The sequence below is a fragment of the Lycium barbarum genome, chromosome 9, assembly GCF_019175385.1.
Source record: "Lycium barbarum isolate Lr01 chromosome 9, ASM1917538v2, whole genome shotgun sequence".
Classification (NCBI taxonomy): Eukaryota; Viridiplantae; Streptophyta; class Magnoliopsida; order Solanales; family Solanaceae; genus Lycium; species Lycium barbarum.
In genome coordinates, this window is record NC_083345.1 from 8,633,382 (window position 1) to 8,777,560 (window position 144,179).

The 144,179-nt window shown below is 33.8% G+C and overlaps 7 protein-coding genes across 12 annotated transcripts; 2 read left to right on the forward strand and 5 right to left on the reverse strand.

Moving 5' to 3' along the window:
• The first annotated feature begins 31,075 nt into the window (after positions 1-31,075).
• LOC132611174 (low affinity inorganic phosphate transporter 3) lies at positions 31,076-34,950 on the forward strand. Its single transcript, XM_060325581.1, has one exon. It carries the CDS (start codon positions 33,029-33,031, stop codon positions 34,646-34,648), a length of 1,620 nt encoding a protein of 539 aa, XP_060181564.1. The 5' UTR covers positions 31,076-33,028; the 3' UTR covers positions 34,649-34,950.
• Positions 34,951-51,577: 16,627 nt separating this feature from the next.
• On the reverse strand, positions 51,578-56,676 carry LOC132610133 (phosphoenolpyruvate carboxylase kinase 1-like). Of its 4 annotated transcripts, none has more exons than XM_060324415.1 (4): positions 56,127-56,659; positions 55,173-55,391; positions 54,421-54,640; positions 51,578-51,894 (listed from the first exon to the last, which is right to left on the reverse strand). In XM_060324415.1, the coding sequence occupies exons 1-4, from the start codon at positions 56,469-56,471 to the stop codon at positions 51,839-51,841; spliced, it is 840 nt and encodes a 279-aa protein (XP_060180398.1). In that variant the 5' UTR covers positions 56,472-56,659; the 3' UTR covers positions 51,578-51,838. The 4 variants fall into 4 exon arrangements, with proteins under 4 accessions (XP_060180398.1, XP_060180397.1, XP_060180396.1 ...); XM_060324414.1 differs by having other exon boundaries at positions 51,832-52,702; positions 55,233-55,391; positions 56,127-56,676; XM_060324413.1 differs by having other exon boundaries at positions 51,832-52,702; positions 56,127-56,669.
• A 1,545-nt stretch (positions 56,677-58,221) lies between these two features.
• Positions 58,222-58,551, reverse strand: LOC132611609 (uncharacterized mitochondrial protein AtMg00810-like). Its single transcript, XM_060326015.1, has one exon. It carries the CDS (start codon positions 58,549-58,551, stop codon positions 58,222-58,224), a length of 330 nt encoding a protein of 109 aa, XP_060181998.1.
• Positions 58,552-67,071: 8,520 nt separating this feature from the next.
• Positions 67,072-67,575, reverse strand: LOC132611610 (uncharacterized). The gene has a single exon (XM_060326016.1). The coding sequence runs from the start codon at positions 67,573-67,575 to the stop codon at positions 67,072-67,074; it is 504 nt and encodes a 167-aa protein (XP_060181999.1).
• A 2,904-nt stretch (positions 67,576-70,479) lies between these two features.
• Positions 70,480-74,756, reverse strand: LOC132610978 (cryptochrome-1). Its single transcript, XM_060325383.1, has 5 exons — positions 73,612-74,756; positions 72,977-73,198; positions 72,077-72,783; positions 70,958-71,633; positions 70,480-70,812 (listed from the first exon to the last, which is right to left on the reverse strand). Exons 1-5 carry the CDS (start codon positions 73,922-73,924, stop codon positions 70,796-70,798), a joined length of 1,935 nt encoding a protein of 644 aa, XP_060181366.1. The 5' UTR covers positions 73,925-74,756; the 3' UTR covers positions 70,480-70,795.
• A 23,614-nt stretch (positions 74,757-98,370) lies between these two features.
• On the reverse strand, positions 98,371-119,138 carry LOC132609085 (actin-depolymerizing factor-like). Of its 2 annotated transcripts, none has more exons than XM_060322923.1 (3): positions 118,934-119,138; positions 117,288-117,553; positions 98,371-98,590 (listed from the first exon to the last, which is right to left on the reverse strand). In XM_060322923.1, exons 1-3 carry the CDS (start codon positions 118,955-118,957, stop codon positions 98,440-98,442), a joined length of 441 nt encoding a protein of 146 aa, XP_060178906.1. In that variant the 5' UTR covers positions 118,958-119,138; the 3' UTR covers positions 98,371-98,439. The 2 variants fall into 2 exon arrangements, with proteins under 2 accessions (XP_060178906.1, XP_060178905.1); XM_060322922.1 differs by lacking the exon at positions 98,371-98,590 and adding an exon at positions 115,179-115,571 and having other exon boundaries at positions 118,934-119,121.
• A 1,100-nt stretch (positions 119,139-120,238) lies between these two features.
• On the forward strand, positions 120,239-125,235 carry LOC132610015 (uncharacterized). 2 transcript variants are annotated; one of them, XM_060324269.1, is made up of 7 exons: positions 120,239-120,421; positions 120,510-120,596; positions 120,895-120,995; positions 122,054-122,123; positions 124,389-124,416; positions 124,575-124,635; positions 124,838-125,235. In XM_060324269.1, the coding sequence occupies exons 1-7, from the start codon at positions 120,419-120,421 to the stop codon at positions 124,944-124,946; spliced, it is 459 nt and encodes a 152-aa protein (XP_060180252.1). In that variant the 5' UTR covers positions 120,239-120,418; the 3' UTR covers positions 124,947-125,235. The 2 variants fall into 2 exon arrangements, with proteins under 2 accessions (XP_060180252.1, XP_060180251.1); XM_060324268.1 differs by having other exon boundaries at positions 120,246-120,421; positions 120,505-120,596.
• Positions 125,236-144,179: the final 18,944 nt, after the last annotated feature.

Sequence of the window (144,179 nt, forward strand, 5' to 3'; positions counted from 1 at the left end):
CTTGCGGGAATTTGTGTCATGGTGATTTAATTGGCGGGTATTTTTTTTTTTTGAAATAGATTTATTTAATATGTGTGAATAGTTTATTTATAGGAATATGAGTTTTCACACATATAAGGTCTAAGTTGGTAATTAAAGTATTTGACGGAATGATTACATTTATTATAATGGTTAAGTGAGTCAGTAAATTGTAGAAATTATTGGGTTAAGTTATGAGGCTTAACCCACTTCTTATGAGCCATATATATTAGAAGCCTAGGGTTTAAAAAGAATTCATTTACTGTGGACATAAAAAATAAAGAAAATAGAAACACTTTGACATAGTGGACGGCAACAACAGTTCTTATTTTTTTTTGGTGGACCTAAATTCTAGAGAAAACAGGTAGATTACTTTTACATTCTTGTTCTTGGAATTTTGCTTATATGTGTAATCACTACGTAATGGTTAAATGAGTTCCTGAATGTTTGAAAAAGGGTTGGTCACTGTTTTCGGTTTGGTTTCTTCTAGTTTCATATTCATGTGTTTAAAAGAAAACATAATGTGTACAATGGAGTTAAGTCTCAAGAGATCAATTAGTACGTGTGTTGTTATGGGCATTTAGAATCAAGTGAAATTTAGTGGGTAACATAATGATTGCACAATGACTTAAGGGATAATGATTAAGTAATGATGAACTAATCATTTGGGTGATATTGGTAGAAGTAATGCAAGGTTAATGGTCCCTGTACGTTGGTTCTTTTCAAATTAAAAGTCACTGGTTTCGTATTGTTTTGTTTTGGGTATTAGAATTGCCTTCTCGTGCTATGTTGAAATTTCAATTTTATCGGACAGGTTATCTTAGTTAACTTTTGGTGTATTGGATTATATGTACACCTTCGAATTCATGGTATTTGAGATGTGGTAAGCTAGATTTTAATCTCAAGTTGGGATTTTGGAGTAATTGGAAGTTTTGAGCCCTAGTCTTAAGAATGAGAATTGATGATTTGAGAGTCCATTTGTGTATGGAATTGGCTAATTTTCTGAATACATGACCTTTAAGTTATGGGTAAAATAATTTTTAAAGAAAGTTCCAGTTTTGCCCTTGTGGACCCGAGGTCACTTTTTGGGGTGCGTTTTTGGGTTTTGGAATATAAATATAGCATTATGGCGTCCTTAAATTCGGATTCAAATGTAAATCGTACATTTGATAGATTTCGATCGTTCAGAGGCTCTACGCAAAGGAAAGGCATTGGTTTGATCGTTCGTGGCACCGCTCGGCATTGAGGTAGGTTATGGTCTACTTTAGTTAGACTCTGATTAGAGAATCGTATGTAGTTGTAGAAAGTGACGGGGATAGCATATAGGCCTTCAGGCATGAAGTGGAGGTGGATTCCAATTAGGTTGGCTCTGTCAGCTGTTATGTGGGCTTGTCGCCATATGTGTTATTTTATGTGATTATCACCTGTTTGTATCTCTGTCATGTACTAGCTCCCTCATTATATGAAAAGGAATGATAACATTAATATGACTTATATCTGTTGATGGTATATTGGTTGTTGACACCCAATTTTGTCCCTCCTTTATTTCAATTTATTTCTTTGAGCTTCTAAATTTATTGACGAGCTGAACACTTTATTTTCACTATTACTAATTTTCACTACTTTACTATCAACATTACGAGCATTACTTTATCACAATGGCTCGTCATCATTTTATCTTCGGATTTTTGTGTTCGTTAAATTAATTATACTTTATCAAGTCTTTTTTTTTTTTTTTTTTATATTTATCATAGTAAATAAGTGTACTAGTTATTAAATTAGAAGCCCAAGAATAATTAAATAAGGATCAATAATTTTCAGCCAAATTATTAGCCCATTACCTATTTCCCAACGGACCAGCCCACTCCATTACCCGACCCGATCCGGCCCAATCCCCTTATTTTACCCTAATCCCCCCTCTCTCTCTACTCTCCCTCTCTCCCTTTCTCTTCCGCTCCCTTCCCCACACCGCTACCCCACTCTCCATTCCCGACCCTACCCTACGCTCCTCCACTCATCCTCCTCACCCCACTCCTCCACTCACCGACGACCCCACTCCTCCACTCACCTACGCTCCCCTCCGCTCCTCCCTCTCTCTCTCTCTCTTTTCTTAAACCAAACGAAAACCCTATAAATCTGTGTGCGAATTGATTCTTAAGGGAGGGGATTCAGATTTTTGAGGGACACAAACCATCTTCCAAACTTGATTTTCTTTCCGGTGAACTTTAGCAGTGAGGGATAACAAGGACTGAGCGTTTTTTTTTAGACAACAATTACTCAGTGTTTTCCAGAGCTTACCTTCCAAATTTCATACACTTCCGATCAATCACCATTTTATTCTTGAACATTTTTCTCTACATAAATCATTTTGGTCTGTTTCGATCCGATTCGAATTTTGTTCGGGCATAAGAGGGTAGATTCGAGACCCCGACGACCCCCGTTCACTGTACCACAAAAAGGTAAATTTCTTCTTCATCTTAGTTTATTTTCACTCTAGTAGTTTAGTTTGTTTATGAGTTTTGTGTGATTTTGATTTAGTAGTAATTTCGTTAATTTAGGCAGTTTACTGTGTCAGCGTAATTGAAGAGTTTTTTTTTTTGCTGGTAATTAAGTAGTGCTATGCATGTTTTAATCTCCGATTAACCATACCAAGATGCTGGTAGTTGGTTTATTTACAATTGATGTTGGTTAATTGAAATCTCTGTTAGTCGACAATGTCGTAGTTGCTTGTTTAAATTGATATGATTCATGCTGGTTGATCAGTTTAAGATTTGTGGGGATCTACTAGGTCGTGGCTGTTTGTCTAAAATGATATGATTAACGTTGAATGGTTAGTTTGAGACTTAGGTCAGTGTACCACGTCATTGCTGCATAGTCGAATTTGATTAATGCCAGATGATAGTGGCTTGTCTGTTTGGTTGTAATTTCCTCCAATTTACATCGTCATGACTGTTTGTTAAAGTGGAATCTGATCAATGTTAAAGGGTTGGTTTGAGGTTCACACTAGTTCATATTGTCATAATCGACTGTCAACGAGTTGAACATGATTTGTATTGAACCAGAACTTTGCAATTTTTGCTAGCCTACACTAATATAAGTCATCTGCTTTAAATCTGGATATGGTCAGTGCTGAGCATAAGCTTCATGATATGTTGTTAATCTCTTTGTCCTTATTGTTTCTCTCAATCTAGATAGGACTGATGCCATATGAACCTCTGGTCTGATTTTGAGCTTGCATTACTATTGTTGTTCAGATTAAATGTGATTAGCCAATAATAGGATCTCACATCAGTAGTAAAGGCCCAAGTCATGAATGTTTGCTTGGGTGGATATGGAACAATATCAATGCAAGTCTGTTTAATTCTGAATCACAGATGATTGTTGAGTCACCTTGACCCATCTTAACTGTTAACCAATGAGAACTTGCATAATTTGAACTATTGCAAATGTGTCATGAAAACAACTCCAACTAGCATTGATAGTGACCTAGTAAACCATGCCTGGATGTGCCTTTTCCTTTATAAAAGCATGACTGCTCTTCACATACTTGCTTGTTCAACTGTCATGTTGTCTTAATGGAACCATTGCATACTTGACTCTATGCTTATTATGCACTGTTTGACTCCTTCTGTGTAATCACATGGCTTCCAAAGCATTTCATCTTGCTTATTATGGTGACCTGCATTTGATCATGCATCCTATGACTAGAACTTAATCTCTGTATTGCCTGCATGAGTGTGCTGAGCTCCTAACCAATCTGCAGTGCTATTGTTGACTTTAAATCCATGATAAGCCTGCTGCTGTGCCTCCTCATACTTGTTCCCATGTCTAAATGTCACCTTAGCCCAAGATGTGCCTAGGAATTATGTCCATTGATGCCTTCATTATAGTTGTGAATGAATGTTTATCATTGAACCAAAATGTTGACCTTGCATTGCTTGCATTACACTATCCTCAGCTCTGAAACCTGATTTCCTTAAATCACATCTCGTCTCTTCTTGCTTTAAGCCACCCCTGCATCTTCTTTCTTTTTCCTGGCTGTGCTAATTCAATCCTTATCTGTTTCTGCTTTGTTGCACTTTTGGCTGCTATGCTTAGTTATTGGTTGCGGCATTTTAAACTAAAGTTTTGGTTAGTTTTGAGGTCAAATATCGTCACTCTTTAAAAGCATGCTGCTGTTGAGTTGTACCACCTGCTACTGTGTTTGAAACCTGTTTTCTGCCATAATTAGTTGATGGTTCAAAGTGTTATATTCTTGGCTGCCATTTTTGTTATTCGCGGCTGCATTGTTGGTTGTTCACCGCCATGGTTTTGAGCTTATATTGCTGTTTTCTAAGGATTGGACCGTATGCCCTCTGAAGCTTCATAATACCCTTTTTCTCCTTTTCCCTTGTTGAACATATGAAGCCAAATACCATGTTTTCTTATGTCGCCTATTCTGAGTCATGTTTGGTCTTGTCAAAACTGCCTGAAAGTCTATTCTGAATTGGAAAACACTCCATTATATTGACCAAAGTGATTTGAACAATGATGTCCTGTAAAATGAACAACATTGGCACTAAACAGTTGATATTGGAAGGTATATTAGGCTGAATACGTGGAAGCTTATTCGTTCAATGATTGTATGTGATAAATGTATTTGGAGCGCAGACAGTATATGGTTGTTATGCATTGAAGATGTTTGAGCCCTTTTCTAAATCCTATAGTCAAATTAGGCGTGCAAATTGCCTCCTGACATTCGTATTTGTTATTTTGAGTTGGTGTTTCAGCCTGACTGTGTGTGTTAATTACCCGAATGAATATACTTAAATATACACAGTATATATATTTAACTTGCTGATCTGTTTTGAGTCTATATTTTATATGTTTAGCCTTGTTTATCGATTACATACTAATCCTTTTCTTTTCATTTTTTATGCATGACATCTCGCATACGAGTCCAAGCGACTCGTCATCTTCTCCCGCATTTTGGCGTCGGGCTAAAGCCCAATAGACAGGAACAACATTCAGCAGCAACATATGGAAAATGATTCTGGGCCGAAGCCCAATGGCAAACAAAGTGTAGCAATTTCCTTTAAATGGCTGAGCCCATTTAGTCATCTTTGCTCCTTTATTTTTTGTGCCTTTAACTTGTATTATTTGACTAACACTTTTTCTTATTTTTGTTTTTCCTTAGCTAGAATAAACTTTAGTGACATTAGGGGGTTTAGTTTAGTAATGGGTAGTTAATTCCGCAAATTACATTCTCTTCTATTTATGTTCTAAATTATTTATAGTATCTATAATACTTATTTGGAGTAATTAATTTTCAAATAGCATGCCTACACATTCTTGGGTTAAAGGAATCATTTTTCATTCTTACCATCTTAGGATTTTCAAAACATCATAAATTATACACTAATGTTAGCTTATTTTGAGAAATAAAAAGGCAAACTAGTTCTGTGGATAACTTCTTCACTTTAGCTCTTTTTCAACGCTTGAAACATACATTTGTTAAAGCAATCCTTACATAGTCCATATCGAACTAATAGTCTTTTGTAAGTCTTACTTTTAAATAGCATTCAAAATCTTCTTTTATACAAATAATTGTTCTTCTACAAGTCCTCTTTTAAATTGTATTCTTACAGGTCTATCTATAACTTTAGCCACATTTACAAAGCTACGTTTTTTTTTTCTATAATACTATATTTACACTTAGCCTAACTAATCATAAGTCCGGTCGGTTAACCATTGTTAATGGGTCTTAAAGGGTGCCTAATACCTTCCCTTTAGACTAATTGAACCCTTACTCAGATTTTTTGGTTTCGTAGACTTTAAAATAAAATCAACTTTAGATAATTACTTTAATTAACTTTAGGTGTCCTAATTCACTGTAAATAATTAGGTGGCGACTCCTTAAAATAAGCAATTTAGGAATCTCTAATATGTTGTACTCTAATTTAACCCGGTTAAAATGGGGTATGACATTGGTGATATTGTTGAGACTGATATCATGTATGACATGCCTTCCATATTATTCTTGTGATGATGGTGAGCTAAGTGATTGAGAGACTCCGAGGTTTTTGCCGGAGATTGAGAGTGACAGAGAGACTCCGAGGTCCTTACCGGAGATTGAGAGTGATTGAAAGCCTCCGAGGTTTCTGCCGGAGAGCACGAGTGGTACATGGACTTCGCGGGTCCCCCATGGGTCATGGCTTTGAGGCACTGCCCTTAGCATGTGTGTACGAGAGTGGAGTGAGAGAGGTGATTGTTGTTGCATTGCATTCATACATTTGACTGATCATCTGGTGAACTATGTATGTCTTGGTTGATTTCATGATTCCTTTACACTTTACTTGTATATTATATGTGACCATACCTGTTTGCTCTATGTGCTACTTGTTAGTTTCCACTTCTTCATGCGTTATCTAATCATTGTCGGCCTATGATGCTTACCGATACTAGTGTTATACTGATACTACTCTTGCTGCACTTTTTGTTGAGTGCAGAGTACGATTCAGGTTCCAGTTCTACACCCCGTGGCTAATACGCGAGGGTGACATCTTTCAGTCATTCAGGGTGAGCTACTTGGTCATCCGTGGCCCCTGAAGGACCTCCTCTATTTATTTCTGTTTTTGTATTCGACAGACAATATGTAGTCTTCGGGTATTTTCAGACTTATATTTCGTACTATGTTAGCGCTCTTTTACCCTTTGACCAGATTTTGGGGTTGTCGTGACATTTCTAGTGGTGATAAGTATTTAAGATTGGATAACTTATTCTTATTTAATCTTCCGCTTATTTAACTTATTATTAGTAATGTGGTTCGCCTACTCGGAAGGATAGTGTAGGTGCCACCACGACTCGCGAATTGGGTCGTGACATTATTCCCCTTCTTTCTTCAATTAAGAATCACTACAACATAAGGAATGCAAAGAAGAACTAGAAAAAATAAATTGGTACAGTAATATTTAGACATCCTTTGCTTGATTTATTATTATCTTATTAAATTGTATGAAATATTAGGGGTGTTCATGGATCGGTTTTTGGTCAAAATCAAAACTAAACTGATTTAGTTGTTTTTTAGTTATTAAAGCCAAACCAAATATAATACATAACCATTGATTTGGTTGTTATCTGTTTGGTTCAGTTTGATTCGGTTTTTCGATTTTTGAGAAATCTAATAGCATTTCTCTCTTTCATTTGTTTTCTACGATTAGGAAAGACTTTTCCATCATTTTTCAACTTATAATTCGTTATTTTCCTTTAATGTGGGAGATATAATTTTCTTTGATTATGGAGAAAATGTCTTAAGATCTATAATTTTTAATTAAGTGAACAAAGTTTATAAGAAATACAACTTTTTTAGGTAAATTTGATAGTTTTTTCTTTCAATAAATGAGTTTGAATTCATGAAGTATTCTTTTAAGAAATGAGCTTAAAGTGTAAAGTTCATTAGTCTAATAGAGATAAAGAAAATTTTGATCAAAAAGTAAATAAAGCATTTAAAATTATTTATAAAAATTATATATATATAATTTTTATAAATAATTTTAAATGATATATATATATATATATATATATATATATATAAAATTGCGTATCTTATTTTGTCGGTTCAGTTCGGTTCGGTTTTTTTTCCAGTTTGTTTTTGATAAAACCAAACCAAACTAAATATTATTGGTTTTGTAAAATTTGAAACCAAACCCAAATAACTATCGGTTTATTTAATCGATTTGGTACAATTTGCGGTTCAAATCAGTTTTTAATCAAATCGTGAACGCCCCTGTGAATCTGCATCAAGATATTAGCTATTAGTACCATGAAATTTTAGGTTTATTGAACCACTAAATTTTAGTAGTCACCAGGGTTGTGTATGTCGGGAGAAATAGGTTGAGGCAAACGTGGATATCGATTGATTGGAATAACGTAGACTATAACGAAATTATTAAAAAAAAAAAAAAAAAATCCTTCTGCTTGATTGTTAACTTCAAGATTAGAAATTCCCTCTTTTTCTCCTCTTAGTTTCATAGAATATTCTTCCGTGGTAAAATTAGCTGTCTTCTTTTTCCTGAAAAAAGTGACTTAAATTAAATGCGAAAATTTAATGGAGTTTATTAAACAAGGGAATCGGTCATTGACTCATAGTGATTGAATGCTCGAATGCTCTTTGCTAAAATAAAGTAAAACATGAAATGGAGTGTTCCAAAATACAATATTTTCTTTATATACAAGAAAGAAGACGATTGCCAACAAAAATATTTTTATTGCCATAGATAGACTATTGTTGCAAAAAGTACTTTTGGTTATAACATTTTTTTAAATTGTTGCATAAACTTTCCCAACGGCTGTTATTGCAACGACATGCAACAACTTTTTTGTTGTTGCCAAAAGTACTTTTTGCAACAACAGTCAATACTATGGCAACAAAATTAAATTGTTTGGCAACAAAAAAAAATATTATTTTTAAAAGATTCATCATATATGCCAACAATAAAACTAAGCTGTTGCCAACTATTAAATTTTGTCAATTCTATTATTTTTGTTGCCAAAAAAACTATTGTCATTTCAGTACTTTCTTGTAGTAATTAATAATTAACCTGATTATCAATTGCCCCACGTCTTCTCATATCTTGTTAGAATGTTTGTCATCATATTAGCCTCCTTACAAATATAGCGCGCTTATGGACAACCCATTGCCTAAAATAACAACCTGGAATCATTCAACACATGTGAATAAAGTGCATTAATTGTGTGATTGTGAAGTGATAAGATTTTGAGAATCTATTTTCACAAGTAGTGGAAATATAATCCTTTTAAAAGCCAGCTCCAACCCTTTCAACGTTTCTTTTTGTGGCAAAAAATTGATTTTTTCTGAAGTTGGAGAAGTGTCAAAGAGTTACTTTTCACTCAAAAACTTTCCCCTTTCAAAATAGTCACAGATCTTTTAAAAAAAAAAAAGTTACAACTATCTAAAGATTTCTGCACTTCGACAAACTTTCCTTTTCCGGCAAAATTAAATATCAAAAACATTTTTTATCATATATTATGCGGAAAAGGTCCATATATGCCCGCAGACTATGCGAAATTGCACGCATTTGCCCGTCGTTTAAAGGTCAGTCCGCCCATGCCCCTAACGTTGGGTTTTGTGTCACCCATGCCCTTGAGTTAACGAAACCTGACAAAAATATTGGAGGGCAAAGTTGTGCAGTTCCGCATAGTATAGGGTCATATTTGATCCACTGAAATTCCTAAATATTATGGCACAAAAGAAACAATATGGCACAATATATCACTGCATTCCAAAACATAAAAAACATTTGCAATTACAATCCATGCATCCATCATTACATTACATCTAAATTATACAACTAAAAGATCAAATGCAATTGCAACCATATTTTAAAGATTGTTTTCACAAACAAGAGCACCATTTTACCTTTTCAAAAGATTTGTTTTACTAATGATAATATCTTCTTCTTTTTTCAATTAGTTGATGACCTGGATAGTTCTTTCTAGATATTTTTTGTCTTCCCAATCCCAATATCTATACGATAATGCATGCAACAACTGCCCCACAAAACATAAACATAAAAAAAATTCATTACAGATCTGCCACAAAAAAATCACAAGGAAAAAGAGATAACTTACATTAGACTTATGACATCTGAAAAAACGTCTCCTTCAGTGCCGAAATTTTGATAGCAATAATAGAGAGAATATTATATTTTAGGGATTTATATGGTCTTACATAAAATTGAATGTGGTCTCGCGAATTCCATGCATAACATAAATTTAGTAGAATTATTTGGAGTCCATGATGTGAGATCGAGTGACGAACCCTTCCACAACTATTTGAAGAACTCGAAGCTTCCGACATTTCATAAACAAGTGAAAGAATAAGAGCGCAAAGTGTGGGTTGCACGATAAGTGTGGAGTTTCAAAATGCAGTACCAAAAAATCATTGGCTAGCATAAAGTGCACTACAAAAAAAAAAAAAAAAGATCTAAGAAGTATTGGTACAATAAGAAGTTGTTGTATGCATTATCGTGTAAATATTGGGACTGAGAAGACAAAAAAATTATCCAGAAAGAATTATCCGGGTCATCAATTGACCAAAAAAAAAGATATTATCATTAGTAAAACAAATCTTTTGAAAAGGTAAAATGGAGCTCTTGTTTGTGCAAAATAATCTTTAAAAGATGGATGTAATTGCATTTGATCTTTTAGTTGTATAATTTAGATGTAATGTAATGTTGGATACATGAAATTGTAATTGCAAATGTTTTTTTATGTTTTGGAATGCAGTGATATTTTGTGTCATATTGTTGCTTTTGTGCCATAATATTTAGGAATTTTAGTGGATCAAATATGACCCTATACTATGCGGAATTGCATAAATTTTCCCTCCAATATTTTTGTCAGGTTTCCGTTAACTCAAGGGCATGGGTGACGCAAAACGTAATGTTAGGGGCATGGACGGACTGACCTTTAAACGGCGGGCAAATGCGTGCAATCTCATATAGTCCGCGGGCATATATGGACCTTTGCCGTATATTATGCAAACGGCTCACAATGCAAGACAAAGCAGAAGTTAGTTCACTACTCCATTTCTTTTCAGTTAATTTTGTTCCTTAGCACACTGATAAGTGATAAAAATGCTAGGGAAGGGAAGGAAATGAGAAAAGGAGCCATGGATTGTAGATTTGTAGTGTTAATATAAGTTTATTAAGTTTTTGAAAGAATGCACACTTTTATTTACATGCTTTTCTAGTGCGTACAGGTTAATTTCATTCGTTTTATGGGTCAGAACATAAAAGAGTTGATAATGATTGGTTGTAGACTTGAATTCAGAGTTTCTATCTGTTCCGACATCATGTTGAAGTAGATAACTATATAATTAAAATATTTTTATGTTGCTTTAATTTTGTCTTCAACACCTTTCCAGGCTCGGTCCTTTCCTCGTTTTTTTTTTCTTTTCCAATAAAACAAGTGTACTAATTACTAGTGTTGGACCAACGTACAGGTTCCAATCATGCCGGTATAATTATATTTGTTTAAAATATCACAAGGAAGAAGCAGTTTATTGTTTGTCTATCACAGTACTGGAAATTAAAATATGCTACAAATAATAATTTTACAAGAACGGCTCTATGAATCTGCAATAGCCGGTCAAAGCTCATAAAAAAAAAATCACAACAGGTTCGTGATAAATATAAATCCTTTGTCTTGTTTGTTGTTCCTTTCTCGCCATTCTGCTATTTATTTATTTATTTATTTATTTATTCTTGGCTTATGAACTTTCATACGTTCTATAGGACTAATAAGGAGTCTGACATGGTTAAGAAAGTTAACTATCTTGAAGACTATAAGTTATATATACTGTCAATGTAGTAAATTTATTATACTATTAGGTTATCGAAAAAATAAGGTAAACTTATAGATATAAATGCCTTTCTATGAGGATCTTATCATTAGTAGTTACCATTTTCCAAATTAAAATTCATAGCTTACTTTTAAGTAAAAGCTGTATATTTCGCTTGTATTTTGTGTATTCGCGTGTATTTGTGCGAGACTCTCCCCTTGCCCGCCTAGGTTCGAACCCAGCCAACAACATTACTTTTCTTACATATTTTTTCTAGCTTCTTCTCTTTGTATTTTGAGTGTATTTTCGTCATATGTATTTGGCTCATATTGTATCTCATATGTATTTGATGCCACATGTATCTGATGTCACGTGTATTTGAACTTTATTTGAATGTATGTCATATGTATTTGGCTCATATGTCTTGTATCCCATATGTATTTGAGTTTCTTATCTTGTATGTCATATGTATTTGGCTCATATGTCTTGTATCCCATATGTATTTGAGTTTCTTATCTTGTATCTGAATGTATTTGGCCTGAGTGTCTTGTATAAAAAAAATGTTGTTGGCTAGATTTGAACCTAGGTGGGCAGAATGAGAGTCTGGCCCAATAACCACTTCAGTCACTCCAACTTTATGTATTTTAGTATAGCTACGAATGATAATTTACAAAATCACTGTAGCTACTAAATATAAATAAATTAAAAGGTAGTTATTAACAGTAGTTACCTCTTAGAAGAAGCTACACCAAGTAAAAATTTCAAAAAATAATTATAGGTGAGCCTCCTTAAAATATAGGATTTATTATCTCAAAAATAAAATAGATTACCTGCTATAATAGATAAATGTGACCCGATGATGTAAAAGATTTCTTATACCAATAATATATAACTTAAATTCCACATTTCATGCGATTGATATATGGGGAATAGACGCATAGAACATTTCCCTTTCTCTTTTGTCTTTTTATTTTATTAATTATAGTATTTGTTTAATAGCATTTCCATTTCTAGTATGCAGATCGCATAGCAGTTTCATGGAAATGCGTATTCAGATTATAAAACAAAATGTTAATTGAAGGTATATAGAGTCTATAGTAGTTTTAATTTCTTTCGTTTTTGTTAATTTCCTTCTAACTAAATAATTTAGCACATTAAAGATTTAAGAGGTAGAAGCTTAATAAATTCTTCAAGTTTTAGGTCATCTCTTTGTTGGGTCCATCCCATAATTTGAGGAAGGAAACATCTCCCTCATTTTAAGGAAGAAAACAAGGAAGAAAACATTTCCCCTGTTTTGAGGAACAAAACATATTCCTTGTTTTAAGGAAGAAAACATCTTCCTTGTATTTGGCAAATGACATCAATAGGTTCATTTCATCCCTATAAATAGGGAAGTCTTCCATCATTTGTTGACACACCAAAATATCAGACATTAGATCATCACAGCATAACCAAGAAGAGTTGTGTAATATCCTTGAGAGATTTGTGAGTTTTTTTTTTTTTGTTGAGTTTTTTTTTTAGAGCTTGTATGTCTCTTCTTTCTATTCTTGAAAGTAATAGAAGTATTTTTCTCTCATATTAGCTCGATACTATAATTCCCCCCAACACTCTTCAGACTATTATTAGCGAAATTTGAATTTATTAATATCTTTCCCCCTTAATGTTTCTATTTTGTGCAGAGTGATGTAATTCCTTTCCCAAAATGTCTATCATTGGTTTGATTACTACTTCCTTTGCCCATTTTTACTTGTCCTCTATATTAAACATAGACTTTTACTTGTCCAATTTCGAAAATCAAAAGATATTTTGCCATTTCATACATGCCTCACCCTTACTATTAACTTGTGAATTTTTCCGCGCGGTCAAAAGACTAGATTAATGAATTCTAAAAATTCCTTAATATGTTTCCAAAAAATTAATTTGAAGCAAAATAAAAAAAGCGATATTATGACTACAACGATATATACTTAATAATTTTACTTATGTACAATCATTTAGTAACAAAATTTGTTCTGGTATGATAAACTTTGATCCCATTCATTCTTAACAAAATTATGTTGTCATTGTCATAGAAAAATTATGAAGCTTTTTTTCTTTGTAAATTTTTTGGTAAAAGCTTTTTTCATTTTAAACCATCATAGAATTCTCTATAAACCATCAATAATTTTATATATCCTCTAACTTATCTTTTACTTCTCCATCACTGAATAAATAAAAGGAAATTTTTCTAACTTTAATGAGTCTTTAAATGTGCGTGATGTGATTCATATGTAATTGAGAATATGAAGAGAATCCCATAACAGAGGAAATATGAAGGTAATTTCAGAGTTCAGACTTCACTCGCAATGTCTACATTTCAAGTAATGGCCGGATGAGGACTTATATTTATTATCTAATTTTTTTTCCCTAGAAACTCGATGCATTTATAACAAACTGCTCCTTGGACAGATAATTTTTTTCCATCTCCCAGTTTCATCATTTTTAGTCTTAAGTATTATAGACATAAACTTCTAAAATTCAAGTTTAGATATGTTGTAGTTTTCCATAATTAGATATTATAAACTTAAAGTATATAATTTTAAACTTTAGGTAGTTAATGTGAGGAAAAAAAGAGGAACACACACACACATATAATCTACACTTTAGACCTTGTATTTTTTAAAGTTTTCTTGTATGATAAAGAAAAGAGAAATGGAAAATAAACCAACAAAAAAGAATAAGGAAAAGAGAGGAAATTTAAAAGGTGAAACACAGAAGAAGACACAAATCAAAAAGTTTCGACAGATTAGGTTAAAAAGGAAAGAAGTAAGTAATTTTTTTTTCTTTTTCCCATTTATTTCTCTTTTTCTTTCCTTTTTTTTTTCTTCTCTCTCCCCCTAGTTCTTCCATCACTACAAAATTCTCCTTGTTTTGACAAATTAGATTAAAAAAAGAGAAAACATGTTGGCTTCTTTTCTTTTCTTCTTCTAATATGTCTTTATAAAAAAATTTGAATAAATTTGTATAATCACTATCTCATATAAATATGAATATTTATGCAGTTTAGATCCGGAGCATTTCCATCTCACCTTCTTCTATAATTTCATCCTCTCCTCTTAGCGCCAAAATTTCAAGTTGTAAATATCTGCCTTTCAAACTAGAAAAGCAACCAAATATATGTTAGCATATGTTTATGAATATGTGCAATAACAATTATTCTATCATATAATACAAATATTAGAGTTTGTTAAAAAAAAATGGAAGAATGTAGGTGGATTAACAGGGAAAATAATTTGCTTGTCTATGCAAACAATTGCATAAAAGTGTGATTTAAATGAAAGATAGAAGAGGATCTGAGTAGGGAGAAAAGGAATAGTTAAAATAGAGTGACGTAAGAAGAGTAAAGGTAGGGGAAAAATATATATATATATGTTAAATGAGGAAGAAAAATGAAACTTCAAGAGAGGAGAGGAGGACAATACTGAATTAATGATTATGAAAAACAAAACGTTTCAGAAGGAAGTTATGATATTACCATTATGGTAATAATGAGGTACTTAAGAGATCAATAAGGCAACGTTCCAGCAAAAAAATTCACTACAACAAATTTCATTAGTTGTGACGAATTATTTTGTCACTTAAAAGTCATATTTCGTCACAAAAAATCTTTCGTGACAAAATAGTATTCGTCAACCTTTCGTCCCTAAATGTGGGTCGCTAAAAGTATACAAAGACAACTTAGTGTTTCGTCGCTGAATAAAGTTATATTAACTACAAAATAAAATTCCGTCCCCAAATGTGTAATATCTATGACGAACCTGTTTGTCATGAATAGCATAAAAGTTGTAGCTAAAAACACTGTAATGTCGCTAAAATGATGGTTATTGCTGACAAATCTAAATTGTCGCTAAATATAATTTTAGTTAGTGATGATACAAATTGTCTTTAAAGCTATGCATAATTTGTAGTTAAAAGAATGTGATTACGTCACTAAAAGGTATATGTTTTATGTACGAAAGGAAATTTTCGTCTCTAAATAATTAAAATAGTGACAGATTGGTTTGTCTACAAAAGGCAAGAATTTCGTAGGTTTTTTTTTTTTTTTGACAAGACTAGTTCGTCACTATATGTTATCTTAATTAGTGACAATTTTGTCATCAAATATTAAGTTAATTTGTAGTTAAAAATATAATTATTTTATCAATAGAAGCCATTTTGGGATAAATTACTTCTTTTGCTGAATTTAATCAATTTGAGACTAATGAATTACTTTTTGTAAATAGATACTTGTGTGACCAAATGCTGTTGTCTTAAAACGTATAAATCTTCCGGGATAATTTTTTTTATATAACAAATTGTATATATTTAATGCTGAGTATTTAAATCTGTAAATAAAAGACATCACATAAATTCATACAAAATCAACTACTAGTTACATCTATAATTATTATGAGATAACATATGGGTCCAACATTGAGTAAATAAAGTGAAATCACTCAATCATAAAAAGTCTAATTGAAATACATGAATAATGGTAAATTGAAAAAGACAAAGTATGTTGTTTCCTCATGTGCTAATGCAACCTTCGTAATCTATAAACTTCACTCTTGAAATACTTTTTGCACCTTCATCTACCTATGTGAAAAAGAAAAATATGCTAATAACTTTAGTATATACTTTTTGTTATCAGGAGTTAAGCAAAATATGTCTTCAAACTTTAATCATAAAACTACATTAATTAGTGAAGCAAATAATAGAACGAGAGAGAAGTAATAACATCCATATGAATCCGTAACAATTTAGTTGTCAAAATCAAAGCTATATTATTAAAAACATACATCCCTATTAAAAGAACAATTGGCAAACCCTGTGGAAAGTTTTCTCATTGTACCCAAACAAATATGCACCTCCTACAAAAAGACTAATAAAGTGACGAGAGAGAGGAGGTTTTTTTTTTTTTTTGGCCTAATGCTAATGACCATCAGTTGGAGAAATAGAAATAAATTGATAGAAAAAAAAAAAATAAAGAGCAGAAAATACACGTATGGAGTTCTTATTTCTTGGGAGGGTGTGTTTTTGCATTTAAGTTGGGCACTTCATATTTATCTTAGTGGGCAGTTGTTAGCGGTTTACAAGGAGGGAATGGGTGAGACAAAATTTTACACGAAGATATTGAAGGGAAGGTAAAATAATTGAAAGTCAATTTTTGTTATTTTAATTTCCCTCCAATATTTTCATGTAAAATTCTCATACTTATGACTTCTTCACTTCAACGACTTCCCGTTAAATATTAAAATTATATTCCTATCTTTGATTTTTGTATTATGAATGATTTCAACACTTTTTACCTCACAAATTTTATTTGGACAAGTGAAACACTTTGAAAATAATCGATATTATGTGTGCACATGAGCAGGCTTAATGTTAGGATAATTGTACATATTAATTATAAGCTCCCAAAATTTTTTATATTTAAAATAGACTAGTTACAAGTTTAATAATGCAATTAAAGTAATTCGGGTGTGTGTATCATTTACAAAAAATAATTGACAAGTTGTATTGAATATATATTAGAATGATATTTTGAGTTATGAAGTAGATATTAAAACCTATAAAAATCTATGACGTAAAGCATTTTTCAAAATATTTTATTGAACATAAAATTAATTATGCATATATGTATTGATATCCAATTTTGACTCTCCACAGTTAAGTTAACTTATTAAGTAGATGTTTGGCCATATAAACTAAATGTTTTTTACTTTATTTGAAATTTTTGAAGTTGGAGTTGTGTTTGGTTATAGCTTTTGCAAAAAATATTTGGTTGGTTGAATGCACTGAAAGTGAAAAAAATGAAAAATAAGGTTTTAGATGTTTTCCAAATATACCTTCAAGTTGTATTTGAAATTTTCATGGTCAGACGATGATTTTCAAATACAATGAAAAAAATGAATAATTCTCATGGCCAGACGGCCACTTAAGCTTCATCAAATAGAGTAGAAGTATCTATTTCTTATTATGATAAAAGTCAAAAATATTTTTTCGTATTATTTTGGTGCTATTTTTCCATTTCATTTGACAAAATACTTTAATATATTATGTATATATTTTATGTAATTTAAGTATTAATTTTGATTATGTAAATTAATTATTATTTCCTAATGTACAAAATGCATTTGATGTTTTGAAAATGACAAATCATTTCAAAATAAAGATTTGTTAATTACATACATTTTTAAAATTACTAACTTAAACTATTTACGGCTTATTAATGTATATTTAGTCTATTTATGGTATTTATTTATCTTTGTATAGTTAAAGAAGTTTGATTAATTTGATACGTAATTCAATCTCAAGTTTACTCCAATTTGGTCAATTTTTAAATTATATTTGAATTTGGTTTAATTGTGCAAGAAATTGAATTTAATTTCAAACAAATTGACTATTATGGCAACTAATGGCTGTGATCGAAATAATTTTGACTACGAGTTAAATACATTTTTAATACATTTGCAGGGTTCAAATAAATGAAATCGAAAATGATTGAGATAAATTATGTCTCGCAGTTATACTTACTGATATGGTGACAGAATCATGGCCAAATTATTTGAAAAATAATAATGATGCAAAATCTATATCTATCTATCTATATATAATATAAAGCTAGGAATAGGCAATCCTATGTAGCACCTCTCAATGGCCTACATTGACATTTATCTTTTTTCTTCTTTTTTTGGACTTTTTCCCTATTTTTTTAATCATTTATCTTGTCCTATTCATTAAGAATAAAAGTCACAATTATTATCATTTATCATCCTAACTTTTCATCTTCTAATTTATTGAGAACCAAAACTCATAAGCACGATTTCTAATTCCGTTGGTATTCCCTATTAATGGTCCCTTAAATTTCACATTAATTACAAAAAACAAAGGGTCAAGAAAGTGTAAGTGACCCTAAAAATGTATAAAGGACAATCTTTTTATGTTCAAATGACTCATGAATTGTAAAGCCTTCCAATATTCTCTCTAACAACCTTTGTGAAGAAAAGAGATGAAGGATGCTGCTATATGGATATTTTCTACGTGACCTCTTTATATTTCTGCAGTGTTGGGATTACATAATGTAGTTACCTTCTATACTAAATTGGTATTTCAGATCTACACATGTATTCATTGCATTTTGTTAGGAGAATATTCATTTTCAGTTATGTTGGTCCCTTCTCTGTTCAATTTTCTGTTCACGAAAGAAGAATTAATTTGATTTTTGTATAAGAAGTTAATTAGTAGATACAGATTGAATATAATTTTCGTTTCCTTCGTTGAATTTAGAATTACACCTATTATACATTTCATATGAAGTTTTGTATATATATATATATAAGAACAATTAATTTGATTTTTGTATAAGAAGTTAATTAGTACATGCGGATTGAATATAACTTCCATTTCCTTCGTTGAATTTAGAATTACACCTGTTATACATTTCATATGAAGTTATATATATATATATATATATGCGTAGCGATCGAATAGAACTTCCATTTCCTTCGTTGAATTTAGAATTATACATGTTATGCACTCATATTAAGTTTTGTGTGAATATAATTTGACTGATCAATTCTATTAGTTGTAGTAATGAAGCTGATATTAAAGTAAATTGTGAAAAAAAAAATTATAAATAAAGATAAATTACATTAAACTTTAAATTTTAAATAGTTAAATAAATTTATTTTTGAACGTAACTGAAGCTACGTAAAAAAAATTATTAGTAAAATAATGTCAAATAATTTGGAACACCCCAAATTGAAATGGCATCATATGTAACATTGGCTCATAAATAAATATGTCTAGGTATTGGCGCAAAGCTAATGGTCTTCTTTTAAATTCTCTCTCTCTTTACTGAAAACAATTGATTTTATAGTTGATATTTTATTTATTTCTTTCAATTCTTTGTTTTCACGAATCACAAATGTATATGTTAATAGGAATTCTAGAGGTTCATGTTTTTTTAATGGGCATATATCGAACAATTCTAACGGTATTTTGGAATGTTAATAAGCAATTTTATCTGTATTTTTTTAAATGCCATGAATTAACAAGAGAAATATTGATTTTGAGAAGTTATTTGTTTTTCAGCAAAGCGGCATCATATTTGTCCCGTTTGGCAAGGGTCTTGATGTCTTTTAGTAGGCATAACCATTATGGTATTTTCGTATATTTGTTTTCGCTTATAATATTTCAATAGTTAGTGGCCAAAATCTAAAGTAAAGTTTTAGAAAGATCGAAAATGTTATATACAATCGCTATAATTTTTTAGAAGTATATTGTTGGAATCAATTTTATCAAATGCGTTGCCTAAATAGTTGTTGCACTTGGCATTCAACCAACTACATGCTGCCTCTTGATTTAACAGAAGAGTTTAACTACAATCAACTAAACAACCTATTTGAACTTTCAATAAAATTAATAAGTAGAACTATTAACAACTCTATATAACATTGGGTGGAAAAAAAAGTATTATTGATCCTTACTATATGATAAAGTTTTCTTCATAAAATGAGTGTTTAACTTCACCTTTAGAATTGATAGAAGTGTTCTTTGAGAAATCTATAATCATGGAGTAAGAAAGTAGTCAATGTTTTATTTTGTTAATTTTCCGTTTTTGTTTGATTTCTTATACATATATTTTCGTCATATATTAGATTTTATTTTTTCGTATGCACATTTTACATTACATATATATTTTTATTTTCTGTATTATAAATTTATTATTTCTTTTATATCTACTAAATTTAGAAAAAGATGTATGACCGCGCGAAGCGCGGGTTAGTTAACTAGTTATGTAATAGAGCTACGACAAAAACCCATCGTAAAAACGTTTCATATATTAAATATACACTGCAATTGATTAGTGATAGATTTACTATCTCAATTTTAGTATAACTGGTCAGTCATTAGAGATGTGCAGTGCGCCAATCATTACAAATAATGTATAAAATATTTTTCAAAATATTTTATTGAACATAAAATTAATTATGCATATATGTGCTGACATCCAATTTTAGCTCTCGACATTTTAAGTTAATTTTTTTTTTTTGGTCGAAAGTAAAAGATTTATATTCAACCAGTTGGAAGTATTTACACCCCTGCTCAGAGGACTCTTGAGGCAAGCTCTAAAATTTGGACTCTAAATTAACATAATCCAAAATCTGCTATCTAGACTAGCAAGGATAGTGATCTAGTTGGGCTAGGATAGGCAGCCAGTGACGCTTTTGCTGCCCAATTATGTGCACCATGAGTACTATTTCTTTAACTCTTTCTTCCTTGCTTCTCCACTGCGATTGAAATCTTCGAGCATTCCTCTCACTCTAAACGTGATAGATAGCCGCAGCAAATATCACTCCTGTGATGTTCCATATCGGATTTCGACCTTTGACCTTTTGCGCTAACCAGGATACTTCACTATCCCACTGCTGGATTGCTCAAGGTTGATGTATCTAGCCTACTAACTTCTGCCAGATGAAGGAAGAGTATGGGCATTGAAAAAATAGGTAGTCATGTGATTCTACCTTGTCTTCTTCGCATAGGACACACTCTTGCGCAACTGATATTCCCCAGGCATTTAATTTATCCACCGTTGTTAGTCTCCATTGAATTGCCATCCACATTATAAATTGGTGTCTAGGAAGCATACCTGGGAGCAAATTCAGGGATTTCCAAGGGACTTTGGGCCAAATGGGAACAGCTGCGTTGTATGCTTTTTTGATGATGTACTTGTCTCCGTTTACATAGCTGTCCAAGGTTGTTAACCCAGTAGTTGTATTCTGTCGCGCGTCAAATATTTTCCAGACCAACCAGCTTGCTTGTTTAGGCGTATCCATGGTGTGGAGGTCATTCCTCTTAATATATATGCTATGAATCCACAACACCCACAATTTATCTTTTTTTTTTTTTTTCGCAACAGCCCACAGCAGCTTGCCTAAGGCAGCTTTGTTCCACATTACCGAATTAATAATATTCAGCCCACCTGTAGACTTTGGTTGACATAGTGTATCCCACGCAACTGGTGTACGGTTGCTGTTTTCCTTATTGCCATGCCATAGGAATTGTCGACAGACACTAGTAATCATTTTATGAATCTTCTTAGGAAGCAGGAACACTAGCCCAGTAGGTTTGCACTTCAAATAGGACGCTCTTAATTAGCTGTAGTCTCCCTAAGTATGATAGGAATCCCGAGGTCCAACATCTGATCTTAGCCACAATCTTTTCCACCAGCGGCATACATTGGCTAGTATTCAGTTTTCTAGATGATAATGGGACCCCGAGATATTTAAATGGGAGGCTGCCCTCACAAAATTGTAGATCCTCTACCAGCTGGTCTTTGAACTCTCTGTTTTCCCCGGCTATGTAAAGAGAACTCTTGTCCATGGTTGCCTTGAGTCTTGAGGCTGCTGAGAAGTTTTCGAAAGCTTGTAGCATCAGATTAATTGAGCTTCTATCAGCTTTACAACACATTAACAGATCATCCGCAAAGCATACGTGCACAATCTTTAATTTAGAGCATCTAGGATGGTATTTAAAGGCTGGATTGTGTCGTAGTTGCATAAGGGATCTGTTCAGGTATTCCATCACCAACACAAACAAATATGGTGACATGGGGTCACCCTGTCTGAGCCCCTTTTTTGCTTGGAATTTAGTAGTCGTTCCTCCATTGATCAGCAGTGTATAACTCACCGTAGTTACACATTGCATTGTTAAGTTCACCATCTTCGTAGGGATCCCAAGCTCAAGCATTAACATTTGCAAAAAGCTCCATTCCACCGAGTTGTATGCCTTTCTAATGTCGACCTTAATCATACATCGGGGTGAGACTGATTTCTGCGTGTACCCTTTGAGAATCTCATGTGCAAGTATAACATTATCCAGTATGTTTCTTCCCTCAATGAATGCGGATTGAGATGGTCCCACTAGAAAGTCTACAGCTGTTTTCAATCTTACTGTGAGGATTTTAGCAATGATTTTATATAATGTGGAACAACATGTTATTGGCTTGAATTGCTTGACATACGTTGGGTTTGGGACCTTGGGAATTAAAGTAATAGTTGTGCAGTTTACTTCTTTCAGCAGCTTTCCCATTTGAAAAAATTGCATCACTGCTAAAGTGACTTCCTCCCCTACTATAAACCAGAATTGTTTGTAGAATTCAGTCGGATACCCATCCATTCCTGGTGACTTGTCAAGGGGGAGTGTCTTTACTACTTGTGCAATTTCCTCTTTGTCACTGGTTGCAACATCAGTTGTTGTTGTGATAACGACAAGCAAGGCCCATCTCTTACAATGTTTATATTGAGTCCAGGCATAGTAGGGGCTGCTTCACTAAGTAACTTTTGAAAAAAGTCAACAAATTGTTGTTGCACCAAGAGTGGGTCCGTGAGTTGTACATCATGTTCTGTATATATAGTAGTGACTTTGTTCCTTGCTTGTCTGGCTTTCAATTGTGCATGGAAGTACTTGGAGTTTGAATCACCAAAACCAATCCAGGTAGCTCTGGACTATTGCCGCAATATTCTCTCCTAGATAGAGTCCCACTTTTCAATCATGGTCACCATATCTTTTTCTGCCTGTATCAGTTCAGGGTTGAAATGATCTTCATTTAGTGCATCTTGTATGGTAGTCAAGTCTGCCCTTAACTTCCCTAATTTAATCTCGGCTGATGATAATTATTTGTGTATTCCTCTGGTGGCCAGCTCTAGTTTTTTCAGTTTCCTACAAATAGAGTACATAGCATACCCTTTCACCTCTTGCTTCCATATGTCCTGTACTTGCTGTTGAAAGTCTGGATTAGTCAACATGACATTAAGCAACCTGTATGGTTTGTTAATTTGGGTTCTGATGCTAGCCGTGTTGATAATCACTGGAGTATGATCCGAGCATCCAGGAAGCATATATAGATTTTCCACATTTGTATAGTCCTTGAACCAGTCAACGTTGCCAAATACCCAGTCAATCATGCTATATATCCTCTCAGCTGCCCCTCTTTTGTTGCACCAGGAGTATTGGCTGCCTCTCTTGGTAAGTTGTCCAACCCCAATATCATCTAGGCATTGTTGGAAATCTGCAGTCTCTGAGTGATGCACTGGGGCACCATTCACTCTGTCATCTGCATGTAGTACACTGTTAAAATCCTCTGGGATGATCCAAGGTCCTGTGACCTTGGAGTAAATCTGCCTTAGATCAGCCCACAATGGTCTTCTAGCCTCTAATGAGTGCAACCCATACACGAATGTAACATAGCTAGAGAATGAGGAAGCTTATCTTTCACTATACAGTGAATCACTTGGGAGGGGCTAAACATTTCTATAACATCAACATTAGCAGGCTTCCACCCTATCCAAATTCTGCCATTCGGTGTATGATTATAATTGTCAAGGAATTGTCAATCCACACCCAACAACTTTTGGATTTTTGAACTTTTATTCTGCTTGACTCTAGTTTCAAAACATCCAACTAAATCAAGCTTATTTTTACCTAAAAAGACTTTAAACTCTTTATATTTGTAGGACTTGTTAAGTCCTCTCACGTTCCATGCACTAATAATCATATTGGAGGGATTGTAGTTGGAATAGTTCCCTTTGATAGCCTCTGGGAGTGATCAGCCTGTAGGTGTGTCGATGCTTGCTGCTGGTCCTCCTGCTTGAATCCTTATGACAGCATTATGATTCCTCTGAGCTAAGACTTCCGGGCCTATGGCTCCTGATTTTTTTTTGTGCTGCACTTTGTTTGTCACTGCTTTTTAACCCCTATCCTCCACCCGTACCGCCACCTCCTGTATTGGTGTGTTAACTTCCTTTAACCCAACCATATCTGTATTTGGAGGCTGCTCAGCTTGCATAGACTGCCATTCTTGTTTGTATTTCCTTCTTCTAGGGCGTTTTGGCTTTGGCGGGAGTGGCTTTGGATCCTTGGTTGTGCATTCACCGGTCTTATGCCCCATATACGTGCAGTCTTGGCAGAACAAAGGTCGTCACTTGATACGCCCAAATTACACCTTTAATATCAGGAGTAAGCGGTCGTTGTCACATATAGAACCCAACGAGATTGGGATCGAATCGCACAGAGAATACAATGAAGAAATATACTTGTCAAGTGTAACGCCCGACTATTAGTCTATATTTCAAGGGAGAGGGGAGTATAATAGTAGTTTGGTTGTTGTTTTTCATTAAAGACTAAAAGTGGTTATAAGATGTAAACTATTAGTAAATGGGACCAAGGTTGTGGTTCAAATGGAAAGTAATGCGCTTGGGTATCAATTCAACTTATTTATATGCCTAGATGCATTAAACCAAGGGTCACGCGAATCTTGCTAAAAGTTTTCCAACCAAATTAGCAAATTTCATCCTAGGCTTTTCCAAGCCTTAGAATGTTTTATAAGAGAACACCCATATAGCCTCAACTAGCTTTCCTATTCCCAGCTTAAGCTATTAGATGGATTTAATGACCCAAATTGTTGCTATTAACTCTTTTCCTAACCTCTACTTTCTTTTCCAAGCAAAGTAATGGTATTAAGGCACAGTAATGTTGTACACCATCATAAGACATTAATGCTTGAAGAGTTAATAGAAAACACCATTAGCATATAAATGAAGTATGAGTATGAAACCCAATCACATAACTAACACATTTGGTCCCACAACCTTAGCTAAAAAGATTAGCTACTAATATTCATTAAAGGTAAAACAATAATGTAAAGTGTATTCATAAAGCTTACAAAAGTATTGAATGGAGAAGATAACAAAAGCAAAAGGAATCTCTTAAAAGCTTCACCAACCAATAATAAATGAGCTCTACAAAAAAGACAACTAAAAATCTATTTATAGAATGTCCAAAACGGGAATAATTTCCAGACAAAAATACCCTTGCGCATCTGGTGCGAATCGCACTTGGTGTCGCATGTGCAACCTGCGAGTCGCAGGTTGCACCAATCTTCGCAGGTACTGCATCTTCAATCAGCTGTGGTGCAGCATCTGCTGCATCAGGTGCGACTCGCATGTGTTGCACCATTGTCTTCCTTTTTAGCCATCTCTGTCAATAGATGCTGCAGCACCTGCGACTCGCATGCAGTACATGCGATTCACAGGTGATGTTCTGGTCCATTTCAGCTAGTTTTTGCTTCATTTTACCTCAAGTCGCTTCCAGCACATGTTATTCTACAAATTAACACAAAAACACGAGAAACGACATCAAAAGTACTTGGGGATATACAAAAGACTAAGCAGTTGGCGTCAAATGTGCCGTAATTTCACGGCACATCACCACTCATAATCTATATCTTGCTCCCACGTAGATCCACCCGGACATTCAATGAGCAACATATCAGGCAGATTTTGCGATATATCCATTTCAATCAAGACTCGAGCATATGATATTCTTTCAGACTGAGCTATAAGTGTATCAGTACAAATGAGTTTTCCCAAGTAGCTTGCTATCCTACTCAGATTCTCCTCCACCCAACATTGGACTGGTAGGCCAGGAAAGAGGACCCATAAGATTAAGTTAATTTGTTAAGCCCCATGAATTTTAAACAGAGTAGAAATATCTATTTATTATTATTATAAAAGTCAAAAATGTTTTCATATTATTTTGGTGTTATTTAACCATTTCATTTGACAAAATGCCTTACATATAATCTTTTGTACATTTTTTATATAATTTGACTATTAATTTTGTTTATGTAAATTAATTACATATTATTTCCTAAAGTACAAAATGTATTTGCTGTTTTGAGAATTACAAATCATTTCAAAATAAAGAATTTTCTAGTTACATACATATTTGAAATTACTAACTTATAACTATTTATGGCTTATTATTGTATATTTAATCTATTTATGGTATTTATGTTTATCTTTGTTTAGTCCAAGAAGTTTGATTAATAAATCGATACATAATTCAATCTCAATTTTACTTCAATTTGGTCAATTTTTAAAATTATATTTAAATTTGTTGTGCAAGAAATTGATTTTAACTTAAAACAAATTGACTATTTTGCAAACTAATGGCTATTATTGAAATAATTTTGGGTAAGAATCAAATAGAATTTGCTACAATTGCAAGCTTCAAATAAATGAAATAAAAAATGATTGAGATAAATTGTTTCTCGCAGTAATTCTTACCAATACAGTGACAGAATCATGGCCAAATTATTTGAAAAACTATAATAAAGCAAAATTATGTGATAGAGCTACAACATAAAAAGATATTGTAAAAATTTTCATATAATAAATATATTATCTATTGTAATGGATTAGCGATAGATTTACTATCACGATTTTAATATAACTGGTCTTAGAGATGTGCAGTGCGCTAATCATTACAAAAATTGTACTGAATATATATATTTTAGAGTGATTTTTTGTGATATGAAGTAGAAATTAGAACATATAAAAGATCTATATAACGTAAGAAAAATTCAAAAAAATTTATTGAACAAAAAATTAATTATGCATATATGTGTTGACATCCAATTTTGACGCTCCACTTTTTAAGTTAATTATTAAGTTTCGTGAATTTTAAACGGAGTAGAAATATCTATTTATTATTAGTATTATAAAAGTGCAGGATATTATTTCATATTATTTTTGTGCTATTTTTCCATTTCACACTGCAAAATACCCTAATAATATTATGTATATAATTTCAGTATTAATTTTATTTATGTAAATTAATTACATATTGTTTCCTAAAGTACAAAATGTATTTGATGTTTTAGAAATTACAAATCAGTTCAAAAAAGAATTGTCTAATTACATACATATTATAATTACTAATTTATAACTATTTACGGCTTATTACAATAGATTTAATCTGTTTACTGTATTTATTTTTATCTTTGTTTAGTTGAAAAGGTTTAATTAAATATTTTATTTAATACATGATTTAATCTCAATTTTACTCCAATTTGGTCAATTTTCAAAATTATATTTGAATTTGGTTTAATTGTGCAAGAAATTGATTTTAATTTAAAAAAAATTGACAATTCTGGCCACTAATTGCTATGATTGAAATATTTTGGGCTGCGAATTAAATAGACTTTGGCTACAATTGCAGGATTCAAAATTCTGCCTAATTGTCCAACACTTGCCAATATAGACCCTATCCAATGGACCAATCCGCTTGTGTGTTGCATGTTTATTGACAAATAAAACTCTGCCTTTTATTTTATCAGATCAAAGAAATGTCTACCATTGATGATCTTTTAATTTATAACTATGAGTGTTTTTCGTAACCAATAATTGCACTAATTAACTACGAAATTTAAGTCGTAGCCGTTTGAAAATTGTATTTTTTGTGACAAAATTTGGTTGTGAATAGGTTAAATAGAGACAATAATACAATCGTCACTAATTGTTTCAACTATTAGTGACAAAAATGAAGGTCACAATTAAATATAAAATTTTGTGGCTAAAGTTACAACGATTAACTACAAATACTATTTCGTTGCTATTGTATCAATATTTTTTTTTTGTGACGAAAGTTTTTTGTGTCCATAATTTAACTAATTTTAGGATAAAAAATGATTCGTCACGAATTAGGTACATCATTAATGACAAAATAATGTGTCATTGATAAATTTAAATTTGTGGTTAATAGTACTCAATAAATGGCACCAACTCATTATTTGGGGGGGGGGGGGGGGGGGGGGGGGGGGGAATTTTAGTGGACAAAACTTTGCTACGACTTTTTGTATTTCGTCATTAACATTAAAAGTATGTGCCTCATGTATTTAAAGACGAAATATATTTTTCGTCATGAAAAATCGACAATTGGTGACGAATTTCGTGTCGTAGCTAGTAATTTCGTAGCTAAAAATCACATTTGTTGTAGTGATTTAACGGTTCTATCGTGTCTCTTTCATATTTAATATTTAATTAAAAATCTAATTTCTTTTTAATTTAATAGGGATTTAGCCACTTTGACATTATTAAGAATAAGTTGAATAAAAAAATTAGGAGAAAAAGGCAAAAAAAACCACAAAAAAGATAAATGCAAATCTCTAAGAAGTGCAACGTCATCGTGTCCATTCCTAACTTTATATTATATATAGATTATTGGGTTGGAAACTTCAATGAATTGTTAGTAGCTGCACAACTTCTAAAGTATGTTTGATTGATTTACATCACTAGATAACTTAGTAATAATTATAGGTGACATAGTAAAATTGTGATTCTATTTATGGCTCCTTAAAGGGTATGTCAAGTCAATACAAGATAAGTAAAAATGGACCGATGGATTACTATAGATGATGGGATTCCCCAATCCCATGCCTATGGCTGGGCTTTGATTTAGTGGTAAGAGCTTAATATGATGCATGTTGCCAGTTAGACCCACGTTACGAGTTAAAAAGAATTGAGTCAGGATGCAGATTTTTTGAAATCGAACGAGAAGGCGAAGACAAGTACGTCATGATGGGATTAGCTAGACTACTTGTACTGAATGAACGGAGTTTAAAAAAGAATAAAAGACTTTTAACGTGTACTAAAAAATATCATAATATCATTAGAATTTGTTTTCTTAAACAAACCATGCCATTTTTATGGCTATGTTAAGTAATATGGGAAATTCAAAATTAAGAAAATTTCAAACATCAAAATATGTTCCTCTTTTTAAAACAATTTTAGAAAAATAGTGTTATTCAAATATACAGTTGAAGCAAACAGTGAAGGTGCAATAATTCTACCGGTTATTGATAGCCTAAATTCGTCCATGTTGACGATATTGATCAAACTTTAATAATAATGACAAAGAACACTAAAGCAAAGATATGGAAGGATGTTATCATAGAGTATATACTAGCTATCATGTCATTTCTAGGTTTCTTCGAATCCATTCAATAATTACAAGAGCATTTTGAGTTGGGCCTACAAATAAAATATGGATTTTAAGTTATATACAAAGATTTTTTGCATCATAAGGTCAATTTAACCTGTTATAGCACATTGCTTTTCTGTTTTCCAGGTTATTGCATTGGGTTTGCTATGAAAATTTATGTATTGCTGTAAGTGAACTTAACCTCATGCGCAAAAAATCTATACATTAATGACGCACAGTCGCACAGAGCTTAAACTCATAAAAATTTAGGAAAACAGCTTGCCTTATATGTACAAGAAAGAATATCTTACCTTGATCTCTACGTTAAGCCTAAGGAGAGAAAATAATAATATAGATTTATGTAGAAATAAAATAACGCGAAGAGAACTAAGTTAGAATCTAGATTATGACAACATTATTCGTTCGTTCCTTGCGTAATTTCATTTGTTTCTCCTCGTAGTTTCATTTAATATTCGTGTTTGCTGTAAAGTGCAGCTGTCATATAAGTTGCTTTCATGGGGGTGGTGGTTGTAATCTAAATCAGAAAAACCCAAGACTTATTAGCTCGGAGTTGCAATACTTTGAAGATCAGTTTAAAAAGATAAATCAGAATAGATTATGCCTTCGTTAATCCTTTAATTTTATTTTTGTTAGATGGCGAAAACGTCTAATTTGCTCTTGTACAATTCGGAATTGAGCAATTTTGTGATTCATTAGACCTTTTTGGTTTAATATTACTCTTGTTGTTAAGAAAAGGTCTCATTTTTGCCCTTGATCACTAGTGGAGCTCAAACTTAAAGGTATTTTAAAACATATTCTAAAGTTGAGGGGTGAATTTGGGTCTTTTTTTTCTAAGAGTTCGGACACGTGGAGTTTATACCCATTTCATGTTGAAGCGAGCTTCAATAATGAAAAGGGAGAACATGAGACGATCGGTTAATGACAAAAATATGAATAAACCAAAAGTGTATAGGGGGAAAACTAAGAAATTTTAGATGGTATATGGGTAATTTAGACCTTTTCCCTGGTTATGATTCCTTTAGCATATATGGTTGTTATCTTCATCAACATTAGAAATTTCCGTCTTTTTTCCTCCTAGTAGTGTTGAATATTCTTCCCCTGGTAGTGTAGCTGTCTTGTTGCTTTCAGGTGGGCTGCTAGTCAAAATCAGAAAGACCAAAGAATGGAGTACTTGAAATTAATAACAAGTTCTATTAATTCATGTTGGTATAACCATGAAGGCAAGAATTTGAATGTGGATCATCTAAGAAGAAAATAAAAAATATTAACGGAAATGCAAAAATCCTTGAGGCATATTCAGAATACTTTCACAAAAGTGCGAAGACAGAACTCTCTTAGTACATAGGTTTAGTATTAATTCGTTATGAAACAATACTCCTTCAACTTTGTTTTTATGTGTTAGTTTAATTGGGCACGAAATATAAGAACATATCAAAACTTTTGAATTTTAGAATTTTAAACTGAAGTGTTACTAAAATATATCAAAAATATCCTTTGAAACTTATAATTGTCATTTACGATATAAATAACGCTCTCTCATGATGACTAGTTGATGGTTTGCCTAGATAATCACTGCTCATTAAGTGTGGAAACTAAAATAACCTGGTGAAATTTCCAAGAAATAGACTCACGGACTTGCAGTCAACCCAAATAAAATATAATGGGAATATTCTTGTTCTTTCACTTGTTTTTCACTGTCAATGATATCATCAATAGCCCTTTGCCGTGTTTATACTTAAGTGTCTCTATCAGTAATTAAATTCCAAGAAACTGCTGATTCTCTTCTTTAATTTATGACTTGAAAAGTTATACCCGTACATTCTATTGGAGCCTTAAACATGAGATGTTAACTACCTTGAAAACCAGGTATTCTTTACTATTCTATAATTTATGACACTGGTGAAGTGATTGATTGAGAATATATGCAGACTACATTTTTTTTCCTACTACTATGTCAATTTCATGTGGACGCGTATTATTAAAACAAAAATGTCAATTGTAGGGACATAAGTCTTACGCTCACATTTGTTTTACTTGTTTGTTGTCGATCATAGGGAAATACTACTTACGGGCTATCATTTATCGTGTAAAAATAACTAATATAATTTGAACACGACGTGATTTACTGAGAAGGGTCAATTTTATTAACTACTAAGAAAACCTTGGAAAAGACATGGCAAAACTTTAATGTTAGCCTGTCAATTCTAAAATGTTAGAAAGAGAATTAGATTACCCTCAATTAAAAAATGTTAGAAAGAGAATAGATTAATATTGTAAAATGAATTTATTCCATTTTTGAAGTTAGAGTGAAGACAGAATCAACCTGTAGCTCTAAGCATCGAGGACTTTATTTTTTTATTAGAAATTCTTGTCCATATCTTGTTTGTAAATAAACTAATGGTGGTATACATTTCTTGTTTTGTTTTCACCTTTTTTTTTTTTTTTTCTATATTCGAATAATGTGTTATAATCCTTCTTTTGTTGCCTCTTTTCCGTGGAAAATTGGAGATTCACGGGGAGAAGAATGATTTCTATTTGATGATGATTATAATATTTGTTTTCTTTTTATCATCATTATTAGGAAGCTCAAGTTTTGTATGGTTAATTAACGAAATTTATAGCAGTTCAGAATTCCATTTTTATCGGAAAAATTGATCAGTTCTATCAAGGATGGAATGGAGCAGGGGCTCTGTTCAAGTGATGTCTAGATTGCATTCTCCTAAGGTTCTGCATTTGTTAGGTGTTTTGCACACGTATTCTTATGATATAAGGTTAGGAGTTAGAAACAACCACGTTTAAGATAATTGCATCGGTAGCAACGAGGAACTTTTATCTGAATTTAACATTGTTATCTATGAAAATAATGAAAAGATACTAACAAAAACACCATAATGTGCCTAGAAACCAAAAAGAGCAGAAACAGAGAAGACAATTATCTTCTTCAATTTTCATTTCCACAAGGAGTTTGTTCAGCTCATGGATAGTCAATATTATTAATTTGTTAATTTTGAATTTCTTGTTTTTGATTTTGGAGAATGTGATTTTCTGTTAGCAGTATATGGATTTCTTGTATAAACTATTGTCATGAAGAAAAAAAAAAGAAGAAGGGAAAACGCTCGTTCCTCAATCTTCTAAGTTATATTTAGTTTAGAACCTTAGTATCTAAATTGAAGAGTACTTGTATGCAAGATAAAGTAATCATTTTGTTTAGCTCCAACACACTCAAAATAAAGTACCTACGCATAAGCCACAGAACCATTATTATTCACCTGGAAATAACTTTATTTACTATAACAGTGAAATTTATACCTTAAACATCATGTCTCATGCTGTGTTTACCACGTTCGTCGTTATTATTGTTGACAAAATATCAAGTAGATCAAGAATACTTGGTGCTCAAAAAAATGAAAATTTTGGCATGCACTAGGAGTTTGTGACATTACAAAAAATGGAAGTTTGTGAATATTGAGTTTGTGACTATAGGAACAGGCTGTTGATCAAGATGTTTATAAGTTTTAACAAGAAAAAAAACTTAGAAAACATAGCTGCATTTTGGAAGTATCGAAAATCTATCCTTCTTGTTCTTATATGCAAAATCGGCCGAATATACCCCTTTATGCATAATATCGCACCATAAGATTTTCATACTATAATTTGATACAATTAAGGATTTCCCAAATTCAAATTTCTGTAATATTGTCCTTGTCTTGTTCTGTCCATCATTCTTATTAATAACCCTCTCCCTTCATTGTGTCTTAGCAGTTTTTTTCCAGCAAATATTAGTACCTATAGCTAGCTATGGCTAAAGATCAATTGGAAGTGCTAAATGCACTTGATGTGGCCAAAACACAGTTGTACCATTTCACAACAATTGTTATTGCTGGAATGGGATTTTTCACTGATGCATATGACCTTTTCTGCATTTCACTTGTCACCAAATTACTCGGTCGAATTTACTATCATCATGAAGGTGCACCAAAACCCGGAATTCTCCCCCCTGGTGTCTCAACTGCAGTGAATGGCGTCGCGTTTTGTGGGACCCTCTCAGGGCAACTGTTTTTCGGGTGGCTAGGTGATAAATTGGGCAGGAAAAAAGTTTATGGAATGACCCTTATGCTTATGGTTATTTGCTCGATTGCCTCGGGACTTTCTTTTGGTAAGACACCTAATGGTGTTATTGCCACACTTTGCTTTTTCCGGTTTTGGCTTGGTTTTGGTATTGGTGGCGATTACCCTTTATCTGCAACGATTATGTCTGAATACGCAAATAAAAAGACACGTGGGGCTTTTATTGCTGCGGTTTTCGCTATGCAAGGTTTTGGGATTTTGACAGGTGGAATTGTTGCACTTGTTGTTGCTGGTGCATTTAAAAATGCTTACCCTTCACCAATTTATTCAGTGAATGCTAAAGATTCAACACCCCCTGAAGCTGATTTAGTCTGGAGAATTATTCTCATGTTTGGCGCTATCCCAGCTTTGCTTACTTATTATTGGCGTATGAAGATGCCTGAAACAGCCCGTTACACAGCCTTAGTTGCCAAAAATGCTTCTAAGGCTGCAGCCGATATGTCCAAAGTGTTGAATGTTGAAATTGAAGCAGAAAAAGATAAAATTGAGAAGATTGTTGAAGAAAAGGGGAACAATTTTGGTTTGTTTACTAAGCAATTTCTTCGTCGCCACGGGCTTCACTTGCTAGGAACAACTAGTACATGGTTTTTATTGGACATTGCTTTCTATAGTCAAAATCTTTTTCAAAAGGATATTTTTAGTAAAATTGGATGGATCCCTCATCCAGAAACGATGAACGCGTTGGATGAGGTTTTCAAGATTGCAAGGGCACAAACTCTTATTGCTCTTTGTAGTACTGTTCCTGGTTATTGGTTTACAGTTGCATTTATCGATAAAATAGGTCGATTTGCAATTCAATTGATGGGATTTTTCTTCATGACGGTGTTCATGTTTGCCTTAGCCATCCCATATAATCACTGGACTAAAAAGGAAAACAGAATTGGTTTTGTGATCATGTACTCACTTACCTTTTTCTTCGCGAATTTTGGTCCAAATGCAACTACATTTGTTGTACCCGCAGAGATTTTTCCAGCTAGGCTAAGATCAACGTGCCACGGGATATCAGCTGCAGCTGGAAAAGCTGGAGCAATTGTTGGGGCATTTGGATTTTTGTATGCTGCTCAATCCACTAATCCATTAAAGGTTGATGTAGGTTATCCAACTGGTATAGGTGTGAAAAATACACTTCTTGTTCTTGGTTGTGTTAATTTACTTGGAATGTTATTTACATTATTGGTGCCAGAATCCAAGGGAAAATCATTGGAGGAAATGTCAAAGGAAAATGAGGGAGAAGAACAAAATTATGGAACAGAAACTAAGGGAGAAAATGCACAAACAGTTCCAGTTTAATTGATGTTGTAACATTTTTTTCCCTTTGAACAAAACATCATGAGATAGAGCAAGATTTGAGGCTTTTAATCAGCTTTGTTCTTGTTTGTATCTTAAGATGAAATAATCATCTACATTATTTTTGCTTTATGGTTCCTTTTGTGTATTTCTTTGCAGATGCAGGAGCTTTTGATTTTCTTTTCTTTTGCTTTTTATCTTTGTTTGTTTTGTTTATTGTGAATTTTGGTTGCTCATGTTTTGCCACTATTTGTTTTGTATGGTTTTCCATGGAAAACTGCTTATAATGAGATGTTGTCTCCCTTTTGTTCTACGTATTTGGTTATTGCCATCTTTACCTTCTTGTCAATTGTCATGATGCATGCTGGTTTCATTAACCCTTTATGCTTTGGAAAAGTTCGTAGCTTGTAGCTTATTATTATGTTAACCGTTTATGTATTTTTTCTCTAGTGTATGTCACGATAAGAAATGATAATGCGTACATAATTCTAAATAAGATCATAAAAAGGATAGTTCGGTACCCTAAGTAGCCAAGCTCACACAGAATTCCGTAAAGAGCCGCTTTTCAAAAGGGAGTTGTAAATAACTTATTATGACGCAAATATGAGTAATTGATTTCACGACAACTTATGAAATCATTTTATCCTTAACATTCATTATTTTTTTCCAAATTATTTTTCAAGTCTATTGAGAATATATACCAATTAATATGGGTATTATGGTAAAATATACACTTTATTTATTAATTCTTAAGGGGCGTGTAAAGTCAAAAGTGGACAAGTAAAAGTAAACTGAATGAGTATAAATCACACAAAAAAAAAAAAAAAAAAACGCTACTCCCTCCATTTTCCCTTGTCTTGTATTGACTTGGCACACTCCTTAAGAAGCCATAGATAGAATGACAATTTTACTATATTACCCTTAATTATTATTAAGCCATCTAATGGTTGAAATCAATCAAACATGCCTTAAACGTTGTGCAGCCACTAACAATTTCTTGAAGTTTTCCACTCAATAATAAATATTAAGGGTAAAATAGGTATTAAATGATAGATTATTTTTTGGTTTTTCAAACTGGACAAGTAAAAGTAGAGATCTATTTTTAGTATACATGAAAAGTAAAAATGGACAGCGGGAGTATTATTTCTCCAAGATTTTCCTTTAAATAAGAGCTCATAAAAACATAGCAAGTAGAAATATATATAGTTGCTTGAGAAGGGAGGGCTCTTTGGTCCTACTAAAAGATCGTCGCAATTGCTTTCTCTGGCTCATCCTCATTTTGACTAATGTACATGTGAATAAGGATATTACGGCCTCGTTCGTTAGATGCAAGTCTGAATTTTAATTATTTATAGATTTAGTTATTATGTTAATATTTAAGTCTAAATTTTAGTAATCTCAATTATCGTGTCTTTTAATTTTTTAAATTCTAGAACCACTTAAACGGTATGAATAGATCTAAATAATTAAAACTTATAACAAAGTCTTCCTAAAAGCTATCTAGCTATCTATTTAAAAAATTTTGTAAAGATGACATTTCACCACCAGTCAATTCAATTTCACTGCTAATTGTCATCGTCGCCCCCCCCCCCCCCCCCCCCCCCCCCCACTATCAGCAACTACCACCATCGCTTTCTGCCATTATCAACCATCACCTCCACCACCACCACGACACATACTACCACCAATCACCACAGTCAGTTGTCACCATCTCTACAAACCATTCATAGTCATCATAACTACTCATTGTTACCACAAAAATCCACTAATCGCTACTGTCAGTCATCACCACCATTAGTTATCACTATCATTCACCACAGTTGTCAGTCGCCACCGCCAACTACCACCATTGTTAACGACCACTGCTAGCCATCATCACCACTATCTAGTAACTACAACCCACAACCACCACAACTATCACCGACAGTCGGCATCCACAACGTAACCACCACTATTAGCCATCACCATCATCAACCACCGTATAATTAGTATTTTTAAAATTCTTTATTGGTGTTTTATTTAAATTTTGTACTCCCTCCGTCCTAAAAAGATTGTCATATTTTAACTTACACAAAGTTTAAGAAATAAAGGAAGACTTTTTAAATGTGTGGTCCAAAACAAGCCTTAAATATTTGTGTGGCTGTAAATCATCTCATAAAGTTAAATTGTTTCTAAATATAGAAAGATGACAATCCTTTTAGGATAGACTAAAAACAAAAGGATGACAATCTTTTTGGGACAGAGAGAATACTTATTAATTAAAAATTACATACAAGTTCCGTTCATTTAGATGTTTTTCGAAAACAAATACTCTCTATTATTTTAGTTTTCAACTTTTCATATAATATTTTAATATTTAAATATATATTCAAATTTAGATACTTTAATATTCTGATCGAGACAGGTCAATCTTAATAGAAGAAAGAGAGAAATAGGTGCTCTTTAAGCTTAGACTAGACTATATATGTTTGGGCCACATCCCTTTGGAAAAACATAACAAGTTTATTGTCTTGGCTTTGTTGTCTCGGGTAAAAGATACAAAGACTTTTTACGTCAACCCGATTAGATTTTTCTTAAGAGAAGACAAATAAAGTTTCCACATGTCCCTGCTTGCTTGGCCTGCCAAATGTTTGTGGAAATTTACAAAGGAACAGGAAACAATGAGAAGAATAATGTAAAAGGAATTTGTTGCTTTCTTTTTGTTTGGTCTGGATAGAAATAATAAAAATAAATTAAGAAAAAACGGAAAGAGAATTTGTTTAATTTTACTTGGATGTCTCTGTGAATTGAATTTGTGTGACCACAAGAAAATAATTCTCTCATTCTTTTTAATCACTTTCCTGATCTTCTAGACAACTCAAGCAAGAGAAGAACTCATGGAGGGAGGGTGGTTCTTAATTATTTACTAGTCAAATTATATTAAATTTTAAGTAAAACTTACACAAATAACTACCTTTTAACAGCTTCTAACAAGTTATAGCTATAAGTTGAAGATTTACGGTTCGTAGCTGTTTTTGGCTGTATTTCAGTTGTATCTCGCGTTTTTTAAATACAGTGAAATACAGCGCGACTGTTGAATTAAAAAAAGGCTATATTTATGGCAATAAAAATCTTTTTCAAATTATATAGTAATTTGTATTAATGGTTCCATGATTCACGCAAACCTCATGAGGTTCCATTACAACTAACGTCTCTCTATCAAAATTACTCCATTCAAAAAACAATTGCTGGTTTTTGTTGTATTCAGTTGTATTTCGCGTTTTTGAAATACACGAAAATACAAAATTTGGCAGAGTAAAAATAGGCTATATTTATGGAACTATTCTCTTCTTTCATTTTAAATGGTAAGTCAAATTAAATCAACCATGTATCACTCATAACGGTTGAAGTTTCATAACAACCCACGTTTCTCTCTCCAAATTACTCCATTCCAGACTTTTAGAAATACCTCCAAATACAGAAAAATATACACTGGAATACAATCAAATATGGTTGATTGTTTAAGAAATATAAAATTGTGGTATGCGTATATACAATGGAATACAATGAAATGTATCAGAAATTATTTCCTAAATTAGAAATACATTGAAATATAGCGAAATATACTGAAACAATACACTGAAATATTTTTATATCCCGTATTTTGCACATTCGAATATTTTGAGATAATTGCGACAAGTTAAAGACAAGGCTGTATTTTGATATTGTTTAATACATAAGTTGTTCATGAAAATATCGATGCGGAAATATTGAGGAAGGCTAAGGACAAATTTGAAAATTAGAAAAATAGTTTTCATGAATTACAAAAATTTGTCATGAAATAAAATGGGCTTGGAATAAAAAGAAAAAAAAATTGGGCTTGAAAAATGGCCAAGTGTGGCCGGCCAAGGGGGGATGGGCCAAGGCCCATGTGGAAGCAAAATTAAGTAATAAAAAGGGATGACCCATTATTATTTGGTCATCTCCAATTCAAGAACATTCAAGAAAAAGAACTCAAGACCAAGTGAGAAGGGCCTTTCGGCCAAGAAAAAGAAAAGGAGAAAAATTTTGGAGCCTTCAATTTTGATCCAAAAAAATATTTTTTTCTAGTATTCCTACTAATTTGAAGGTCCTCTTTAACGTGGTATAATTGTTGGAGCAAGAAGATCTCTATTTGTTGCAAGTTCATGATTCTAGCCAAGTGGGAAATTAAGGGGAAAAGGTAAGATTCAATCTTATTTTATATGTTATGGATGGTTGTGCATGTTGTAGTATGTAGAAATGAATGAAATTTATGAAAATATGGAAGTTATGTTGTGGTCGTGTGAAGGTAGTGTGTGGCCGTGTGGTTATTGTGTAGTATGGGGGAGAATGAATCAATTTCTCTTAGTATTTTGGTTGTTGTTGTGATGGACTCTATGATAAAAAATGAATGCTTAATAATTCTAGTGGAAGTTGTAAGTGTCGGAAAGTTGTTCTAGAAGCTAATGTGATCTTAAAACCATTTCTTGTGTTTATGGAAAATAATGTTGCTAGCATGTGAATTGTTGGTGTAATTTATGAAATTGGAAGAGAAGAAATGTGTTGTTATCGTTTTTGTTGAATTTAGAAGGTTTCGGGTGAATTAGTATGTTGAATGGGTTGTTTTGAATATTATGTGAATTGTTTGAAATATTCTTGAATCATGTTAGAATGATGTCGGATTAATATTTGAGTGTAGGATCATTGATGTTAGCTTGAATATATGTGATTAAATTGGATATAAATGAAATGTCGTGAATTGTGTGACAAGAGCTGTTAATGTTAGAATATATTTTGGATTGATTGTTGAAATTGTTAGTATGATTGTTGGTAATGTTGTTAATAATTTGGCTGAGTTGAATTCTCGGATTGTTGATTGTTGATTTGGCCGAGTTGGATTCTCGGGGATGGTGTATTTACAGGGGAAATGCTGCCGAAATTTCTGTAGACAAAGTGTTAGTTCAGGATAAGGTTCTTGGACATCTACATCTAATGTTTGTTATTCACTAATATTGTTATAGATTTTGGAAAGGCCAAGACTTAAGATTGAATTAGCTAAGGAAGTAGACAAGGTATGTAAGGCCTACCTTTCTTTCTTTTGGCATGATCTTTATGAAATGAACAAATGACATATATGTATTATTTCTGTCACGACCCAACCCCGTGGGCCGCGACCAGTGCCCGAGCTGGGCACCTATACGTACCCGATACCCAATTTAGCATATTAACAGAATAATAATATAATAATAACATTAGTGGATGCTACAGAATTTAGCAGAAGAGTAGCCTTGGCACACAGAAGCCGATAAGGCTATCATAAAACAAAACATCCCAAACATATATACAGAACCCACACAGATGTATCCACAGACCTCTACAGAACATATCATAATCATAAGACGGGACAGGGCCCCGTCATACCCAGAACAATATACATATCCAGATAACAGTGACAGACTGTACCAAAAGATGGGCTCTGAAGAAGAGAGCGCCCTAAAATAGCAGAAACGGGATCCTAAACGTATGGATCAGCAAACCTGTCGTCTGTACCTGCGCGGCATGAAAACGCAGCCCCCGAAGAAAGGGGGTCAGTACGAAATATGTACTGAATATGCAAAGCGGAATCACAGAAGTCAAATCATAATGATTACAGAAAATGAGTACAAAATCCAGAGTGTCAAATGCATATTTCCAAAACCGACAGAATGTGTACAGAAACATATGTCATATCATATCATATCCGGTCCCTGCCACGGGACTCGGCAGACAGAATGTGGCCACCCTCCTGACGCTGGTGCCACTATACAGAGGAATCAGAAAAAGGGGCGTGGCCCCGTATCATATAATGTCATATCAAAATGGCCATAACAGATCAGATCAGAATAGGCGGACATGGCACATCATACTCCACAGACCCATGTACGCGTATACCTGCCCCCTCACATCGGGACGCGGCGAACAATGTAGAGAATTACGCTTGACAACATATCCTGGCCCGGGCTCAGTGTGGGAAACATTGGGACATCCACGAATGGAGTAGTGAGAGACTAATGCAATTTAAAAATATAATAATTGTTTTCAAAGACTCGATGAAGCGTATCAAAGACAAACAAATCCAATGGAGTCGGACGGAATCATAATAAATGTATTTCGAATATCATAATAAATTACAGAAGTATAACTTTCCCGAAGTCATTCCGAGTGTCAAAATAATTTATAATATTTAACAGAATATTTAAAATAATATTCGTTAAGCGATTAGTAGGGTAATTAAAACATTTCTTTCAAAAATCGCTTAAAAAGGAAGCTTTAACACATTAGGGGCAAAACCGGAAATAGTGGGCCCGCCTCGGGACAAATAAGGCGGCGGGTTCAAATTGTGCCCTCTAAGCTTATGGTATCACCTAAAAAGGTTATACAGACATTCTATGACTTTCTGAGTAATTTAGAGCAAAATTTGCATAATTCCAAGAAATAGCGTATTAAAATGGTTCAATTCTACTGAAGGAAAAACTGAAATTTTCTCTTGCGGATTCCGAGGGCCAAGAGGTCCTTCGAGGCCCGGATCCGACCCTAACACACTAGGGGCATGCCAAGGGAAGAATTGGGTTTGCTTTACATACCTTTCACGTTCCTTAAGCCTTTCTAAACTCACTTCCCGTTTCGTCGAAAAACTGCAATTGGTCAAGTTTACCAATTGTGAGTTATTAATGCCATTATTACAACTTTAAGCATATTTGGCTACCGAAATTTCGGCAGCACTTCCCCTATACATATGGCACCCCGAGAATTCAACTCGGCTAGAAATCATCAACAACAACCCAAACGACAACATCAATATCAACAATGAACATTAAAAACACAAATATCCTTCAACTAGTCATTTTTCTCACAAGTTGACATAATCTTCAATTCAACCCAAACTTTCGAACTAACATCATGATTTCACATCCATTATCACTCAAGATCATCACAATATAGATTTAGAGACATTTCATTTCATTTTCCTTAAGGTATACACTCGATATACATAATATACAACTTTTCGCCAAAGTCTTAACTTATGCAAAACATCAAACCTTTGGCATACAATTTCATAACAAGTTTCCAACTTCCAAATTCATCAATGATCATCATAATTCACAACCAAACGACTTCATTTCCTTAATGTCAGAAAATCATACTAAAACGACATAAGTGTTTACATTCCGATTCAATACAAACTTATATCATTCTAACTTCATTCACATATCAAGCATTACCACAACACTCCAATACACTAAACAACTTAATCCATTTTATTCCCAAACCAAATACACCACACGGCCAAGTGCTATTTTTAGCAATTCAATCAAATTTATTCCACTTTCCTTCTCAACATGAATTCCATCACATTCACAACTAGAATACAACATAATTTCAACACATTTTGGCTATACAACATATGTATACTCACGGCTACAAGCCATATTCCAAACCCACATTGCAAACTTCCATTTTTCCATACAATCAACACATTTCTACATACTACAACTCAATCAAAACTTCATAACACAATAAAAAGGTAAAAATTCTTACCTTTTCTTCAAGTTTTCTTCACTTGGAGATGTAGTCACTTTGATGATTCTAATGCTCCCCACTCCAATCCAACTATACCAAGTTACAAAGGAACCTTCACTTAGTAGGAAATCAACAAGAATTGAATTTTTAGAACAATATTTTGGAGGGTCAATTTTTGCCCTCAAGGCCGAGAGCCTCACTTTCTCTATCTCTTGTTCTTGATTTGTTTTGTGTTATGCTTATCCAAGTATTCATCTTCTAGTTATATAATTGTAGTGCTTGGTCACATGACCAAGCACATGACCAACTAAATTGGGCTTGGATCATGGCCTTATGTTAATTAATTCACATGGAAATTTAATACAAATTTTTGGGCTTGGGCCATACCATGGCCGGCCACTCCAAGTGCATTGGGCCTTAAATTCTATTCCATTATTTTTGGCCCAATGACTTATAGTCCACGTTTTGTAATTCCCGAAACTAATTTCCAAAATTCCAAAATTGCCCTTAGCCTTGTCCCACACTTTCATGACTATATTCTTTCATGCATAACTCCTATGTTCAACAAATTATCAAATTGATCTTATATCTCAAGAATCCAATATAATTCAAGTCTTTCCAAACGTGTGAAAACACGGGATATAACATTTTCAAAGAAAGTCCCATTCTTAGAGCCACTAGGATGACTAGTATCCTTGATTTCCATAAGTTGTTTCATATGATTTTGATCCGTATCTATGATGTCCGAAGATCTATTTGATATGTTGCCGAATTAGCATTCGAGAGATAAGTGATATGATTAATGTCTTGATTTGCAAATAATAGCCCGTCCGGTTATTCCGTTAAGTCTTGATATATTACGATATGTAAATATGATTCCAAAAGCTATATTTGATTTGATCCATAACGATATCTGAAAGGTACTTGATATGATCGTTGCTTTGATTTTCCAAAAATAGCCTCTGAAACGCTTGTAGAAGGTTTTGTACTTCAAATTCTCATAACTTTCTTATACTAAGTCGGATTGACCCGAAACTTGTTTCCGAGCCTTCAGGGGTCGGTAAGTATACTTATCCATCAAGTCTTGATTTAGGTGCATATGGTTTCTCACTACTCTGCTCGTGCATACTACTATTATATCGTTCGCCGAGTCCCGGCCCGGTATATATCGTGCGCATGGTTCGCCGGGTCCCTTGCTTGAGGGTCGGGTGCCATATATGTATTCCGGAGTATGATGTGTTCATGGTTCGCCGAACCATATATGTGTATATGTATATTCTGATCTTATGATGTGATATTATGATGTGTGACGGAGATTACGGAGCAAACCTTCTGGAGTATGATGTGTGTGGCGCCAAAGGCAGGGTGGCGCCACGTTCCCTGGGTCCCGTAAGGGGCCGGATACCGTTCCTGGCATGCATGATTCGTGTTTCCAGTAAGTTGTTTTTATTATTCTGCATATCGTGCTTATTGTCTGTACTAACCTTCTGCACGTGCCACGACAATATAATATGTGTATATGGATCGGGCTGCACGTTCCGCAGCAAATACATTTGTGGATCGGGCCGAACGTTCCTCAGCACTAATATGATATATATATATATATATATATATATATATATATGGATTGGGTCGTGTGTTCCTCGGCACTATTATGTTACATATGAATCAGTTATGTGTGTATGTATATGATGACATACGATGTTGGCACGCACGGTCTGTGTTTGGAAAATACACATTTTGGTACTCTGGATGATCTACTTATTTTCTGTACTTCTTCTGACACATGACATCGGTATACACGATTTGCATTCTGAAAAATAAGTATTTTGGTATTCTGAAAATGTAATTACGTTTGTACTGCTTGTTTCGATTATGGTTCTGTTTTCTGTATTCCATGCTTTACATACTCAGTACATATTCCGTACTGACCCCCTTTTCTTCGGGGGCTGCGTTTCATGCCACGCAGGTACACCCAGATGAGTAAAGGACATTGTTAGAAGATGCTTCAGCTGGATTGGCGAGCTCCACTTCCTTTCGGAGTGTTGCCGAGTCGGAGTTTGTATGATATGATTTCTGATCGGGGTTAGAGACTTTGCAGACAAAGTCGTGGGTATAGAATGTCAATTTTGTATGTGGCTCCATCAGCCGATATGTCATTCTGTGTTATGTGATAAATTCTACATGATTACAGATTTTGTTTGATTTGAGATTAACGATGAAAAAGAATATTTCTGAAACACTGTACTATGTATTTCATCTTTATTTGATTTAAAAGTCTAAGAAGTTTATGTGTGCACTAAGGGTCTGAGGGTTCGCTCGGCCCTAAGTAAGGGTCGGGTGCCCATCACACCCTAGGGAGATTAGGGTGTGACAAATATACTAAAACAGTACATTGAAATACACTAAAAAAAATGACGAATATAACAAAGTCTTCCTAAAAGCTATCTTGCTATCTATTTAAAATTTTTTGTAAAGATGACATTTCACCACCAGTCAATTCAATCTCACTGCTAATTGTCATCATCGCCCGCCCACTATCAGCAACTACCACTATCGGTTTCTGCCATTATCAACCATCACCTCCACCACCACCACGACACATACTACCACCAATCACCACAGTCAGTTGTCACCATCTCTACAAACCATTCATAGTCATCATAACTACTCATTGTTACCACAAAAATCCACTAACCGCTACTGTCAGTCATCACCATCATTAGTTATCACTATCATTCACCACAGTTGTCGGTCGCCACCGCCAACTACCACCATTGTTAACGACCACTGCTAGCCATCATCACCACTATCTAGTAACTACAACCCACAACCACCACACCAACTATCACCGACAGTCGACATCCACAACGTAACCACCACTATTAGCCATCACCATCATCAACCACCGTATAGTTAGTATTTTTAAAATTCTTTATTGGTGTTTTATTTAAATTTTGTACTCCCTCCGTCCTAAAAAGATTGTCCTATTTTAACTTGACACAAAATTTAAGAAATAAAGGAAGACTTTTTAAATGTGTGGTCCAAAACAAGCCTTAAATATTTGTGTGGCTGTAAATCATCTCATAAAGTTAAATTGTTTCTAAATATAGAATGATGACAATCTTTTTAGGATAGACTAAAAAGAAAAGAATGACAATCTTTTTGGAACAGAGAGAGTACTTATTAATTAAAAATTACATACAAGTTCCGTTCATTTAGATGTTTTTCGAAAACAAATACTCTCTATTATTTTAGTATTCAAATTTTAAGATAATATTTTAATATTTAAATATATATTCAAATTTAGATACTTTAATATTCTGATCGAGACAGGTCAATCTTAATAAAAGAAAGAGAGAAATAGGTGCTCTTTAAGCTTAAGACTAGGAGCCGGTGCTCTTTAAGCTTAAGACTAGGAGCCTGTTTGGATGGGCTTATGCCTATAAGCTGTTTGCAGCTTATAAGCTAAAAAAAATAAGTTGGGATAGTCTAACTTATTTTTTTGGGCTTATAAGCTTATAAGCTGCTTTAGATAAATTAAGTCAAATGGGCCCAATTATTTTTTTGAGCTTATTTTAAGCACAAAATGACTTTAAGCTGGCCAGCCAAACACTCAAAAAGCTGAAAACAGCTTATAAGCAACTTATAAGCCAATCCAAACGGGCTCTAGACTATATATGTTTGGGCCACATCCCTTTGGAAACACATAACAAGTTTATTGTCTTGGCTTTGTTGTCTCGGGTAAAAGATACAAAGACTTTTTACGTCAACCCGATTAGATTTTTCTTAAGAGAAGACAAATAAAGTTTCCACATGTCCCTGCTTGCTTGGCCTGCCAAATATTTTGTGGAAATTTACAAAGGAACAGGAAAAAATGAGAAGAATGTAAAAGGAATTTGTTGCTTTTTTTTTGTTTGGTCTGGATAGAAATAATAAAAATAAATTAAGAAAAAACGGAAAGAGAATTTGTTTAATTTTACTTGGATGTCTCTGTGAATTGAATTTGTGTGACCACAAGAAAATAATTCTCTCATTCTTTTTAATCACTTTCCTGATCTTCTAGACAACTCATGCAAGAGAAGAACTCATGGAGCGAGGGTGGTTCTTAATTATTTACGAGTCAAATTATAGTAACTTTTAAGTAAAACTTACACAAATAACTATCTTTTAACAGCTTTTAACAAGTTATAGCTATAAGTTGAAGATTTATAGTTCGTAGCTGCTTTTGGCTGTATTTCAGTTGTATCTCGCGTTTTTTAAATACAGCGAAATACAGCGCGACTGTTGAATTAAAAAAAGGCTATATTTATGGCAATAAAAATCTTTTTCAAATTATATGGTAATTTGTATTAATGGTTCCATGATTCACGCAAACCTCATGAGGTTCCATTACAGCTAACGTCTCTCTATCAAAATTACTCCATTCAAAAGTTTTTTGCCGGTTTTTGTTGTATTCGGTTGTATTTCGCGTTTTTGAATTACACGAAAATACAAAATTTGGCAGAGTAAAAATAGGCTGTATTTATGGAACATATTCTCTTCTTTCATTTTAAATGATAAGTCAAATTAAATTAACCATGTATCACGCATAACGGCTGAAGTTCCATAACAACCCATGTTTCTCTCTCCAAATTACTACATTCCAGACTTTTAGAAATACTTCCAAATACAGAAAAATATACACTGGAATACAATCAAATATGGTTGATTGTTTAAGAAATATAAAATTGTAGTATGCGTATATACAATGGAATACAATGAAATGTATCAGAAACTATTTCGTAAATTAGAAATACATTGATATATAGCGAAATATACTGAAACAGTACATTGAAATACACTAAAAAAATGACGAATATACATTTTCTCCTTCGAAATACAAAGCGAATACAAAAAAATACACTATAACAAAAAAAAAAATTACAACCACCACAACTCTACCTTGATACTTCTAAAAGCTACGAGTTTTTATGTGCATTGCAGTGTCCTTTTTCTAACATGCTGCTTGGATAATTACTTATCACTAGCTTCACATCACATGCCAACAAAGAGACTTGAATAAACAAAGTTAATCTAAAATTTGTTGTAGGTTTTTCCACAATTAAAACACTTCTAAGATTCACCAATTTTGTTGTATAAATCTGATATACTATCTGCATCGGGGTTATTGTAAAACTTGTATTTTACACTTTACTGGGGTTGACATTTTGTTAACATTAATACCTGAAGCATATGGAGTTCAGATGTGAAGAACTAGAAGCTTAGGGTTTTTTTTCCAAGTTTAGAGATGGAGATGGTAGTTATAGTGGTGGTGGTGGTGTTGATGGCGGCGTGGGTGGTGTAGATAGAGAAGGGAGGGAGGGGTACGTGAGGGGAAGGAGAATAGAGGCTGGAGATAGAGAAAGGGAGGGAGAGAGGCGGCAGTGAGGGGAAGGGGAGAGAGGAGAGAGAATTTTTTTTAGGGTTTGGAGAAGATGATAAATCTTAAATATGTAATGAGGGAGAATAGAGAGGTACATGTATTTCAAAAGTTACTGGACCAGTTATGAAATGTAATTTTGGAAAAATAAAGCTATAAAAATTAAATAAAAAATAAGGTAGTTATTATTCATAAATAAGTCTTAGAGGTAGCTATGACAGGTAAATTTTCCAACTTTTAAGCCATTGAGTTGTTCTTAGAGTAAATAAAAATTAAACAATAAATTTGACCGACTATTTGTTTAAAGACCTATATATTAAATATCCGTCATTTGTGTTGAGCTAGCGTGTCAGCCCAGCCCGTTATATTCATGGGCTTTGGGAAATAGGTTGAGGCAATGCATGCTCATGAAATTACACCCAACAGCCTTAAAAATTGATGGTCTTGAATTTTTGATCCTTGCTTGTCTTATGGACAAACCTTCAAAGTCAAAGCTAGTTAGAGCCTGCTTGGCTGGGCTTAAAAAAAACATCTTATAAGTTGTTTTCAGCTTATAAGCTGCTTTTTTTAAGCTAAGCAAATAAATTTTTTTGGGCTTATTTTAAGCACAAAATGGCTTATAAGCTGGTCAGCCAAACACTCAAAAAAGCTGAAAACAACTTATACTTACAAGCTAAGCCAAACGGGCACGTAAACTGAAAGTTTTGCCTATGAGTCAGGCCGGGCAAAAAATTCAAGACCACTCACCCACCTCCAATGCCATTATATAAAAGGAAGGTTAAATAAATATTAGCAAATGAGTAAAATATTTCCATAATCTATAACTTTTAATCAAATTACATAGAGCCCGTTTGGATTGGCTTACAGCTTAAAGCTGTTTGCAGCTTATAAGCTGAAAAAAATAAGTTGGGGTAGTCCAATTTATTTTTTTTGGCTTATAAGCTGTTTTCAGCTTATAAGCTGCTTTAGATAAATTAAGTCAAATGGGTCCAATTATTTTTTTGAGCTTATTTTAAGCATAAAATGACTTTAAGCTGGCCAGTCAAACACTCAAAAAAGCTGAAAACAGCTTATAAGCCAACTTATAAGCCAATCCAAACGGGCTCATAATCTACAATATATACTTTATATATACAGAGTATATATGATTTTATACCATAATAAAAAATGTTGCTATGAATAAACGGCTTTAAATAAAGAGTTTTCTATATTAATGATAACAAAATTAAATACATATCAAACACATTAGTTACTTTTCTAAAAAGCTCCAACATTCTCAGGTAGCATTCTAATCCATAAACAAGTATAACACTGTTTATGTGGTAAATATTATACAATTTCTTGAATAAGTATATATATTATAGTACTTATGTAGTATGTATATTTCACTATTATATACTATATATAATATTGCTTGTTATGTATATTTGTTAAAAATTGCAATTATCACGTACACACATGAATCTAAATACTATTGCCTATCATAACCCAGCCATTTGAGTCGAATAAATTTCTTTTGACGACCGCAATTGGTGTGCTACAATTACTGAAAAGCACATATTGTTCAAAGATAATTAACACCGACTGGAAATTTAAACTTTTACCATATAGAAAGGACTGATATTGTTACAGTTAATAGTTTTTCCATATTCTTCATATTGTCTTTATAAGGAAATCCTCCTCTAGTTGTATATCAAAATAATCATGAATTATCTAAATTTGATTTCATCAAGAAATTTCCTATTAAGATGAATTGTTCCTGTTATTACCATCTCTTAAATTCTAATTCTAGTATAAAAGATAAGTGGAATGTTACTTCATTCACTAAATTTTTATAATGGAGAATTTTGGTATATCTTTCCACCGTTTTAGTTTTTTCATTGCTTATATTTGTGGTATGTATGCAGTTATACGTTTTTTGCTTTTCAACTTGAACATGCATCTTTTCATTCTTGTGATTTAAAAAAAAAAAAAAAAAAATGTAAGAACAAAGATTAGGTACGCTCCCTCTTTGCATTCCCAAAATGAATATTCATTTTTTTTTTTTTTTAGATTTTTGTACCAATTTTAAAGGAGAAAAAAATTGTGTTATTAATAAACTGGAATAAAATTTATGGAAAATCATGGTTCAAATTTCGGGGAAAACATCAAATTTCTATTGGGCAAAGTTATCAATACTTGTGTTGCTAGGAGGTATCCAGGTAATTAAGTGACGGTGCAAACAAATCAAATTAGGGGATTCAAAAATATTTGAATGCCTCATAGAATTTGAATTTGTGAGCTAAGGCTAATTTTAAAACCCTTCCCCTTACATTGAAAATGTTCCTTCTGTCTAGGAGTTTACAAAAAGAAATGTTTTTATCCTAAGTAGTACTTTTTCTTCTGAATGAGGAGATTCAATTGAACCCTTCATTACATTAAAAATCTGCTTCTATTTGGATGTGCGCAAGTTAGTTCAAACATTTGAATACTTTGATTGTCATTGAATTTAACTTTTATTTTCCTTTTCATATATATGAGTTATAAGAATACTATTTTATAACAGTAGCCCTATTACTTGATTTTGCAGCCATATTCGTGATGACTCAGGTTCTCTCTGCAGCTAATGCTCAATTCGTATGTACATCACAATCTAATGCTTCTCTTCCTTGCTCTGAAGAATTACCAATTTGCCAAATCAGTTGCCTTTCAGATTATGGGGCGTTATATTTTAATTCAGAGTGTCACGACACAGAGCAAAACAAATCTGTTTGTGTGTGCTCCTATAATAGTCCCACCCGATGTCCAAAATAAAAGATTCGTTGGAACTTATATACTTTCTTTTCAAGTATTTGTAATTGCATTTGAAATCGTTTCTATCAAGTAGTAGGTGGTTTGGATCTAGCTCTTTTCCATTACAGTTTTTCTTCGTTTCCTCAGTTTCGAAATTCAAGATGTGTTTCATTCTTAAATGAGAATACCATATGTATGAGGGAATTACCCTTCTATAACAAATATTGTTGTGTTTGTGAAATTGATTGTTTTTAGAATATTTTCAATGGAGAGTCAAATCATTTGCTTCCTTTTGCAGTTGAACAGCACAGATGATAGAGTGCGGTAATTTAACTATCACGAAATAGTTATATTTTTCAAAATTAAAACAAGGACAACAAATTTGGATGCAGGGTGTAACTTCTAATTTTGATATTCCTATAACAGCTTGCAATGATCCATACTTGGCATGGAAATATATCACGACTTCGATGCAATTGATTTCTTTCTTTTGTGGGGGTTGGTCTAATCAGATACATATAATGCTGCCATAACATCATGATAATGGCAATTCCTACTTATTAACTAAAATCAACCTAATTTTAAAGTTACTTGAAATTACATTCAACAAAAGTAAGACCAATAAACTTGCTAAAGCAGGAGAAATTCATGTGTGGGCCTCTATATTAGTTAATAATACAGTTGAAAAACAGTCAACTTATTGTGGTTGGTGGTAAAGAGAAGTTATTCATGTGTGATTATCTTTTTAGTGCTCACGATCTCGGTTTGGGTAATCACAAGACAAAGATGACTGTTTTGAAAAGATGTGGCAAATCAAATAATGATTAGTTTAGTTATTTATCCTCAATCATAAAAGGGTCTTCTTAATGTATAAACATTATAGGAAATAAATTATCTAAGAACCTTTAAGAGGTAAATACTAATTATCATTGATGTTTATACCAAATCGAGTAATTTAATTTTAGTAGTAAAAATTTAAGAACTAGTTAAGTGATATATAGATGTGTGTATAAAAATGTGTCTTTCGATGATCAATTTGGTGTAAACACTAGATAAACTCTTATCCATTTAAGAAATTGGATTGATCTCACGAATTAGAATTAAGTTTTGATATCGTCCAAGTTAAGATTAGTTATAAATTTAAAATCTTCCTAAATCATGAAAAGCGAGATCAAATATAACAAAAAGGAAAGATTAGCTTGATTTACATATAGAAGATAAGACGAGTCTCTCAGTTGAGTAGTACTTAACACATTAACACTTCCTTAATTACTCTACAAGAAGGAAGCCACCAAGACAACTAGCTATGGGTTATCTACGCATCTATTTATATCTTAACACATTAATACTTCCTTAATTACGTACTCTGCAGAATGATACTAGCTATGGGTTTTTTCCTAGTAGTTACAGTAGCTACAATGATTTGAGGGGCCAATTTGTCAAGCTATGACATCAACTTCTTTCGTCTCATCATTGCTAGTGATCCATGGATGCCCTGTTTATTGAATATCACCTCATTAACCAAACAAATAAGTGAATCAATACTTAAATTTCAAATTATACGTATATAATAGGGTTAACCACAAATTATATCTCTCTCAATTCCAATTTATGTGGTAGCATTTGTTTTTTAGGCCGTTTGAAAAAACAATGACGACTTCCTAAATTTTAAAAAATTAATTAATGTTATTCCTAATGAGAAACTTTTACAGCCACATATTATGACATGTTTATCGCAAATTTCAGACGTCTTATATGCACGCAAACATTATGACTAGTTTAAAATTATAAAAAAAAAATAAAAAAAATAATCTTTTTGGCCATCAAACTATGCCACATGAATTGGAAAACAAGAAGTATGTTTTTTATATCCACATAAAGATCTAATTTTTCATTATCATACGAGGCTACGGGGAGCAATGGTGCTCAAATGTTGAATGGATTAAAAATGATTTGAAGTTCATCTAATTGGCACAAATAGACACAAGTAAGCTGTGGTGGATCCAGAATTTTCACTCAGAGTGTTCGAAAAAATAACTAGACCTAAATATACACTGTAATATATGTTTAGGGTGTTCAAAAGTTAATATATGTACATGAACACAAAAAATTTACCCTAAATATACACTGTAATTTTTTGTCTAGGGTGTTCGGTGAACACCCTGGCCTCTTACTGCATCCGTCCCTGCAAGTAAGTCTACGTAAATGGTAGGAATCTAGTAGCTCAGTTGACTGGCTAACTGAACTTTCACCTTGTTGGTGAAGGTTTGAATCCCCACGTCGTAATCCCCTTTCGCTACCCCCTATGTAATTAAAAAAAAAAATGCAAATGTATCCTTTAGCTTTGCGATTTAGAGTGGATATACCCTTTATTAAAGGGGTCAACTACGTATATATACATCTTAAGGAGAAATATTTACGAAACGAGGCGATAGTTTTACATTTACAAAATATGACATTACAAACCCTATACAAAACATGCTTTTTAAAAAAAAATATATATATTTTTTAAAAAATTATTTTTTTAATTATTTTTTAAAATTATTTTAAATATTTTTTTCGCTCAAAAATTTATGTATGAAAGTTGTATGAAATGTGTATATCTCGTTCAAGGCTTAAAAAGTTCGCTCAAAATTTAGTGTATGAAAACTGTATGAAAAATGTATGAAATGTCTATATCTCGTTCAAGGCTTAAAAAATCTGCTCAAAATTATGTGTATGAAAACAGTATGAAATTTGTTCGCTCAAGTCTTAAAATTTCGCTCATATTTTCGTATATAAAGTTCATGTTAGATTTCTGTAAAATTAATACAACTACAACAACATTGTATACAATTTTGATACGACATTCAAGACTTAAAATAATCGCTCAAATCTTTGTATATGAAATGTGTATATCTTTCTCAAGGCTTAAAAAGTTCGCTCAAATTTTATGTATGAAGAACGTATGAAATGTGTATATCTCGATCAAGGCTTAAACATTACGTTCAAAATTTTATGCATGAGAATGGTATGAAATGTGTATATCTTGCTCAAGACTTAGAATTTCATTCACATTTTTCATTTATAAAGTTCATATTAGATTTCTGGAAAATTAATACAACTACAACAATATTGTAACAACTTTCATGCAATATTCAAGGCTTAATGTTTTCGCTTACAATTTTGTGTATGAAAATTATATTAAAAATTTCGCTCACATATACACATTTCATACATGTTTCATACAGCTTCTATACACAAAAAATTGAGGTAATTTTTTAAGCCTTTGAGCAAAAAAAAAAAAAAAATATATATATATATAAATTATTTTTTAAAAAATAATATATTTTCTGGAAAAAAAATAAAAAAACGAAAAATATATGAAAATTCCTCATGTTTCGTAATATATCATTATGTTTTGTAAATAAGGAAAACTATTGTCATGTTTCGTAAATATTGCTCCTTAACATGTATATATATATGTAGTTTTCCCTTGTCAAAAATAAATTGTGCATATATATCCCAGTCCTTACACAAATAGCGTAAATATATCCTTTTCGTTGACGAAAAATTAAAAAAAAATCATTTATCTTGTTTTTTTAATTTAAAAAAATCACATAGATTTTAAAAAAATAGGTCTACTAATTCGAAAGGTTTAACTTTATGAGATAATTCACAGACACATAAATATCTAATACTTATTGTGGACCACAAATTTCAAAAGTATTCTTTTTTTTTCTTAAACTTCGTGCCTAGTCAAATGGTGCCACATAAATTGAAACGGAGGAAGCACTAAATATAGAAAAGTGTCATTTTTTTGGAGCTGACTTAAAAAACATGCCACATAAATTAAGACAGAGGGAGTAAGAGAAAGTAAAGAAACTATTCAAATAATTTTATTTTATTCAGATAGATATAGCTTAACTTAATTATTTAAAGTTCTGAATAAAAATTCTGGTCAAATTAAATAACTCTATGCTGCTAAGCTAAGAGAGAAAGGGGGGCTAGAGACTTATAATGATAGGGTGGTGATACTTACGACGGACTTGTTCAGCTGAGAATCTTCTAGAAACATCTTTACATAGCATTCCACGTAGCAAATCCTTCGCCGCCGGCGACACAGACTGGAAAATCCTCGTCGGAAACCTAAGGTTTGCTCTAAGAACAGCTTCAAAAATCTCCTCTGTAGAGTCACCATAAAATGGAGGAATTCCAGCCAGCATTATATACAGAATTATACCCGCACTCCAAATATCTACCTGTCAGCATAAATTTTTTTAACAGAAAATAAATAACTGCAATCACAAAATAAATATAAAATAAAACATATTTTATTTTAATACGGCGTCCACTCCTAAAACATTTTAAACAAATCGTTCATTTTTACTTGTCCACAATAAACTTTGCACATCCCTTAAAAAATACTCCATCTAGCCCAATTTATGTGACACAATTCGAATTTTGAGAGTCAAACCTGTTAATTTTAACCGTGTATTCGAACAAAAACTCTTTAAGTTTTTTGACATAAAATTTATATACTTTGGAAACTACGTAAAAAAAAATACTATAAGCCACAATAATTGAGAATTCAGGAGATTTAAAAGACACAAAAAGTTGGTGGTAAAAAAAAAAACTTATTTGAATCTCTAAATCTGAAAAGTGTCACATAAATTGAGACAGAGAGTAATAAATGAAGTAGCCATATCAATTGTGTGAGTCTTAATGAACTTGAAAAATAATTTGAAATAAGTAATACATATATTTTTAGTTTGATGGACAAGTAAAAGTGACCTTCTCATTGTAATCTCTTCCGGCTAAAACCTCAGGTGCCACGTAATAAGGTGTTCCTACCACTCCGCTCATCAGCTCGCCGTGGCGGAAACACTCAGCCGAGCCAAAATCAGCTAATTTCAACGCGTTCCGGTCGTTAAACAGAATGTTATCCGGCTTGATATCACGGTGCGCTACGCCGACCTTGTGGCAATGTGTTACTGCCTCCATCAACGGAACCTAGAAAAACCGTCGATCAAAAAATAATTATCAATGCTGAGGAAAAATAAACAATAGAAAATTAAAGCCTATCGTATACATACATACAATTCCTTTGGTATTCTCACTTATTTAATCATCAATTTGACTAACTTTCCTGAGTTAAATTGGATTTGATTGATCATAAATAATGAAATTAGTAGTATATTAGTCAAAATCACTTTATTTGAATCTACAAAAAAAAATAGAGAAGTCCCAAATCTTAGAACAAAAACTTGCTTAATTTTACAGGTTACTTTTTCCTCCATGTCTGCTACATTAATATTTTCGGATTTAGCCCTTAATACTTTTCGCTTTTCAAAAGTCAATTTCACTAAATTTTGAAGTTAAATTTGATTAGATTAACTCAATATTTGAAGATTAAAATTTATACATTTGAAAACTACTATAAAATTGTAACTTTTCTCATATCAGTTTGGTAAAAAAAATACATCTAAAAATATTGGTCAAGTTCATACAGTTTGAATCAGAAGTTCATGAGTTACATAAATTGAGACAAAAAGAACAGTACAATTTAAAAATATTAGTCAAAATCACTTAAGAGAAGTACCAAAATTTAGAACAAAAACTAGCTTAATTTTACAGGTTATACTTTTTCCTCGATATTTACAATCTGTTGGCTGTTGCATTAATATTTTCCAATTTCTAGCCATTTAGAGTAAATAAAAAGTATAAATTTGAGTGAAAGAGTAGTACCATAACAGCAATGGCATCAGACTCAGAGAAGACTCGTTGAGTCTCTAATCGTTGGAAGAGATCAGAGGACTCGCACAGCTCCATAACGATATCAAGGTACGTATCATCTTCATAAACATCTTCGATACGAACAATGTGAGGATTAGGTGAAACCAATTGCATGATTTTAGCTTCATTGTAAATGCATTGACGATCAATAGAGTCATCAGCGATGACAAGTTTGTTGATTGACTTGACGGCGAATTTCTCGCCGGTTTTTGGTGAGTAACACTTGAAAACGACGCCGAATCGTCCCTTACCTAGCTCTTCGCATACCTGATAGTTTCGCTTTAATGCCTCGCTCATTACGTTTTTCCTGTTTTCGTCGTTTCGAGAACTTTTCTATTTTCTCATGATGATGGATTTATGTAGTGGTATTGGGAGTTGGAATATTATAAAAGTATATTCTTTTGAATCTTTTTCGGCCAATGAAAATTAACCATCTGGTTTTCTTTTTTTGTATTACGCTATATCATAACTCCCTCCGTTTCAAATTATCTATTGTCTTTTTCTCTTACACGTTCTTTAAGAAAAATACTAGTATTTCCTCCATCGCAATTTATATGAGGGTTGATCTATATGGTGAGTCAAATAACTTTTTCTCTGATACGATTTTCCTCTAACTTTTTTTATATATTGTGAATAATATAATGCATACTTATAGTACTTTTTATGTGGTTTTTAAATATGTAAATTTTATTATAAATTACCTGAAGAATCTATGTTTGAAATTATAGACAAAGAAAGAGCGGTTTGATTCACTAAATAGGTCAACCCTTATATAAACTGGGACGAGGAGTATTAATTATGAAGGGGTTTGATTGTTTTATCCTTATTTATGTCTTAAGATATTACTTTATCTATGTGTCATCTCCCCATAATTGATGTGTTTATAGTTTCGAAAATAATTTTTACTAAGGTTAATATGTGAAAAGAATAATGAATTTTTGACTTGAACTTTTAAAATGACAAATAATTAGAGACAATTATTTTTAAAAGGGACGATAGATAATTTGAGATGGAGAGAGTATTTAATTTTGTTTGATTTCAGTTAGTCTCGTTCTCCTTTTTGAGCTTAATTTTGCATTTAATGGTGAAATTCTCAACATCTTAAATTGATCTATTCTTTGCACTTTGGAAGGGAGCGAAATTTAATGTATGATTATAATTGTAATTTGTATTAGCGCCCTTCAAATTACTTTGCACATCGCAGGTACTATAGGAAATATTTTCCGTATGTCCTTTCATTCCTTGACTTGGTTAATATACAAACTATACAACCGTAATGTTATGCTAGAATTAAGGAGCTAACCTAAAATAGGAGATTATAAAATATTCTAACCTAAAATAGGAGATTACAAAATATTCTAACTAATATTTACATAATCTATCACACCTCCGCAGTCGAAACGGGAGGTTTACGAACGCTGAGACTGTCCCGAAAATCTTCAAATAAGACTTGTGGTAGTCCCTTGGTGAAATATCGGCAATCTGATAACGGGATGGAACATGAAGAACACGAATATGTCCTCGCGCAACCTTCTCACGAACAAAGTGGATGTCCATTTCAATGTGCTTGGTGCGCTGATGTTTCACTGGATTTCCCGAAAGATAAATGACACTTACATTGTCACAATACACCATAGTAGCCTTATGAATAGGACAATGTAATTCCAACAGAAGATTGCGAATCCAGCATAACTCGGAGACAACATTAGCAACCCCCCTATACTCTGCCTCAGCACTCGAACGAGAGAGAGTAGGTTGGCGTTTCGAAGACCAAGATATCAAGTTATCTCCAAGGAAGACACAATAACCAGACGTCGATCGACGTGTGTCAGGGCAGCCCCCCCCCCCCCCCCCCCCAATCCGCATCAGTGTAGGAAAGGAGGTCAGTAACTGAGGATGGATAAAGATGCAAACCATAATCAAGTGTACCCTGAATGTAACGGATGATGCGCTTAAGAGCATGCATATGAACCTCTTGCGGAGCATGCATGTGTAAGCATACCTGTTGAACAACATAAGAAATATCCGGCCTAGTGAAAGTAAGATACTAAAGTGCACCTGCGAGACTGCGATAGTGAGTCGGCTCATGATATGGAGCACCCGATGTGCTGCTCACCTTCAGTTTAGTATCAACCGGAGTAGAAGTAGCCTTACAAGAAGACATCCCAGCTCGATCAATGATTTCTTCGGCATACTTACGTTGCGAAAGAAACTTGCCATCCTTATGGCGAGTGACATGAATGCCAAGGAAATAATTCAAAGGACCCAGATCCTTCATAGCAAATTCCGAGGCAATGAGAGTCATAATGGAGCACCGGAGAGAATTTGAGGAAGCAGTAAGAATAATATCATCAACATAAAGTAAAATGTATGCCATAACGGACCCATTTTTGTAGATGGACAAAGAATAGTTAGATCTACTGTTGGAAAAACCAAGAGAAGAGACATAATCTGCAAAACGCTTGTACCATGCCCTCGGGGCCTGCTTAAGCCCATATAAGGACTTACGGAGTAAACATACATAATCCGGATGAGTGGGATCTCTGAAACCCATAGGTTGATGCATATACACTGTTTCCTTGAGCTCACCGTGTAAGAAAGCATTCTTGACATCTAGCTGATGAATGGGCCACTTCTTTGATAATGAAAATCTGAGAACGGTACGGATCGTAGCCGGCTTGACCACCGGACTGAAGGTCTCACCATAATCAATGTCAACCCGTTGAGTCTTTCCATCACCTACAAGACGGGATTTATGCCTCTCAAAATCACCATTAGATTTTTCTTTATGAGTGAAAATCCACATAGAACGAATAATATTCACATTAGGTGGACGGGGCACCAACTCCCACGTTTTATTTTTAATAAAAACATCAAATTCATCATATATAGCCATTTTCCAATTCGGGTCACGAAGGGCGATCACAGGGTTACGAGGGAGAGGGGATTTCGTAACCATGGTATTCAAGTTAAACGTACGTTTTGGCTTAAAAATACCAGTTTGACTCCGGGTCACCATTCAGGGCGGATTGGTAGATTGGGGCGGCTGGGGTGATGTTTGTGTGGGTGTGGGAGACGGAGCAGATGGCTGTTGGCCCAAGGCAGAGGTGAGAGGGGTAGATGGTTTGTTTGTGGAGTTATCAACGGATGGGGTAGGGCAGTAGGGGAGGCGGCTGGCCCATGAGCTGCCAACGGAGGGGAGGCGGCAGGACGAGCCACGGTGGGAGGGGGGATAGTTGGCTGGGTCACGGGTGCAGCGTGGGGTGGTCTGGGCCGATTATCCAGATCAGTAGCCATATGATGCAACCAAAATGGGGAAATCCCATCCTCCAAAAAATCATAAGTAGTTGAAGTGGGAGAATGTAAATTGGAAAATGGGAAAACATTCTCATCAAAAATCACGTGACGAAAAATAATAATTTTGTTGGACGATAAATCATAACACTTATACCCTCTATGATTCGTAGGATACCCCAAAAATACACACGGTATAGACCGGGCTTGCAATTTATGGATAGTCGTAGAAGGAAAGAGGGGATAGCATAAACACCCAAAAACCCGAAGATGAGAGTAAGATGACTTTCTTTGGTATAGCACTTGAAGAGGAGAAACATGACCCAATAATTTGCTTGGTAAAATATTAAGAAGATATGTTGTTGACACCCAATTTTGTCCCGCCTCTCTTCCAAAATACCTATTTACGCCTCTAATATTTTTAGAAAAAATTAAAATATATATATAGTCATTTTTTACTAAATTATCAACTTCTTATCAATACCGGCACTTCATTATTCTATTACGATTACTATCATTATTATTATTATTATTATTATTATTATTATTATTATTATTATTATTATTATTATTATTATTATTAGTACTATAATTCACAATTTTTTTATCATTTCGACATTTTACCAGCTTACGCACACACATCGCATTTATCTTTGCATAATTAAATAATAGTATTTATTTTACTGTGGATTTTCGAAATATTATTGCACGGCTATTACAATGCCAATTTTCATCTGAGCATTAATGAGCATAATCTCATATTGAGCAATATTTTAACACAAGTTATTTCGTGCACTCAGTCCGTATTTCTGATTTATCGGACCCCGAATCAAAGTCCAATCAACTCATAAATGTTTTTGACTAGCCCATATTTTGATCCCAATTTTTAGACCAGTCCAGGTTTTAATTCATTAGCCCATTCTTTTAATACCCGGTCCAAAATTTGACCCAGTCCACAAATGGACTGGGTCCAGCCCATTCCCGTTTCAGAATAAGGGAACCCTAAAGGTTTCCCTTCGCTTTTCTTTTCCCTTTCTTTTCTCTCCGCCTCTCTCCTCTTCTCGTTCACCCCCGCCGCTCCCCTCTTTTCATCCTTCCCCACCACGCCGCCGCTCCTCTCTTGTCATCATCCCCACCACGCCGTTCCCTTTTCCCTACCCCCGCTCCTTTCTTTCCCTTTCATCATCATCATCGTCGTACCCCGCTACCCCACTCTCCACTCACCGCCGCCCCTGCTTCCCTCTTTCATCATCACCTACGCTCCCTCCGCTCCTCTTTTTCCTTACTCTATAAAGGGGGAGATGATAAGTTTGTTGAGGAGGAGAGAAGAGGCTTTGGAAGAGAAAAATCGAAAACCCCAAAGAATCTGAAATTTCATTTTTTCTTTCTGGTCACGAAAAACCCCAAAATTACCTCAACAAAAAATAGTTTATGAAGCTCCTAAATCATTCTTTTAGCAATATTATTTGATATCGAGTCGAAATCCACACCCTTTTTGTTCTTTTTTTTTTTGCCCTTGGCATCCGTTTGGATTCGATGGTATACAAATCCGGGATTCGCAGTGTTTCGAAGTAGATTCGAAGTGTTCGAGGTAGATATCGAAACCCCGCTCCCACTTCGCTGCACCCGAAGAAGGTAATTTCCCCTCTTCCTTGAAATTCATTTTTTTTATCTGTTTGGTGTTTACTTGAACTATTTTCTGCAAAATTGGTTAATCTCGGCTTAATCCTACTCAGTGTAACTTCATGTTCGTTTAGTGTGTTCATCATGTTGTTCAATTGGTAGCTGATTTAGATTAGGCATCAAACCTGTTTATATGTTTAATTAGATACCCATGTTTAATGTCAATCTATATCCATATGCTTAGTTCGGCGATTAGCATACTTACTGTTTAAAATTCTGAGTCAAATAGGTTGATGTGTTTTTATGTGCACCACGCATTAACTGATAATGACAATTTTGAAACCATGTTACTAACTTACATATGATTAACATATGTCCTATTTTGAAGAACACGGTAAGCTCGTATTTAGTTAACAATGCTTTCACAAATTTCGGATATGACTAAATGAGCTGTTTTGTATGTTAAGGATGCTGTTATTCCAATCAAGTATGCATATGTCGAATGAAGTCCTGTCTAAATCATGATTTCTTATTTGGAAAGTCCAAATTTGTTTGTAGAAGGTCCGGCAGAGTCGAACTATGATCGTAATGGTCTAAAAATGTGATTTGCGTATAAATGATAGGCTCTTCTTTTAAGCCATTTATTTGCCTTGAGCATTGAAACAGAATGGAAATTATGGTGGATAAATAAATGTATACATCTCTTAAGTGTAAATATCTTGTTCAACAGATTTCAACAGAACCAGTAGTTCCAGTACTTTTTTTGACATCAGAAAATTCATTTTGAACCAAGTAGAACTTCTAGGAATCATTTCATCTATGGATTATGGTTAGCCCTGTTTGTATTTCCCACATCATGTTGTATAAGCTAGAAATGACATGTCAAGATTCTCTCTTTTCCAATCAATTGCTGCTGGTAGGCTTTAAAACAGTAGTAAAAATGACTCTAAATTCTAAGTCTTTAAATTTCGGACTGATCTGTTGCTGCTTGATAAATTCATTGTTATGGCTTATTGTTTTGGTTGCTGAGTCTTAAAAGGGAGAGCAAAGTTTAACCAGAGATGGGATCTTGAATCTTAAAATCACTAAAAATGAATCATCTGATCACTGATCGCTTAAAGTCTCTACCCTTCAAAAGCAAGACTGATTTCCTGTCCTTTGCCATATCTTTTGGTTTATAGCATGTGCAAGTTTTGAAGTTACTTATACATTTCTTGGTATCATTTTGAACCTAGCTAAAACTTGATGTTGTTCTTATAGCATGCCTGAATAATTGAACCTGTCTGCTGGTGTTTTTACCAAAACATGATTAGTTGAATAAAATGTTAAGTTAAATGAGTGATGAGTTATCTGAGATTGGTATAAAGCCTATTTGATCATTTGTTGACTTAAACTGATAGAGTGTGATATGATTAAGAGAAATCCTAGTCTAATTTGGAGTAAGCTTAAAATGCCATCCGTGATAACGATATGTAGTGTCATTACGTATGCTTAAGAGTTAGTTTAAAGTGGGATCTAAGTATGCTGAATTTGTCTTAATGTGGCTGTTCCTATATGTGGCTGCCTGTTACTATTGTTTACTACAACATACCACCCACTGGTTGAATTACTACTGCTATATATCGCTTTGAAGGCAAAAGAAACTTATTGTTTGAAACCAAACCTATATCTGGGGCCATGTCTTTGGCTAGACATTGTTTGACTATTGTTGGTTGTTGCTCAATTGTTATGGGCTGCTGCTCAGTTACTCTTATGGCTGGAAACATCTCTAAACATTCTCTGAATCTCGCTTGATTTCTACTCCTTGTTGACAATGGTCTGATCCTGAATGCGCATATAGTTGTATCTTTCTATATATGATCTGGTTTCCTCGCATTTTAGCTTGCCTGTTCATGCTTATTTGCCTATTTATACAATACTTCATCTGAAATAATTCTTCACATGCATTCAATCATTACATAATATTTTACAAAGACCCCTGTGCGACTCTGTTTTGGGCTGTGCAGTATGAGCTATAAATCTTGCTAATTGGTCCAGAATTCTGGGTCTTAGAATGAGGATAGAGTGTTTTTTTTAGAGTTTATTTTCTTCCTATTGCAAAACATGATAGCTATGGACTTCAGTGGATAATCTGAGGAATTTGCACATGTTGTGGGTCTTAGTTTGGTTGAAATACGATCGAAATATACCATGCAACACTTATGTAAATCTGTTTGTTCTCTTATGGGAATGTACCTTAAACCAATTGTGTGTAATGCATGTCTGTATCATTTGTTCAAAAAGGGGATTTCAAGGCCTGCTAATCTGCCCGTTTGTATTCTGCCTATGTATTGCTTTCTGATTTGTCTCATTTTAGTGGTTAAGAGGTCTAGATGTTCATGTTTTATGGTTCTGGTTTCCAGCTAACAGAATCTTTCTGTTTATGTCCTGATTCCGTTCAGTTATTTTTAGTCTTTACTAGGATTTATGTGTTCATGTGAAGCTTATACAATGACGAATAGGTAATTAATAATGATATATGATGGGTTAAATGATAGAGTTAGATGCTTCTTAAGTTTACATGCCTGTTCTGCTGAGATGCAAACCATGCATACTAAAGGTATACCGAATATATCAGGTGCGTACAGAGCTCTGTATACCCATGGTATATACGAATGGTATATCCAGTGTATATATGGTATATCTCTCGATTACAATCATAATGCCCCTATCTTTGTTTAGTCTAGCCATATCATGTCATTCTTATTCTCCTGTTATTAACTTAGTTTGTCCTATAATTTATGATATTGGATTTTATGTTCCTTTGCTTGATTGGTTTATCCTATTTCAGTGGAAACTTGTTTTTTTTTACTGTTTCCGTAGCAGCAGGCCTAATTGTTAGCCATGCCCGGGATTCCGGTATTGACCTTCTATGCATCGTTATGAATGTATATACATAAGATATACAAAATATACACAGTATATACATAATCTATTGATTCGTTTTGAATTACATTCTACATGTTTAACCTTATTCATCGATTAGATACTAATCCTTTTCCTTTCTTTTTTTTATCTTATGCATGAACACCGCATACGAGTCCGAAGGACTCATCCTTCTTCCGTGTTTGATGTTGGGCTAAAAGCCCAACGAGATCTTCTTTAGTCCCTGTCCGCAGCCAAGAGAATAAAAATGAAGTTTCTGGGCTAAAGCCCAATACACAGGAACATCAGCAGCAGCCCAATAATATGAAAACTGCTGGGCCGAAGCCCAACAGAAAAATGGGTCCAGCAGTCCCAAACGGGCTGGCCCATTTGATACTTATTACTCTTTTATTTTATTTTTGTGCATATAAATTTGTATTATGCAAACTAACTCTTTGTTTGTTTTGTTTTTTCCTAGTTTAGATAAATCTTAAATAATTAGTAGGCTTAGTTTTAGTAATGGGTAGTTAGTTTAAACAAAACCAATAATCAATCCCCTAAGTTTCATTTTCTTCTCTCCACATTAAATTATCTATAGAATCTATAATATTTGCTTCTAGAATAATTGATGGCATAAATTAATATTTTGATTTCCAAAATACCACTATTACATAAGTGTAAACTCAAGCATATTCTCGCAAATAACCCTTCAAATTTGAAATCAATCATATATCATTTTAGCTAAAGGTAATTAATAAAATTAAGGAAAGGAGGAAAACTTATGTCCTTTTTCGTCATAATCGCCTTCTAAGCAAAAGAACGAGTCTAAGCATCTCTACATTACCACATTGATATTGCTTTTAAAATCGCAGAAAAGAATCATTAATACCTCACTATTTGGTTTGTTTCAAATGTCTATTAAAATACTGCACAAATCCTCGTCTTTTTCTATTTATATATTCTATACAAATATTATTTTAAGAAGCATTATTATTTAAAGTCTTTTTAGCGATTTTATAAGTTTTATTCGAAATGACATTTAAAATCTTCTTTTATGTAAATTATCATATTTTTCTCTAAATCTTATCTTAAGCAACAATTTATATTTTTCTTTAAAACTTTAGCAGTATTATAAGCTATTTTCTTTAATTTTAAATATTATATTTGCATCTTTAGCCCTAATTAATTAACCTAAGTTTGGTCGGATAACCGTAAGTTAACGGATTCTAAAGGATGCCTAACCCCTTCCCTTTAGGATAATATTGAGCCCTTACCTAGAATCATACTGGTTAAGCAGACTATTAACGGAGGTTTAGTTTTAACTTTGCCTTAGTTAACATCTAGGTGTCCTAATTCACCGTCAAATTAATTAGGTGGCGACTCCTTAAAATAAAATAAATAGGAATCACCAATACGTCATACTCCCTAATTAACTTCCGGGTTAAAATGGGGTGCGACATATGTTGCCATTTGTAAGGCGTGATGCCAAAACGAAGGGGGAAGAGAAGCATGAGCAAGGAGAGTCCAAGTGATATTATTGATAGATCGGATTTTTCTTTCGGCTTTCCCATTTTGTGATGACGTATGTGGACAAGAAAGACGAAATGACATCCCATTAGACTCACAAAATTTCCCGAATTGACCATTATCATATTCCCTCCCATTATCACATTGGACATTTTTAATATGACGTTCAAATTGGGTATGAATGTGGACTTTTAAAGCTAAGAATTTCGCATAAACATCGGATTTCTTAGCTAAAGGAAAAGTCCATAAAACCTTCAAAAAATCATCCAAACAAAGAACATAATACCGATGACCCAATGAACTTAACACGGGAGAGGTCCACAAATCACTATGAATAATATCAAATGGCATCAAAGTTTCGGAAATAGAAGAATCAAACGGCAACTTAATGTGTTTACCAAGAACGCAAGAACGACAAATACTAGAATGACTAGATTTATTACATTCAATGCTTTTATTAAGCCTAAGACAATCCAAAATAGAATTTCCCGGATGACCCAAACGATCATGCCAAAAAGGAGAGGACAATGCCACAAAGGTTGAACGAGTGGTGGTTGGATATTTGATGGTGGTGATTGGATAAAGATCTCCCCGACTATCACACCGCATTAGTGTCATCCCCTTCTGAAAATCCTTCACAGAAAATCCATATGGATCAAATTCAACAGTCACAGAATTATAATAGTAAACTTCCGTACTGAAATTAAATTCTTAATGAGTTTAGGAGCATGTAAGACATTCCGTAAGGATAAAAGGGGGTTTGGGGGAGGCAAACTAGTATGACCATAACCACGAATTGGAATCAAATGACCATTTCCCACAACAATACCATTATTTTGATTGCTTAAATTAAAATAAGACGAGAGATTACCGTCCGAGGATGTCATATGAGAAGTGGCCCCGGTATCCATGTACCAATTTTGATCAGGCGGGTTCAAGGTCATAGTGTGCATTGCGGACTCGATGTCGGTTGGAACATACAGCCCATGAGGTGCCACTGCTGCTGTGTATAGCTGCTAGGCTGGAGGAGGGCCCAATATACCTTGCTATCGTGGCGGGCCAGGCGGGGGACGAGCCCAAGAGGTGGTCGGGTACGGACAGGGGGGAGGAGCAGCAACCCAGCGTGGATGCGGTACCCACTGCCAGTGACCAAGCTATCCGGCAGGACACTGCGGCGAAGAGGAGCCCGCTGGCTGCGGACCGCCTATGCTACGGCCTGAACCACCGCGTCCGCCGGTGGTGTTTTTACCGCCGCCTGAGCCGCGGCCAGAACCACCTTTACGGCCATTCCTAGAATTGTGGTGGTGGGAATTTTTGGTTTTCCCTCGGCGTGAGCTTGTGTTTTCAAAGGGCAGTGCAGCGTCATCGACCGCGACTACCATAGCCGAACCAGACCCGTGAGACACCATTGCCGCAAGTTCACGTTATTCCAAAACAGGGGAAGACCGAGCCTCTGTGAATGGGGGGGAGAGTCTTAGCATGGCGAATTTGTGTCCCAACCCCTTTGTACGCTTCAGTGAGACCCGAAACCAGTTGAAGGACAAGGAGGCTATTCTTCACGGGAGCCTCGACGTTTTTCAATTGATCCGCAATGCTCTTTACGTTGACAATAGGCGAAGGCATTGGGAAAATCCTCCATACGAGTCGTCGTGAATTCTTGTTCGAGAGTCACCGCACGAGAGTTTTGATGATCTTGGAATATATCACGCAAGCGAACCCAAGCGTCCATGGCAGTAGCGTCTGGTTTGATGATAGTGTTTAACAGATCATTCGAAATCGTCGAATATATCCATTGAAGCACGGTGGCGTCAATGGTCGTCCATAATTCGACTTCCTCATCAGTTTTGGGAGTCAGCTTCTCCTTACCTGTGGGTGGAGGAATGATGTGATGAAGGACCTTGTGAGAACGAGCATGAATCTTGAAAAGCTCAGCCCATGTTCCGTATTGTGAGTTCTCCATCTCAAGAGTAACAGAGATGTGATTCTTGATATTCGAGACCGCGAGGGCCGGGTGTAACGAGGACTTAACTGGAGTGGGTGTTGCATCGCCCATGGCCAATGTAGTAGAGAGTGAAGGTGACGAAAAGAGGAAGAAGAAAGAGGGACTAGGGCGTAGCGGGAGGAGGAAGAAGAAAGAAACCCTAATCTGATACCATGTAGGAAATATTTTCCGTATGTCCTTTCATTCCTTGACTTGGTTAATATACAAACTATACAACCGTAATGTTAGGCTAGAATTAAGGAGCTAACCTAAAATAGGAGATTACAAAATATTCTAACCTAAAATAGGATATTAAAAAATATTCTAACTAATATTTACATAATCTATCAGGTACTTTCATACTGTTTGATTAAAAAGAAAAAGAAACATAGAAACATTTGTAAGATTGTTTTTCTCATCTAATTTAAGCTTGAGAATATGTTAATTGATGTGATGTCAAATACGTAATTGATGGATAAAGCATATAAATAGAAATAATATTTATTGAAGTGAGATTACTGTGATGAATGATTAAAGATATGAATAAGGTTATAATTTAAAAAGGATTTTTTATTAATAATTTTTTGAAAACGTGTAAAAGAGAAACACGACATAGTTCAACAAAAGCACTGGACGCAATTAAGTGTGACATGTTCTCAATTAATCCACATTGGCTTCTTTGCCGAACATTAATTTGATTTTGGTTTTTCTTTTCCCTTCAAAAGAAGATTATAATTTCGAATAAAGTACAAAAATGGAAGGTTCATAGTTAACAAATCTTGAACGGCAGTTAGGCCTAATTTATTTATACTTAATGGAGGTTTTTATTTTAATCATTCAGATTTCAGTTATTAAGCCTGTTTATTTTGAAGGTTTGGATCCTAAATATTCAGATTTTATCATTAAGTGCGTTTTTTTTTTTTTTTTAATTTTCATAATCACCTAATGGCTTTGAATGGATCTGAATGATTAAGGTCTATAAGAAAATTTTAATATCATTAAGACGTATATTCAATTATTTCTACAAAGATGGTGATAGTTCATCATTACTCCATCCTCTTTCATTGCTAAATATCTTCGCCATCCATCATTATCAACTATTATCATCGGTCACAAACACCATCTTTAACCACCGCCGTGCACGGCCTCCAGTTCTATTAGTCATCACAACCATATATACACTAGCCACCATTTACAGTCACCACAACCATTACCATTACAACCATCAATCATTATTGACAATCACCTCTGTCTATCACCAACCGTCATCAATCACCTCCACCATTAGCTGTCAATATTGTTCACCATAATTATTAGTTGTTGTCATCAACTATCATGATCAACAACCATTGTTAATAACTATTGCTAGCCACTATTATCACTAGCTACTACCACAACCATCACCATCACCCAACACAATCTTTGGTAGTCGGAGGTAGCAAATATCGCATAGAATAGTTGAAGTACACGCAAATTGATTTCGACACAATCACTATAGAAAAAATAGTTATGTGAGGGAGATTTAAACATAATTACATAATTAATGGAGACTTGTTCAACAATTTATGTCTACTGTCTTAGGTATTGACATCAAACAATGAAGTACAATTTGTACAGATAATGTGACTTGGATATCTTACTATGGTGGCCAAATGAAAAACATCGGCCAGCTTTGCATAGTGCCTGCCAAGCACATAAATTCCAGAGGATACTTATTAAAATGTTAAACTGATCACATCCAAAAAGTTTGATTTTTTAAACAATGATTTTACACTTAGACTTATATTGTTCTTTGTATGATTGAATATCCAAAAATAAGAGATAGATAAACTTAAAAAGTTCATTTGTCTCAGTAAGGAACTAGGCTTGGCCCCTGGTACGACAAGTTATAATAGTACAAAATAGTTGGGAAAATTAGGTGAAGATAATTCCAGAAATCCAGTTAGATTTCTGTCTTGTTGTCCCATCAGGCTAAAATAAATTTTAAAAGATTAACGTAAGGCTGTTTCAGTATTAATCAATCAGGTGAAAGTGACTTAAACGGTGGGCTGCTTTGTAAAAGACATATTTAAAGACAAAAAACATACTTCAATGTATAAAGCAACAGTTCTCTTTTTTCTTTTACAAAATAATGAAACAAAATATTTGGAGAAGACAAGTCCAGACAAAATAATCAAGTTTGAGAATCGACATACTTTTGCTTGATTGGAAACCTTAATTTCTAGGTTAAAACCCTTTAGGCATGGACATGATTTGGTTGAGATCTGAACAAAAAATAAGTATATGAAGTTAAAGTCAGAAAAGGATATTTGAAAGTTGAAGTTGTGTTTGAAATGAACTACACTTGAAAATAAAGGCTAAAGTTTTGTGACATGAAATCTCTATTTCACGTGAAATACTCCTCAACTCTGCTTTTCAAAATTTAAATTCTGTATTTCAAGTTTAAAGTTTAAATAATGAACCAAATTATTAAACAAACACTTGTGTAGTGTGTTGATAGTATCTACTTGATACTTGTGTAGACGTGCTCGTGCATAGATCGGTACCCTTGCAGCAATGCTAATGGACAATTGAATTGAGTTAGCAAGATCGGGTTTTTCAATTTGAGGTCATATCCTCATGAATCTACCCACAGTTATTAGTCTACTCATCGTAATCCTTAGCCTTTATTACCTTGAATATGGTGAAAATGGGCATGTGGCGGAGGTTTATAAGCCTATATCACTTATTTCCCTGAAAGAACAATTTGAAACGGCATAATCATCATAGCCGACTATTGCTTCATTGACTGAATGGACTGGTGCATGTAACTTTTTAGGCTCCCGTGGGAGGTAGCAGCTCTATCAAAAAGCATGCAACGACACAATCAAACAGGAGTTAACTGGTTACTAATTCTTCACCAGTGATACATATATAAAATACTGTGAATTATGAGAATCCAGAAGCACTTCATACCCAAAGTAGGCTGTGTTATCATTTCTCAAAACTGGAGGACCTCTTTCAGCTTTTATTACTATGAAATACAACATACATTCATATTCAAGATTACAAATGCATCGTCTATATATGTAACTTAACAAAGTAGAGATTCAACCATGAATCTGAGCTGCTTCAGATGAGTTCTACCATTTACTACGTCAAACAAACTACAACCTTGCTAATGATTAAGAGGTAGTTATGTACAACAAGAGACGTTCAACAGAATCGCTATTCCACTGCATATGCTGATTGGACTATCTGTCTCCTATTGAACAATTTCAAAAGAGACAGCCGTTTGGAGATGGCGAGGGAATCATCGTGCTATCGCTCCTGCATATGGAGAAGAAGATAGGCTCCCGTCATGATGAAAACTTGAACAGAAACAAGACGAATAAATATAATATATGAAGCTTTCCTGTTTTGAACGGAGAAATTAGACAAAAAAATCTCAACCTTAGGGTGTTCCAAGTCTTACCATTTTTGTGTGAATTGATTTCCGTGTCAATCTCTTCTTCCTTATGCAGCTTCACATGTGACGATGCTTCATCCTCAAAGGATTTTTTGTCGTAAGATATGGAAATTGCTCGAGGTACAGAAAACGAATTTCTGCTGGTTGTCATCTGTTTTTTCATAGAAGAGGATTCTGCAGTAGAGCACAAGTCACCATCCACGTTTGACATTTTCCCTCCGTTCTTGCAGCTAAGCCCGTTATCTTTGAGCTTCTTTGTTTCTTCTTCTGGCTTTGGTCTCTTTTTATTTGTGCACCCATTTCCCATTGATGGAACTCTCTGATCATAAGATGAACTGCTCGGGCAAGGCAACTTTCCCTTTACAACGTCCTTTGGATTGGCCGAATCTCCAACATTTTCAGAGTTATCAAAAACAACTTCAACGGTTCCATTTTCATCTGAGGCATTCACAGCTACTTCTTTTTCTCGCATGATAAATATAGCTCGCATTAGACGATCCCTCGCAACATCGACGTCAATTATGGGGTTCGGGTAATTTATTCCGAGTTCCACCCCAGCAGCCTTGAGCACAGTAAGTGGTGCATCCCAAGGATGATGGATCCACTCAGCTGGCATTCTTGCTAGCTCGGGTAGCCAATGCCTCACATATTCACCCTCAGGATCGTAGTTGAACCCTTGAACCTGCATAAAGAGTAGACGAAACAAAATAAGCTCTCAACTCATCAACTAAATCACCGAAAATACAAAATACTTGTACCCAAAAAAAGAGTTTCTTTTCTCGATTCGAGTAGTTGAACTTCACAAAGTCCCTTTTCTTAATTAGACTAGTCGTATCCAGGATTTAAAGTTTATGGATTCTGAACTGTAACTCCTTTTGCTTACTGTGCTCAGGATGCATTATTTATACATGTTAACCAAATTTCTTTATACAAATATAGGGTTTGGGCCAAAGCTACTGGATTCTGCTAAACCAGTAACTTCTATTGAGGTTGTAGCGCTGGTCTCTTCTGCCATACAAATGGAAGAAAAAACAAAACCATGCCAAGAAACATCATCAACTATTTTACGTCAACAATATATTGGCATTGATAGACAGATGTCACATAAGCATAAACATGACATACCTCTGGGTTATCTAGGCGCTCAAGTTCATGACCATCTGGCAAGCTACCAGAAATATATTGCCAGCCAATAATATCACTTTCTAAATCTGCGTCCAAGAGCGTGTCCCAAAAGTACTTCATCCCCCATTGCCATGGCAGAAGTAAAAACTTCACAAAGAAACTCGACACAATCACTCTTATTTTATTATGAACCCATCCAGTTGCCCAAAGCTCTCTCATTCCTGCATCTACTAATGGGTAACCAGTTCGACCCTGTCGCCAAGCCTTAAAATGGGCCTGATCAGCATTCCAAGGGAAAAACTTCAGGTTCTTCAGTAATGATCTTTCATGAGAAAATGGGAAATTAAAACAGATATAGCGGGAATATTCTCGAAGCCCAATAGCTCTAAGGTAAAGATTAGCACTCTCATCTCCAACAGAGTTCCCCTCTTTGGTCCAAAGCATCTGCTTCAAACGCACACTGTGGAAAACTTTCCTTATACTTACTTCTCCGAAGTGAAGATAAGGAGATAAAAGAGATGTGGAATTTCCCCCGACTTTCAGCCTATCCTTTGAGTATCCAAGTAGATTGGTTTCTACAAATTCAGTTAAGGCCTTGTCTGCATTGCTCCAACCTGGCGCCCATCCTTTCCATAGTAATGCGTTACTAGCTTTTTCTGACTCATTTTCCAGTCCCAGTTCCTCAATCGAACACATTTTAACTGATCCTGTCAACGAGAGAGATGAATGATCAGATTTCCTATAGGTATACGATACGATGTGCATTTAAAATATAAAGTATTGGAGAAATGTTAAACATCGTTCAATATCCATATTAACAATATTCACCATGTTAATGTAGAGCATCAGTGTATTTCCAAATGTTCAAGAAGAATGAGATTAACTATTCTTCAGATATACCTGCGGCTTGAATTAATCTCCAAGGAGGAAGGTGTGAAACAGGATCGTTTTGCATAAGCAAAGACTTCTCCCAGTATGCATTGAATGTTGTAAAAACTTGTCCATCATCATCGTAGACTTCCCATGGTTCATTCAGTAAGTCCCCATTGTAGCTCTGAACAGATATGCCAAGTTCTCCCAGCTTTTGCTTGATATTGTGGTCACGAACAAGTGAAACAGGATCTAAATCAAACGGAAAATTGATCATGTACTTTATCAGAATCAGATATCGAGCACATGGAACTCAAATATTCGAGTAGACCCATTTTTAAAAGATGACGGATTTCTGGACATATGAGCCGGATGAAAAACCTATCTGTGGCCATATACACTTCACACACACACATATGTATACATGTTTGTGTATATATATATATAAACATAGGCTGTGCATTAACCCTCTGTTTATAGTCTTCTATATTCTGTCATGCCACTCAAGAACAATAACAAAGCTAACTGGGGCTTGTTTCTTAAGACAGTTCAATGGATTAGATCTATCACATCTGCTCATAATACAAACTATCAATAACATGATGTTTTCTCCACAGATTCTATAACAGTAACTCTAACAGCAAAAGCCAAAGGTTACTACTTACCATATAGATGATTATACACAACTTTTGTTGCTCCAACAGCATCGACGCACTCCAAGAGAGCAGACAGTGTACTCTGAGCTTTTATCAGCAAAAGTTCAGCTCCAAGAGATTTCAAAGACTGTTCCAAGTGAATAAGAGATTGCTTCAGCCACCATCTTGAAACTCTACCCGGATAAAATTGCCCTTCTTCTTTAGGACACCAAATAAACACTGGTAAAATACTTCCATTTCTAGCAGCAGCAGCTAAAGCTGGATTATCCTCAATTCTCAAATCCCTCCTAAACCACACAATAGTCTTATAATTGCTCTCCATTTCAGTTCCCACAGATCCTAAAAAGTTTGACAAAACCAAACAATCCCTAACCAAATATCTTCACTTCAGCTCTTGAATCCAAATCTCAGAATATCATAAAAATGCAATCTTGGTCAAAATTCAGTCCAATTTTTCATCATATTCCCAAGAAAACCATCAGACTAAGTGAAAAATCATATTTTGCCAAAACCCAACTAAAGCCAACCAGTACTTATACTCAAGAAACCAAGATTGTCACAAAATTGGACAAATCCAAACAATCCCCAACAAATATCTTCACTTCAGCTCTTGAACCCAAATCTCAGAATATCATAAAGATCCAATCTTGCTCAAAATTCAGTCCAATTTCTCATCATATTCCAAAGAAATCCATCATACTTAGTAAAAAAATCATATTTTGACAAAACCCAAGTAAAGAAAACAAGTACTAATACTCAAAAAACCAAAATCAATCTCACCCCATACCAATAATTCCACAAAGAAAGCTGTCAGAAGAGGGCCAATAAGGAGTTAATAAGAGATTTAGCACTGAATTTTAAGTACCAAGATTGGAGTAACCAAAACAGCTGATTAGATAAGACAAAATTCAAGAACAAGTATTGGGAACATCCCACATGGGGTATCAAAATCTTCTAGAGATGCAAAAAAGAAAAAGATAGTAAGATACTATATAAAAGATTAGGCTTCATGTGATCAAGTGGAGTGGCTTCAAGACAAAGTCCAATAGCAACACACTAGAAGAATAAAATACTAAAAGAAAAGTCATCTGCAGGACCACCAATTACTGAAAGCGGAAATAAATAAAATAAAAAAGGATTTACAGCTTTCTATAAGCAGTAATTCAGATTTCTGGGTTGGTCTGCACAGAGATTATGCCCCAATTCGTTTATCCTTTTTGGTTTAAATTTTAAGTATTTTTGTATTAGGTATCTCGGAGGTATCTTGCTATAGTAACACATATTAACGTCATACAAACTTTATGATTTGATTTCATGCTAATTATAGTACCATATTTTTCGGTGGCCGTTTTCTTTTTTATTTCGTTACACACTCGTTTGGTTGGAAAGCAAGTTATTCCGGAATTAATTATTCTAGGATTATTATTCCACCCTCAAGGAGGGATAAAAATAACACTATAATCCCGAGATAACTAATCACGAAATTAGTTATCCCGAAATCTTATACCAACCAAACGTGTAATAAAGCGATACTAAATTTTTATCTCAAAACTATTTTAGCTTATTCATCGTACCAAACAACTCTAATAAAAAGTTCATTTTGTTTCATTCTCATGAGTCATGGCTACCCCATGTACTTATTTTCATCTTTCTTATAAATAAGTTACAGGAATATACGAGATGTATGTGAAATATAAAATAAGTTACAGGAATTTCTTCTGAAATGAGTACGTGCACTCATCTGTCGATTCTTAGAACCGAAATTGTTTTAGCCCTCTCTTTTGAATAGAACAAAATGGTAAAATAAATGACTTTTCAATATTTAATAGGAAATTCAATCCAAAATATAGATATGTTGCATTCTCATAATCAAATTAACAACAGTTTATGATATTCATGCTTTGTTTTGATTTTTATGTTACAAACTTGTGATCTAATGATCATTAATGATTCTCCTCGGTGTTTTATATTATTGTTCGGTAATTTGGTATTTATAATAAGGTTGTAACTCATTTAGTTCATACTTACCTCAATACTAAAAGTGACTTAAATCATTATGTTACGAAATAATGAGTTGATACTTGATACTTCATTCAAAGTATTAGATATGTTAACGTGTTATCTTCAAACAAATGTGTATGCAATATAACATTTCATTTTAATTCTTAGTGTTTTCTTAATCAAATAGCAAAACTAAGTAAATTTTGGTGTTCAAAAGAATTAAAGTATTTTGGTACATCATATTTTTAAGTTTGGTGATAATCTAAGTGAATGAAAAAATGAAAAAAAAAAATATTTTTTTAACTAAACGCACGCACGCACGTAGATTCGAACTCGGGACCTAAGGGTTCTGAATAGAGACTTTGACTAATTTGCTGGAATAGCATCATCTGCCATTTCGTGTCACCGAAATCCTTTTAGACGTCTCTTTTGAATAGGGCAAAATGGTAAAATAAATTACTTTGCAATATTTAACAGGAAATTCAATAGAAAATATAGATTTGTTGCATTCTCATAATCAAATTGCCAGCAATTTATGATATTCATGCTTTGTCTTGGTTTTTTTTTTTTTTACGAACTTGTATACTAATGATCGTTAACGATTCAATGTTTCAATCATAATGTTGACTACTTGTTACATTCATTATTTTTTAAAAATTAATTGAATTAAATCAAAACATGTTAAATTAGCAAGTTTAGATCTAATTCAATCAATTTAAACAAAAATAATAAATGTAACAAGTAGTCAACACTGTGGTTTACTTTAATTGAAACATAAAAATTTCCTCGATTTAGCTAAGTATTAGATAAAATTGAGTAGCAATTAGGTAGTGATTCAATCAATAAAACAGTGGATGTAAGTATGTAACAAGTAATCAACACTATACATAGAGATTAGTTATATTGCTTCAGTATAAAAACACAAATATTAAATAATAAAATTTAAATGTAGATTGTCAAAGAAAATTTTGAAAAATATAAAGGATAACAACCCTTTACATGTAAGACTATCCCCTACTTCAGATTATTATCATCCACGAATTTTCTCCACTCAATGCTAATTTTGTGATAATTAAACACGATTAAGATTAATAAATCTCTCTTGATTTGTTAAAAGTCCAAAAGTATATTAATTTTTTTCTCCAAAATTATGTAACTATTTAAAGGTTAATATTGATAAATTATCCTTTGATTAATGTCCTTAATATAACTTTCTTAAGGGCGTGTCACATCATAAAAATTCATCTATTCTAAAATGGATAAATTGCAATCAAATCTTATAAAAAACGTCCTAGAGTGAAACAATCATGAAATTAGCCATATACACTTATTTGAATAACTTTGTAATCAAGTCACTACATAGTAGTTCATTTGTCAAAATAATAAATGTCTTGTACAATTATGACATGTCACCATAGTAAAAATTAAAAAAAAAAATAATGAACTCTCCAATGATTCATGTAAGAAAATTGTCATTTTCAATTCAAAAAAAAAAAAAAAGTGATAGAGTTGTAATGATGTGAAAAGTGATGTCATCATTTTTTTTTTTATCGTTTTGCATTTTAAGAAATTTTGTTTTATAAATATATATTTAACTTTATTACTTTATATGTATCTTTTTATATTGAAAAAAAAATAACAAAACTTTATTGATTTGCTAAAATAAATAAGTAATTGAAAAATAAAATGGTATCATAGCTCTAAACGAGGCTATATATAATTTTACTTGTTCGTAATAAATTTTACACGTTTTTTAAGGAATAATATATTAATTATATACACTTTATAGTCATTCGGATATAAAAAAACATATAAACTGATTATTAATAAATATTAAAAATATAACTTTAATATGTATGGTTTTTTTAGTAGGTGTCACTTTTCTACATTAAAACAAAGTCATCACTCTTGAACGTCATTTTTAGCTTACTTATTGACTGAAATAAGCTAATCGACAATGAACATCAAATTACTTAGCACTTATTAACTTGACACACCTATTAAGAATCCAAAAATAGAATACAAAAGAAGTGGCACCTACTAAATTTAATTACTATTCCCTCCGTCCCATAATAAGTGTAACGACCCATTTAGTCGTTATAGTGTTTTGACCCATTTAACCTTATTGACCCTTTCCCCAAGTCCCGTTAATATGATCTATGACTTAATGAAGTCATTGGGTTGGTTTCCGCAAGGTTCGAGTGTAATTGAGTCATTGATGGAGAAACTAGTTAAGTTGACGAGTTAGAGTTGACCACGGTCAACGCCGGGTTAGGATGACCCCGTGTCAATGATTTGGAAGTTTCAACATGTTAATATGATGATTTTGAACTTGTCCACAAGTTTTGGTGAGGTTCCGAAGAGTTTCGGATGGGTTTGGGTTTTTGTCGCGCTCGTATTCGGTGTTTTCGCCGGAGGTTTGTTGATAGAAATATCTCCAGATTGAGCATCCGATATTTGTTTTAAGTGAGGTCTGAACCATTAGATCCGTATCGAAATTACGAAGCTATAGAAAAAAGAATCGACGCGTTTGGCCTCCGGATGAGGGAGTTATGACCATTTTAGTGCGGACCTGTCCAGCAGGGCCGCTATAGCGGGACCGCTGCACCGGTCTGGAGACCGCCACAGCGGCCAGCGGGGCCAGAATCTCCTATTTTAATTCCCCAACTTCGAACCCTTATTCCCAAGACCCCAAAGTCAGTTTTCAAGAGAGAAAGAGGCAAAATTCATCCCATTCTTTGGTGGAAACATCTTGGAGGATAAGTTCCCATCTTTATTTGTTCCTTTTCCCTTCTTCTTCAAGCTCCATGATTATTCTAAGAGGTCCATCAATGATGGGTGAAAATCCTAGAATTAGTAAACCCTTAAATAATTGTTGGGTTGTTTATTTTATTATTGATTATTCATCTAGGAGTATATATTATTACTTTCTAGGAAAGGAATTTGATTTCTTATGGTTGAAATTGCATGTTGAGACTTAGGGTTCTAATAAAAATGGAAGCTTTGTTCTAAAATCTATTGGAAAGGGTAAAATTGATTATTAACCCTTGAATTGAAGGTTAATGATTGTAGAGATAGAAGTTATGACAAATTCACCATTAAAGGATGGTTTCATCCATTGAAGAGGGTAGAAGTAAGTGGGTCTTCTTCCCCAAATTGTCGTTTTGTTTGAATACATGGATTGTTGCTTACTTAGCATCATATTGTTAGGCTTTGACTGTTATGAGGAGCTTCAGAAATAGAAGGCTCGTGTGGAGTAGTTCGTGGCTCCTGTTCTGCATTCCAGGTAGGTTATGGCTTACTTTAGTTAGACTTTGATGAGCGAAACGTATGTATTGTATAGAATTGATGGGAGAAAGCATGATTATGTCTTCGGATATGGTGTTTTGGTTGGATATTAGCTAGGTTGGTATGACTTCTGATTTTATGGGCTCGTCGCTGTTATTTTATGTACTGAAACATGAGGAGTAGTTGTATTTATACTGTGGCAATTCGGGATGGATTTCTATTCAGTTGATTGTTGTTGATGGTGGCTTGTTGCCCTATTATTGTGATTAGACTTATTGCCTAAATTGTCGTGTTGTACCCAGTTCTCTCTCATTGTGACATATATTTATCAGAGAAGGAAAGGATAATGAGTTTAGGCTTGAATTGTGATATAAACTTATGACAATACGTAGATGAAAACTTGATGCATGATTGATGTTGATGATAATATATAGAAAAGTGGAGCTGATTGGTGATACAAACTTAGGTGTGAGGCATACTTGCTACATGAGGAAGTAAAGAGGGACATAGACTATTATGTTGGTTGAGATGATTGTATGACTTATTTCATGGCTGAGTTGATCCAAGTCTTGATATGACTTGTGGATTTGTGACGTGTACCTTCTCTGTTGCTTTATTGGCTTGTATTGATTTACCACGTTTACACTCATTTATGCATTCATACGCTCATGCATGATGGAAATGATTTGGAAGACTTGTGGCTTGATGCCTTGTGTTTGACATTGATATTGCTGATTGTTCATAGTCCATACATGCTAATGAACTGAAATACATTGAGACATACATTGTGATGTGAAATTGTGCAAAAGTTAATATAATCTTCTTAATGAACTTGTGATACAAATTGATGACAATTGTGGTGAGAAGCTAATATGATCTTCTCGATGAAAATAATATACTACTTGATAATTGCTCATTAAGAGGGATGTAACAGTGTTTCTTATATAATCGAGTGGCTCCGGGTCCGAGGCTCTTTCCGGAACGGAGGGTGTATAAGCTCGAGTCCGAGGAAAATTTCGGGCGGAGGGCAGTAAGTGACTTGGGTCCGAGGAGTGTTCCGGAACGAGTGATACAGGATATGGATCCGTGACCGAGGTTCTTTCCGGGGCGGAGGATTTATGGCTCGGGTCCGAGGAGTGTTCCGGAACGAGTGGTACATGGACACCATGGGTCCCCTGCAGGTCATGACTACTGAGCTATGATATCGGTAGCATGTGTGTACAGTGTGTATTTGGCCAGGGCATTGCATTGCACATCATCATATCTTAAATTCCACATCATTACATTTTGTTCTGCATTATTATATGGCTCGTTATTTCTGATTTAGTGTGTTTGCTGAAACGGTTGTTGTGGTATTGATATGATCATTGACTGGGTTAAATTATGGATTGGTGACTCTACCTATGGAAGGAACTTGGGCTTGTGATTATCAGGTGAGATTATTGAAACTTTACAGACTTGTGGGTTAGAAGCTTCAACTTAGGTTGTGACTCTGTTATGGGATATTCTGTGACTTGGATTTGAGTATTAAGTGCCTATCTGTTTATTTTGTTGATTTTATACTTATATGCGTGAACTAATCTTAGTCGGCCTATGATGCTTACCGGTGCATAGTGTTTGCACTGATACTAGTGTTTGTCCTGATACTACCTTGCTGCACCCTTTTTGAGTGCAGATTGTGTTCCAGAGATTTCATCCAGATTACATCTCTAGCTTGAAGCTAGTTTGCTCGATCAGATCCGATGGTGAGCTTCTATCCATTCCATGCCACCTGAAGATCTCTCTGTCCAGATGTCTATTTTTATTCCAGACATTCTCTGTTATTATATTTGAGATGCACTTCATTCTTTAGACATTGTTAGTTAGAGTCCTTGTACGATGACTTTCAGATTTTGGGGGTGTAATAGTTAAGACTTCCGCACTTGTATTATCTATTAATTATGGACTGTTTATTTATTTATTCATTCACATGATCATCGATTGTTTTAGTATAAATGATTAAAGAAGTTAAAATTGGCTAATGATTAATGGGTTAACGGATAAGGGTTCACCTACTAGTGATAATAAGGTAGGTGCCCGCACGATCGGTAATTAGGGTTGTGACAATAAGTGTCACCTTATTAAAAAACACACATAGTAAGAAACCAATAATGCAATGTGAAGTTTACCAAATTAACCCTATATAATAAAAATAAATTACTTTTTTCTCTTGATTAGAGCATGCACAAGTAGTAAACCTTTTGACATTGGGAATCCAACAATATCAAGTTACTATGTGGCTTTTCCAATCATCATTTAGATGTTACTTTAACTTGTAATTTTTATCTAAGGGTAAGCTAGCCAATTTATGTCTTGATTTCCTAAGGTGACACTTATTATGGGACAATTTTTTTTGGATAAGGTGATTATGGGACGTGGGTAGTATTACTTTACTTTATATTATATTAAAGGAAAAAAAAATCTAAAATATACATATATATAAATTTATAAAATGAGTTGTCTGACTTACAAAGTCAGCTAAAAGAAAAATATTATCGCTTGGACTCAAATACTAGAGTAAAAGGGAGTCGGATTGTGTCAGATTTCAATCATTACATCTCTATCACATTTATATAAGAGGGTGTCGGATTGTGTTGATTTCAAATCATTACATCTCTATCACCTTTTATATAAGAGGGTGTCAGATTATGTATTGAACATCACATTGTAGGTATCCACTATGAAGTAAGCAACTGAAAGAGGTGAAACTCAAACACATAAGAATACTACAAGTATCCTCTGCGAAGTAAGCAACTGAAAGAGGTGAACGTTAAAACTCAAATGTTATGATAGTTCTTGTCTACATAGACGAAAAAAGAAAGATTGTCACACAAACCAAAACACAGAAGTACTAACTACTTTGTCGACGCACAATTACATCTACATTCTTCTTGTCCAACTTTGCCACAACATCTTATGACACAAATTTCATTTCATCAAATATTAGCACCTCAACCTTGCCGATCCACATCTAATTTTAAAACAAATGTTGGTGCAGTAGTCAAAAAATACTCTTGGAACCTAACAAAACAAATAAATAAAGCATTAATTAACATGACCATAATCAAAATTAGAAAATAAAGACAAATAATACTTATGTCTTTCCACAGATTTCGGACGATCCTAAGTGGCTATTGATTTTGGTTCCTCTATGCACAAAAATACATTAGTAAGCATCTCCAACCACATCATAAAAAATCATGAAAAATAAATTAAGTGCTTCCGCATTACTCTTAAAGTTAGAATGTCCCGGATTTACACCTTTGGGATTCGAGTGTATCTTGTAGTTCCGTCTGAAGTGTATAACACCAAAACTTTCTACATACAATTTTGTTGATCGGTGATTCAAACATCCAGTCAAAATTACATCTGGATGGGGTAAAATAATATTTTACCAATTTTTAAAATCATACAGGAAATGCAAATGATTCTTTAGGTCTGTACACCCAGGCTCAAATAGGTTGTTGACATTGTAAAAAAATGTAGCAACTTGATTGAAGTTTCAAAACAGAAAGGATCTATAGATTCATCTACTCACATCTTCAATGAAAGCACTGAAATGATTCGACAGGGTCAAATTTGCTATTAAAAAATATAACTAAGGACAAACAAAAATATTTGTGTACCTTCCATCGACATGGTCGTCTTTTGAATAGGTGAACAATTTTGCAAAATTTTCTAGATCATGACGGCGATGTGCTGGCTAAGGAAGAGGTGGTTGATGCACCCAAATAGTTGATTTAATGAGGTATCTAAAACTCTGAAGATCTCATTTTAACCCAAGAATAACAAAATTAAGCAATCGAACATTATCTTTCAAATCCATCATTAACCCCCGTTGAGTAAGTTGGGATTTACAAATCCATTAGCATTTAGGGTTTCAAGACCAAACCCTATAGCACTTGAAACACAGAAAATATCAATGAGTTAGAATTAAATAAAAACAATAATTTAAAGTGAGAAATAAAATACTCACCCAAAAAAAAACTTTTTTTGCCCGACACCAAAACAAAAAGGTTTGGTACTCTTGAAACGTAACAACACAAATAAATAAATCATTAATTAACATAACAATAATCAAAATTCACAAATAAAGACAAATAATACTTATGTATTTCCATAGATTTCGGACGATCCTAAGTGGCTATTGATTTTTGTTCCTCTATGAATAAAAATACATTGGTAAGCATCTCCAACCACATCATAAAAAACCATTAAAAATAAATCGAGTGCTTCCACATTACCCTTAAAGTTAGAATGTCCCGGATTTACACCTTTGGGATTCGGGTGTATCTTGTAGTTCCGTCTGCGTGTATAACACCAAAACTTTCTACATACAATTTTGTTGATCGGTGATTCAAACATCCAGTCAAAATTACATCTGGATAGGGTAAAACAATATTTTGCCAATTTTTAAAATCATCCAGGAAATGCAAATGATTCTTTAGGTCTGTACACCCAGGTTCAAATAGGTTGTTGACATTGTCAAAAAATGTAGAAACTTGATTGAAGTTTCAAAACAGAAAGGATCGATAAATCCATCTACTCACGTCTTCAATGAATGCACTGAAATGATTAAACTGGGTCAAATTTACTATTCAAAATATAACTAAGGACAAACAAAAATATTTGTATACCTTCCATCGACATGGTCATCTTTTGTATAGGTGAACAATTTTACGAAAAATTTCAGATTATGACGGCGATGTGCTGGGTAAGGAAGAGGTGATTGATGCACCCAAATAGTTGATTTAATGAGGTGTCTAAAACTCTGAATATCTCGTTTTAACCTAAGAATTCCATCATCATTCTTAACAAAATTAAGCAATCGAACATTATCTTTCAAATCCATCATTAACCCCCGTTGAGTAAGTTGGGATTTACAAATCCCTTAGCATTTAGGGTTTCAAGACCAAACCCTATAGTACTTGAAACAAAGAAAATATCAATGAGTTAGAATTAAATAAAAACAATAATTTAAAGTGAGAAATAAAATACTCACCCAAAAAAAAACGTTTTTTGCCCGACACCAAAACAAAAAGGTTTGGTACTCTTGGAACGTAACAACACAAATAAATAAAGCATTAATTAACATAACAATAATCAAAATTAGCAAATAAAGACAAATAATACTTATGTCTTTCCATAGATTTTGGACGATCCTAAGTGGCTATTGATTTTTGTTCCTCTATGCATAAAAATACATCGGTTAACATCTCCAACCACATCATAAAAAATCATTAAAAATAAATCGAGTGCTTCCGCATTACTCTTAAAGTTAGAATGTTCCGAATTTACACCTTTGGATTCGGGTGTATCTTGTAGTTCCGTCTGAAGTGTATAAGACCAAAACTTTCTACATACAATTTTGTTGATCGGTGATTCAAACATTCAGTCAAAATTACATCTGAATGGGATAAAACTGTATTTTGCCAAATTTTAAAATCATCCAGGAAATGCAAATGATTCTTTAGGCCGATACCCCTAGGCTCAAATAGGTTGTTGACATTGTCAAAAAATGTAACAACTTGATTAAAGTTCCAGAATAGAAAGGATCGATAGATCCATCTACTCACGTCTTTAATGAAAGCACTGAAATGATTAAACAAGGTCAAATTTACTATTCAAAAATATAACTAATGACAAACAAAAATATTTGTGTACCTTCCATCGACATGGTCATCTTTTGTATAGGTGAACAATTTAGTAAAATTTTCCAGAGGTGGTCGATGCACCCAAATAGTTGATTTAATGAGGTGTCTAAAACTCTGAAGATCTCATTTTAACCCAAAAATTCCGTCATCATTCTTAACAAAGTTAAGTAATCGAACATTATCTTTCACATCCATCATTAACCCCCCGTTGAGTAAGTTGTGATTTACAAATCCCTCAGTATTTAGGGTTTCAAGGCCAAACCCTATAGCACTTGAAACAAATAAAATAACAATGAGTTAGAAATAAATAAAAATAATAATTTAAAGGAAGAAATAAAATATTCACCCAAAAACTTTTTATGAGTTTTGGCCAACACCAAAACAAAAGGGTTCGGTAGGGTGGTCCTTCCGCATTCCTTATTTTTTAGAATTATTCAAGAAACGTCTTTTGAATGAAACCAAAGGTTCTGTAAACGCATAACCACAACCATTATCATCTTTGGCATACTTGAAGTAACAGATGCATCTCTAGTTTTCCCTTTGTTTAACAACGTTCCTTCATAAATATTATAATCAATCCAATCACCAATAGCAAACTCACTACTATATGCCATTTTTTCACCATCAATTATTTTAAAATAAACTGAGCACTAGAAAATTAGAAATGGTTAAAGAAGGCATTGCTTCTTGAAAAGGAGAAAAAAACAATGAAGAAGAGTATTTCTTCTTCTTCTTCTTCTTCTTCTTCTTCTTCTTCTTCTTCTTTTAAAAGGATAGATTAAAGTAAAAAAAAATTGGCATTGAAGCAGCTTTTCCATTTTGATAGATAGATAGATAGATAGAAAGGGTAACTACTGATCGTACTATTGATTTTATCTAAGAAGAGAAAGATTTTCTGAAAAAATATGATTTGAGAAGGGGAGCTTGAAGAAGGGGAAATTTTTTCTGCAAAGCACATGCCTCTCTGTTTTTTTCTTAGTGCCAAAGGAGAACTACTTTTCTGCATCTCATAACATTTCTTGCACCTTTTTCATTTTCTAGTTAAAGGTAACTTAATGTTCCTGTTTTAACTTAGCAAAATTATATTTGGCACAAAGACTTTTAGCACAAACTGGAATAGATTGCACTTTTTAGGGTTATTACTGTAAATTTACATGGACTTTGAGGGTGCATCAGTCAATCTCCTCATTTCTATTCTTTTGATGCCCTTTCTGAATTTTTTAGAAGTGAAATTCTGTAACATCCCGTAAATTCGAGTTAGGTGTGAATGTATGAAAACCAGTATTAAGTTGATATTTTAGCCATATGAATCCATTCGAGATGAATTCGGGTGATAAATAGTCGTTTTGAAGTCAACCCAAATAGTGAAGTTCGTAAGAATTCTCAAACTCGTCTAAATTTCAGTAGGTCTGACTTCTAAGACAGTTTGGTGAAAATAGGTTGGGAATTTGGGAAAATGTCCTTCATAAAAGTTGTAGGTCTTCGAAATAGCTTTCCAACGGTAGGTTTCCCAGCTATAACAGAGCTTTGTTCTAGGAGTTATGCCCATTTTACTGAGCATCATTTGTGCAGTGCGAAAATTAGGCGTGCGCGGCGCCCCAGGCCAAATTTCCAGCAAACTCAAAATTTTGACGCTGTCGAAATGGATATACTATGTACGCCGCCCCAGGCGACTCACCAGGTCATTTTAAGCCTGAAGCGACTTTTCCCGAATTTTATAAAAGCCTAACTTCGTTATATTCATTCCCACTTCATTTTGGATGACTTTTTGAGAGGAAACAACCCTAGGTTTCCCCAAAACATATGAGGTAAGTTCTTGATCAATTCTCATCATTACTTCATCAATCTAATATCAAATTAACACTAGTTCATCTTTCACAAACCCTAGATTCTTGAAACCCAAGAAAGAGAAGAAGAAAAGGACGTTCGGGAGAAGTTAATATTCCTTCAATAAGGTATGATCCTTGAATTTTGTGATATTATTGAAAGGGTTTAGACTAGTGTAGGTTGTTCTCTGAGGTTAGAATCCATGATTGATTCATGAAGTGTTCAAGAACACGTTCTAGTGTTGAAAACCCTAGCTTTCGTTGGCAAGAAGGGTTTATGGGTGGAAATAGGTTAGAGTTCTAACCTCTCCTATCTAAAAATATTGTAGAATAATTCTTGGATTGTGGGAAGTGCGCTTGAGCGGGAATTAAGGTATGTCTCTTTTAAAAACCATTTTCGACTATAAAGGTGATTTGTATGTCTCTTTTGAACATACTCTTTCGGTCGGTTTTTATAAACTCTTTGGTTGTGATTTGTATGTCTCTTTTAAGGCTCTTCATTGAATAAAAAGGTTAACTTTTCACAAATTAAAAATCTATTTCTTGCTTTAATCATGGTTAATGTGTGTGAGGGGACAAGCCTACATTAAACCTAGTTTGTATCATGCTCTACGTACATATATAAGTTATAAATGTTTTTCCTCTAGAAGAGATGATCAATACTGATGGCTAAGGGTTAGTAATAATGTTTTCATATTGAACTATGGCATTGAAATCTTGGTTAAAGAAGTGTAAACGTTTTCAAAACGTTCTTTGAAATGGTTTATCTTTACGATATGAAATAATGGACTTTAATGCTAATTGATGGTGTGACTACTTTGAGACAAATTGTGAATTGACTTCTATGCTATAAACTTTATTGTTGTGTTTGGCCTAGCTACTCGGGAAGAAGGGTAGCCACTATGGATCCTAGTGTGTCATTGCCTAGCCATTCGGGAAGAAGAGTGGCCACCGCTGGATTCGCTACCCGAGGTGTGATTTATGCCTAGCTATTTGGGAGGAAGGATAGCCACAGCGTACTACATAGTCCGGTGTGATTTATGCCTAGCTATTCGGGAGGAAGGATAGCCGCCGAGAATTATATGTTTCGGTGTGGTGCGCTATGTGCGATATGCTTGATTCTTGGGCCTGTATTGGCATGTGTGACATTCTTATTCTCTTATGGAATTGTTGATGACTATCTTAATTGATTTAAAAGGCATATTTGAACTTGTAACTTGACAAGAGGCTTTATAAATGGGTTTTGATACTTATTATTGAGATACATAAACTGAATAACTGTTCTTACATCGCTCTCACATGACTGGCAAGACTGGTTTCTTTATGTATTATGTACTCTATTTTCTTATTACTTATTGTCCCCGAGGCACTCACTGAGTACGAAAATACTCAGGCATACCATTGTTGTTTTAGATGGTATGTTAGGTAACGGAGAAGAGCAGGTTCGTGATACTCTCGATGCTTAGGAGAACTTGCTGTTGCTGTTGATTTGGTGAGCCCACATCCTTGTTCGTGTGACACTTCCTGTTTCATTTATTATTCTACATTTTCGGGTTGCGTCTCGAAGTTAGATGATTATTTTGTCTCTTAGAAGCTCCATAGATAGTTGTCAGAATTGTGGGTAGATTGTCAAAGTCTCGTACGACTTAATGGGTGTTTGCCACGTTTATGACTATTTACTTATATTATCCGCTGATCTTATTTCATAATTGTGATCCTGGTATATGCAGTTACTTATAACTTTGTTTAATTTAATAAGGAAAGATTATTAAAAAGGAACTTGATGTTACATTTATTTTATAAATTGTTAGAGGCGAATGTTAAACCTGGTGGGTTCAAGTGTTATTATTGTGTCGTTTAGGTTCTTCCGACGTTGTTCATGACGTCGGATGCCGGTCACGTCTAGGGTGAGTTTTGGGGCGTGACAAATTCAAATTTATTCAAATTTTAATCTTTTTCCCAAGACCATTATTACACTTTTCTTCTCAATATCAGTCAGTAAAGAAAAACATGCACCCTAGTATATATTCATATATACGTTTGTGTGTGTGTGTGTGTGTGTGTGTGTGTGTGTATATATATATATATATATATATATATATATATATATATATATATATATATATATATTTCCTTTATTTATTTATTTATTTATTTATATATTTCTTGGTGTTTTATCGGTCATCATATAGGTAATGACCCTTTAGTAAGAAAAAACGTGCAACCTAGAATACAACTATATAAAGGTGATAGAGATGTAATAATATGAAATGGAGGAAGTGATGTCGTCATTTGTTTTGCATTTTATAAAATTTTACTTTATAAATATATATTTGACTTTACTACTTTATATGTATCTTTTTATATTAAAGAAAATAACTAAACTTTATTGATTTGCTAAAATAAATAAGTAAATGAAAATTGAAGTGATATCAGAGCTCTAAACGAGACTTTATATAGTTTTACTTGTTCGTAATAAATTTTACACATTTTTTAAGAAATAATATATCAATTATATATATACTTTATAGCATTAGGATATAAAAAACATATAAACTAATTATTAATAAATATTGAGAAGATAGCTTTAGATATGTGATATTTTTAATAGGTGTCACTTTTTCTACATTAGAACAATATCATCACTTTTGAACGTCATTTTTTAGCTTACTGATTGACTAAAATAAGCTAATGGCGATGATCATCGAATTACTTAGCACTTATTAAAGTTATACTTCTCGTAAAAATATATTTATTAGGAATTTGTTCTATTTTACTATTAATTATGCTTTGAAAACCTAAATTTAACGTGTAGTTTTTTCTTGTCAAAAATTAATGTGTTACTCCCTCTGTCTATTTTTATTTGTTATGTATTAACTTGACACGTTTATCAAGAATCCAAAAATAGAATGCAAAATAAGTGATACCTACTAAATTTAATTATTAAAACTTTACTTTATATTTATAATATTATTTAAAAGTGATATTAGAGCTTACTTTATGTCAAACTTAGCTCTGATACCACTTTAATTTTATTTTTGTTATATCCCGTATTTTTGTACATTGGATTATTCGTGAGCTAATGGACATAAAATTCAAGGACAAGATTATTTTGGGATATGAGACAAGGACTTTTAATCCCCGATTTTTATAAGTGCACGATTTGTTAATTAATCGCAGTTAGTGTGAAAATATTGGTGAAGATTAGGGATTAATTAACCGCGACTAGATTTTTAAGTGGGGGTTTTAATTGATTAAGTAGTACACAAAATGGACTCCACTACAACATGGCCAAATCTGATTGGTCCATGCCATAGTGGGGCACAAGACAACTTTGGGGACATCATTTAATGTCTAATGCAAGATGACTCACACTTCCAATATTCATTCCCCAAATCTGAAAATTGGAGAGAGATGAGACAACATATTGTGTCATAGTGGATGACTCATACTTCCACACTTCACAAAAAAAAAAAAAAATCTAATTTGTGCACTAATGAATTATACTGGATGGGGCTGTCCATAGTGGACACGTGAGGGAGCACAAGAGCTGCCCATAACAAAAACAAAAAAATAGCACATGGATGAACATCATCACATTTCATCTTCCAACATATGCCTTAGAGAGAGGAGCTCCCAAAAACCCTAAAGAGAGAGAGAGAGTTCGGCCATGGCTATGGCAGCCACCAAGGGAAGCTCACGGCCAGCTCCTCTTCCCCCCCCCCCCCCCCCCACACCCCCCACCCCTTCTACACAATTAAGTTGATGATTTTCAAGTCCAATTAGAGGAAGAAAACAAGGATTACAACAGTCATGGAAACTCACGGCCATGGCAGAGTTTTTTTGGAACAACTTAAGATTCTAAGGTGTCCTAATTTAATTTGAGGTAAGATTTCGTTTTTTTTTTTTTTTGTTATAAGATTGGAGTTAATGATGTTGTGATGGATCTATTAAGTTGTATTATGTGAAGTTGGAAGTAAGAAAATTGTTTGATTAAAGTTGGCATTAAAAGTGGGCAGATTTGGAGTTGTTCTAATTGGGTTGAGTTTGATTAGTGTTGTCATTATTATGGTATGATATTTGTAGATAATTTGTTTATGTTGAAGGGCTGGAAATATGGTTATTGACATGTATAGGGGCTGTTGTCAATGGTAAAATTATACTTGATTCCATGTGTTTGTGATTTTGTGGAATAAAGGTCGAAAATTGTATTTCGATGTTGTAGTGTTGATGGACTGTTTTGGGTTTGCTATTGAAACGAAATTGAATTAATTTCTTGTACATGGATAGTTGTTGTTATTAATGTTATGGATTATGTGTAAAAGGTGAAAGGAAAGTTTAAATCATGTTAGAATTTGTTGCGAAATTAGAGCAGTTTCCTTGCATATAATAGTTGATGTTGTTGTTGTTGTGGGCTGTTTTGATAAGGTTTTTGGTGGAAAATCTCATGTGATTATATGGCTATTTGAGGTTGTCATTGTTATGGTTAAATTGTAGTTAGGGGCTGTTCTTGAAGAATTGGAGAACTAAGGATAGTTAAGATTTGTATTGTGACGTTATACTGGATGGGGCTGTTTTAGAACTTGTTGTAATGTTACGATAGTTTTCTTGCATATAGAGGTTGATGTTGTTGTTGTGTTGTTGCTGATGTGAATCATCAAACTTGGAGGAAAGAAGCGTATAAAATATCGTATGCGAAGTGTGTGCGATCTGCTTGGTATATTCTTAGATGTTCGTGAGATTATCGGTAATTGTTATGTGGTAACTAAGGGCTGTTTTGTAATGAATTTCGTGGCTGTTTTGTGGTAACATTTTGGGGGCTGTTTGTTGTAATTTTCGTGGCTGCTCTTGTTGAGTCGAAATGCAGGGATTATAGTTATGATTATGTACAATATATGTAGTATATTTGCTGGAGTATGGGCTGTTCATGATGGCTGGTCTAACATTGTTAAAGGGGCTGCATAAACATAAGGAATTAGTGTATTAATCACTTTGTTATGGTGGTTGTTGTACTCCATGGATGTAAAGAGAAAGAATGATAGCAATGGTGTATGTAGTGCATATGGGGCTGATTTTGTTATGTCCTTGAGTCGTGTCTTGTTATTGGTGTTTTTGACCTTGTGTGTGAGTTGTGGATGTGTGCAAGTAGTGGAAGTGCTGCCCACTTGTTTTATATAAAAATGAGTTATCGTTTGAGATAGAACGTATACTAGTAACCACAGATTTGACGGACATGCTACCATTGTTATAGGTTGAAGTGCCAATCGAGACGAGTTTAAATTATTGAATTGGTACAGACGACAAGCGGTATGTAAAGCTAACCCTTCTTTCTTTTTGACATGATCTTTATGAAACGAACAGACGATGTGTATATGATTCCAAAGAAATTCCTATTCTTAGAGCCACTAGGATGGCTAATGTTCTTGATTTCCAGAAGCTATTTCATTATGTCTTGATACGTGTATATGATTCCAGAAGTTCTATTTTAATATAATCCATACTGATATTCGGAAGGTACTTGATATGACTATTGTCTTGATTTTCAAATGATAGTTCGTTTTGATTATCCTATTGAGTTTCAAATATGATTTAGTTTGCATATGGTTGCTCACTACTCTACTCGTGCATGCCTCAATATGTCTTTCACTGAGTCCTGGGCCAGGATATGTTATCATGCACAGTTTCACTGCATTGTTCACCGAGTCCCTCACTAGAGGGCCGGAATATGATATATATATATATATATATATATATATATATATAACGGAGTTATGCTGTGTTATGACGTTATGCTGTGTTTATGGAGTTATGGTGTTATGCTGTGTTTATGGAGTTATGGCGTTATGATGTGTTTATGGAGTTATGCTGTGTTATGGCGTTATGATGTGTTTATGGAGTTATGTTGTGTTATGGCGCCAAAGACGGGGTGGCGACCATGTTCACCGAGTCCCATAATGGGCCGGGTATGATATATGATATTGACATGCATGATTTATGTTTCAAAAGGGCAAGTGTTTTGGTATTCTGGACATTGTACTTGTTTCTGTACTCCCTATTTCAGTTATGATCCTTTTTACTGTATTTCATGCTTTATATACTCAGTACATATTCCGTACTGACCCCCTTTCTTCGGGGGGCTACGTTTCATGCCCGCAGGTACAGATAGTCGGTTTGGTGACCCTTCAGCATAGGACTTCTACTCAGCTGTCTCGGAGAGCTCCGTTGTTCCGGAGCCTAGACTTTTGGTTCGAATCTTATGATGTATATGAATGTGTTTATCCAGGGGTACGGCGGGGCCCTGTCCCGTCATATTTCGCTATTGATACTCTTAGAGGTCTGTAGACATATGTGTGGGTTGTGTATCAGTTCCGTTCAGCTGTGTCTATACGATGTGCTATGATATGATGTCTGTCTGTAGTGGCAGCCTTGTCGGCTTGCATATGACATGATATTGATGTGTAGTGGCAGCCTTGTCGGCTTGCGTATCATTTTATGATTTGATCAGTTGTGACTCCTCAGGAGACAGTTTATCTGAATATACATATATGATGACGTTATGAACCGTTGGAGTTCTTTTGCAAGTTTCCATATTGTTCATAGATTCAGTTTGATTATATGTAACAGGTTCGTATACGGGTGTCCAGTTCGGGCACTAATCATGGCCCACGGGGTTGGGTCGTGACAATTTTACTTATGTATTTTAGAAAATTTAAAAAGTTCTATTATTTTTCTTTAATATAAAAAGACATACATAAACTTATAAAATTCAAATATAGATGTGTATATATATAAAATAAAATTTTATAAAATGAGTTTTCTGACTTAGAAAGTCATTTAAAAGAAAGAAATTATCGCTTGGACTCAAATACTCGAGTAAAAGAAAATCGGAGGGTGTCAGATTTTAAATCATTACTCTTATAACATTTTATATATGAATTTCACATAATTACATCTCTATCACGTTTTATATAAGAGGGTGTCGGATTGTGTATTGAATATCACGTTATATGTATTCGCTACGTAGTAAGCGAAAGAGGTGAAACTCAAATACAAGAATGACACGCAAAGAAAATTGTAACTATTCATTAAAACGTCACAACATTTTATTTTTAACATTAAAAAATCAGTAACTTCCGTTGGTTACCAATGGGGAGGGGGGGGGGGGGGGGGACACTAAAACGTAACCAACACACTCCAAACGTCACCAATACGTATTAAGTGTTCCAAACGTTTCTAGATCCAAACCCTACCCCTATATAATCCCACTATTTGTTATGTCCTAACTCACACACACTCTAACTCCAAAGAAAGAAAATAGATTAGAGTTTTCAAAAGATTATTCTACTTTCTAAGGTAAAGAAATCTTCTTCCATTTCTTTATCCTTCTAAAACTAGGGTTACATTTTTTTGTGTATCATCTACCTTTACTTTATTTTCTTTACTGTATTTTCTTGCTGTTTTTTTATTTTTACTTGTGAATTGATGGCGGATCCAGTTTAGGAGCAATATTGATGGACGAAATCGAAGAACTCTGGGAAACAGTAGATTGACTTGATGCAAGTCTAGTTGCCCCAAGGTCGCCTACGAGGGATAGAGTCGAGGAGGCCCAAGCTTCACAAGGAATGGGTACTCGTGAACATGCTTTGGCACTATTCCGGAGTTCCCAAGTGTGGAAGAATGCATAGGAAGATGGATTGGAGAAAGGGAATAAAGACGGTTACGCTTGCAAGGAGGCTATTACTTAAAGGCTAGCCTTTTCGGATTTTAAGTTCAAGGAAGACAATCAAACAAGGCCCTTACTTCATTAAGGGTAGATTTGTAATAAGCATAGTTGTCTTCCTCTTTTATCTAGTATAAATAGGAGTATGTTTATTTCCCTAGGTAGTTTTTGATGATTATTGATATTGAATACTCTTGTGAGAGTTATGAGTGCTTGGAAAAGCCATTGTTGAACCTTGATTGGAAAAGGGGGTTACTTGGGAATTCAATTCCCTTGAGGTCCACTTCATAGGTTTAGGTGCTTTTATTGGATATTAAATTGAGGTCCTTTAGTTTAATATACTTTAGGGTTCCTTTTGATTCCAATCTTTGTGTCTACCTCTTTATCTTTTACTTTCTTGTTGTTTTCTTGTTTTTCTATATCCGTTCTTGTATCACGACTGATGTGGGAGCTATTTGCAACTAGGGGATAATGGAGGAAATTCGTAGATTGAGGGGGCTGCCTAATGGAGTACCAGACGGGGCTCCACAAAGATGGCCAGGCCATAATTAGGATTAGTAGTTCTTTTTGTTTGTTTTGGATGTTTGGAACAAATTTTCAATTATAATTGTGTAGGTGTTTTTTGGATGTATTTTGTTTGTTATTACATCATCCAAATTGATAGAATATATGAGTCCACCAAACAGTAGAGAGAACCACGTTCTCGATCTGTTCCCTTGAGTAAAACAGAAAGTAAATAACATAAGATATTTATGTGAAAAACTCCTTACTCAGGGAATTAAAAATCACGACCTACTACAGTAAGATTTTTCAACTTCATTATAATTGAGCAACTTCAGATTACAACCTATTGCAACATAGGAATTAAACTCTTAATCCATCCCCCTTTCAATAAGTCCATTGCAAGACCTTTACAATAACTCTATTGCAAAGAACACACCTTGACTAGCTATAGCCAAGTGAACAGCTCAGAATGGTTGAAGATTTGTCCTACTATTACACTTCTTGAAAGTCGTGTTGGAATACAAGATAGGAACAAAAGAAAAGAATCAACAAACCTAAGGACTCAAAACATCTCCAGTGATTGAGAACTGGTCCTTTTGTTTGTTGCAGTTTGTTCTTGAAAGCATCTTGAGGTGCGGCAGCTAGCACTTGAGATGAGAGTGAATTTTCTGATTTTTCAAGTGTTAGATTTGCACTTGTATAATGTTGTTTATATAGGAGGAACATGTGTTAAGATGAAAGGGACATTGCAATCTCCACTGGCAAACTGCAGTTGTGCTGCTGCACTATCCAGTCGGTACAATGTCAACAGCTTTACAGCTGTAGAGTTGACCCAACAACGGATAGAGGAACCCAATCGCATCTTGTCCCTATCTGGTTCCTTAAATCAGTTTGTCAAATCATGAGCAAGTGGGTTGATATGAAAGTGACATTTCATTACTGCAGTTGTGCTGCTGCTGCACTGCTGTCAGTCGGTACAGTGTCACCAGCTTTACAGCTGTAGAGTTGACTTGCATCGCGTAGAACGTGATTCCATCTGGTTCCTCTAAAAACATGTTTGGTTCCTCGATTTAGTTTGTCAAATCATCAAAACTCATAATAGCATAACTTATCACAAATTAATATATGTTGAATTATCTTGTGTGTAGACTACCATTTTGGATTGTTTCTTTTTCTTATTTCATCACTTCTACTTTTTTAGTTGCATTTTATGTTTCAAACCCTAAATGAAAAGTAATGGTTAATAACAATGATAATTATGTGAAAGTGACTTTTTGAGTCACTCATATACCAAATCAGTCACTATTGAGTGATTTCAAACAGAAAATTTGAAACCTTTTTAGGATGTTGATATTTGTTTGAGTTAAACAATTGTCTCACCAACTCTCAAAAAAGAAAGTGTAAAGAATTTTGGGTGACACAAATTGGCAGATGATGTTATTCCAGCAAAAGGGTCACGCCCTTAGTTAAGAAACGATACCGATTTCCAATCTAGGCACGCACACAATTTTTTCTTTTGTTATTTGAGTTGATTTCCCTTAAGATTAGATGGTCATGCACTTACATCTATAGGATCAAGAAGTCTTCTTTTAAACACGTGCATACTTTATTTTACGTTTTACTTAAGTAAAAGTTAAATATCAAGATAAAATTATATAGTAAAACTTTCTAAGAATATTGTAAAGAGTATACTAATATCTAAAAGTCCACTCTTTTGCTTTCTTGCAATAACCATTTTTACATAGTTGTACTATAATATCCTAAAGTATGACTTAATTATTTTAAATTCCTGCTGACTTGTGTATACATAAAGGGCACTATTGAAAGAAAGAAAAAAAAGTGTCTTGTTAATTATATTTTCTTCAGAAAAGGCTCATAAATATCCTTAACCTATTGAAAAAGGCTCGTAAATATCCTCCTTCCACCTTTTGGTCTAAAAATACCCTTAAGGTTTGTTTTTGGCTCAAATATACCCCTCAAACTAACAAAGTTAAAGTTAACTCTTTTAAAAAGTCAAATGGCATTTTGTGATTGAACACATATATTATTTAATTTAAAAATTAAAAAATATGAACAAAACTGATTTTTTTTTTTTTGCATTTCGTGAATTAATCAACGAAATATAAAAACGAAATTGGAAAATATATTTTGTCCAATTTTTCAATTTCGTTTTTATATGAACGAAAATAACTTTTTTTATCCTATTTCGTTTTTTAATACACGAAATGCAAAAAAAATAAAATTATAATTTCCTATTTCGTTTTTTTATTCACGAAATGCAAAAAAAAAAACATATTTCGTTGATTAATTCACGAAATGCAAAAAAATAAAAATTAGTTTCGTTCATATTTTTTAATTTTTAATTTTTAATTCGTTAAAAAATTTTAATTTTTAATTTTTAAGTTTCCACACAATTTTAAAAAAAATATGTAAATTACGGAATTTTATTATTGGTAATTTTTTTTTTTAAATCTTGAATTTTAAATTACTGGCAATTTGTTTTTTTAAATCTGGATTTTTTTAAAAAAAAATTACGGAATTTTATTATTGACCAATTACAAAATGTCATTTGGCTTTTTAAAAGAGTTAATTTTAACTTGTTAGTTTGAGGGGTATATTTGAGCCAAAAACAAACCTTAAGGGTATATTTAGACCTAAAAGGTGGATGTAAAGGTATTTTTAGATCAAAAGGTGGAAGGAGGATATTTATGAGCCTTTTTCAATAGGTCAGGGATATTTATGAGCCTTTTCCGTATTTTCTTTTGGGGACTACAGATTTTCTCCTACAGATCACTCTCAAGAGAGAGGACAAAAAGCCTTTAAAGTAAACAAGTAAGATAAGACTGAGCTGTTGACACGTAAGAAGTTGAAAGTCAAATGGTAACATAATTCTCTTTTGGATGTTAGTCATTTGGGCCCCTCAATTTAGGATATTTTCATCAAAGCCATAGAAGGTCTTATATACACGCAAACTAGCCGACAGTTCTGTTTAGAGAAAAAAAAAATCCGTATTCATCCTTTCACAATTATTTTTCAGACATGTTGTACGTAATATTACCAGAATTTGGAAGCCTGAATATTAGCAAGCTCACCCCATCATTTATTTAATATTATGAGACGTTATCATAAATTAATTGATTAACTTTACATTGATCGTTCATATAATATAACCTCCAAACATTTTCTGAACTTAGACCTCACAAGAGAGCAAGCTCAAACATGCGAAGTTATTAGTATTGTTCAACTTTTGCATTATTGGTCTAAAAAGTCATAAAGTTGAATCAATCTTGGGCATGCAAAACGAGCTATTTCTATTTCTATGTGAACATTACACATTACATAGACATTGGTACATTACAAATGTATCAATCGGTGGATCATCTTCTCCTGTGCTTTGTAAAACATAATTGATCCGAAGTCTGGATAAAAGGACTATATTGTATTGTATTGGACCAACGTAAAAATAGTCAATTTATGGTGAATATTCCTAGTACAATATTTGCAGTGCGACCAAAAACACACTGCAGTTTCAACTAACAAGCTAATTATGTTAGTTATAAGATGAAAAGCAACAAACAGTGATCGATCAGATGCTAATAGAGTAACACATAACATTCATTGCTTAGACATACTATAGATACTCGAATTATCCACATACATAATCATATCCACTTCTGGGCAGGGAAGCATCATGAGAATGAGCTAACCCATAACCAGAAAACATGATATCATTATCCATAGAGCCTTTTAACATGCAATTAGACAGAAATATTATGAATGGCTGTTTCATGGTAGGAAGTTTCAATCAGTACGCGCGTTCTTTGAGCACTTCAAGCTCTACTTCAGTAGGGTCAGTAGCCTGAATCTCATAGTGTATGCCTTCCAGCTCCCTCCTGAACCTCTCCTTAGCTGTGGCGTACAGCATCTTCGATCGGATGCGGGAAACAGAAGGAGACCTGAAAGAGATGGATTAGTGTAGCACCTCTTTCATAAAATAACATACTAATGAAATGGTTACCCAAAGTAAAAATACATAATTTGACAACATTTTCCTACTGAAGACTTCCCTTCATCTCTATTATGTTTCTTGTTCTGTTTTAGTTTTTCCAGGAGAAAAGGTCCAAGGACTTTGCAATTAGATAACAATCCCTTTTAGATACAACACTTCTTCTAGGATCTAGGAAGGGTGGAATCTCATGCATTCAGAAGGATATTGTATACGGGTAAAACTGAGGATACAGGCACGCTCGGTTTCCCGTTGTCATGGTTATGCTCGGTCACGATACGACCGTCTCACCAGGAACGCGACTTCGAGTTCGGGCCAGGATGAGGTGATAAAGGAAGGGCAGTTAACTGCCATAAGGAGAAGACCGAAATATCCACCCTCAACCGGATAATTCGACGTCGATCTCGGTAAAACAGCTGTCACCAGATTTATTTATTTTATTTAGAATTGTACTAGGGTTGAAACTCCTCTACTATATAAAGAGGAGGTTCTCATCCATATAGGAGGTTGGCAACAGAAAGGAAGAAAGAGTTCATATAAAAAGAAAAAGAATTACTTGCATTCACCTCCATTTTGTTCTTGAATTCATTTCTATTATCCATCGTATACGTACTCAGCATCGGGTATCGACCTCGATTTTCATACCCGAGGCCGGACTCAATCAACATCTGGTCAGATCTGCTTCCTTATTCACTTAATTATTGGTTTCCCTTGTAATCTAATATCAAATTGAATTTAGCCACATATATTTGGCATCACGTATAAATTTAATTGTTCCCCATTTTAAGGTTAAACAGTTTGGCGCCCACCGTGGGGCCCTAGATAGTAGTGGCGGTTCAATACAACATTCTGGTTACCCTCAATATTCTTCACTTGTTCTTTAAGGTTTGATTTCAGATGTACCAGGTATTTTTCTCTTATTGAAGGTCCTTTTTCTTAGACGATTTTAGGCAAAAATCTCTCCTTTTTCTTCTAATTCATTCTGCCAAGCCAGTCCAAAAAATTTCAAATGTTCGGATTAAAATCAAAATCCTGCCGAAAATCTCGAAACCCTAGTTCGTCACTATAAATACTAGCTTTTCTACTCATTTTAATAAGCTTCGAAGCTGCCACTTCTCCCCTTTAGCTATTAATCATTAATCTCTTTCATACACTATTTTTGCTCAAAACACCAAGTTCATTTAGTCTCTTACCTCGATTAAAACCTCGTATCTAAGCATCATTCGTGTTCGTAAGTAGATCGGAGATCCAAAGCCACGTTCACTGCACCTGTAAAAGGTATATCCACCCCCTTTTCTCTGTTTTCTTTCTCGTCTATGTGATAAAAATGTTGTCATTATTTAAAGAGAATTATGTCTTAAGAGCATGTTTGCTTAGCTAAGATAATGATTTGGGTTTGTCATGTCTTTAGGAACAGTTGAAGTAGAAATATAAAGGGTATGTTTCAAACGTAATGTTATCATGAATTCTAGTAGTGCCGTAAATCTTAGACACATCACTGCTAGCTAATTTATATACTCACGTGTTTGATTTATTTTGTTCCCATGAAAACCTTCTGGTCATGATTCTCATTTTAAAGTATGGCACCTCCGAAATATATATTGGCTTAAGTAGAACATTTATGCTTACTACAATTGAAAATATCACTGCTGCAGATTTTCTTTTTTTAGAAATGAGATGTTTGATAGCATGTTCCTTTTGAGTTTTGTTCCCTTTTAATAAAATGGAGTAGTACATACCTTACTGTTTTGTTTTAAAAAATGACTGACCTTTTGATCTTAAAAAGTGAATAAGCGCGTTACAAATTAGTTAGAGTCTTGTTGAAATTAAATGTGATCTTGTTTTCCTTACTGTGTTTATTATCAATATATTAAGAATCACTTTTCTTTCTCTAATCCCGTTTTCCTGTTATTTTTCTTTGTCTGCATGAGCACACTTGAGCTGTAAGGAGTCTCGGACGAGACTCGATGCCACCACTAGATCAAAACAACATCATCCCTTCACTTTTTGTCTCTAGCTCCTTCGAGACTCATCCGAACATAACCTATGAGGGTCGTGATGAACTCTTGAACTCACATCCGTTTCTTATTCGGTTCTCTTCCTCTCCAGAGAAATAATCCGAGCATAAGCAAAAGGAAGAGGGGAGAGGACGAGAATGGTTACTGCATTTTTTTTTAACTTAATTTATGCTTGCTTAGTTATTTTGCATTCGTATGTGTGATTGTTTATTTGATAGATTTTTGTTTATCGACATAAGAACTCCTAGTTTAGAAAGGGAAAATTGGTATATTATTTCAGCGACTATCAAAAAGTAATAATTTTCAAAGTTCTTTTCTAGTTCATTTTATGGATCGTTTTTTATGAATCCAAATGATTTACAACAACCAGATTTTCAAGAGTCCAAACGATTCATTTAAATTTGAACCCGAGCTTCGGTCCACGTCAAAAGAATTTTTAAAGTGTTGGGTCCAAATCTTTTTCCGTAACTAAGGCCTCATTTGTTTCCATTAAAATTAAGACGTCTGAATCTGAATACACATTTGAATATTAAAATGTGCATTAAGATCTAGATGTCTGAATCTGAATGCACATTTGAATATTAAGATATGATCTCTAGATCTAAACACTGTATAATTAAGTCTGATTGTTTCAATAGCTGAATGTGCATGTGAAATTACACAATATCAATAAAAATCACATTTCAGCAAAAATAATTTATATATCCGATAGAAAATAATATTTGAATACTAAAGTTGTAGCTTAAAGTTTTCTTATACCAGACAAAAGAAGACAATTCGATTTAGGTATCTTGCATTTGAATTTAAAACTCTAGAGAATTAATTTTTCTTCAAGAGAAAAACTCTAAAGGTACAACATAGCAGTATATATTTGGATAGTATGATATACTGATGAAGTATCACCATTTATATGTAAACAATTTCCTCCTCTTCAAAATAGACAACCTCTTATGTGTTATCAAATCACGATAATCAAATCACGTTAAACGATGATACTTGTTTACTGAATATCGAATCATAATTTACATGTAAACAATTTCCTCCTCTTCAAACAAATGGACCCTATTATGCCGCTTTTTGCAGATGCAAATTTATCAAAAAAGCTCTTGTTCTTTAAGAAGCTTGTATGCATAAAGAATTTCTCCCCTGTGCCAGAAACGTATATTTTAAAATTGGACCACCATTATATTCATTGAACCATAAAAGTATCTAATAACTCTTGAAAACAAAATTGAACAGTTACAAGTTGGAAGTAATGGTCCTAAGCAACAGGCCAGAATGAAAATTGATAAAGAACTTACCATTTCAAGCAAGAAAAGAAAGGTATTTTGTTGAGAAAGCAGAGAGGGAGGCCAAAACACCTTTGCCGCGAAGAGGAGTAGGAGGCGTGAAATATTTTGTGAGAATAAGGCGTACTTTTTAATGAGTCTGAATGGAATAAGACATCTATTCAGATCTGAAACAAAATAAATGTATTTAATGGGTTGAATTTGAATAATTAAAATTTAGATTTTAAAAATAAATGCACTTATTGGGTTGAATCTGAACCATTCAGATTCAGACCTCCATTAAGTAGGGGTGGACGTTCGGTTTTTCGTTTCGGTTTTATCAAACTTCGATTTGGCTATTTCGGGTTCGGTTTTTGAAGGTGGACACCGAACACCGAACCAAACTAGTTCAGTTCGGTTCTTTCGGTTTCGGTTTTTTAAAGTTCGGTTCGGTTCGGTTTCGGTTTTTTCAATTTGATTTTTTTGATATGATATTAGAAGCGATTCCCTTGACACTAATTCATATTCTCAAAAGCAATAAAACATAAAACTGATAAATTGAAATAAAAATCAAACAAATAGGATATACAAGAATAGAAAACTATAATTATGATATAGGATTACTAGGTGTTATATGCATACCGTAAGAATAATTAAAAAAACACATAAAGGACATACATTAATCCTAAAAACACATCCTAGTTACCTTCCTTAACATACTTAATTTTCTCAACTGAAGTAGAAAATTAGGGATACAAATGCAAAAAAGGGCTTGTTACAATTGAGTTTTTTTTGGCTTTAAACTTAATGGGCTTGGACTATTTTAATTTTTTTTGGGTAATGTATTAAATTTCGGTGTGTGTTCGATTTTTCGATTAGGTTTTATCAAACTTCGGTTCGGCTATTTCGGTTTCGGTTTTTTGAAGGTGGACACCAAACACCGAACCAAACTAGTTCGGTTCGGTTCGGTTTGTTGAAGTTTCGGTCCGATTCGATTCGATTTTTCGATTTTCGATATTTATGCCCAGTCCTACCATTAAGTGCAGACAAATGAGGCCTAATTGCCTTTATCTAGTCCTTTAAAAAGGTGCAAAGTTTAGCATTGTTTCGAAATTGACGTTCTTCAGTTTCTGCCATTTTGTTTCAAGTATGCTTTTGAGGTTTAAGTCTTTAAATTCAAAGTGGAGTCTTTCAAATGACATGATTTTTTAACACATAACTTCCAACAAAAGAGGCGCTAGCATTTGTGTTTTAATGATTTTCTAAGCCTAATTTATTCACTCAAGTTTGACCGGTTAATCGTATTTAACGGATCTTAAAAGATGTTTAGCACCTTCTCTTTAGGATAATTAGAACCATTACCTAGACTTATATAAGTTCAGTGGACCTTTAAATTAGAGTTAATTTAGCATTACTTTAGGTGTCCTAATTCACCTTAAAAATAATTAGGTGACGACTCTTTGCGTAATTAATTGCGAATTACCAATATATTGTACCTTAATTTAACCCGATTAAATGGGGTATAACAAACACTTTAATTTTATTTTACTTATTTATTTTAGTAAATTTAATTTTTTATTATTATTTTCCTTTAATATAAAAAGACATACATAAATTTGACATAATACCTGGATAGCCCCTTAAACATGACATGTTTTGTAAAATAGGCATCCAAACTTAGCAAGTGACCAATTAGACACTTGAACTTGGCATAAGTGCCTACAGAACACAGCATGTTGACATGAGTGTTTTGCACTCTACACTGGCGGGGTGAAAGTAAGCTTTTTCTTATATTCTTCTTTTCTGTTAAAAAAAAAAAAAAAAGGTTCAACGTGTCTAATTTTACATTTCAACGTATGAGCCCAACAATTTCACCTTTCCTACGCCTGCCTTTTCTCCATTTTTACAAGAACAACTTGGTCAATGCTATATCACAAAAAAAAACATTTAAAAAGAAACCAAAAACAAGTAAATGAAAAGGAAATTATCGAAGAAAACACCCAAGGAAACATGATTACACAAATTAATCTTCTGAAGAGATTTTAATGTGCATACTGTAAGAAATCAAATCTTATACTCAACAAATGGGTATTTCTATAAAACCTAACCTTGCAGTACTCAACAAATAGGTTCCAACAAAGCATGATTGGCGGAGGGATTATTGAAGATAGGGGAGGTTTTCGGAGAAAATGTCGGAAGGTGTGGGGGTTACGGTAAAAGAATATTGGAGGGAAGGTTAATTATGTGGTTTTTTTTAATAAAAATAATAATAATTATAGGTGTCAAATTTTTCCTGCCTAAGTGTTACTAATGGATTTGTCATTGTGACCCATCAGCAGCAAATGATTTACTCGCAGATGACCTCATGGAGATCTGTGTTTAGTAGACACATTTATGCCTAGTTCAAGTGTCTATTTGGTCACTTGCTAAATATGTGAGTTTTCTGACTTAGAAAGTCGACTAAAAGAAAGAAATTGTCGCTTGGACTCAAATACTGGAGTAAAAAGGGAATCGGAAGGTGTCGGATTTTAAATCATTACTCTTATAACCTTTTATATAAGAGGGTGTCGGATTGGGTGGAATTTCAAATAATTACATCTCTATCACCTTTTATATAAGAGGGTGTCAGATTATGTATTGAATATTACGTTGTAGGTATCCCATACATAGTAAGCAACTGAAAGAGGTGAAACTCAAAATACAAGAATGTCGCGTTATAGGTATCTGTCACACCCCAATCCTGATAGGGCATGATGGGCACCCGACCCTTACTTAGAGCTGAGCGAACCCGCTGGTTCTCGTTATACTCATAATCTCACAGGACTCCTAAGTCATGAAATGAAATGTATAATGAAAGCTTTTCGAAAACATTCTTTTCGTCTTTCTCGAATCATATAAAATCTGTAATTATATGAATCTGTAAAGTAATGCATAATGATACATCGGCTTAAATAGCCGCTTACAAGACTGACATACTGTATACATGACTCTGTCTGCAAAGTCTCTAACATAAATTAATATACCATAACATACATACTCTGACTCGGCAACACTCCGGAAAGAAATGGAGCTCGCCAAACTCGTTGGAACATCTTCTAGCAATATCCTCTACTCATCTGTATACACCTGCGTGGCATGAAACGCAGCGTCCACAAGAAGGGACATTAGTACGAATAATGTACTGAGTATGTAAGGCATGAGTAACAACATAACATAGATATGAAAAGTAACGAGGAATAAGAGAGATAACATGTACATCTGAATGCCTCGTAAGGCAGATGTCATGCATGCTTAGCCTTTAAAAAAAACGTTTTATACATATACATAGTACCATGCCCGGCCATTAAGGCTCGGTGTTATATATATATATAGTATCATGTCCGGCCATTAAGGCGCGGTGTTATCATCATTAGCCTGCGTCCAGGCCTCCCGCGTCCGGGGCAATATCATAACATGCCCACTGCAGTGGTGTGCACATCTACGTGCCTGCCCGGCCGACTATAGCGCGGCGCGGTGTAAGAAAATACATACATAAATATATAAAGCATGCATGATAGCCAAATAAAATCTATGAGTACATCAGAGTGACGTAAGGTCGGTAACCTCCGATTATATTATGGAATAATCATTGTCGCTTTGTCTCACCTTAAAGAAAAAATTATTATAAGATGAGACCAACAACAATGAATAAAATTAAGAAAGGTCAAAAGATAGCTCAATGTTCTCATATCGTCATTGAAATCATAAACTTGGAACCTTTGAACATAAAATCGTTATCATCATAGTCATCATAATAATGTAAAGCTCATGTACATGGAAATCTCTATAACTTGAGACTTTTAGCCATAAAATCATTATCATCATAATCAGCATAGAAATTATCCTCATCTTTGACATCATCATTATCATCGTAAAAACATGCTCATCGCTGTTATCATAAGAGCTCACAGAATCATAAATCTCTGGTTTGGAAAATGGCATTTTGGGAAAACAGCTATGAATTATTAGGAAAGGAATTATGCCTTGGAGTCGTAAACATTTAACTTTTGAAAACGAGGAAGATATGGAAACATTTATGAAGCCATAGTATCGAAATCATGTCTTTAGAAGCCCAATAAGATTATAAGGATCACGAAATTCGTGGACTTCTAGCATTTGCGGAACCAATGATATTATGAGTACGACACAAGGATTTATAATGAAAGGATCATGCCTTTAGAAAGAAGGGGACTAGCCTTAACATACCTGGAAGATAATTTCTCGACTTCCAACTTACTTCCAGTTTTGCAATTCACTTAAGATCATTGATAGCCTCGTAATCTACATATAGAACCATTCATAATATTGTTAGGCTCGTCATCAGGCACTTGTCTCAAGACTTTAATTAAAATCCTTCTAAATTCTGTCAAAATTCGGGTAGCATCTCTCCTGTTTATATGCCTAGCCCGAAATCATAATATCAACAACAACAATACCAACATCATCAATACCATTATCCATGCCAATATATCTCCTAAAACATCCCACACTGTTTTCTAAATTTCTCAACTAACCAACTTGTGATACGACTATTTAATAACTTTATTTCCGTAAAGAAGACGAAATTAACACCAACAACATCAATAACAACACCCTCAACATCCTACAAGATAATATATGTATTTTAATCCAAATTTCTCTTCAACCCTCAATCCATAAATCAACAACATCAACACAACACACCATAACCTCTATTCGTGAAACTATTCCTTAATTCATATTGATAGAGAAAGAGATTCAACAATTCATACCTTATTTTTATGAAGGTAGCAAAATCTTCAACATTTACTTGTTCTCAAGCTCCTCCAACACCAAAATGAAATCTTAATCGCGTCTACACTGTATACGGTAAAAATCGGATATATGTTAGAACCGGTAAGACCAGAGATCGAAGGAAAAGAGGGAAGATCGTCATCTGGTCCGATTTCTCCATAGACGAATTGATCGTGGCCGTTGGTCCGTTTGACCGGGGCCGTTGGTCCGAATTGATCGTGGCCACTGGTCTGATTGATCATAGTCGTTGGTCCGAATTGATCGTGGCCGCTGGTCCGTTTGATCATAGCCGTTAGTCCGTTTGATCGTGGGCGTTAGTCCGTTTGATCGTGGCCGTTAGTCCGGGAAATCGTGGCCGCTAGTCCGGGTTGTCGTGGCCGTTGGTCCGGGTGATCCTGGCCGTTAGTCCGTTTTGGTCATGGCCGTTGATCCGGGAGATCCGTTACGCGGTTGCCACGCATCGATAGCGTCCTGCCATGCTCAACTGCCAATCGTACGGGTGTCAGACCGTACGGCCAACCTAATCCAACTCAGAGCTTTTTCATCATTATTTTATTGTTCATGTTGTATGAAGCCCATAGGGCACTACTATAAATAAGGGGCATTATCCCCCTCTTAAGGGGTTGGCTTCCACACATCAAGAACACTTTGTAATAGCAATATATATACAAAATCTCTCTCAAACACCCGATTTTGGTCACATTTGCTGTGTTTATTTCTTGCATTACTTCAATCGAGTAACATTCATACATTAGTGAAACACTCGAGTATATAGCAAACCACCGATTGTCATTGCTTTCGTCGCATTATATCTATACTTATATCTTTCTTTTACCAAGTAGATTGAGACTTAACCACATATCTTATACCCACTCACAAATTCAATTGATTATCCAAATCCGGGGTAAACATACACGTTGCCCGGACTTCGATTAGTATTCCGTAGCTTGAAATTCGCTCAAAATCCTCAATTTTTATGTGGCACAAAGGCCTTCTTGTTTGCTGAAAATTCTGGAACATTTTGGAGCATTTTGGATGAAAAAAATGAGGGTTTGCCCCTTTTTATAAGGGCTGAGGCGGCGTCACTGTAGCTACAGTACTGTAGCAGTCCTGTTTCTGCGTCGACAGCTCAGTTTGTAACGTCTATAATTCTCTACTCCGATGTCCTATCAACGAGAGGTTTTTTGCATTAGAAACTAGACTCGCCAAACTTCATTTTAGGCTTTTAAAATGCCTTAAAACTCCAAATATACATGGATATATACCCCTCCAAAGTTAACTAAAAATCTGCCCAACATTTCTCAAATTTTCGTCGAACTTATTTTCTTCAATTTGCTTGACCTCGAAACCTTCCAAAACTCTTCATACATGATATTTATCATTTATTATACATGATAATGGCCATGTTCTTGTGTTTCAAATTAGTCTTTCCCGATTACGACTTACGAGATCATAATCATCATTTGCTTAAACAATATACTTAATAATGCCTCGTTCCTCATACTCCAAAGTTGTTTTACCTAGTCGTAACTCGACATACTTACATTCAAATTTAACCAGTGCTTCTCCGAGGTGCGGGGTGTAACATTCTCCCCCCCTTCAAAAACATTCGTCCTCGAATGTTGAGGTAGAGTTCGCTCTGAGGTAGATGTCAATGTTTTTACCCGTATTTGTCGGTTATTACTTTACTTACTTTCTCGTTTGGAACCGAATTTATCCAAATTATGTAGTCTATTCTTCTTTTGTGGCCAAATTTATGCCTGTACTCAAGGTCATCCCTTTTTCTTATTATTTGTCTGTCTACTAACTCTTCGTGCTTTATCGCTTTCATTGTCTCCTCAGTCTTCGTTGTTTACATTCTGGTATGCCCTTTCATGTCGTACTTACCACATACCTTTATCCAATTTTGATCTCATCTTCTTTTTATTCAGGAATTCTTGTTCTCTTCGATCTCCACGTATTTTTCGTACGTTTCATAGATGTCCTAAGCCTTTGTCTCCTTGGAGTTGAATTATTCTTATTCTTCCTCCCTTAAAATAACCTCGAGACTGGTCATATTTTAGCATCATTTGCTTTCTATAGCAGTCGAATTAATCTTTGCGGTACTTTATATTTCAACTGGTTTAACACCGAAATGGCTCGCTTAATTTCTCTTTCCTTCAATTGGACTTCTGGCCCTTGGCTAACTAATGGCAATTCGTGTACTTATATCAAAAACATCTCAAATATCTACTTTAATGATTCATTTCCTTCAATTTACTCTTAAAGTTTCTGGTCCTCAGTTCGGCAAATAAATTAGGGGTGAATTCAGAAGTTTGTCGAAAGATAACCAAGATTCTTAGTCATGCAGCGAATTCGGATCTTTTCATTCTTTCTTCTGTCTGTAACCTTCATTCATCCCTTTTTCCAATAAGAGCCGTCATTTGCTTGTTCCACGAGGTTTCATTGTCACCCAATTGATCTAATCAAACGCAATATCCTTTGATCGTTTCCTTTGGGTTTCTCCTTCTACTTTTCACATTTGCCCAATTATCACTTAATAAGTATTTCCCATAGTTTGATGCGATTATCTGTCATTTCGGTTTACCAATCAAGTGGATCTCTTAATTCCTTACATGTCCCTCTCCTCTAGTTATATCCTTGAATTATTTTCCTGCAATCTTATCTTCATCTACTTTCATGCCTTCACCTTTTGTCGACTTAGTCCCTCCTATTTCGCAGCCCTCTATTTCTCTACTAATGGGCAACTTTCTTATTTAGCTGCAGCACTTTTCCTTGCTTGCTTCTCTAGTGCTACTTTAGATTATTCCTCGTAATACTAATCAATTTTACGTACATATCATCTCATCTCCTTTTTAATTCCTTAGTCGGACTGCTTAATTCCTTACAATGTCATCATGGTTCCACCCACGGTAGTGCCTAGATGGTTTGCGATAGCATTTCCTTGTCAATGCTTTATTATTCACATTAATTACTTTACTTCAGATTACTCATCCAATGTGTCAAGACACCATAGCCACGGGATCTATATTCAAATGGAACTCCATTCGACCCGTACAACAATCTTCAGTACCATTCCTTATACACTCGTATACAATATTTTCTTATCATCGTTGTTATCCCCTATCACAAGATTATACTTACAACATACTAATCCACTATTCAAAATATTTTCAAATCGTTGTTTGAATCTTTCCTCCAATTTCTTCTCCTCTAATCTTAACATCATTACAAAATAACTCATAAGTCAGAGACTAAAATAAAATCTTACTTAATCACAACTTCCTTTCGATACGAATGTGCTTCCCTTTTTAATTCCTTGGCTCTCCTATACTAGCGGCTAATTGAGATTTGACAAGCTTCCATTCTTCTTCAAATATTTATCGTCGTCCCCACACTATTTTACTAGCTCTTTTATCAGGACGATTATTTATTGGTCCTATGACATATACTCTCACGATTTAATATAAACGGTGACTTATGATTTCCCGACGCAGGAGATATTTTCAAATCTCAGGTAGTACTGCTGTCGTGCTATCCATAGGAATATTGTCTTTCTTTCTTTTGGCGATCATTGAGATTCCTATAAATATTCTTCTTTTAAAACTCTCATCTCTTCCAACGCTGCGATTTTTCTTTAGTAATCTCGTCTGTCCTTGATAGTTATCCTTGATTTTCTAAACCTTTATTATCTTGTCATGCCTCTGTTCCCATGTTTGTCTCATAATATACATGCATTTAGTCTATTTCCACTTTTCTTTAGCGCATTCTTGCTTTATTAGTCCATTTCAAATTTTGACTCCTTCAAGCCGATACATTTCTTTCTTCTGTACTTGGAATTATTCTAATTCGTCTAAGAAGGTTCTCATATACCAGTAACATTCGAGTATTGATCGTCTTTGGTAGTCAATTGGCCGAGCCTAGCGATCCTTCAACTCCTCTAGTCCATATAGTGTCGGAGCTACTTTTATCGTATGGTTTGACTTATTTCTCTTTTGCTAATTGAATTCTTGTATCGAGTCAAATGTCCACACATTATGGACACAAGTCAAATCACTTCCTTCCTTCATGTCTAATAGTCCCTTAGGTTAATGAATCCATGATGACATTAGAATTCGTTAGGCTCCTTATAGAATTCCCGACTACACCATGCTCCTCCAGCCGTAAAAGGGTGCATTACATTTACTCATATGTGTGTACCATTATTGGTTTGGTCTGGAAAAGAAAAAAAAAACTGTGCAGGGTTCCGCTTTTCTTTCGCGATGCGGAAGGAAAGCGCAATGTCCTGAAGCCTTCTGTGCAGGACTCCGCTTTTCTTCCACGATGCGGACGAAAAGCGGGAAGTTCTGAGGCTTTTCGCTTTCCTTCCGCGATGCGGACAGAAAGTGCAATGTCCTGAGGCTCTCTGCGCAGAACTCTGTTTTCCTTCCGCAGCAATGTTCTGAGGCTGATTTTGATTGAGAAATCAAGGATCTGATTCTTGGCCTTTCGAGTAACATAAGGTCATAACCTCCGAATGAATTATGGAGCTCGTATCGAATTCAAAGGAGTAATCGATGATGATAAACCAAATAATTCTTTATGAATCCTTAAAATAACAAAGTTTTACGACTTGAAATACGAAGCATGGGAATAGAGTGGATTTATTGCGGATCGCTCATGTTCATGTTCTAATTGGGTTCATATCATATCAACAATAGTCGATACTTCCTCTCATATTCTCACGATTCATCCTTCTAATGTTCCGCCGATTCTTGTCCTCATCATGAGATTTTTGTAAAATACACTATTTTCTTTCTTCCTTCGTTCATTTCTTATTTCCCTTTACGATAGCATAGCTTGCTCGTAGGTGTGTTTCTTTCTCGTATATTCGTCTTGTTTCCTTTATAATCATATCTCTATCCCAAGTCCACCATCGTATGCCATCACTGTCTACCCTTGGCCAACCTTATTAATTTATTAACCTTCCTCTTTTAGTCGCCAATCACATAACTTCCTCCCCATATCGATATCTCTTTGTTATCACTCACTAACCAATCTAATCTATAAAACGTAATACTGTATTTGAGTTCCTGATGTCAACTTTCTTTACGTTTCCAATAGGTCTCAATCCTTCGAGATCTCAGATGCAACTCATCCCAGTTTCTTAACTACTGATCATTTTTCCTTCCAGGATTCCTCCTTTAAATTAAATTAAGATCGTTCTAAAACTTCTCTTTGAAAACGTCGCATAGTTGTTCCTTCAATCATGACTTACCAAACGGCTGATGGTCACATTTTCCCTTTACTCTTTCTCTATAGAAATGCAAACAATTCAATTTGTAAAAAATTTGGCAGAGTTTCCTCTATAATTCTTACTACCTCATTCCTGCAGACAGCCCAGAAAACATATCCAAAGCCTCATAGAGCAATCACAAATACCCATAATATCTGACTCAAGTTCTTATATCAATGTCTATCCATATTAATAAAACAAGAGACATACCTTTCGAATGAACAACTTCAATTTTCAACAATTATCTCGTAGCGGCATAATCAACTGCTTATCCATGATAAAAACATTTGGAATTCGAATCAGGGACATCATATCCTATGATTTAGCTCTATGGCATGATCTAAGATAAGAAAGAAGGTCAATGGTTCCTAAATGCCCTGCAGCCTCTTGTTTATAAGTGTGGCGCGCTTCACACCCATAAACAAGACTCTACTGGACACGACTTTGCAGACAACCCCTAGGACGAACTGCTCTGATACCAATTTGTCACACCCCAATCCTGATAGGGCATGATGGGCACCCGACCCTTACTTAGAGCCGAGCGAACCCGCTGGTTCTCGTTATACTCATAATCTCACAGGACTCCTAAGTCATGAAATGAAATGTATAATGGAAGCTTTTCGAAAACATTCTTTTCGTCTTTCTCGAATCATATAAAATCTGTAATCATATGAATCTGTAAAGTAATGCATAATGATACATCAGCTTAAATAGCCGCTTACAAGACTGGCATACTGTATACATGACTCTGTCTGCAAAGTCTCTAACATAAATCAATATACCATAACATACATACTCTGACTCGGCAACACTCCGGAAGGAAATGGAGCTCGCCAATCTCGGTGGAACATCTTCTAGCAATATCCTCTACTCATCTGTATACACCTGTGTGGCATGAAACGCAGCGTCCACGACCTATTGCAATAAGATTTTCTCAAGTTCACTATAACGGAGCAACTTCAGATAACAACCTATTGCGACCTAGGAATTAAACTCTTAATCCCTCCCCCTTACAATAAATCTATTGCAAGACCTTTACAATAACTCTATTGTAAAAAACACACCTTGACTAACTCTAGCCAAGTGAACAGCTCAGAATGGTTGAAGATATGTCCTACTATTACACTTCTTGAAAGTCGTGTAGGAATACAAGATAACAATAAAAGAAAAAAGACTCAACAAACCTAAGGACTCAAAACATCTTCAGTGATTGGGAACTGGTCCTTTTGTTTGTTGAAACTTGTTCTTGAGAGCACCTTGAGGTGCGGCTACTAGCACTTGAGATGAAAGTGAATTTTCTGATTTTTCAAGTGTTAGGTTTGCACTTGTATAATGTTGTTTATATAAGAGGAGCATGTGTTGAGATGAAAAGGACATTGCAATGTGCACTAGCAAACTGCAGCTGCGCTGCTGCACTGTCCAGTAGATACAGTGTCGGCAGCTTCACAGCTGTAGAGTTGACCTAACAACGGCTAGAGGAACCTGATCGCATCTGGTCCCTATCTTGTTCCTCGAATCAGTTTGTCAAATCATGAGCAAGTGGGTGGGTTGATATGAAAGTGACATTTCATTACTGTAAAGCTGCTGACAGCAGCAGCTTTACAGCTGTAGAGTTGACTTGCACCGCCTAGAACCTGATTACATCTGGTTCCTCTAAAAACATATCTGGTTCCTCGAATTAGTTTGTCAAATCATTAAAACTCAGAATAACATAACTTATCACAAATTAATATATGTTAGAATTATCTTGTGTGAAGACTATCATTTTGGGTTGTTTCTTTTTCTTATTTCATCACTACTATACTTTTTTAGTTGCATTTTATGTTTCAAACCCTAAGTGAAAAGTGACAGTTAAGAATAATGATGGTTATGTGAAAGTGACTTTTGAGTCACTCATATACCAAATTAGTCACTATTGAGTGATTTCAAACAGAAAATTTGAAACTTTTTAGGATGTTGATATTTGTTTGAGTTGAACAATTGTCTTACCAACTCTCAAAAAAAAAAAAAAAAAAAAAAAAAAAAAAAAAAAGAGCGTAAAGAATTTTGGCTGAAAGAAGTCTTCTTTTAAACACGTGCATACTTTATTTTACGTTTTACTCGAGTAAAAATTAAATATCACGATAAAATTATATAGTAAAACTTTCTCAGAATATTGTAAAGAGTTTACTAATATCTAAAAGTCCACTCTTTTGCTTTCTTGCAATAACCTGTTTTACATAGAGTATATGACTTTATCAATTATAATTATTCTAAATTCCTCCCGACTGATGTGTACATAAAGAGCACTATTTTTTATTTTTTTTAAATAGTGCCTTGTTAATTATATTTTCTTTTGGGGACTATAGATTTTCTCCTACAGATCATTCTCAAGAGAGAGAACCAAAAAAGTAAACAAGTTGATAAGACTGAGCTGTTGACACACAGGAAATTTAAAGTCAAATGCTAACATAATTTTCTTTTGGATTTTAGTCATATAGGCCCCTCAATTTAGAATATTTTCGTCGAAGCCATGTAAGGTCTTATGTACACACAAACTAGCCGATAGTTTTCTGTTGAGAGAAAAAAAAAATACCGTATTCAGCGTTATACAATTATTTTTCAGACTTGTTGTGCGTAATATTACCAGTTCACAATTTGGAAGCCTGAATATTAGCAAGCTCACCTCATCGTTTATTTAATATTATGAGACGTTATCATAGATTAATTGATTAACTTTATATTGACCGTTCATATAATATATCCTCCATACATTATTTGAACTTAAACCTCACAAGAGAGCAAGCTCACACATGCAAAGTTATTAGTATTGTTTAACTTTTGCATTATTGGTGTAAAAAGTCATAAAGTTGAATCAATCTTGGGCATGTAAAACGAGCTATGTCTATTTCTATGTGAACATTGCCCATTACATTGACATTGGTGTGTAATGTATCAATGGGTGGATCATCATCACCTGTGCTTTGTAAAACATAATTGATCCGAAGTCTGGATAAAAGGACTATATTGCATTGTATTGGACCAACGTAAAAATAGTCAATTTATGGTGAATATTCCTGGTACAATATTTGCATTGCGACCAAAAAGCACTGTAGTTTCAACTAACGAGCTAATTATGTTAATTATCAAATGAAAAGCAACAAACAGTGATCGACCAGACACCAATAGAGTAACGCATAACATTCATTGCATACTATAGTCGATACTCGAATTATCCACATACATAATCATATCCACTTATCGGCAGGGAAGCATCATGAGAATGAGCGAAACCATAACCAGAAAACATGACATCATTATCATGAGTCCGGTAATCAGCAACCCAATGCCGAGTTATTTAAGTCGCCTTTAAACATGCAATTAGACAGAAATATTATGAACGGCTGTTTCATGGTAGGAAGTTTCAATCAGTACGCACGTTCTTTGAGCACTTCAAGCTCTACTTCAGTAGGGTCAGTAGCCTGAATCTCATAGTGTATGCCTTCCAGCTCCCTCCTGAACCTGTCCTTAGATGTGGCGTACAGCATCTTTGATCGGATGCGGGAAACAGAAGGAGACCTGAAAGAGATGGATTAGTGTAGCACCTCTTTCATAAAATAACATACTAATGAAATGGTTACCCAAAGTAAAAATACATAATTTGACAACATTTTCCTACTGAAGACTTCCCTTCATCTCTATTATGTTTCTTGTTCTGTTTTAGTTTTTCCAGGAGAAAAGGTCCAAGGACTTTGCAATTAGATAACAATCCCTTTTTAGATACAACACTTCTTCTAGGATCTAGGAAGGGCGGAATCTCATGCATTCAGAAGGGGATGTATTGTGACATTTGTGAGTACACAACAGACAAGAAACTAAAAGAACTAAAGGACTTTGCAGTAAGACAAAAATCCCTTTTAGATAAAAACACTTCTTCTAGTAGGTTCCAATGGAACTTGGGCTAATTAAAAACCAACATAAAAACAATCCTTAGACACGTGCCAATACTCAAATGAATATCCAAAATTAGCCAGACAAATAATCCCTTCTACGCGAGGAAGTGTACTCCAGCTGCAATGCCTCAAAGGCAAAGGATAATTTCCCTAAATCTACAGACCTTGTCACAAGAACTTCTGTACACATACTTATAATTAACACACTTTTCTACACCCTTCACCATTACATGGGAGCTTTCTTCACCCTCCTAAACTTCTATATAATCTGCAGGGACTTAGAGTCCGATTGGAGAAAGTGATACATACCTAATTAAGCTCTGAAAGACAATTGTCTTACAATGATTCCTTGTATTCTCTACAAAAGATATGGTTCCTCGTACACATCAACTATCCCTTTGCTGGTCAGTTTTCCACCTTTTCGCAATATATGCATGCTGGTCTTACTCATATGGCTATTCTCAGCTATGTTACTCGGACTCTCCAAAAATGATGCTGCACCCATGTCTGATTCTTCAAAAATGCACTACTTTTGGAGAAACCAACACGGACCCGTCGACATATCCAAAGAGTCAGAGCAACATACATTCTCAGTACTAGAACATTTTCTCAAGAGACGTTCACTTTGCAGGTACCTCAAGTATCTGACCGCTACAGCTATAGAACTCCCTTTCCAGAAACACCGTTGTTCTTACAAACATAAGCCACATACACAATAACACAAACAGTCTACCAACCTCTACACAATAACACAAACAGTCTACCAACCTCTTGCTCTCCCTACAGTTAACTCGACTGCTTCAGCCATCACAGTCTCTCTCTTAACACTGCCACCATCATAATTGCAATTCACATCATCATGGGCTAGCTATATTCCATGAAGGAGAAAGACTATTAAAATCAACTTTTCTATATCGTTCTCGAATCACTCACTCAATTGGTTTGACACAAATGCTTGATACTTAGTAAATTCAAAGGTGCCTGCTATGTGAAAATCATTAATGTGACTTGACAGCATCTTAGATAAATTAGAACCAACATTCACAAATGAGAGCAGAATGCCCCTTGCACATATAGACTGAAGTTATGATAAAACAGAAACCCGACACACCCCACTGTCTTTTCTCTTCTTTACCTCCTTTTTAAAGGAGGATGATGGGGACTGAAATAAGAAAAAGATTTAATTCCCTATTTTAGACAGTTGAACAGTGCAGCAACATTCACAGAGGACAGTATAAACAGATGAAAAGAGTCTAAAACTAGTACAACTTCCAATATAAGGTAGACACCTGTCTTTGATAAAAATCCAGTTATGCAAGTTCTGGCTGAAACTATAACTTACCAGGCAAAGAAGAAAATCTTGCTCTTTTGGCAGTTATCAGATGTCACGAAGTCGTAATCATATACTGCATATCGGCAGTCATTCTCAGGAAGAGCTTCAGTGAAATCATTATAGCTCTCAGCTGGACCTCCAGTTTTCTCAACCACAACCTCATTTTTCTTCTCATCAATCTTAAATATCACATATCGATGCACCTTCTTCCTTTGCAGTTCCATATAAGTAGCTTTGCTTTGATCAGCAACCCCCATGCCAGAGGATGCATTTGCCTACAAGCATAACAGATATTCAAAAAAATTGCTCTAAAGTGAACCACAGACATGATAGAACAAAAATTATACAGTATTCTCAAACACCAGACTCAACTTTCCCACATGCAAGTGATAGTATAATCAAGCAAATAATAAGAAAAAGTGCTGCTAGTAAAAGCTTGTACGAGTCAGTAGCTTGTCTCGTTGGACCATCAGAATGATGAAAATAGAAATATAGTTTGACTGATTTTCTTTTCATCAAATCCCTCCAGAATTCAACTGAAGAAAAAGAAAGAATACAACAACAACAACAACCCAGTGAAATCCCACATCGTGGGGTCTGGGGAGGGTAGAGTGTACGCAGACCTTACTCCTACCAAGGTAGGACGGCTATTTCCGAAACGAAAAAAAAAAAAAAAAAAAAAAAGAAGAAAGAATGAAGTTTCTAAATATGAAGGAATCCACCGGATCCCATCATGAAATATGCACATCCAACACCAACTCCTGTGGCCTATGCTACTTGAACTCTCCAAAAATGTTGTCCCACACGTGTCTGATCCTCCAAAAATGCACTACTTTTAGAGGATCCGACACACACCCTTCGGCATTTTGAAGAGTCTGAGCAACATAGCTTGTTGTGACTAAATAGATCTCTAATCACACCCTCTCGTAAACCCCACCAAAACAAAAGGCAAAAACCTCAATAAAACAAGTTTGCTCAACTTTCTAAAAACTTGAATCCCAAATAGTTGCTCAACTTCAAATTATTTGTGATAAAGCTACAATTTTGTGTGAAACCACAACGAAAATGACAACTATTCAAACATTACCACCATCTGTTTTTTTTTTTTCTCCAATCCCTTAGCAATAATATTATGGGATTCATGCAAAAAAAGAAATCACCCCAGAAATATATGATGCTTTATTTTCTTGTATCAACAGACATTACCACTAAGTTTGTTTATTTACTCGTATGATTCATGCTTAACTTGAAGAAGAAAAAAAATCGTAACTTTCAATAAACCGGAAAATTCAAAAAGGAATAGGATCTGAGAAATTTAATTAAACACAGATCAAAGAAAAATAAGATAAGGGGCAAAACTTAACTTAATTTAAGTCTAATTAAAAGAAGAAAAAAAAAACAGATGCAATGTGAATTGAATTAACTCTTAGGACAATCAACACAAGTATGTGAATCAGTTCTAATTTGACTAAGATCTTAGCAAATTCAACTTCATCTACACACAACAATGCAAAACAGAGATCAAATTAAGCAATTTTGTAGTAAAAACAATAATTCAGAAACAACCAAGCTATGTCAAACAGATAAGTAATGCAAAGGAAAATCAGATCTATCAAAGAGATTTAAAAAAAAAAAAAAAAGAGAGAGAACATTACTCCTCCTCTGATTCTGAAAGACATGGTTAAAGTGATCAGACTCCAAGAGAGACTATAGAAATTGAAGTAAAAATCAAAAGCAGCCGCTCAAGGAAAAAGAAACTATTTTGAGAGGGGAAGGGGGGGAAGAGAAAATTATTGGAGCAATAATACTGTCAAAACTGATCTCTTTTTTTTTTAATTCTTACCAAAAAAAAAATTCAAACTTTTCTCTCTCTCTGCCTTTGTATATGTTTATATATATTGGTATAAATATCTATATATGTTTATATGTGTATGTATGTATATATTTGGATATATTTATATATTTTGGGTTATTTTTTATAATGTAAGTTTTGAGCTATTTTTTGTAATGTAAGTGATCAACTTGTATATTTCTGAAATTTTCACCAAAAAAAAAAAAAAAAATAGGTCATACTCATCAAACTGTGACATAAAGGGTGTTTCAAATACACAAAAATTATTAGTCAAAATCAATCAAAAGTTATAAGTTGAAAGTGATTGCAATTTGATTTATCCCGATACCTTTTATAACCTTCGAAATACTCTTTCCAAGACATAATTTCTATTATCCGTATATTATATTGTATCTCAGTCGTTCATCATTTTTAATATAAAATCTTATTATATTCTTTGTAAATAATTTTAAAGATATTACAGTCAATTTTATAGACAAATGTTTATCAATATTTTTTTTACTACGCACACAAAACGTTTCAATTTTCACATACAAACATGTGACTGTTTATTTATAAAATTAATTTCAATACGTAAATATTTTTTTCAGCTCTTGATATGTATCAACTACTTTTAATTAACAATTCAAATGGGCTCGAAGTAGTTTTCTAAAAACTTTTGTTTGTATAGTATGTTACAAAATAATAGTGTATAATTTATGTATATCAATTAGAAAAGTAAATAATGAATTTGACCGACTGTAAAGATTCCGAATAAATATCGGCGACTGTCTCATAATCAAAATCCAATGGGCCCATAAACACCCAGGCTCTTTATATTTTGAAGAAATTGCACGGTTTCCCTCAATTGTCTTGTTTATAATTTTTATCCTTTAAAATCGAATTTATATCTAACGGGACATAATCGCTTTAAGAAATCCAACATAATTTATGGGATAAGATGCGAAAATATAAATTTATGCCCCACAAAAAAATTATTTATCTTAGGGCACAATAATTAAAGACCAGCACAAAATAGGAACAAAAGTTCAAATGACCCCCAAATAGAAGCTTTTTGGACATCAAACATTATTTTCTTGTTTGTAAAGATTGAATCGGCCCAACTACTCAGAGTCTATCATTTTCTCTAAGGCCCATTTCAATTATCAGTTTTTTTAGTTGATGATTAAAGATAAGTTACATTTTTCTTGTAAACACTCAAGAATATCACTGATAAAGTCATCGTTGTAGCTGCTAAATTTTTAAATTGCAGCTTATCTTCAAATTATTGCCGCGAAAATGGAGCCCGATGGTAAACCCTAATTTCAATTTTCCTTATCAAAATTGGGGATTTTTTTTTATTTTTTATTTTTAATTTGGAATTATTTTCATTAGGGCAGAGAGGTTCAAATCCTAAGGCTGTTCTTGCAACCCTGTTGAACAAAAGAGAAAAGCTTCAAGAAGAACTAAGAAATGTTGAAAAACAAGTAAAAAGACTCTATCTTTATTCAATTCTTTAATTGTTTTCATATTATGAAGTTCTTTTTTTTTTTTTTGTTGCTTTTAAGAAGCTCTCGAATTGGATATTAGTATATTTAGTGCTGCTTTACTGAATTTTCTAGAAAAATTGTATGTCTAGTTTGATATGTTGTGGTACTAAGCTTTTGCTGTAATTTCGAGTATCTGCAGCTTGTGTCATGAGTTATGAGAAATTGTTGCTTATTGGCATTATTCCTTTTTGTTGTTCAAATAGGAAGCTAAAATATGTGTATTGGTTTTATGTAGGTTTATGAGCTAGAGACGAGTTATTTGCAAGAAACGGGCACCTTTGGGAATGCGTTAAAAGGCTTCGAAAGCTTTCTATCAACATCGAATAAGAATGCAAAGTACACACCTTTCCAGTGTTTATCTGCTCAAGTTCTTGTAGTTTAAAAACAGAACTGATGGTTATTGTGAATGATTACTTTTTGTTGCAAAGCGTCTCATTTTTTCACCAAAATTTGCTCATGTGCCGCTTAGTATCCTCAATTGTTAAAGTTTTAATATCGCATATCCTTGATTGATGAAAGGTAAGAATCGGCTTCCAGAATAATGTTAGTCGTGTAGATGGTTATTAAGGTTCGTCAGCAACCCATAAGGTTATGATAGCTTGATAGAATAGGTCATGGAAACTTTGTTGTATGAATCAGCAGTTTGTTACATTGACTTAGTGTATATATTAGTTTCTTCTTTTATGATCATTGGGCTCTTATTTCAATAACTGCTTAATTTCCACCTGGTATTGAGATAATGATGACAACGGAAATCAGTGCTGAGGTCCTATAATGGAAATAATCTAGATAGGAATATCCTTGTTCTGAATGTACGGGGTTGGTAGAGCATAGATCAACAAGTAGATGTGCCCTCACAAAAGCCATTATTTCTTGGCTAGGTGAAAAAATGACCATAAGAAAAAAGGGCCAGTTTCTGCATCTAACGTTACAAAAAAAAAAAGTTTTCAAACATGACTCAAGTAATTTACTGGTTCCATGACTCTTTACTATTCATCTCTCTGGTAAATTTAAGGTTTCTGATAACCCTTAAACTTCGTCCCGACACGGAACACGGCACGCACTATCCTGAGTAAACAAACTTTTAATGACCTGACTAATATCTTAACTAGATCTAAAAAATCTGAGTATTTTTATTTCAAATTTTGATCCAAATCTATACTGTAATTGAATTTTGTGAATAGGATTGGTGCATTATTTAGGTTCATGCATTCATGTTACCGAAATATTTGGGCTGATTTAATTGGATCTGTGACCAGTATTTGACTTTGCTTTTTCATGAATTAGAACTTTGTTTCCTTTCCTGGAAGTGATAGTTTGTTTCATAATCTAGTCTATAAGACATTTTCCAAGGATTCTGCTTGTAAGAATTTCACTTTTATGTCATTTGGCAGCCTCAAAAGGTCAAGAAAATTTCAGCTTGAAGACAGGTTATTCTCGTTATCTTCAGTCACTTCACCAGCGGTATGTATTTGAACTCTCTAGAGCTTTTGTTTTTATGACTCTTTTACTTGTTCTGTTTATTTCTGATATTTGGTAAGTTCTTTATTCTTGATGCTTATGATGTTGCAATTTGACTAAAATAGTGTTCAACCGTGTTTTGCATTGCTTATCCTCCTAAAGCGTGTGGTATTAACAAGTCCTGCAAAACATTCTGTCCCATACCCCCTAAAAAGAAAACTCAGAAAGAATAAAGATAAAAGATAACGCTGAATCTCATATCATGATTTTGTTTACAATTTCTTTAAACCATGCATTTAAGGTAAACTTTAAGGTAAGCCTTAAGTTCGATAATTTGTGTACTGTTAGGTTGATGATAATAATATTCATCGCATTAGCTATGTTATGAATAGATTTTTGAAGTATTGATACATCAAAATACGCCAAGGTGAAGCAAGAAAATTTTGCTTTAGAGGTGGGAATAGGGTGCCCAGAAAAGTAGGGGTGGGCATAGTTTGGCCCAAACTGAAGTTGGAGTTTTTCAGTTTGGTTCGGTTTTTCGGATTACTGTTCGGTTTTTGGATATTATTTTTTAAGATTATGGATTTGGGATGAAAACTTTTGGATATTCGAAAATCTGAATTTTGTATACCTTATATTTGGCCCTTAGGCCTTAACTACAAAGCCAAGCATACTCATTAAGACATTAGCCCCTTATCTACAAAACCAAGCATACTCACAAGGCATTAGCCCAATCCCAACCCCAACATATATTAAATCTTCAAGAAAGGACATTTGCCCATGCAAGGACAGGATTTCATCTTTCAAGTTTAACTTTGATAACTTTGTAGGCGTTTGACCATAGATTTCAAGTATTTTTCATTTTATTTAGAAATTATGGAGTCGGAGTTGAAGATGGAGTTGTGTTTGGTTATACCTTTTGCAAAGGATATTTAGAATGATGTTCATACTTCAATGTACTTAAATATAGCTTCAAAAGTTAAAAGTGAGTTGGAAAACAGGTTATTAGTTGTTTTTCAGATTTAAAATACAACTTCAGATTGGATTTAAAATTTTCATGGCTAGACACTGATTTTCAAATAAAGTGAAGTAGTATTCCCAAAAAAAAAAAAATGAATAATTTTTATGGCCAAACGGGTCCTAAAACAGGTAAAATATTGTTCTTTTCATATTATATTTTACTTTATTCTTCTTTCTTTTTTCTTACAATACCTTTCTTATATCAAGAGTTTGCATTTGTACTTACAATTACCAAAATGTAATAAGATTGTAGTGGGAATGAGAAATTATTAAGCCAATATGACATGAATACTTTATTTAGAGGTTCCTTTTTTTGTAAGAAGAAGAAGAAGAAACACAGCTCGTAGGCTTAAACTGAAAATCCGAAGTAACCGAACTGAATAATCTGAAAATGAACTCTAAAAGGTTAAAGCAAACCGAGCTTATTTATTTTGAATTTGGATTGTAATATCTTTAATTCGAAACCCAAAAATTTAAACGGAAATTTTCATAATGCAAATAAAACTCCCCAATGCGCACCCCTAAAGAATGGACCAAGAAATTGAAATAGTTCTTGCCACCCCCGTTCCCGTTTTCTCTTTTGCTTTTTCTGTTCAGCCCAAGTTCATGCTTTATTTTGTAACGAAATGTTCTCCAGAATTTAAATCCTCTCCATACTATTGCATGAATGGTGGACGGGGAATTCAGATAACTCTTTAGGGGCATTCCTCTTGGATCAACAGATTTTGATGATTGTTTATTGATGGATACTAACATATGCCTTCGATAGCAATTAATTACTTTTTCAGTTGGAGATGGTTTAGAGTTCTAGAGTCTAATCAATGTTATTGATTTAATTGCAATACCCCTACATTGAACAATATAAAGTACCTGCAGTTATCCCAATACCTATTTTTCTGTTCTGAAGTCGTCAGAGCTTCTTTAATTTTTCACTATTGGAAAACAAGTTTTCTTCATTTTTCATGTTCTTTGCTTACGTACAGTTTTAGGGGGAAATGGTTGAAAGTCCAATTCGAAGTCGAAGTTGTGCTGACAGGACGCCATTGTTCTTTTTAATAAATAAATATCTCATGCATGTTTTTGCAAATTTGTAGATCTGATTATATCTTGTCATCTTTATGTTGAATCATCTTGCTCTACCTCTAATTTCAACTGATTTGATACATTCTCCATGTGTATACTTAAAACTTAGCACATCTTTGGTCTTAGTAGATGCCTGATGCGGCTGTTATATTCATTTCTGTTTAGGCGGAAGAGCTTGGACTTGGACGTGAAGGTTAGTCTATTTAGTTTCATATACTCTAATATAAAGCTTTTGCAGGTTTCTTTTGGTGAATATCACTAAGCCAAACTTAGATAGACCTTATAGGTTTTAACCGATATTTCATTGTTCCTGGAGAAGTTTTAGATCATTTGTTTTGTTTTTCTTCGCAGATGGAAGACCAGATCCTACTCAAGGTCGAATGAGGGCTGGAGGTTTTGCAAATAACGGACAGTATGTTCTGCTTTTTATGAAGAGATAATTTGCATTTACTAGAATTGTTACAACGTTTAAGCCTATTATTTTCTAAGATACTTGGATTGAGGATGGACGATACAATATTTCTGTCTTTTCAAAATAATCCTGCAACTTCTTTATATTTATTCTTTTTCTTCCAAGATGTTTATGAGTATACCTCATCCAACTACTAATGTAGGGGTAAGCCGAAGAAGGGAAGAGCAGGACCACGAGATGGAAAGAAGTTCCGAATATCAAACGACTTGGATCTTGATGATGACGATGATCCAGATTCAAGCTTGAGATAGCTATTACTAACTTTATTTGAAAAACTTTGTGCTGTAGTTTGTTGTACTATAGTGTTGTATCATCACGTGGTTAAATAAAATCCTACACAACTATATATGCAGTTGATTAGTTTCGAGCTCACTAGATTAGCTTTAGCAGTGGTTGTGGATGTGCCCAAGAACTTCCGTAAACAGAGTAGTTGCTCTGATTTAATTTGTACAGTAATATAATTTGACAAATAACACAGGGTTTCAACTGTTTTTATTCTTTGAATTCGTCATTATTACTATAAGATGCTGGATTGCTTCATTTAGTTTTTCAACTCTTTATTTGGTGCTAGTTTGTGCCTGAAAATGTGTTGCTGAAATGCCTTAGTGGACTGAGTTATCCGATACTTTGGTGAGAGCTAGTAGGTTCCCAACTAATAGTCGAGGTGTGGGCAAGCTAGCTCGCATATCACCGTTCCAAAAAGTTGTTGCTGAAATCAGGTTCCTGGCAAGACAGGAAACAAATGAGGTCATTGGATCAGCCGTATAACCTACCCTCAAAGACTTTTCCATCTATAGATGATGTCGCTTTAATGCAGATGGAATCAAGATATCAGTATGACAATGTCAAGAGATTAATTTTCTTCAAAATGGTATTTACAAGAATATAAGCATTGATCTCTTTTTCTTCACATTAATTTGAAAATAATAAGGGCAACCCCGAGTTTTGATATACTATCACACTTGGTGGTGATGGATGGATATTATCCCTCCACGCTTAATCAAAGGTCTCAGGTTCGAGCTTTGTGAATGGATAAATCTGATAGGCAGCGCTTCCACCTTTAATGGGCCCTAAGCAGTGCGAGTCCAGTTTTAACAGGGCCCCAAAGCGGATAGCGGACACTGGGTGAAAGCCAAATAATATATTAGAAGTAATTCACTTCGAACGTGTCTACACATTGAATGATTCAGCGCCAAACCATTGAATCACATCGTTGAATTTGATGGGTTAGGAAAATTTTGGAGTCACCATGTTGAAAAACTAAATGCACATAATTTTTTAGTTGTGAAAGCCTAGCAAGATTTTACCCAGTGCCTTTTTAAAAATATAAGCTGATATATTCAACTTTCTTACCAGGTAAGAAAGTGTCACTCTAATGGCAGTATTTCACTAGCATTTTACTTAATTAATAAGCGACTTAGCTTTAAGCTGTCCATACTCTGCTATTTATATATGTAAAAGTACTAAACAGAAATTTTATAGAATGGACCGATCTAATATAAATTTAGGGAAGTCTATCAAAGAGCTATTTTCAATTTGTTGACCACTTCAAGAGTAAGGTAAAAAAAATATCTAATGTACCTCCACGTAAGCAGGGGCGGAGGTACAGTGTAACTTTCATCCTAATTCAGTAACTTTTGCTTGAATTGTAAATAGTTGATTTTGAACCCAACTAATCAAATTAATGGCGGTAGCATCCCGAACACAATTTCATAAAGTTCAAATCCTAGATTTATCCCAGAACAATACAGTACAAAAACAACTATATACACCACAATCACAACAAGTTGGGATTGACTATATGAAATCCTCTTTGTCCATATCCCTCCTCATTCACGTAAGCATAACCAAAGAGCAGATTCAATTACACAAGCAGATAAGATAAAGTTAATCACTAAATTACCGCATGTGAAAAACAGTTTTTGCAAGAAATGGTCCACTGCAACCTAAGACAAAGACAATAATTATCGAACGACGAATTCAACGAAGTTTAGTTACATCTAGTTTCAGAATGTCAAAACGTGCTAGCTAAGCTTTGAAATGGTATTAGGAGAAATGATAGCAACACAAATGGTTTACAATGTTGTTATCTAAATTAGATAGTCTAATGCTTATTATAAGGCGTTCGTATAACCAATACTTAGACGGGGGGAAGTCATTATAAAAATTTCTTTAGACATTAATGATGTCGGTCGATGACTTTATACCGTTAACCTCGTCAACAAGATTTGGTAGCATATGAAATAATGTGAAGCTCCTTGATAAGCCAGTGCGGTTGTAAGATATTTTGGATTTATATAATTACATACAAGTATGATCCCATAACTGGTAGAATTCATTTAACTAGGATTTACTCAGATAATATCCATTTTCCTGAGAACTTGAATAATCCAAAAATCTATTTAATTAAGGAGATTATGTCAAAGTGATTAAGAAACAACATTTGCTAGACTGTTTCAAGAGCCATGAGGTTAATCATATCTAATTCTATTGTTGAAATCATAATGTACATTGCGAAATATGGAAATTATGCTTTTTTACTTTTCCTTTTCGGGTGTGTTGGTATGAATGAAAATGTTTTTGATGTAAAATATTTTTGCTGCAAAATAAGTGATTTTCTTATTTATTTTCTCATTTTGGGTTAGTAACCAGAAAAATTATCCCAAAAGCATTTGTATATAATCTATTCAAACACTATGGGGTGGGGTGGAGGAAGAGGCGTGGGGGTGGTCGATCGCGAAGGTGGCCTAGGGGGCATGGGGTGGGGAGTGTTGGAGGGTTGATAACGTCCAAATACACTCCTCAAAGAGAAAGTGTACACGGTCGTATGCAATATATTTACCCAACTATGAGTCGGGGTCGATCCCACAGGAAACAATATGCTAGGCGATTAAGAAAGTAAGGAACTTTCACCAACCAAGCTAAAGCCAAACGATAGATAATATTTTGGGTTTTTGAGAAAATTATGACTAATGCGGAAATGTAAACTAACCTAGAAAGCAAGTAAAATGATCAATGGCCACAAGTTTGGATAATAGGAAATTACACTCAAGTAACGATCCAACGTATTTTATGATTTTACAACTAAGAGCGGGTTTGTGTCAATAGATAATGATTTCTCAAATCTCATTGAAAGTCTTCCAACCAAATCAATGAATTTCACTCTAAGCTTTTCCAAGCCTTAGAGTGTGATATTAGGCACAATCAATTTAACCTCAAGTAACTATCCTCTTCCGAGCACAAGTTATTAGATGAGTTTAATGACCCAAATTCTTGTTAATTAATCTTTCCCAACCTAGATTTTCTCTTCCAAGCTCAATCTAAGTAAATGGGTGAGTCCTAGGGTTAGCTAATCCCTTTGGAAACATTCAAGAACGAGATTAATTAAATCAACAGAGACCCACTTCAATAGCAATAAAAATCATTCAATACATAAGCAAAACAAGAGTTTCAATCCAAACTTTAATCAAGAATACTTTCATAAACGAGATTCAAGTCTAGAAATGAAATACTACACACTAAAATATTCAATACAAAACAAGGAATTGAAGAAAGGTTTAAGAATTATCTCATTAAAGTGCTCCAATCTTCTCTTCCAATGGTGTAGGTGAAAACCCTAGCCTCCAAAACTTGCAAAATGGCAAAAGATGGAAAATGTTTTGCCCTAGCCTCTCTTTTGTAGCTCCCCCCAATTTTTCCAAGTCCAAAAAATGTCAAAATCTGCCCCCATATTTTTGTTTTTGCAATTCTGCCCGTTTTTGCAAAACTGTCCACTTTTGACAGTTTTGCAAATCTGTCCCGTTTTTGCAAAACTGTCCAGTTTTGACAGTTTTGCAAAAATGTCCAGTTTGACCTCTTTTTGACTTTCTTTTCACTTGGTATCTTCCGATCACTCATTTCAGCTACTTGGCTTGTTTTGCTCTATTTTGTTTCATTTTGGTCTATTTTGGTCCATTTTGCTCTTTTATGCTCTCCGGGCATCTTTTCCTACAAAACAACATAAAAACACAAAAAGTAACAACAAAAGTGCTTAAGGAGTCACAAAAGCTTAAGGAATTAGCGTCGAATATCGCGTAATTTCACGACTCATCAAGGGTGCAGAAGAGACAATCAGTGTGGAATGCCACTTATGAAACTTGTTTTTGTTAGGATTTTGTCCTGATTTTCTTACCATATTTGGATTTTACCTTTTCTTGAAGGGAGGCAAAGAGTTTACCATATTTGGTTTTACTTTTCCCAAAAGGAAAATTTTAATATTCCATATTTGGGTAATCTCTTTCTTGGAGGAAAAGGGTTTTGGACCTCTATAAATTGAAGAATCCCTCTCATACAACACAGCGCAATAATATCTACAATTTAGTCATTAAAGAGTCTTTTTAGGGTAAGCTTCTTCTGTCAATAGGTTTTTATGTTTTATATATTCTTTATTGTCTGATTTATGGTCGCTGAAGGTTTGCAATTATTAGCTTCCGCATAACGCCCTATTATTTTCGAACCCAACAATTGGTATCAGAGTCAATGGTTCAACGAGGTTGAAAACAGGTTCAAGGCGGATCAGTTCAAGTTGCAGCAAACTCGACGATAATGAAGATTTTTGTCAAAAAAAAAAAAAAAAAAGAGTCGACCATATTTTCAACATTCCTACTGCTGCATCTTTAAAAATAAAACAAAATATTTTTTAAACCATTTTTAACCCATAATATTTTAACATATTTTTAAGCATGGCAATCAGCAGTGATGAAGATTATGTGAAGAAGACGGATCAAGTTTTGTCAAGAAAATTCTAGTCAAAAGGAGAGATTTGTAGGTGCCTTGATTTTCTTACCATATTAAAATTTTACCTTTTCTTGAAGGGAGGCAAAGAGTTTACCATATTTGGTTTTACTTTTCCCAAAAGGAAAATTTTAATATTCCATATTTGGGTAACCTCTTTCTTGGAGGAAAAGGGTTTTGGACCTCTATAAATTAAAGAATCTCTCTCATACAACACAGCGCAATAATATCTACAATTTAGTCATTAAATTGTCTTGTTTAGGAAGAGATTATTCTCTCAATAGGTTTTTATGCTTTATATATTAGTTTTTCAATAAGTATGTCACTTGACCAAATCATATATTATAATATTATGTCTTTTTAGTATATCTTCTTTGTCGTTTGATTTATCGTCGCTCAATATTTGCAATTATTAGCTTCCATATGACGCCCTATTATTTTCGAACCCAACAGTTTTCCCTACTTTTACTTAAGAGGTCAATTTTCTCATTTTCAAGAAATTTATTTTCCTTGAGAAAATATTTTCTAAAAATTTTGACGAAACAAATATAAGAAAATTAGAAAAATCTTCACGTATCAAACACGCCATTCGTCTTCGCTTTCTCTTTTGGGTGGCAAACCATGAGTCCAGTCCAATTACATGTGAAGAACTTGCAATGGACACCGTTACGCTAAAAAATCTAAGTATATAGTCTGCTATGACCTAATTACGTACCCTTAAAATGGTTACAAAATGGGAAATCAAAATGTGAGCAAAATTTTAAGCTTTGAGCGAGATATACTGATTTCATACAGTTTTTATACACGACATTTTTAGCGATTTTTTCAAAATGGTAATTACAAGATTCTAAGCATTCGTCTTTTTTTTGGTTCTTTTCAAATTAGTTTGAATAGAATAAGGGCAACCGAGTTTTGATATATTATGACGCTTGGTGGTATTGGATGGCTGTGTCTCTGCCCTTAATAGATGGTCTCAAATTTTATAATAGGCACCTCCCCCCCCCCCCCCCCCCCCCCCCCAGCCCACCACCAATCGGTTCTAAGCCGTCTGAGTCCGCTTTAATAGAAGTTTTTGCACGGACTCCCTTCAAACGCACCGGTCTTTAATTTTTGCCCTTGATATTTGTGGTCTTTAATTATTATTTTTCCATGCTGCTCATTTTAATGAAAATATTTAGACCTACTTCGCTCGACATAAGTTCTGTAACATTTTTATTCTTGCTCGGCACAATTTCTGTAGGAATTAAGTTATGCGGCATAAGTTGTGTAGTATTTTCATATTATGTTGAGTGGTGAAAGTTTTGTCGTGTCCGACATAACTTGTGAGATGTTATGTTACACTTACCGAATGATGTGTAAACTTAGTCGAGCGATATCTAAGCTTATGTCATTTTTTAAATTATGTTGAGTGTTAAAAGTTTTGTTATATCTGGCATAACTCGAGGGACCAATAAATGCAATTAGCCTTTTCCAATTGTTTTTTCTAAGAACAAAAGTTATTAACGGGAATACAACTTCATGTTAAGTAGTAGTACTAATATATTTAGCCCACGAAATTAATAACAGACATCACGACCAAATAGTCCATATACAATTGGTAAAAGAAACTTTTTAATGATGAAAACTGAATTATAAGAACTGATGTAACAGTTTATCGAAAAATGTTTTACTAATTACCAGTAATAACAACTGTTAATACATAGTAGCATTTTCCCCTAATTATTAGCTTGTTGCAAAAGTCTATTAAAGAATTAAAAAGAATATGTTTATCAAATTAATGGTTGAATTAAATCTTTTAATTTAATAAATCAGAAAAACATATCCTTTTGTGTGGAGAGTGAAGACTATCTATAAATTAAGAAGCCAAATGAGAAGTCAAAATATTATGGAGAGTGGCGGCTAATTAAAGCAAACAGTTGTTGTCTGTTTGAACTTTCAAGACAAAATATTTGTTTGTAGTTAAATTTTGATATGTTTTTAAGTATCCCTATAACTCTTGAGCTTTAAGGCTTATTAAGGAGGTTGTCCTTAAGAATATTTTGTCAGATTAAACATATTTCCTATCTTAAGAATGCAAAAAGTTCTTCTCATATATTTTTATAACAAACTACAACAAGAGAAGAAACCGCAAATCAATCGAAGAAAATAAATTTTCCTATATATCAATATATTTTGTAAAAGAAGTGGGCTTTTTACGTATTTTCTAGCGTTTGGTAAGTAAACAAAAAAACATTATTCCAAGATATCATGAAGAGTAAGGATGAGACACTCTGTGCTTTGCACGGTACCGGTGATTCATTACCAGAACAGTCAGAAAAATAGGTTGAGCCACATACAAAGACCATTCTTGAGGCCACATGTGATGCCACCACTGAGGCACCATCCACTTCTGTTGTCCCACCCATTATTGTTGCCCTTACTTCTTCTGTGGGCCAGATTTCATCGGTTGCGCTTCGTACATCCTCAGCTCGGCCATTGGGTGGGATCTTTCTTTTTAACAGACAGAATTTCGGAGAATTTTCCCTTAAAGCAGAACGAGCTGACCAACAGGTGACCAACATAACGAAAGAGCTAAGGAAATTTATGGGTAAGGAGATCGAAAAAGCCTTGGGGCCTTTGAGGGTGTCCACCGAGCAGTCTCACCAGCAGATACATGCTCAACTTGATGGGTTCGAGATGAGATTGACAAAGCTTGAGAGAACAGGTCCTGCTGCTGATCTAAGGACATTTTAGGTTGAGCTAAATTAGCAAAAAGCTGTTATTCATGTGCTGCAGACATGAATGGATCCCGCTTCGATTAAAAAAATGGACATATCAACTCTAGTGAACGTCGTGAATTTGTTGGAAGATGATGAATCACCACGACAGAATAAAGATAGGAGAAAGTGGGATGAAATGGAAACCTCTGAAGGGGAAGAAGATGAGCTTATTGCATCTCGGCTTCATCGAGAGGAGAAAGAGCATATGCAAATAGCCTTGCATAACTCGCGGTTTGATAGTCACTCGGTACCGTTCACTAGTAGTGTTGTCAGTACTTTCTCTAGCAGCACACCTGCAGAAGTGGTCTTACCTACCTGGTTTGTTCCCCCCTGCTTGGCCCATCGCTATCGAGACTTCGGCTATTGAGCCTGATGCTGCAGTTCCCACTTCAGAGGCGGCAACGCCTCAGGATGATCAGTGTGCCTAATGCGCCCAGGGAGTTCCGACCCTCTATTTTTGCTTATTTAGATGCATTAGGGACAATGCATGATTTCTAGTTGGGAATGGGCTAGCTAATTTTTGTTGTATATATGTGTTAGTTTTACTCCCCTCGACTTTTTTTTGCCATGGTACTTTTTTCTAAGGGTGTTTAGTTTCTGTTGAACCTGGGATGTTTAGGTTGTTGTTTAGGTAAAATAGAATAATTCTAACTTATATGGTGGTGGCGTGAGTAACTTATGGCATGTATGATGATTCTGTTTTGAATTTTAAATGCGCACCTCTCCACAATGTTGTGTACTCAAAATGTGAATTGACATGCAAGATTCTTTTTATGACATTACGAGTATTGGGGTATTGTATGTGTTGAATACTTTCTTAGGGAGTCAAAACAAATTAAATGAACAAATTCTTATGTCGGTGTGTTGCGAGTTGTTAGTATGATGTTCATGTGCTGCACTTGCAATCTATAACTTGCCTAGTTAGTCGTGTCATTTTCTAAGGATAGTTTGGTAGTTGACATGATACATGATCTTTAGCTTTCTTTGGTATGATTTTGAAGCCCTGATGCCTTTTATAAGCCTACCTTTTCACATATATGATCCCTAGTCTCCCATTTTGAACGTTTAAACCTTTTTCTTGACTAACCGCTAATTAGCTTCTACTCTTGTTTGAAATGTCTCATTCTTGCACCTTTTTCTCTTCTTTATTCATCGTAAGCTTTAAATACTCTCTTAAATGCCTTGTTTTGTAATGAAAATCATGAGTAGTTTGTTTTTAATACTAAGGTTGTGAACCCAATGATGAGTGTTATGTTAACGAGTATTTACTATTGAATATATGCATAATGGGTTGTTGGTTTCTATTTATTTCTTATTCTTTAAAGCTGGTTGATGGTTGCAAACATCAACCCATGCCATAAACCCTTTCTTTACTTGGGAAGGTGAGTTAGGATTTGGTAGAAATAAATAGCAAGAACTCCTAGCGTTAACCCTCGTATAATAAACTCACTTAGGTATAAGAGGAGTTTACTTGGCATAAATTAATCGTTCTTCATTTCAACTCTTTTACATTTGAAAAAATTACAAAGAGGAAATACTTTCTAACTACTGGGGAATACTAGAGAATCATTTAGAGATTAAGAGCATACTATACAATGACCCATTAGGAATATATTATATTAACACCTATAGCATTACACTTTATCAAAAGAGGACACAATCTTGGTTTCTTTCTCCAACTAAAGTTATAGTTAAGTCAAAATAACAATTAGAAACATAAACACTTTTAGAATTTACCGGAATAGGATTATGACTAAAGTCAACTAACACACTACAAGAGTAATCATTTCACATCATATTCCCTATGAGATTCGACCCTAGCCTATTTGGGTTACTATATTTGATAGTGATCGCTTTACGTCATTTGTTAGGTGTAATTTGAGTGTATCACTGTGCACGTGCAGTGCACATGATGATCACTTAATTTATTATTTCTAATTTCAATTAATTAGAAAATATCATAATAACAACTGCTGCCAGTTGCAGTTAGTTAAGCACATGACACTTGTATAAATAACAAGTTTGAGATTGGAATACAAGTTGATTCATTTTCTTCTTCCTTCTTCTCGCACCACTGATCATGTTCTCTCCTCCATAATTCTGAAACTTAATATTAGTATCAGAGCAGTTTTTTTCCACACAATAATCTCGGCGAATCATTCTTATTTAAGATCTCAAAGCAAAAGCTACTGATTGTTGATAAATTGACAAAATGTCTGGAGATCTTGAAGCCTCAACAATGGCGGAAGTCGATCATCTTGTACTGCATTTACAAGCATCGGATACTTCGGGATCATTATGGATTCCAATACTGAAAAGAGCTGAAAATTATGATTTATGGAGTAAATCTATGCGAATTGCTTGTCTAGGAAAAGGAAAGTTAGGGTTTTTTAACGGAACCTGTAAAAAGGAAGATCAGAAAACACAATTGCAGGATCTATGGACGCGAAGAGTGAAACACACAGCCAAAGAGACCTTACTTTTGAAGAATATCAAGAAAAAAAAAGGCTACAATATGTGAAAAGTTAAGGGACCAAAGGCAGAAAAATAATTGATACTCCGTTGACATTAAGTTAAAAGCTACAGGAACACGAGCATTAAGTTACTTTTGTGATTAAGAAAAATGATAGAAACACCCTTAACCTTTGACTAGAAAAATGAAAAAGAACGTTTTTTTCTTGGTAACTTGAGAAGTAATGACATTTGGTTGGTTAGCGAGTTTAAGATGACTTTTTCAACTCAACTGATAATTAAGTCTCTATGTAAGAGGCTTTTGAAAACTGTACAACATCTGACATTATGGTATCAGAGCATGTTTTTTCCACACAACAATACCTAAGTATCATTTTTGTTTAAGACCTCAAAGCAAAAGTTACCAATTGTTGATAAATTGACAAAATGCCTGGAGATCTTGAAGCCTCAACAATGGCGGAAGTCGATCATCTTGTACTGCATTTACAAGCATGGGATACTCCAGATCATTATTGATTCCAATACAGTTGAAAAGAGCTGAAAATTATGATTTATGGAGTAAGTCTATGCGAATTGCTTTTCTAGGAAAAGGAAAGTTAGGGTTTGTTAACAGAACTGTAAAAAGGAAGATCAGAAAATAGAATTGTAGGATCTATGGACGGGAAGAGTGAAATACACACAGCCAAAGAGACCCTACTTTTGAAGAATATCAAGAAAAAAACAAAATGAAAAAGGCTACAATGTGTGAAAATTTAAGGGACCAATGGCAGAAAAATAATTGATACTTTGTTGGCATTAAGTTAAAAGCTGCAGGAACATGTGCATTAAGTTACTTTTGTGATTAAGAAAAATAATACAAACACCTTTGACATTTGGCTAGAAAAATGAAAACGGAAATTTTTTTCTTGGTAGCTTGAGCAGTAATGACATACGATTGATTAGCGAGTTTAAGATGACTTTTTCAACTCACTTTGAATGTGTCTACACATTGAATAATTCAGTGCCAAACTATTGAATCGCATTGTTGAATTTGCTGGATTAGTAAAATTTTAGAGTCACCACATTATATTATAACTCTATATAAGAGGGAATAATGAAGTTTTGTAGTCCTCACATAATCTTTGATCCTATGAGATTGTGACATGTGGCGTGCTTTTTCTCTACATTTTTGACCTCATTCATTTCTTATGACTATTCCTTCCACACGGGCCTTTGTTATTTGACTCTATTTAGATATAGTAATTTGTTGTGGATCTTTTCTTGTCCCTTATTAGATTACTCTTTTCGTTTCTTTTTAATCTTTACTTATATTAAAAGTAAATTTTTCTTTTTACTGTTCTATTAGTGAATCACGAAAGATTTAAGTAACTATATAAAGTATTAGCAGTCAAACTTAAATTTTCAAAGCAAAATTAATAAGGGTAATTTAGTATGTTTTACTCCTAATAAATAATTTTTTAGGAGAGGTGCAAAGTCAAAAAGATACAAATAAAAGGAATCGAGGGTGTACCTTTTACTCCATCCGTTTCATTTTACTTGGCTCTTATACTAAAATAAAATTTTCCTTTTTACTTGTCAATTTTAGAAAATCAAGAGAGATTTATTATTTTCTTCCAATATTACGTTTAACATTAAGTAACTATATAAAGTAATAGTGATCAAACTTCTATTTTCAAAGCATAATTAATAAGGATAATTAAATAAATCAAACCCCTAACAATAGCTTCTTAAGGGAAATGTCAATATGTCAACAAGGACGAAGTAAATGAAACGAAGGAAGTACATTATTTGGTATTATACATTTTGGAAATTATGCAACTTTGGAATCACAGTTTCATTCACAATCATAACATTTATTAGGTCTCACTAATTAGTGTGTCATATTCTTCCATCTGGGCATGTTTGATATTAAAAATATTTTTCAGAAAAATAAGTGTGCTTTTACCTATTTTCTTGTGATGCATAAATACGTAATAAATTATTGTGAGAATCATCTTTTAATTCAGTTCAAACATACTTCAGAATCCACTGATATCATCAGTCAGTCACATACGTCATCACATAATTGACTAAGAGCCTGTTTGGATTGGCTTAAAAAAAGCAACTTATAAGCTGCTTTAGATAAACTAAGCTAAATGGACCCAATTAATTTTTTAGACTTATTTTAAGCACAAAATGACTTTAAGCTGGCTAGCCAAACACTCAAAAAAGCTGAAAACACCTTATAAGCAACTTATAAGCCAATCCAAACGGGCTCTAAGTATTCATCACATGGCATCGGTAAGATGAGGTGTATTGGAGGGCCGGAAGGACACATCGAATGTGGCATGCCACTTGTGGAACTTGATTTTCCTACTTTCGCTAAAGAAGTCATTTTACTCATTTTAAGAAATTTATTTTTTCTAGAAAAAATGTTTTTAAAAACTTTGACCAACCAAACATAAGAAAATTGAAAAATATTTTTCAAAAGATGTTTTCCTCAGTATTGAACAAATCCTTTATTTGTTTTCAACCTCCAAAGTTTTGCTTCTTATGAATATCAAATCTTGTATTTCTCTATATTTGTTAATTCTCCTTCGCTTCACTAGATTAACTTAATTATGCAATAAAAAATTTGATAAATTATATTTTCTAAATTAAATTTACTACGTTTGTATCATGAGTTTGAGTCCGGACTTAGCACGAGCCTCATGCAACTAGTTTGATAAAATAAATGTAAATATACTTTTAGTTGTGAAAGCTTAGTAGGATTTTAGCTAGTGTCTTTTTTTAAAATAGAAGTTTATTTATTGAGATAAGGGTCAAAACACATCCTAACTATCACTTTTTTTTTTAGTTTCATACCTAAACTATCATAAGGTTGAGAAAACTTCCTAAATTATCACTATCTAGTTTGCAAAATACACCTCAACTAAATGTGTGAACTCACTTTTCAAAAGACAAGTGAAGTTGAAATTTTCTCAAAAAAATTGTCCATATGACATAAGTAATGCTATGGTGGCACCTACATGAAAATTAAAAAATAATATTTTTTTTATAAAAAAAAATTATATATTTTATTTTGAAAAAATTGTATTATTTTTTTAAAAAGAATCAGCATTTTTTTAAAATATAAAATCTGGATTGTTTAAAAAAAATATGAAAAACATAATGATTTTTGTAAAAAAAAAATCAAAAAGTTTAGAAAATCAGGGAAAAAAATGATTTAAAAAAATGGAAAAGTTGACTTTTTTTAAAAAAATGTGAAAACTAAATGATCAGTTATCTTTTCTTTTTTTTAAATAACTTTTCCATTTTTAAAACTTTTTTTTTATTTTCTATAATTTTTGATATTTTTTTTACAAAAATTATTATTTTTCAGTTTTTTTTTAAAACAAATAGTTTTTTTTTTAATTTCCATGTAGGTGTCATTATGACATTACTTATCCACGTGGACAATACTTGGCAACATTTTTATATAAAATGGAGAGTGTAGATCACATGCCATTCAAGAATAATTTGAGTTGTATTTTTCAAATTAGATAGTGATAGTTTAGGTAGTTTTCTCAACCTTCTGATAGTTTAGGTATGAAATTAAAAAAAAAAGTGATAGTTAGAGTGTGTTTTTGGCCCTTAACTCTTATTTATTCAACTTTCTTATCAGGTAGGAAAGTGTCACTCTAGTCACAGTATTTCACTAGCATTACTTAATAAGTGACTTAGCTTTAAGCTCCCCATACTCTGCTTTTCGTATATGTAATTAGGAGTGTACATGCAAAACATATAACTTTTACTTCAAATATTTCTTTAGTCCTAGTAAAATATAACTATATAATTAAGGTGTTTCTGAAGAAAATAACACAAAATATGAGATGAGTAATGACATTATATTAAAATATTCAACAAAAAGATAATAAAATCGATTATAATAAATATTGTTAATTAATAAGCCATAAAAAAATGACCTACGGCTAATAAGTTTTAATTACAAGACAAAAAAAATTAAGTTATGTATTTGCACTCTCTAAACCAATTATGCAAAACTAAAGAATAGATATCCAACATTATTATAATTCCTAGTCGTAAATTTGAATTTCTTTTGCTAGCATTAGTGTTGAGTTGGTTTTGGTTTGGACTTTCTTTGAGTTACTAACATCCATGGGATATAAAATTTATTGACATTCAAAATTCTAAGTTCAAGCTTGAAATAATATGATAATAGACAAAAAACTACGAAATTTTTAAGAAATGTATAAATTACATTACAAATAAATATTTTTATGTATAAAATATTTTAAAAATTGAATGAGTGTAATGTCGGGTTGGTTTGGTTTGATTTGACTTTTTTTAGCTAAAACCAAACCAAACCAATTATGATCGAGTTTTTTTTTTCAACACCAAACCAAGTCAAACCAAACCACTGATATTCTTTATTTTTCCTTTTCAAGTGTGTTTGGTATGAGTTAAAATATTTTCCACTATTTTTTTTTTTTTTTGAAAAGTGAACGGTTTTCTTATTATTTTTTAGTGTTTGGTTAGTAATATATATCCAAACACTATAGACGGTGGGGGTGGTTTGGACGGTGGGTAAGGGTGTGGGGTGGAAGAAGACAATCGGAATATTACTTATGAAACTTATTTTTTCCACTTTCACTAGAAAAGTCATTTTACTTATTTTTAAAAAAAAAATCAAAAAAAAATACATGCTAACAATTTTGACCAACTAAACATAGAAACATTGAAAAACCTCCGCGTATGAAACAGTACACCATTCACCTTCGCTCAATATTCTTTTGGGTGGCAAAACCACGAGTCTAAGTCCAACATGTGAAGAACTTGCAATGGACAACACTATGCTCAAAAGTCTAAGTACATAATCTGCTACGACCTAATTACGTACACATCGGTGACAAAATGGGAAAACAAAACGTCATCTGCTACGACCTAATTACATACACATCGGTGACAAAATGGGAAATCAAATTGAACTTTTTAACCCCCAAAATATCGTCAATTCAAAGGACAAGCTGAAGATACTTTCCAACCTTTGATAGAACAGAAGGTCAAACTAAGCGTTTAATATATCTGCGGCCTCCGTATAGCTAATAAAAGCTGATCATTTCATCATGTAATTCGATCTGCCCCTATCTTAACTTGGATCGTAGTGCAATTTTATATGAAGAAAAAAATAGCCAAACAAAAATATGTGGTTAACGCCAGTGGAAAATTCAAGGATACGGAACAAACTATCATTCCACTTTCAAGGAGATAGTGAAGAAACATTTTCTTCATTTGTTGGATTTCTAACTAGTTATATACATAATAGTGAAGAAAATTTTCTTTCATCTTATGCTAACTTTGGATTGTAGTGAAGAACTTTTTAAATTTTATTTTCAATTCAAAAATAGTAATTTGAATTCATCTAGCTCTCTGCTTAATGATTATTGAAGTGTGTGTGTCTATCTCATCTAAAAGTTTAAATTGTTAAAGAGAGTACACTTTTAGTTTTACTTAATTATGCCTGTATAAACCCCTCACTTGCAGAGTAAGTTTTTTTTTTTTTTCAAAGACTATTTTATAATGGATGACGGTGAGACTCGAATACATAATCCTACTACTTTAAAGTATTATAAGTACTATGCTAAAGTGTGATCATCTCATATTAAAGCTTACATCAAGAGTTTGAAGGATTTCCACACAAATTATAATTGCATATGCAGATGAATAAATGATTGATATTTCTTACCTATGTTTTGTCAAAGTTACAATAATCGAGCTCGCACAGCAAATATATATAAGCTTAATTAATAGTGTTTTTTCATTTATTATATGTTTTCTGATTTTATAAATCCAACTGGCTGATTGTATAATTGTAACTAGGCTCGATATTGAGGAGGGATTGTGATCTCTTACTACTATTAAATTAAACTCAACGAAATCATTGGTTGGCTATAAATGCGAACATTACAAGCCTTGATAATTTAAGTTAGTTAAAACTAAGACATAATGTAGTAGCTAGTACAAGTTGCAAAATTCCACTATAACAACTATAGTATAGAAAATTAGTGCAACTTTAGCTACCAAGTGACAAGTGACTAACAGCAGACTTGTTTCTTTTACGACTGCTACTTTTTGAAAAATAGTAATCCTAAATTTTATTACAATGTATTTGCAATGATTAATCATGATTTATGGAGTTAAAAATTATAGTTTAGTGGAGTATGGCTGGGACAAAAGTAAAGACGGTGTATATGGAAACGCGATATAGTTATAATTTCGAATTAATTAAAGTAAATTGTCGACATAACAGTCAAAGATTTAAAATAAAATGAGACGCCAGTCTTACTTAATAAGATTGTGCAGCCATTTACTCAACGTTAACAATTATTTAAATAATAATCTATTGTGTCATTTCAATTACTCCTAGATGACCTGTTGCTAATTTATCGAGTCTTCATATCCATTAGTTAATAGTAAAGGTTTTGACCTAATAAAGCTAAGACAAAACATCAATTTCATCTATCATCTATGTAGTAATTTGTTCAGAGATAAATTACGATTTTGTTCGCTTAAGATCAAACTTTGTGATTTCTAATATCACTTGTTAACATCTAAATATAGTGCTATGCATAATTTGCAAAAGTATTACCCGATGTTGGCAAACACGGGAATTTCACGTACGCATATATGAGCATTGAACTTTACCCATTATAACGTGACGTTAAGGGCTATTTCAGTTAGCAAAATATTTTTTTAAACATTACTCCGACTTAAACATAGTAGTGTCTTGAAAATATAGATGAGTGTCGACAATTTGGGACATTAAGCTTCATGGAGTTGCTATTATCGGTTATGAACGTATTATGTAATAATAAGATTTAAGTTATATCCATTGATAACATAAATAATTGTACCATTAATGAATTTTAACTTATGATGTATAATTGGTTAGTTACAGTCTTTACTATATTACCAATTAATTCTTAATTATTAAAATTTATTTATAATTATCTTATAAATAATCTAATTATTGTGTAAATATATTTATAGCGTCGATGCATATATATATAAACTTGATTAGCTTTTCGGAAAATTTTCCAAACGAACAATTTCAACGAAATCTTTCAATTTCTTATTTTATTATGTTCAACTAACTCTAATAATAAAACTTAAATGTCACCTCAACCACTTGTGCTTTGAGAAATAAAAGACCTATTCTCTGTCGAAGAGTCTTTTGATAAGACAATTTCTTAATTAGATTTGACTCAAACAGAAATGGCCTTTTGTCTTCTAATGATTTCCCATCATATGAAGAAATTTTGACACCTGTTTGAGCTGAACTAGAAGTTGTTTCTTAACGGATTTTGACCACAAACCTTACCTAGCTGTCCCAGTTACGTCTCAAATTTGGAACTCCCAAAGTCTCAATTTTCTTCTGAAGTAGAGAAAAATCAGTGTTCCGGAATCAAAATGGCTTATTTTTGTGGTCATTAGATCAAAATAGGCTACCTTTTTTTTTTATACCACAATGGGTATTTCGTTGGTTATCCAACGAAATACCCACACAAGGCATTGTTCATAGCCAGATTCTTTGTTGCATTACAACAAATATATATATATATATATATATTTTATTTTATTTTATTATTTTATTTTTGCATTTCGTGAGTTAATCAACGAAATGCAATAATTTTTTTTTAATTTTTTTTTTTACATTTCGTGAATTAATCAACGAAATATGTGTTTTTTTTTTTGCATTTCGTTAATAAAAAAACGAAATAGGAAATTATATATATATATTTTTGCATTTCGTTTATTAAAAAACGAAATAGGATAAAAAAAAAAATCGTTCATATAAAAACGAAATTGGAAAATATATATATATATATATATATTTTTTTTTATTATTTTTTTTTTTGCATTTCGTTGGTATATATATATATATATATTCCTATTTCGTTTTTATATAAACAAAATGAAAATAAAATTATTTTCCTATTTTTTTATATAAACAAAATACAAAAATACAAAAAAAATTATTTTCATATTTCGTTTTTAGATGAACGAAATACAAATTATTATTTTTACTATTTCGTAAATATACCAACGAAATGCAAAATATATATATATTTTCCAATTTCGTTTTTATATGAACGAAATTAATTTTTTGTTTTTATCCTATTTCGTTTTTTAATACACGAAATGCAATATATATATATATATATATATAATTTCCTATTTAGTTTTTTTATTCACGAAATGCAAAAAAAAAAAAAAAAATTGTTGCATTTCGTTGATTAACTCACGAAATGCCAAAAAAAAAAATTTGTTGCATTTCGTTGATTAACTCACGAAATGCAAAAAAAAAAAAAAATTGTTGCATTTCGCTACAAGTGTAGCGAAATGCAACAAAAAATTCCGGCTATGAACAGTGCCTTGTGTGGGTATTTCGTTGGATAACCAACGAAATACCTATTGTGGTATAAAAAAAAAACAGCCTATTTTGGTCTAATGGCTGCAAAAATAAGTCATTTTGGCTCCGGACTCAGAAAAATCATACAATTTATTTCTATTTTATTTCCAAAAGTGAGAGAACATGACTTGCACAAAAATATTGAAAGATATTTGTAACTTGATCATGACATGCTGGTATATGTAAATTTGAGCCGCTTGGGGTCTCACGTCCAAAGACCACCTTAACAAAAATGGTGATGCTGCTAAATATAGTTTTTAAAATTCATTGTTTGAGTAGTTAAATTTATAGTTTTAAATAAACAAAAATGAAAAAGAAAGTCGATTAGGTATGCACGGTTTAAAAGACATCATTAGAATCTAAGGCTTGCTTCAACATTAGTACTAAATTATCACGTATATTGTGCTCATGTAAAAGTCGTTTATAGTGTTATATATACCGCTTTAGGGACTCAACGTTTTCGATGTCCTACCATAGGTGAATTTTGGATGCAGAGTAGCTCTATAATCAAATGTCACATTTCAACCAATAGTGATATTGTCTATTTCTCTCTTTAAGTTGGGACGTTTTTAAAATGCGTTATTACGGTCTATGTCTAAGACTCGACTCTTTTAAATATTCAATATTGCTCATGTTATTTTATCGATATGCGGATTTGCTTACGTGTTAAATTTATTAATCCATAAATAATTGTATTTAGATTTTCTCCTCCTCCCTAATAAGTCTATCTTTTCTTTTGATCATATTTTTATTTTTGAAAAGTAAATGTTTTAATACTATTAGTTATTGGCATCCAGATGCAGTTGTAGCCTTCTGGCAGAAGAGGAACCCATAATCTTCGACACGGAATATAATTATATATGTAAAAATCTACTATATTTTTAATAAATATTATATCTGAAGTCATAATTTTAACAGTGCAATGAGTTCAGTGCTTATAATCTTAAAGATGAACCAATAAATTTAAATCTTGAATACACCTCAAATGGAATCATTGGTGAATAATGCTGAGTTAAATTAAACAGCTT

Coding starts and splice junctions, on each gene's coding strand:
- LOC132610978 (XM_060325383.1), bottom strand. CDS start 73,924: ATGGAGAGCAATTATAAGACTATTGTGTGGTTTAGGAGGGATTTGAGA. Junction 72,784..72,976: donor GAGATTAATTCAAGCCGCAG/GTATATCTGAAG, acceptor TCTCGTTGACAG/GATCAGTTAAAATGTGTTCG. Junction 71,634..72,076: donor AGCGCCTAGATAACCCAGAG/GTATGTCATGTT, acceptor CTCTTTATGCAG/GTTCAAGGGTTCAACTACGA.
- LOC132610015 (XM_060324268.1), top strand. Junction 120,597..120,894: donor TAAGAAATGTTGAAAAACAA/GTAAAAAGACTC, acceptor GGTTTTATGTAG/GTTTATGAGCTAGAGACGAG. Junction 124,636..124,837: donor GGTTTTGCAAATAACGGACA/GTATGTTCTGCT, acceptor CTACTAATGTAG/GGGTAAGCCGAAGAAGGGAA.
- LOC132611174 (XM_060325581.1), top strand. CDS start 33,029: ATGGCTAAAGATCAATTGGAAGTGCTAAATGCACTTGATGTGGCCAAA.
- LOC132611610 (XM_060326016.1), bottom strand. CDS start 67,575: ATGGGCGATGCAACACCCACTCCAGTTAAGTCCTCGTTACACCCGGCC.
- LOC132611609 (XM_060326015.1), bottom strand. CDS start 58,551: ATGGCATACATTTTACTTTATGTTGATGATATTATTCTTACTGCTTCC.
- LOC132610133 (XM_060324413.1), bottom strand. CDS start 56,471: ATGAGCGAGGCATTAAAGCGAAACTATCAGGTATGCGAAGAGCTAGGT. Junction 55,392..56,126: donor CTGATGCCATTGCTGTTATG/GTACTACTCTTT, acceptor CGGTTTTTCTAG/GTTCCGTTGATGGAGGCAGT. Junction 52,703..54,420: donor CTCAGCTGAACAAGTCCGTC/GTAAGTATCACC, acceptor TTAATTACATAG/GGGGTAGCGAAAGGGGATTA.
- LOC132609085 (XM_060322923.1), bottom strand. CDS start 118,957: ATGTCTTTCAGAATCAGAGGAGGA. Junction 117,554..118,933: donor CTTTCAGAATCAGAGGAGGA/GTAATGTTCTCT, acceptor TTATGCTTGTAG/GCAAATGCATCCTCTGGCAT. Junction 98,591..117,287: donor AAGATTTTCTTCTTTGCCTG/GTAAGTTATAGT, acceptor CATCTCTTTCAG/GTCTCCTTCTGTTTCCCGCA.